The following is a 141,113-nucleotide window of genomic DNA, read 5'->3' as shown; positions in this document are numbered from 1 at the left end:
CCCTACCCACCCCATTCCACAGACAAGCCCCACTCCGGGAAAAAAAAAAACCCAGGGTCAACAAAACAAGGCTTGTCAATTTCCCCCAGGGGACGTGGTCTGTAAATGCATCACTAACTTCCAAAGCCACAGTATGCACAAACATGGTTTGAATGATTGGGCCCCCTGGTCGCTAAGCCGGAGGATTTGTGCTGACTCCAACCAAGTACAATTCCGTATGCTTCAGCCCTCACGAGGCTCCAAGAAGTCCGCCTACCACTCTCCTTCCCCGGGTAGCTGCCCACGCAGGAAGGGGGCACAGGCAACAACGCGCGCGCGCGTGTGCGATGGGAGAACCCCCTCACAGGTGAACTCTCTCAAACCTCTCTCCCAGGACCCCAGCCAGTCCAAGGTTGGTCCAGAAATGATCTAGAAAATGCAGCCAGCTCTAGACGAAGCTGGTTAACTCCCAATCAACCAAGTGTAGGCAGCTCTTTCAGGAACATCACCCTTGCTTTGGAGCTAAATATAGACTTAGCAAATTGTGTTCTCTTTATGTCCCTGGTGGGAACCAGTGGAAGGCATGGGCGACCAAGGACCCCAAGCATGGAAAACTCTGCCTTGCTGGCTGTACTGACAGTGTTATCGGAAGGCCAGACATGGGTTCCCAGGGGTGGCACATCCTCCCTCCCACCACAAGCTGCCCAGAGTCATGCACAGGCTCTTCTGTGGCTGGGTGGGGCTGGACAGGGTGAGGGGACTCATTCTGGCACAAGACAAGAGACAGGCAGCTTCCTCCTCCAAGGCTGCCCAGATCCGCTCTTGAACACAGCCGGGCGAACGCTGACCCCCATGGAGAGAGAAAATAGACACAACACTGCAATTTTCAAGTCCGAGGGACTGTGCACTTTGGCAAACGCGACTCAGGGCTTCCGCTCTGAGGAAGCGGCCTGGACCCCGTCAGTAGCCCACGCCAGGCCGCAGATCAGAGCCAAGAGCCAAACAGCTCGCGGCGGCTCATTAACCACGCCAAGAAAGAACCCTCCACTTTAAGACTAGTGCCATCCTCCGGGGCTCAGCCAAAGCTCAGGACCAACCACTATCTCTCCAAGCAGAAAGTCTTAGTAAATAGTTGGGGTCACTTGAGGGCATCGGGGAAGAAGACAATATTTACTTTTTCCCCATGCACAGTCATCCTTATTTAAAAAAAAAAAAAAAAAAAAAAAAAAAAGTCTGCATCCAAGCTTGCTCCTAAGTGCGACCTCACCCAGGCAGTCAGAGAGGCAAAGTTGAGGTTGCGTTTTTTTTCCTTCTGCATTCTGGGTATTTGTGCGGTTGGTTGGTTTAAAAAACGGGAAAGGATGCTCTCAGTCTTGAGCTACCTGCTCTCAAAACGTGTGTTTTAAAGGTCTGGAGAACACAGCCCTCGCACGCACATGAACATGGCTCGTGACTGTCGCTTCTTCCCAGTCTTTGGGATTGTCTCCACTTGCCTGGGGTGGGGGAGGGGGAGTACTGTCATTTTAGGATAAGCTTCCTCTACAACCAACACGTAACAACACAGAGGTGGCCGAGCTGAGTCAACTCCAGCCCAGGCTGCAAACAGCAAATACCTGACTATTCTGACTTCCCCATTCGCGGGCTTTAGGCGACAGCTGCGCGCATCCGTTACCAAGGCAAGGGCTTTGAACACCGACACATTAGGCATCACCAGATGCCAGCGCGACCCGGGGCTACTGGACTACACTCCCGGGTCCTGCCAGTCCACAGGTCAGGGCTCTAGAGCGACCTGAGCTTCCAGGGGGCGAACAGTGGGGTCACCAGGTTGCCTTCGGGAGACACTTGGGGGAGTGGGTGGCTTTGGGAGGCTGGAGACAGGAGGGTAACCGGGCGCGGGAGGGATTACGGCCAAGCCAGACAACGCCGGCCAAGACGACCTCCAGGCCCCGCAGGTGTCCAGGCAACAGGACAGAGGTCCACGGATGCTGGGCCACGACATCCCCCCCCACAGACCCCCGAGCCCGGGTGCCCCGCCGAATGAAGATGGGAATCCGGGGAGCCCCGCCTGTGGCTCCCGGAGCCCCCAAAGGATGCGAAGGGCAGCTGGGACTGGAGAGGAGGCAAAGGGGACGCGCGCGCGGGGCTTGGGCCGCCCCGGGGCTTCCCAGCCCCGCCAAGAGCAGGAGGCGGCGGCCGCCCGGGACTTGGGACCCAGGCAGCAACTTTGTGCGCGGGGTCGGGGAGGGGACGCGGCCGCGTTACCTGCGCAGCGGAGCGCGCTCAGCGCCAGCAGCAGCCCGAGCGACGCGGCCGGGGCCCGCATGGTCCTCCCGGGAGCCAGCGCGGGGCTCCGCTCGCTCCTGCGCCGCCGCCTCCCGCACCTCTCGGCTCCGCTCTCGGCCGCCGGCTGCAGTCGGCGCCCAGGCTCAGCGCGCGCCCGCCCTGCACTTGGCCCGAGTTGCGCGGCCCCCGCCGGCGCCGCGGCTCCTGCGCCCCAGCGCGCGTCCCATCCCGCCGTCGCCTCGGCCAGCGCCAGCTGCTGGCCGCCCCTCTAGCCAGCGCGAGAGTGAGCGAGCCGGGAAGGGAGGAGGAAAGGGAGGAGGGAGGAGGAGGAGGAGGGGAGCAGCCAGGAGGGAGCAGGACGGAGGAGAAGGGAAAAGAAGGGAGGAGGACAGGAAAGAAGGAGGAGGAGGGAGAAGGGGAAGGGAGGAGGAGGAATGGGGTTAGAAGAAGAGGGAGCGGATAGAGTTGAGGGGAGGAGGAGGAGGGGGAGGAGGAGGAAAGAAGGGAGGAAGAAGAGGGATGGGTTATAAAAGAAGGGAGAAGGAACACGCGCGGGGGTGGAAAAGGATAAAGAAAAGGGAGGTGGGGAGGTGCCCTTCCCCTCCCCCCGGGGGTGGGCCAAGACACCAAGCGGCCACCCAGCGGTTAAGCGACAGGACGTGCCACTCACTCCCAGGGGAGGGCGCAGGGCCGCGGAGGCCTGTGGAGACCAGAATAGGGACGGAGAGGGCGTGTAAGTGCGGACTGGGTTCCCAGGGTGTGTTGGAGGCGCAGCGTTGGGCGTCCCCGAGGTCGAGAGGCAAGGCAACTACAGGAAGGCTCACAAAGGAGGAGTCTGCGAGAGACTTATTGGGAGGCTGAGGGCAGACAGGGCACGTGATGGATGAGGTGCTGTCAGGGGGCCCTCAAGAGTGTCTGCCAGCACCGGGCAAACCCTCGTGCCTCGCTCGTAGGGTGCTGGGGTGTCTACAGTGTGCTAAGCCCGGACCACCAATTCCCCACTAGAGCAGGTCATCGGATTTGTCCACGAGGTGGGCTAGGCTTCAGCCAGCGTGGAAAAGCAGTAGCAGGTAACAGGGTCCCAGAAACTACTGTCCCTCTAGAAGAACAACCCCTAGCCTAGTCCAGCTGACAGGTTTGAAGCAGGGAAAGCATGAGGGGCTTCTCTAATCGCCCTGAGAGGCCCTGAAAGTTCCCTCCGCCAGACGGCAAGGCCAGTAGCTGTGGGGTCTGCCTATCTGGGTCCTGCTCTGCCCAACCTGGTCACACCTGCCGCAAGTTTCTGGTGTCCCAAGCTTTGCTTGGAAAAATGGGTCAAATCGGTCAGCTGAGGTGACGAAGACTTCAGCCCAGCGTCCTTAGCTGAGAACACAGCTCTGCCTGTGCCGCCTAGGGCAGACAGAACCCAGAAACCTCAGTTTCCCACCCTGAAACATGAAGTCCTGGAAGCCCCTGACCAGACGGACCAAGGACAGCACCCTCGTGCTGGGCACAGCCATTAGCACCGGGTGTCTGATTTCCCTCCAAGGGCGGCCATCAGCCTTGGCAGCTGGTGAGGGGGCTGGCCGACCTGCTTCATTAGTAGGGGCTCATTAGCCCAGGCAGCTCCAGGATCTCCCACGATAAAACAAGAGCAAAAAGCAGGTGCCTGGTCTTAGGCCAGGTTAGTTATCAGGAAGGAATTTGGCTCTGCCTGCAGCCTGGCCTTCCTCAGGATCCCATGTCCTGGCCGAGGAGCTCCTGGAAAAAGCATCAATGAGTGGACAGTGGGGTCTCGGCTCCTCCTTGGTTTGGAGGGTCTGTCTGTCCCCTCTTAGTGACTGTGCCTATAAGGGTGCTGCCAGCCTCAGGACCTGCTCCAGACACCTCTTCTGTCCCCCCCCCCCCCCTTTACTCATGAGTATCCCTGGGCTGAGCACCTACTGTTTGCAAGGCCTGGGCTGAATGGTGATGACTCAGAAAGGAAACACAGCAGGCCTGTCACTCCTGAGAAACGGGGTGCACAACAACCCCATGATGCAGGTACCCCAGCCGCAACCATAGCCAGAGGGAGACCAGGGTGGACTTGACCAAGATCATTGAGAGCTAGACTCTGTGACCAAAAGAGAAATCATGTTATAAGAAGGGGTCAGGGGTCATTCTGTGGCTTTTTTGGTGGAAGGGATAGGACATGGAAGACAGGCATATATCCACCCAGCAAGGCCACACTCCAAGATCCATAAAATCCCAGGTGTGATGGAAGGCAGCAGTTACCTTACCCTCCCCCCCACACACTTCCACTCAGAGGCACCCCATCACACCCCAGAGAGCCGCTGTTTATCCAGGGTAGAGGTGGACTTGAATGCTCTCCCCAACTGACCCTTGTAGGTGATGGTTTAATCCTGCAAAGAGGAAAGAGAGGTCTGTTTAGTGAGGTAGTGGAGAGAGAGCTACTGTGTGACTCTGGACAAACCCCTAACCCTTTCTGAACTCCCTTAAGGGATAGGAGCCCTGATTTGCCTGTGCCTTCTCTGGGTAAGGGGGTAAGGATTTCTGCATGTTTTCCAAGCCTGGGTTTCAGATGGTATTTGTAGAAATTCTAAGCAGAGAGGGAAGACTAAAAGGCCCAGAAAGGCTACGGAGTGGAGCTGATAGTGTAACCAGGAGCCCCCATAGCTCCCTCAGCAAAATCGTCTTTTCACTCCTATGGAACCTCAAACCCCTGAGTCTCGCCTCCAGCCTGATGGCCTGGAAATACCAGGCAGGATCCCCAAGGTTCTGTGCACACCTGGAGAATCTGAGGCCAGAAATGACCTTTCCCCTGGTCCTGTAGCCTGGCCCTGAGGTGTAGAGCTCTGGTCACCTCTACCTAGCAGGTGGCTGTCCTCTTCCGATCCTCCCAGGCCTCGCCTCTAAAGCTCCGCCCAGCTGCCACTGGGCTGCAGTGAAAGAGCAACATTGCCATCTTGTGGCCGAAGATGGCACTTTATCTCGAAGTGGTACAGGCTCTCGCCCGGGGAACCAAGAAAGCTAAGGTGGCAGGGGGGGGCGAAGGGGCTCCCAAAATAGAAGACCATCTTACTTAAATAATAGGAATCAAGAATGCGTTAAAGGTCGGATATTTCAAGACCTCTGTTACAAGATGGAGAGAAGGGACTCTCTTTTCTGAGGTGTTCAAAACCTCAGATTCCTGATCCTCTCGCCTCCTCCACCTCCGGAGTTCTGGGATGACAGCCTTGCACCTACAGGTGTATGCGGTGCTCTGGATCAAGCCCAGGGTTTTGTGCACATTAGACCAGCACTCTACCTACTGAGCCACATCCCCAGCCTCCTTCCTGGTTTTCCTCTACAGAGCTCTTGTTACCACTCTGTCTCTCTGCTTGGAAATGCCACCTTCTTCCGTACATCCCCAATAACTGGGGACCTGGCTAGACCATGTACCAGGAGGCATGACACAGGGAACTCCCAGCGACTATCTAAGGAAGGGAGGGAAGGAGGGACGGAGGGGCGGAAGGAGGGAGGGAGGGAGGGAGGGAGGGAGGGAAGGAAATCAGGGTTGGACAGCAGCTTAAGGAGATAGCAGAAGCCCCCACAAGCCTGTGAATTAAGCACAGAGGGAGGCAAAGCAAGGTAGCTCAACAGAAAAAGGTGCCGGCCCCGTGTGCCTGACTTCAATCCCAGGAATCCACATTGAAAGAAAAGAACTGACTGCCACACACATGCCGTGGTACATATCAACCATCTCCACCCCCAATTCACAGTCATTCACAATAATAACTTTTTTTAAAAAAATCGAAACAGTGTCTCACTGTCGCACTATGTCGACCAGTCTGACCTCAAACTCACAGGGATCCATCTGCCTCTGCCTCCCATATGCTGGAGTTAAAGGTGTGGGCCACCACATAGGGAAATATATTATATATAAGAGAGCGAGAAGGGATTGGAGTTCGTGTAAAGGCCACATAAGAGAGTAATGTGCCCGTACACACAAAGACCTGGCTAGTGCGGGTGAGGTGCTTAAGCGGGAAATGCCTTGCAGCCCTTCCACTGCTCAGCAGTAGGGCAGGAGTTGGTCAGGGGTCTGGAGAGATGGCTCGGAAGTTGAGAACAGTGCTGTCCTTCCAAAGGACCCAGGTTGGATTCCCATCTGTAACCCAGTTCTAGGGGGCTCTAATGCCCTCTACTGGTCTCTATGGGTACAACACATGTGGTGCACAGACGCGCAGACAAAAGGCTCAAATACATAAAATACTGACTCTAAAATAATAATTTAAAAGAGTCAGCAGTGAAGGCACACCCTGATTGGGACTTTGGAACAATTTTAAGATGGAGCAGAAAAAGACTGAGGCTGGTAGTCATGAGCAAGGCCAGAACGTGCACACACACTCAAAGTGGCAAAATCCACAGAGCCCACCCGGACCACGGGGATGGGTTCACTTCAGCAGCCTCTCGGATAGCTGCAGCACTCAGCAGCTCTTGCCTCAGCCACCCAAATCTAAACTAAAGAAATGGCAGGAAGAGCAAAGGTCTTGACTGAATGAGAGGCCAAGGTCCTTTTTTTTTTTTTTTTTGGTTTTTCGAGACAGGGTTTCTCTGTCTTTGGAGCCTGTCCTGGAACTAGCTCTTGTAGACCAGGCTGTTCTCGAACTCACAGAGATCCGCCTGCCTCTGCCTCCCGAGTGCTGGGATTAAAGGCGTGCGCCACCGCCGCCCGGCATGAGAGGCCAAGGTCCTTCTTGATACCTTGTTGCGCCAGGGTGTGACCGGAAGGAGTCTGGTAACCACAAATGACGGTGCCTACCACCAGCTACAGGTGGCAGAAAGAAAGACAGATCCTGACATCGTGAGCTACCGTGTCATGCACGGCTGTTTGGGTAGGCATCCATGCTTTGCAGCCAAAAGCAACCGGATGATAGACACTGGTTCAGGGCAGTCCTGAACAGACGGTGAGTTGTGAGTACCTTAGCATCCAGCAGAACAACTCAGGGCTTACGACAAAAGATAGAAGAAAACACACACATATGCGTCCACACACACAAAGTACTTCTTCTGTTAGGCTGACTTTTTGAGGGTTTTTTTTATAAGTGGCTTTCCAAATCACGTGTTCCCAACAGAGACTCAAGACACAGACACTGAGAAAGCAAAACCCTGGGCCCACATTGGAGAGTCTTGGTGTGCACTCATCCCTTTTCCCTGCACTCTGTATCCACACACACACACCCCAGTGAGGGCATCACAAGATAGCATTTGCTGTGGGATAATCCTTCTGTATACTGTGAAGATGTGTTGCTCTCGTTGAAAAAAAAAAAAAAAAAAAAGCTGATTGGCCGATGGCTGGGCAGGATTTTTAGGGCAGAAAAAATGCTGGGAGGGAGAAGGGCAGAGTCTCAGGAGTCAGAGGAGATGCCATGAGACAGACACAGGGCAAGCAGGATGGGAAGTACGTCCATGAGGTAGATGAACCCCAGGGCAGCACATGGATTAATAGAAATGGGTTAATTTAAGTTATGAGAGCTAGTTGAAAACAAGCCTGAGCTATTGGTCAAGGACTTATGATTAATACTTAACTCTCTTGTGTGGTTATTTGGGGAGCGACTGACAAGACAGGAGAGTCCACCTATAAATATCACATCCCCTTTTCTTCTCGCGGAGTTCTCTATTCTATTCAGAGCATCTCACGTACCATGTAAGACAATTTAAAAGATACATGGGGCCCTACCCTTAGAGCAGTTCTTGTTCAGTTTAACCAGTTTCCCTGAGACAAAAGAGGAGTCACCTGTAGCATTCACTGGGGGCAAAGGCAATAGTTTGGGGCTTGAGTGTGGCTCAATAGAGTGTGTTCCATCCCCAGCATTGCAGAGGGAGAGAGGGAGGGGAAAGAAGAAAGGAAACAGGGCAGAGAGATGGCTCAGTGGGTAGGAGCGTTGCTGTGCAGCCATGAAGCATTGAATCTGAATCTCCGGCACCAGTGTAATAAGTCAGATGTGGCCACAGATGTCTGTAACCTTCAAATTGTGGGACAGAGACAGCTAGATAGCGTAGCCCAAAACAGAGAGCTTCCTATTTATGGGAGACCCTGCCTCAAGGCAGTAAGGAAAGTGACTGAGGACAGTTATGATGTCCTGCTTCATCCTCTATGTGTGCAAATGCAGGCGGGGACACACACAAATACACACTCACATATGTGCACACACACAGGAAAGGAGGAAGGAAGACAGAGGGAGGAAATGAAAGTCTTGTCTTGGCTGTTTTACCTATGCATGGTCATTCCTCAGGGGGTATCTGTGGGTGGTTAGTCCTCAGGGTATATCTATGGGTGACGAGGCCTCAGGGTGCAGTTTCAAATCTACACTGTGGGGCAAAGCATCTAAACAACTCAGGGGTTCCTCAATACGAACCCATAAAGATGTGCACATTCAAATTCCTGCCCATTAGTGATGGTGGCCAGCAGCTTCTTCACTACTTCACAACTCCAGACCCAGCTTCTCTGCTTCCTTGAAGTTCTGGTTGTGAGTCTTAGCCTTTAACAGGGACTTACATCCCCAGCTCCTTCACTAAAGATTCCCACAGTGGATATTAGCTTATTATCCACTCCAAATCTGTTAAGTATCAAGATGTTTACAATGAAATTTGCACATTTTGGGAGATTACTAACACCTGCAATGTCATCATTTATTTTTCATTTTTTTAATATTTATTTATGTGTATGAGTGTATGACTGTATGTACTACATGTGTGCGGTACCCACAAAAGGCCAGAAGGGAGCATCTCTCTGCTACCACTATGGCTGTTGCTGCTATTATCTTGGTATCAGAGGTCTACCCACAACCCAGAATGCACTAAGCACATGCTCTACGCATCTTGCCAGCCCACAGTGTTTGAATTCAGATCCTTTGGAGAAACCCGGCATCCTTCTGTTTGCACATGGGGACGGGAGCCTCAGGACACAATGGGCTTCTCCCATCTGCATGCCCTTTCTCTTGACCACATCTGCCTATAGCATTTTAAGTCATTTTTATCCATCATAAATTCTATTTATTCTCTCTTCTTTATTCAGGAGCACTTCCTGTGGGGAATGAAGAGGGTATTTAGTGTCACAGCAGGATTCATGCTAATTAGCTTCTAGGATGTGAGAAGCCCACATCCCTGTGGTGATTCAGGAAGCAATCCTTTAGTCCTGAACAGGGTGGGGGGACCTTGGGATTATCTGTGGAAGGAAGGAAAGTGCTGGACACCTGTGGTCCCACGTGATCTTTGAGAGAACCCAGCTGTAAGCAAATGGCTCATCTCGTCACTACATTTAGCCCGCAAGGCTCAGCAATGTCGTATTCATAATGGCAAGCCCCTAAGTAAGTAAGGACTCGGGGCTTGCAGTCTGTGGCATCAGGTCCAGCTGGTGCCATGACTCAGAATCTCCAAGGTTCACGTGAAGGTTCTTCTCAGCAGTAGAAGAGCAGAAACTATTGGCAAGAAGTAAGGTCGCGGGCTGGGGAGATGGCTCAGTGGTTAAGAGCATTGCCTGCTCTTCCAAAGGTCCTGAGTTCAATTCCTGGCAACCACATGGTGGCTCACAACCATCTGTAATGAGGTCTGGTGCCCTCTTCTGGCCTGCAGACATACACACAGACAGACTATTGTATGCAAAATAAATAAATAAATAAATAAATAAATAATAAAAAAAAAAAGAAGTAAGGTCACGGTGAGGATGAAAATGACCCAAAAGCCTCCTTGAGGATGCCTGGGCCAAGAGTAGAGCCTCTGAACACAAATAAATCACTCTTGTTGTTTGAGACAGGGTTTCTGTGTGTAGCCCTGACTGTCCTGGCAGACTGTCCTCTACAGACCAGGCTAACCTCGAACTCATAGAGATCCGCCTGCCTCTGCCTACCAAGCACTGGGATTAAAGGCGTGTGCCACCACTGCCCAGCTGATAAATTACTGTTGATGCTGATGATGAACCCTATTGCAAGTGCCCATTTAGGTTGTACTTTGCCTTAAAATAGGTTAAGATGTTGGAGTGTGGGGTGGTTATACTCCCTAGCTGACAGCTGTTAAACCTTCCCTCCTGCTCAGGTTTTTATTTTTTTAAAAGATGTGTATGTGTGTACATATACATACACACATGCACACACACACACACACACACACATATATATACACGCATGTGCACACATGAGTGCAATAGTCATAGAAGTCAGAAGGGGCATCTGCTCCCCTGGAGCTGGAGCTACAAGCAGTTGTGATCTATCCAACACGGGTGCTGGAAACCAAACAGGTCCTCTGTAAGCGTAGTAACACTTAACTGCTGAGCCCTCTCCAGTCCCTCCTTGCCCACTTTTAGGATTTACTGTGAGTAGAACTGGTTGAGCTAGTCACACAAAGAGGAGGGAGTGGGCATGTCTGTGTAGTGACCACAGTGGCAGAGGTGCTGGCAGCCACACCAACAGCAGTGGCAGGAGGGGAGCTGACGAGTTCCAGGCAGTATCTGGGGCAGATGCAAGGAGGAACAGAGGTGAAGGCAGAAACAAAGCCGGCCGGAGGAAGTAAAGACAAAACACGTTAAGGGTGGAGAGTATAGGCCAAAGACGGAAGGCATGAGGAGACCAGTTAGATCCAGACTGCTGCCAATATTTAACGGTCAAGGGTCTCAACATGTTAGAGTAGGAGAGCTGAGGCACTGTCACTGTCCTGGCACCTGAGAACCACCCAGAAGCTGTAGCAAAAACAAGTAAACTGCCTTCTGCTACTGCTGCTGCTGCTGCTGCAGCTGATGGAAACTGGAAATTATAGCAATGGCCAAGTACCAGACCCACTGGTGGTAAGAGCACGGAGCAATGAGCCTCCAATATGAGCACTGGTAGCTGTGAGTCTGGCTTAAGCCTAGATCGATGAGTCCCCAGATCACTTATTGAGGTGCAAGCCTCTGGTCTCTAGCCCAGGTCCTGGATCTTGGGCACTCTAGGGCACTGAAGAATGTCTCCTTGCCTACCCTCAATTCCTTCTGAGGTAAAGCAGAGTGGCCTGCCAGCTGACTGGTGACAACATGCCTATTATTGGATGGCCACTGTGCCCAGGGATGGACTATAATTGGCCTGCTCTGGACCTGGGAAGACCCAACTCCGTCAAGACTATAACCAAGCCTAACACCTTCACCCTAGACCCCCAGCTGCCCCAAGTTCTCATGGGTAAGAGTCGGAGAGAGGCAGGAACGCTGCATGGGTGACAGCAGCCACAGCCCAGGGTGTCAGGCACTTAAGAGTGCCATTGTGGAATTTTCTAGTAAGCTCTTCCAAAAACATGGGCATGGACGCTCACATCTGGCAGAGGGTCCCCAAATAGCTGATAGCTAAAAAACAAAACAAAACAAAACAAAAACGCCAACTCGGTCTTGCTCTTTACAGTACACAGTACGTACTGAGGCAACAAGCCACTTACCTCTGCCCCATTAGACGGAGTGTTTTACCCCACTTAGTAAAGGAGAAAACTGAGGCTTTATTTGCCCTACAGCAACCCAAAGGTATACAGGTGGAGTTTGAACAGAGATCTGGAAAACCTCAGGTTCAGCCAGGTGGTAGTGAAACACACCTTTAATCCCAGCACTCAGGAGGCAGAGGCAGGTGGGCCTCTGTGAGTTTGAGGTTAGCCTGGTCTACAGAGCAAGTTCCAGGATAGTTAGGGCTACACAGAGAAACGTAAAAGAAGGAGAAGGCAGACTCCTCAAGCTCTCCCTCAGGGCCTGACCACACTTGGCCCTCTGTCAACCCCTGACCACCCTGGCCACCTCTCAATCCCTGACCATCCCAAGCTCTCTCTCAGTCCCTGACAACCCCCAGGACCCCTCTAATAGTTCAGTGGTCTTCCTCCATCTCAAGAAAATTTTGGTTTAATTTCTTTGGGTTGGGTTTTCTTTCTTTCTTTCTCTTTAAATGTTTTGAAAATTATTTATTTTATTGCATTGGTGTTTAACCTGCACATACGTCTGTGTGAAGATGTCAGATCCCCTGGAGCTGGAGTTGCAGACAGTTGTGAGCTGCCATGTGGGTGCTGGGAATTGAACCCAGGTCCCCTGGAAGAACAGCCAGATGCTCTTAACCACTGAGCCATCTCTCCAACCCAGTTTTTCTAAGGCGAGCTGAAACTCCTGGTCCTCCTACGTCAGCCTCCCATGTGCTGGCGTGAGAGGTGTGATCCCACGCCCATCTTGGACACACACAGAGTTTCATACATGAGAACTTTATCTATCATTTCTACCCACCCTTCCCCCTCTCCAACTCTACCTGTGTCCCAGCTGCTCTTCATGCCCGTTGGGAAAGAGCTCTGCCCAGGAGACCTGTGGGCTCTGAGGACTGACAGTGGCTGTGACCACTCTCAGGGTCCTTTATCAGTGGGGAGGTCACTCAGTCGAGGAGTGACAGCTTCACTCGATGGAGGCCACTGTTGGGGAGAGTCCCTGGTTAGCTCCTGCAGTATGTTTGAGAGCTGTATGACATCTGTCAGTGAGTACAGTATCACCCAGCTCCTTGAGATATGCTGGGTGATATCCAGGCACAGTGACGCCTGACTCACCCAAAGGTAAATTCTCACCATTGCCACCTGCCCCACCACCTTAGGGCTCTGCATGTCCACTGTTTTGATGCCCGGCCACAAGGTGAGAAGGCATTGGTGCTTCCCTCAAAAAGAAGCATAATGGAGTTTTGTAGCACATGGCCACTTTCCTATCCAGGCCTGCATCTGCGTCAGCTTACACAAAGCAAGGTCATTCCCACTGGGCGGTGCTCAAGGCATGGCCTTGAACCTACAGGTATAGGGACAAAGAGGGACAAGGGGCCTGCCTCATAATAGAACAAGATCTCTGAGTGACATTGTAATGGTGTCTGAACATGTCAGCAACAGCCAGCAAAGCTGCCCAACAAACATCCCGGCTTGGCGGCTTCAAGAACACCTTATTTGTGTTCTTACACCTGCCATCTAGTAAAGGGTCAGCTGCCCTAGGCTGATATCAGCCAGGCATTCCTGGAAGCTGTGAGGACTCCGGGATCTAAGCATCTACCGTCCAGCATAGCATAACAAACCTCAGGGGGGCAGGTCTGGGCACAACAGACATTCCCACAGACTACATGCCTCCTGTCCACGACCGTCTAATTGGCCAAAGAGTGTCAAGTAGCCAAGCACTGTGAGAAGCAGAGTGGGTCAGACTCTTGCCCTCAGAAAGAGGAGCCGCAATGGCGGCCACAGACAGCACCTCTTGCAAGCGACTACCGTAGCTGTGTTCAGCCAGGAACGCTTTTATTACTTTTCAGTTTTTAAGCTACATTTGTTGTGTATGTGTGTGTGAGTGTGCATGCTCATCACGGCACAAGAGTACAGGGCAACTTGCTAAAGTCTGCTCCCTCTTTCTACACGTAGGTCCCAGGGACCGAACCCAGGTCGTTGGCCTTGTCAGCAAGTACTTTCACCTGCTGGGTCCTCTTACCAGAATCTACGATCTTTATTCTGAATGGCCAGGTGGAATTAAATCTCATTTAGTATAGAACAAAGGAGAAGCGATATTTGAAGAAAACATCCATTTTTGTCACCAAGGCCAGTGATACAGGCTGCCCCCACCACATCCCTCCCTACTCCCAGGATGTAACACCATTGAAATGTTTCTATAGCCAGGTATAAAAGAAACCCACTGAGGGTGAGCCTGGCAGAAAAAGGGTTTACTCTCGGTATGAGTAGGCTCAGCAAAAGCCAGGACTCAAACCTTGCAAGACATAGAGGGTGGCTCTCCCTCCACGCTTTCCTGCGACCTCTAAAGTTCCAGCCTTATGCCGGGAGCGACTCCATTGAGAGACTTCCTCAAAGGGGTGTTTGATCCATCCCAGCTCTACAAACGAGGACGATGAGACTCGGAGACATCGAGCAAGTGGACTGAGATCACATAGCTTGTTGCACAGTGTCCTTTGCTCTCTTCCACTCTGGCCCTTGCCTTCTCCCCCTCTCGTGATTGGCAGGACAAACCTCACACATCAGCATGTGGGCCGTTCCCGTGCCAGGGCCAGGGCAGTGGCTGGGATGCAGTCAAGGAGAGAGTCTCCAGGTCCCCAGGGCCTCTTGGACCACAGCAGGAGACTCATCTCCCTGCAGCAAGCAGCCAAGCCTGAGTCCCCAAGCTCTCAACAGGACTCACAGGAGGGAAAGAGGCTGTAAACACCAAATATAACCACTTGAGGAGCCGGCGCAGACAGCGCTGCCGACAGTGAGTTACATAACAGCCACTGAGGCTCCGAAGAAGCCATGAGGCTCAGGGCCTCTTCCCGTCTTCCCGAAGCACTCAGCCACTCTCCGCTCACTCCTTGGTCACTTGTTCTGCCCCAGGGACCCGCCAGGCATCACAGTGAAGTCCTTAGGCATGTGAGGCTGGCACCCTGGGCAGGAGACAGGTGGCCACACATAGATGAGGAAGTCGTATGAATAAAATTAGGTTAGAGAAGTCAAAAGTGGGGGGGGGGGCATTTGTAGAGTGGGAGGGGGGCAGCTTAAGCAAGGGTGGGGACTGAAAAGGACATCGGAAAGGAGCCTCACAGGCTGGGGGCAGCCCTGCCAGGGACAGAGGCAGAATGTGCAAAGACCTTGTGGTAGGACTGTGCGGGCACCAAGGAGACCCATTGGAGATGCACAGCCAAACTCTGTAGATCCTGGGTATGAGGAACTGCTTCCCAGAGGCCCCTCATCCTCAGGGCTGGGACAGGATGGAAACCAGGAGAGTGGCTCCAGTGACCCCTCAGAAGAGCAAGACCCTGGGCTATCAGCGGGTGCCCCAGCTCACATCTGGAATCCCAATGCTTGGGAGGTTGAAGCCTGAGGAAATTTGTGGGTAGGAAAGACTGAGACCCTTGCTCCCAAATCAAAACAAAAATAACAACTCCAGATACTTTCTGGAGCCTCAGTGGGAAGGACTCAGGGTGGGGGACAGTGCCTGTTAACGGCTTGGAGGGCAGAGGGGACAATGGGACCAAGACCTCCAAGTCAAGACGCAACCCAGTGGATGGTCAGTGAGAAACGGCATCTACACCCCAGTCTTGGTCCCAGAAGTCCCCACACCCTTTGCACCAATTGTCCCCTCTGCCTAGAGCACCCTTCCTTCGCGGAACACGTGGCTGGCACCTCCCCAGCCTTCAGGTTTCCCTGACCGACCACCCCGCTGTTTCCCTACCATCCATCGGTGTTTGCTTCTCCTCCTGCATCCTCTGGTCTGTGCTCAGCCTCACATATAAATGGCTTGTAAGCTACACATCACAGGAACTGCCCTGCTGGCTATTTCCTGGTCCTAGAGGGGTCCTGGCACGGACAGATACTCAACAAAACAGAAAGATTGGAAAATTCCTCTGATAGGTTGCTGGATATTTTTGATTTCTTCCACAGGGAAGTGGGGAGGAGAGGAAAATGGAATAATTCATAGAAAAATTAAAATCTGAAGACAAAGTGGGGCATACATTTGCATAAAGACTAGCTTCCAATTTTTAATGTCGCCCACCTCCACAGTGAAGGTGGCAGCCACCCAGGCAGGGCCGGAAGTGGCTCAGCCAGCCATGTGCATGTTACAGGGGTGTCAGACCCCTCCCAAGACCCCTCAACCATCCCGAAGCAGTCCTGATGTTTGCCATGTCATTTATGCATGGCTAAGTTCAAACTTGAACATCTTTCCTGCTCCCTCCTCCTCATGCATCCAGGGTAGGAAAACTAAATTGTTCATTATCCTAGACTACCCTGCAGATCCACTTCTGGACCAGAGATTATCTGGGGACCCCCCAAGGGGGCAGCCACCTGACCATGCCTCACCTCATCTTGCTTTAAGCAGACCCCCCATGACTAGAACCACAGTGGTCTTGTAATCCTGGGAAGGCCAAGAGACTCAAGACAGATATCCGCTGGGCCCTCAGTGGGTAGAGTACTTGCCTACCAAGCACGGATCCCAAATTCTGTCCCTGGTGTCACATAAAACTAAACATAGAGGCAGGAGGATCAGGAGTCTGCCATCGCCTCAGCTACGTAGAAGCCAGCCTACATAGCCTACCTACATGAGACCCATCTCAAACACACACAGCTAACCACGGCCTGATTCCTTCAAAGCTTTAGTGTCCAGGCAGCCAAAATCATGAGTCTCTACTGATTAATGGAGGGGATCCGAAAGGACATTATCCTAACAAGGATCTGATTTCTGGCTGCACTAGTCGGTCCTACCCCTAGCCCCAGCAGGATGAGAGCCAAACCCGGAACTCTTGTGTGGTTCCACCTCAGAGACAACCGGGTCTGAAGACAGAACATTGACTGTCACTTTGACAGAGTGGCTGACAGAGCCACCATGAACAGTAGCCATCCGTCACAGACCTCTGCCTTCCATGTAGGGAGCTGAGACACCAGGACGGAAGAGGACGGGTGGGTGGGAAAAGATGGGAATGGTTGCCTAACCAGAAATCCCTGCTCAGAACTCCAATGCCCATGGTAGTCCACAGACTGCTGTCATGAAATCAGTCAAGCAAAGGTGCTGACCCCCAAATTCAATTTGCAAGATTAACCACACAGGAAAGCAGGCCTAATAGAACTGTCATACCCTGAGTGCCTGCTGAATCAGAATAAAAGCAATGAATTATGAGATACAGACTTTGCAACAACCTGGATTCCCACAAAGGTGAGGGAGGCACAGCTGGGTAATTTGGTTCAGTGGTTAAGGGCATTGGCTGCTCTTGCAGAGGACCCAAGTTCAGTTCCCAGCACTCACATGGTGGCTCCCAACTATCCAGTACCAAGGGATCTGATGCCCTCTTCTGGCCTCCGTGGGTACTGCAAGCATGTGGTGCACAAACATAAGTCTCTTTTTAAAATGGGCTGGCATATAATTCAGAGGCATAGCACTGGCCTAGCACATGAAGCCCCAAGTTCCATCCCCATACCATCAAAATAAATAAAGCAGAATAGGGGAACAAAAAAAAAAGAGACCCAGACATATCTGTGGCAGAAATCACACAGGAAGACTGGAAGCCCCCACCTCAACAGTGCCCCATCCTCCTCTGGGAACCTGTCAGGACATATGTAGCACATGCGGTTGGGGAATCGGATGCTCAGTAGCAGATGGTAAAGGGGAGAGAACTAGAGGCCACAGGGATGGCCAGGGTCACAGGGGTGCAACAAATGGGGGCTCAGGCCCACCAAGGCAGAGAGGCACCAGCCAAGAAAGGAAACACCCCTAATAACAGGAAGGGGGCTCTTCCAGGAACCCCCTCAAGGAACCCTGTGCACTTTGATGGGACTACCTCAGGCTCTGACCTCTGAGCCGGAGCCACTGGTGGCTTTAAGCCATGGGAAACTGCAAAAGGCCCTCTCAGTGCTCAGGTCCCCAAGCTCCCCAGCAGCACAGCCAGTGGGTCTAGGCAGCTTGACCTCCCAGAAAAGCCATAGTTCTGCTGACGGGCACATGAAGCCAGGCCTCTGTCACTCACCTCTTCCAGCGAAAACACGTGGGAAGGCTTGGTGGGAACAAGCCAGGGATACCACCCGCCAACAGGTAAGACAGCCACACCAGGGATGACAGGGTACAGTACACAGAGGGGCTGGGTGCTCATGCACCCTGGAGACCAGTACTGCTACCCGTTCTCTGTGGTAGGAAGGTTACATGGGCTGAGTTGGGGTGTGTGGTTACCTGGCATAATCCAGGGAAACTCGGGTGATAGAACTGGACTGAGATCGACACCCAGTCAGCCCGCAGGGAGGCATGAGCTACTGACCTAACATAGACCAGGTCCATTGCTAAACACCAGGAGCACAGGAAGCACCATCATACAACAGTGCCAAGTCATATGACTCCACGGTGCAGCAGTGAGCTGACACCGGTACAGCCGGGCTACACATGGGTGTCAGTCACCTCAGAGAAGCACAAGTATACTGCACATGTACAGGTGTGCATGGCACAAGTTTATTCCATAAAATTCTTCATAGCACTTTTCCCTTATAGACTTAAAATCCAGGATATTTCCAAAGGTTTTACATTGTGCTCAGTTTTAAAAAAATACAAAATGATCAGCAGGATTTGTGACATAACTCCACACGCGAGATGAGAAGCACCGCCGAGTCCTGATGACCAAAGCCTGAGACTCCGTTTACAAGTGCAGAGGACAGTCACAACAGAAGAGCTACTAAGAGGGAGCCGGAGGCCATTTCCCTCTGAGGTCAGGCTGCTCCATCCCCGAAGGACTCCAGGACCCTAGGACACATGTAAGTGGTAGCACAGATGCCACCCAGGGTGCCTCCAGACACCTCAATTACTTTAAAAGATCTGACCTGTTCCAACACTGTGTTAAGACCCAGAGAGGGCTAGAACCCTGGCCAGCAGAGGGGACTTGGCTGGCTGGAGTGTCACTCACAGTTCCCTAGAATGGTGTTCTGGCCATGGCAGACAGTACATGAGCCATCAGCCCAGGGGTCCCAACAGCCATCTGTGAGATGACAGGCATGCTGGGCCAGATGCCCTGGCTTCAGTCAGCTCTGGAGAGAACAGAATGGCTGAGGGAGCCAGGCCAGTGAAAGACAGGGAGTCTAAATAGGATTTCACCTTCATAGAGCAAGACGGGACAGTGGACTCATGAAGCTGAAGGCCACATCGCTCCTCCGGTGTGCTGTTACCAAACACCACCAGCCCCGCACCTGCAAGGCTGTGTGCCGACCTACAGCAGCAGGGCTGAGACGAGCCTCAATGTACCCTCCTGGTCTCTGAAGGCCAGGCACATCCTGGAGCATGGGAGACCTGGTCCCCACCAATGACTTCGAAACAGGAATGCTATTTCCGAGCCCGCGGAATGTGCAGTGCCCAGGGCCATCTGGAGCAGCTGCTGTCTCTAAAGTGACCCTAAGTTCCATCACATGCACGCTGGACGGTGTGTGAGCCATTGACTCAGAAGTCCTGCAGCTCAGGGATGTTCCGGTAAAAGTCCAGGGTCTCAGGGTTGGAGAAGGCACCCCGGTGCTCCACAGCCCTTCCAGCCATCACCTGCTTCACAGCTACCTCCACCTTCTTGCCGTTGAGTGTGTACTGCGGGAAAAGGCGGAAGACAAACAGGAGTGCTTAAACCAGAGGTGACACAGTGCAGCTTGCCTCGGTTTCTACCGACATTCTCTTCCAGAAAGACTCATAAAAGCAGACACACAGTGGCTTCGAACACATGCCACAGCACCTGCAGATACCTTGAGGGGACCTGTGGGAAAGGCAGCGCTGACACAATCCGTGGAACATGCCACGTGATCTCATGCCTGTACCAAAACCACATGAACATGTGGGTGTCTCCAAGGCTGTGCAATGCACCAGACCCATATCCAGGAGCCCTAAGGTGGGTACACCAGGTGCCACATGGCCCTTGCCCAGAGTGACACTACACCTGTCTCAGATGCCACCCCCCTAACTGATCTCTGTTCCTGTGCTTTCTTCAGATGTGAAACAGTTACAAAGTCAGAACTGTCCCTGCCCAGAAGGGTGTCAGTAGGACCAGGCTACTCACTCACTTGCTCACGCACTCGCCTGCTCGCTCACACACTCCTCATTCACACGCACGCACGCACGCACTCATACACTCACACTTACACGCATCCACTCACTCACACACACTTGCTTACTCACAGATTTACTCACTCACTCTCTCACTCGCTCACACACTCATCCACTCACTCTCACGCAGCGTGCACCCCGGGCTCTTCCTCCCCACCCTAGGTGGCTATGAGGACACAGTCAAAACTCTTTCCCAGGTAGAGCGCAGACCACCCAGGTTGTTCCTGGTCAAGTCAGTGACTTGACTACTCCCAGCATGCTCCAGGAGTCTCACCCAGCTCAGCCCAGCTGAGACCATCTCCAAGTTCAGTTCTGCATATGGTTGCTTTGTCTGCACAGGGGCCCCCAAGTCAGAAGCCCAGGGTCCCCCCATCATCTAATGAGCAGCAGCCTACAGGCATGGAATGGCAGCCTCACAGCAATTATGGATAACTGAAGCTCGCACACGCTTGCACACATGTGCACGTTGCACATGCACACCCCTATTCCCGACTCAAAATGTGACTGACCCAGAATAGGGGTCTTCAGGCCCCACAAACCCCATCTCACACCTGCAGCTCCCTGTAGAGCTTACACTCCTACAGCTGCCTGCAGGGCACACTTAGGCCATACTCAGGGGCGGGGCTGCTCTGAGGCCTGCTGGGGTTAGTCCTGCCATCCCCCACTGAGCAATGTTGAGCTACAGACAGCCAGTTGCTCCCCCCAATATGGCAGCCCACAGAAGCTGCTGAAAATACAGTCAGGAGGGAAGACTATGGTTGCTAGGCAACATGGTACCCATATAGAAGTTTAAGAGTAAGCTGCAGTCACTCCAGCTCTCATAGGCCCAGGGCAGAGACAACGTACTGGAATGCCTCGAGTCTCCAGGATGAGGCTGGGCACGTGGCGAGCAGACAGACCAAGGCGGATGGCATCACGAATGCGCTTCACGAGGTCAGGCTGGAAGGTGTGCCCAGACACCATCTTCAGAAACAGGACCACCCGCTCCTCGCCATCCCTGTTGTACTGGGGGACACACAGGCTGTCCTCCACCTCGTCAAAGGCTTCCACTGTAAAAGCAGAAAGAAAACAGCCTCACACAGGAAGCTCTCTACAGACCACTATGCCATGTCACCTGTCAGAAGGGGAGGGCACCAGGGCCACCTGGACAATACTACAGCTGACCTGGACTGAGGGATGACCACGTGAGGGTATATGTCATACATACTAAGATGTCACTGACAGGGAGAAAAGTGAATCCAGGTCATCACCTGGTTATACTGACCTGGCACTCCCTGGGGCTCAGATCTCATCGGCATGACAAAGGAGGCCACCTCCCTAAGAAGGGTTGCTTTGGGGCCTGGGATAGGACTAAGTGCCTAGGCAGAAGCTTTGAGAGTCCCTCAGAGATGTGCATCTGTGTCCTATACAGTGCTGTGTGTACTTCAGCATTCACACACCCTCTCTGTGCCTGTTTTCTTTCCCTTAATCAGAGGTAAGATTAACCAATGTTCTGAGCTTGAAGGAAGGCCAAGACCAAGGAACCTGAACCCTTTCTGAGGTTTTAGGAGGTGCCACAGTATGGCCAGAAGAGAAAATGTATACATGGCAACCCACCCTCACCCCACTACATGGATGTCCACCCTCACCAGCTCTTTGGGAACCAGGGTCCTGGTGCTGGTGGGACCACCCTGGACCTGAGTGAGAATAGCAGAAGACATGCACGAACCAATGTTGTAGATCTCCGAGCTGCCGAAGCGCACTCCGTTGGGGTTGAGGGTGCCATCACTGCAGGGCAAGAAGCACATGGCTGAAGCATGTGGCAATGTCCCAGCCCTCTGGGCAAGCACCACGCCCAACAGCATGGCTCTTCCCCTAGCATCCAGCTGCCACCTGCTGCCCTGTCTCCCCTCACTTCACAGGCCATGTCCCCCATGCGTCAGAGGGAATGGCAGGGGGAAGGGACACCTCACCTCCGGCCCAGCATGACGATGCCTCCTGTCTTAGGGTTGATCCTGCAGTAGTCGCCATGTGCCCAGACACCTGCAAGAAAGGCGGAACACATTAGTCACACTAAGGGATGGACTAGGATACATCCAGACACCAGAGGCAGGGACAGAAGGGAGGGGATGCTGGCCACAGAGTTCACAAGTCCAGGAACAAGCAGTTTGTAGCTGAGCACAGAGCCCAGGGACGGTGAGACAGTGAACTGCATGTGTCAGATATGATGGCACACACCTATAGTCTCAGTACATGTGACTGCACACAAGTAGTTTACACAAAGCCAGCAACCCCTGTGGTGTTAGCAGCACCCGTCCACCAAGACCTCAGGGCTACCTTTTCCAAGCAAGGCAGAAAGAATCAGGGCCATGGAGAGGAGGGCCCTCTACAGAGGAGCATGACAAGGTCAACTGCAGGCATCAGGACATAAGGCAGGGGTGGCACGGGTGGCACATGCCACCTGCTGCACAGCATCACCCTCCATGAGCTCCAGACCTCCCTCCAACTGCCGCTTCCATTGGAACCAGCAGACAAGCCCTGAACCAGGGGGCGGGCAGCCCTCAGCCCTCTGCCCAGTGACTCATGGCTTTGAATGAAGACGTGGGTGAGGGTCACCTGAACCCAGGTACAGATCTTGAGCTGACACTGATGAGATACTAAGAGCCACTGGGAGCTGGAAGCCAAGCCCTAGCCAGGCAAGGAGTGGCGCCAGGCTGCTCCACCTACCCGGGAATTTGGAGAAGTAAGCCTTCCTGTACTTGCTGCCGTTCTCGTCGTTCCAGAAGTGCGTGGGCTGGCAGGGGATGGGCTTGGTGCACACCAGCTCGCCGCTCTCTCCCCAGACGGCCTTCCCTGGCACACAGGGAGAAGACTGAGCCTGGAATAATACTCATGACCACACCCTGACAATGCTCCCTTCCTTATGCTCCTACTTGGGACACAACTTTGCTGTGTGCAGGCCAAAGTGACCTACCCTGCATGCCTCCCCAACAAAATCCACACACAGCCCGACCCCAGATCCCCACTGCTCCTGTGGCACTCCACCTCAACACCTACTTCTCTGAAGTTGGGGTCAGGAAGTTCTTGAGTGCAAACCCCACACGCGGGAAAGAATAGTGTTCCCCTCTCAGGCAGACAAAGAATCATCAGAAGCAAGGGACACATCTATGTACGTGTCTCTTCCTGACATCCCAGAAGAATCAGCGAGCTATTCACCTTCCTCGTTCCAGGCTTCCACGGCCATGCCAAGGTTGCGGGCTTGAATCTCACCCTTGTACACCGGGATGGATGAGTTCTGGCCCATGAAACAGGAGATGATGTCAGTGCCGCCTGCAAGCAACATCAGAGGACAAGTGACCCTCAGGGAATGGTGTCCCTTGGGGACGGGTAACCTTCAGGGTTCCCTGTCAGCAAGATGCAGACCTACCTAGACAAGCACTGCCCATCCCACAGACACATGCCTGACAGCAAGGGCTCACTTGCAAAGAGAGGAAGCAGTGACAGAAACTGGACCCAGTTCTGTATCTGCCCATGTCTGGTGACGTTCTCTCTGACTGGGTCTCCCTACCCAAGGACTCAGAGCAAATGCTCTCAGCTGGTCACATGGAAGCCTAAGACTTAAGACAGATAAATAGGAGCCTCACCTGATGACACTTACACACCACACACCTTCCCACATGCACACATGCACACCTCACACAGACATACACACCATACACTGGCACACAACAAAGTCAGCTGGAGCACAGTGGGGTTGTGGATCCCAGTCAGGAGTCCAGAGGAGATGCACAGAGTCCATGTAGACACCCTGATCCTCACACTATGGATCTAGATGCCCCCAAAACTATGCTTTAAGTATAACCACCTCCTCCTCCAGGTACATGCAGGTGTGGAAGGCCAACCACATGAGTGAGCACACGTCTGGGGCGTCCCTGAATGGAAGCCTAGAGAGGCCACTTCATGAAGTTGTGAAGGTGAAGCCTGAATTGCCTTGGAGACCCAAAGATGTTGGGAGATGCCAGAGCCATGGGACACCTGATGAGGAGAGCCGCTAACAGGGAGTGGAACTAGCCCAACAGGGAGAAGAGTATTGCAGTCAACAAAGCTGAAAGGGGTTGGAGATCTGAAAAATGCTTTGACATCAGACATGGAGATACAGTTTTGGAATGGTAATGTACATTCTGTGCCATTACATGTTGGAAGTATGTGATCTGCTTTTTAACTTTGATTTTACAGGGAACTACAGTTAAGAGATTGCATGAGCTGGGCAATGGTGGCGCACGCCTTTAATCCCAGCACTCAGGAGGCAGAGGCAGGAGGATCTCTGTGAGTTCGAGGCCAGCCTGGTCTACAAGAGGTAGTTCCAGGACAGGCACCAAAGCTACAGAGAAACCCTGTCTCAAAAAAACCAAAGGGGGGAAAAAAAAAGAAAGAAAAGAGATTGCATGAATCTCAGAAACAAATTTGAACTTCAGACTTTTAAATAAATTTGAGACTGTTACAGACTTATGGGAACTTTTGAAACTGGACTGAATGCATTTTTGCATTACGATATGGCTGCCAGCCTTTGGGGGCCAGGGAGTAGAATGTGGTGCTTTGAAGGAAAACGGCCCCCAAAGGAAGTGGCACTATTAGGAGATGTGGCCTTATTGGAATAGGTGTGATCTTGTTGGAGGAAGTGTGTCACTGTGGAGACAGGCTCTGAAGCCTCATACATGCTCAAGCCACACCCAGTGAGTCAGTCTACTTTCTGTTGCCTGCATATCAGCATGCTGCAGCTCCTTCTCCAGCACCATGTTTGCCTGCATGCCACCATGCTCCCCACCATGATGATAAAGGACTGAACCTCTGAAAATGTCAGCCACCCCAATTTAATGTTTTCTTTATAAGAGTTGCCACTGCCATGGCGTCTCTTCACAGCAACAGAAACCCTAACTAAGAGTCAGCCCCAAGGATGCCAAAAGAAGAATCTAGAACTTGAGTTATTTGTGGTTAAAGTCACCCAACCAGGAACCAAACTCTGGTCCTCTTCAAGAACAGCAAGTACTCTCTAACCCTACAACCTGCTGTCACTCGACATACCACTGTGACGATGCTCCTAACTACGGCACCCATCCATGGCTTCCAAGGGCCACCCCACACTTCCCTTCCCCCTTTCCCTCTGCAGCCACTGCTTCTGGCCCTACCTGAGATGGAGCCAAGGAGCACACTGCTTTTGACGCATCTGTACACATACTCGTAGCTCTGGGCTTTCAGTGGTGAGCCAGTGGACAGGATCGTGTGGAGTGTATGGAGGTTGTGAGTTTCCACTTGGGGTAAAAATGACCAGATATTAAAGCAAGCCCACTGCCTTTAGCCAGGCTCACATGCAGGACACAGTCAGAACGGATGTCAGTTCCTGGGCTGGGGACACAGTTGAGAGGCCACTCACCTGGCTTCATGTCTTTCTCCTCCAACACTGACAGCCACTTGGCTCCGGTTCCCAGGATGGTGATGCTATGACACAGAGGAGAGAAAGCACCTCAGGCCTCCTGTAGGTCCCCAAAGCTTCCAAACAGCAACAGACTCCAGCCACAGCCTCCCACCTCCTGCCCTCCTGTTTAGGCTCGAGGCCTGCTCTGTCCCATTATATCACCCTAGCCAAGCAGTTTTATGTAAAATGTTAATGGCCAAGATTTAAAAACACTAGTGGTGGGCCAGCTCAGTGGGTAAAGGTGCTTGTCACCAAGTCTGACAACTTGAGTTTAATCCCCAAGACCCACAGGGCAGAACAAAACCAACTCCCAACAAGCTGCCCTCTGCTACCCACCTCACACTACAGCATGCGCACAGTCACAAACACAATACATAAGTGTTGAAAATGATTAAAAAAACAAAAAACAAAACCCACTAGCAGCGCCTCCTGCTTCCACCATGGTGGTTTCAGCTGGTGGCTGACCATGGCAGAGCAGTTCTGCTGGCACCAGAAGCTGAGCCTCCATCACTGGCAATGGGTTCATCCACCAAGTGCTGGTGGCACACGGTATTTAAAGATCTCCAAAGACAACATTTTCACAATCCCCAGCCACCAGGAGGTGCCCAATTCTGTGTCCTGCCCAAATGTGGCCTCTGCACCTTAGGGCTCTCACTAGCATCCACCACGGGGAGAGATGTGAGCAAGGCCACGGGCAGCCACACCCCTGCAGTATAGCTCTGATGCCTCAGGGAAGACTACAGCAGACAGCTGGCCACTCACCTGCCCCGAGGGACCACTAAGAACTGGCCATGCTGTCCCGGGAGAACTGGTAAGTAAAGCAGGTGGGAATGCAGTTTATTGGCCTCACATCCCACATGTGTCTCCCTGCATGCGTCAGCCTTCTTCTCGAGCCCAGGAACACCCTATAAACAGCCGCCTACACCCTCAGCCCTGCTTGACTGGAGATTCCCTGGAATCACACAGGCTTAGAAATAAGATCAACATCTTGTGCACAATGCTGCACTGACCCTAAAGCCTGTGCTCCACAGTGCACAGAAGAATACAGTCACCACTCAAGGACAAGGTGACATCAACTGATTGACAGCAGCACTTCAGCACACAGTTAATTGAAATATCACCCGAACTCTTCAATACATGTAATTTCTACCGAAAGATAATTGAAGTAAGAATTTAGAAATAAAAAATAGTAAGGAATGGAAGAATGGAGGAAGGGAGAGAAAAGAAAGGCAGACATCTGAAGGCTCTAACTCAGAGGACGAACGCTTGTCTCACGCATGAGGTCCTGGCTTCCATCCCACTGGTGCAAAAAACAAAAGCAAACCCCACTCCTTTGGCCTCTCTCAAAGTTCCCTCCCAGTCTGAGGTCCAGTCCTCCCTCCACAAGCAACAGGCCGAGGGTGGGACCTGTCTTGTCCTCTGTCCCCTCTGCTTCCGGCATCCTCCACACCCTCTCACAGAAAGACAGAGAACTCTGGATCAGCTTGGGTCAACTGAGCAGGACCCAGGGTACCTTACCCTATCCTGTCCACAAGGTCCCACAACACATTGGGTGTCGGGACCAGTGGGGAGCCATCGTACAGGACCAAGGATGCTCCTGTGGCCAGGGCTGACACCATCCAGTTCCACATCATCCAACCGACCTGTCACAAACAGGGAGACCAGGTAAGTCAGGCAGAGGTGCAGGCCGAGAATCCTAGCACTGAGGGCAGTTGGGGAGAGGCTGAAGGACTACAAGTTTGGGGCCAGCCTTAACTACATTGTGAACCCCAGTCTAAAACAAAAAAATGTTCTAAAAGAAAATGACACGCAGGCCCACTGACTACTACTACGACTTGGAGAAAATCTGGGCAGATCTGGAACAAAACACAAAAGTAGGGAAGAATTCCAGCAGGGATCTCCAAATTGGAGCACAAAGGGGGCACCCAAGCTCCCATACATGGACCAGAGGGAAGTCTGAGCAGACTTGCTGGGAACCTGAGTGTCACCCCACCCTAGGGTCAGTATTGGGAGGTGGGACCTATAGCTGATGAGGAAGTTCCCAGAAAGCAGGGAGTAATGATACATGCCTGTAATCCCAGGATTTGGGAGGCTGCAGCAAGGAGGTCAGGGGTTCAAGGCCAGCTTGGTATAGAGAGTTAAGCCCCTTCTAGCCTGAATAACTCAGCTAGATGCTATCTCAAAATGAAAAAAATTTAAGGACTAGGGATGTGGTTCGGTGGCAAAGCACTTGCCTAGCATGCTTGAGGACCTGGGTTCAATCCCAGGCACTGAAAAAAAAACATGAGATGAACCACCCAAGACTCTGCTAGATGCTCTGGAACCTCTCCAGACTGGACAGGAACACCCCAACTCCCAACTCGAACTCTGGTTAGTGCCAGCATTCCATGCTGCTCTAGGCCCAGGAGGGGCAGCAGAAGGCGACAGGACACACCGTGGTGTAGTAGAGCAGAATGTCGCTGCTCATCATGTTGCCGTGCAGCATGTGCTCCTTCAGGTGCTGGATGAGGGTGCCCTGTGGGAGACAGGGAGAGCAAGGCATGGGTGAGACACATCGTCCATCCCCCTTCCCTAGGAAAGTCGGCTGGAGTGCTCTGGCTCTTAGGACCAGCTTCCGTGTTACTCTGCCATCTGACACCCAAGTACACCCCATCCACCTATGAGCTCGCCGTCCCACCCCATCAGAGACACCAGAGACATACTAACTTCAGGAAGAAGAGAAATGACCTTCACTGAGATGGGAGAGAGAAAACTCAAGGGCCAATAGCAGATGTGTCCCTGTCCTGGGGCCCTCCTGAAAGAAGACATCTAAACACAGAACTCAGAGACACCAAGGCAGGGGGGGACCACATGGGACACCTCCCATCAACACACCTTCCACTTTTGGTTTCAGTATTTAATAGGCAACACAATCGCAGGCTTCAAATCCACAACGCACAGCCTGGGAAACACTCCCCCCAGCGCTGCACCTAGCTCCTCCTGCTCCCCCGAGACAGTTCAGCACCCCCCAAACCCTGCACACGTGCATTCCCAGCAGCTCTGGCTGGAGGCTGGAGGGGGGGCTTCCTTCTCAGAGCTGAGTCCAGCTAGCACTGTTGAGTGCCCACTGCCCATCCCTTCACCTTTGGCCTTGGTCTTCCTTTCTCTATACTGAGTCCTCTATGAGATCCTGAGGCAGATTGAGGATGCCACCCTTTGATGCCCCTGGAATAACCAGCTCACTGCCTGGGCCTGGCCCACGGGTATGAGCACCAGGCTTACAGGGAGGCTCACAGGCTATGGAAGAGTCAGGGGGCTGCACAAGACCCACATGTAACACACCAACTCCTGTCACACACACGCACTCAGGAGAGGTCAGATACAAAGCTGCTATAGTCTGGGTGAGAAATGCCCCCATAGGCTCAGAGCTGTGAACACCTGGTCCCCAGCAGGCAGTGCTCTTTGGGAGGCTATGGAGCCTTCAGGAGCAGAAGCTTTGCCGGAAAAAGTATGTCTTTCAGGTTTTAAAGTCTGGCCCCACTTCAACTTCTCTACTTCCTGACTACCAAGTGGCCTTGTGTTCCTGCCACCATGCCTTCCACACCCTTTCGGGACCTGTAAGCCAGGGTAAGCTCTTTTCTCCTCTAAACTGCTTATTGTTGGGGCCTTTTATCACAGCCACAGACAAATAACAAACAGGCCAGTGTTACAGGCCTCTAATCCCAGCACCTGAGAGGCAGGAACAGGTGGATCTCTGAGTTCAAGGCTGGTCTGGTCTACAGAGTGAGTTCCAGGATAGCCAGGGCTATATAGAAAAACCCTGTCTTGAAAAATAAAAAAAAAAAAAAAGAAAGGAGAGAGAGAGAGAGAGAGAGAGAGAGAGAGAGAGAGAGAGAGAGAGAGAGAGAGAAATAACGAACACAGGGTTCAGCAGGAAGCACCTCCCAGAGGCTCCCCCTCCAATCATGATGGACCTGGAAGGAGGAGCAGAGTCTTCCCAAGGGTCACACCGCCATGCACCTGCCTGTCACCCTCAGGTTCTAAGCTCAAAGCAGAGCATTGCCTTTCTCCTCCAGGTCCATCCCCACACTTGTCCTTTACACACCCAGGCAGACTGCCTTCCCTGGGGGAGGAGACACAGCAGCATGGTTCCCCGGGTCGCAAATGAGAGCTCGTTCTTTTATCTTCAGTGCTGGTGCACAGGCTCCCAGGGATGCAGGAACCCAAGTGACAAGCCAGTGATGACTTCTGACCCCATACACCAGGCCTATACTCTCTTCTCCCCAAGTCTGTGTTCATATATTTTCAAGGCAACAAACTCTCTACCATGAATAGTAATATATGCTTGTCATTCCAGAGTTCAGGAGGCTGAGGCAGGAGAACTGCCATGTTCAAAGCCGATCTGGGCCACACAGTCAAATAACAATACAAATAAAAGGTGAGGGAGACTCTCAAATCAGGCTAAATGCTTAGTCAGGTCCCTGGAGATACAAGGGCAGGGTGAGGACAGAGAAAACATGACCCCTCCTATCTGTCCTGAAATGCACCAGGCAGGAGGAACGGCCCTGGCCCATGGCCCAGACCCTCCCTTGTCTGAAGTATTCAGTCATAGAAAAGAAAACAGACTAAGGCCCAGGTGTCTCATGAGTGGCCACTTGAGGATGTGTGAAGACCACTGACCAGGCGAGGAGTGAGGCTGTGGGAGAGGCCGACCTCCTGACATTCAGTCTTCATGTCCTGCCCTCAGAAAGTAGGTGTCCCTCTTGTGAGCCTCCAGAATGACAGCACAGGAAGCACTCGGTGAGTTACTTTTAGCATAACCTAGTGGCTTTTGTCCACAGGCACACCACATCCCTTGCAAGCCTGACGTGCTGGCACAGTCTGTCCTCTTTCCTGCTTGCCTTTTGCAGACGCTGCAAGCCCACCCTCTGGGCTCACAACCCTCTGTGGGCCCACAACCTGCAGTGTCAAGGCGGCTGGCTCACTGGACACATCCTGCCCAAGCTGCAGTATGCTCTACACCCCTGCAGCCTGTCACAGCCACAACAGCCAAGAATGCAGAGCCCCACTGCCCTGGGCCAGCTCCAGGTCTCCTGGAAGCATCCCACTCAGAGAAAAGCAGCACCCTGGGAACTCTGCAGAATGGAAGGTCTGACGACTGTCACCTACCCCGGCAGAGTGCACCATGCACTTGGGTGCCCCTGTCGTGCCCGAGGAGAACATGATGAACAGAGGGTGGCTAAAGGGCAGCTGTTCGAACTCCAGCTGTGGCGCCTGCGCACCTGTCCCGCTTGCCAGGAAGTCATCCAGGAACATGCTGTAGGCAGGAACAGGAGAAACCAGCAGTGAACATTCCAGAATGCCAGAAGAGGCCTACAGATTCAGCCCCCAGCTAGATAAGGCCCAAGATCCCTCCTCATCTACCCTAAGAGCCTGCAGCATTGGCGTGCCCGTATCCACTGATGCTGCCTGGGTATGGAAGCCTGTGCCTGAGGAAGGGAGGGTTGGTCTCCCAAATTCAAGATGGCTAAAGGGGAAGTCACTTAAGATTAAGCGCTGGAGTTTCTTAGTTTCTTGTATCAAGGGTTGGCTCTTTAGAAACAACTCCTCCCCAAGCCTCTCAGCCCCCCCCCCCCATCCCCTCAACACGCCTGGGAAGATTAGCTCACAGAGCCTATCCACTGGCCACAGACCCCAGGATCAGTGTGGACTTCCTTATCCATACTCCACCTCCTGATGCACAGCCCAGGACAGGCGTGCCTGTCCCACAGCTGAACCTGAAGGCTTCCCCACCCTGGGGCAGGGGCAGAAGGGCAGCATCAGGAAAGCAGAGCAACTGGCCCGAAGCCACCACATGCAAATATGTATCACCCTTGTTTATTACATCCTAGGCCTACAGCAGCCAGGAGTAAATATAGGACCCAGAATAAATACAACTAACCCAAGCTGTTAACTAAGTTCTGCCCTGCCTCAGCCCACAGCCACCAGAAGTCACCAGATGTGGGTGGCCCAGAACCAAAGAACAAATGGGAACAGCAGGTCTCCATTTTCTGACAAACCGAACTCTCCCTTCCAAGCCAGGAGGTGGGATATCATTAACCTCTGCAATTTGCTGAGGTTAATGACACTGAAACCCGCCCCACCTGGCAGGAGAAGACATGCTCTGCACTACATAGAGCAGAACTAACCGTGGATGTGGCTCCCCTGACACCCTCACTTTACACAAGTTACTGATAAACAGGGATGACCCCCCAGCTTTCCTCCTCACCTCTGCATCAAGGCCTCGTCAGACACAGCAGGGCTAAATCTAGGGTTACATGAAGAAGACCAGATCTCCTCCACCTGGCTGTCAGTTACTAGGTCAGCAAGCTGCCTGGGTCCAGAGGAAATACCTGGGCGGGCTCACAAGGACCTCATCACATACAGCTGTGGCTGTGGGTGGCCTTCAAGAGACAGAACCCACTGGGCCTCATGGAGACACACTGTTACCTATAGCTAACTATGCACTTGTCCCAGCATTGACCTATTTAATTCACAGAGGGCTGGACCATCAGCACTTAAAGGATAGCAAGAGCACAGACAAGTGAATTACTGTCATGGCGCCACCCAGCTGGGATCAGCAGGAATCACTAAAGGCCAGGGCTCGCCAAAGTGCACTTTGCCCTCAGCATTCTTCCCAGGGAGCAGGGGCCAGTGAAGGACAGACCTCAAGGCCAGTCAGGAGAGCAAAAAATAAACACGAATCTTTTCTATCAAATACTATAAAACCCGTGTTTAGTGTAAGGAATTCAAATCTTAGTATCTCCCCCACCCTGTAAGACTTTCATGCAACTATTTTAATCCCACCCACCCACTAAAACCTTTGTTTACCCAGAGACTCCTACTGCATTCCAGGAACTTAATGATCTGGTACAGGGACCCCTTTTCTCCTTGAACAATGACATTTTCCCCCTTCCTTCTTCATTTCCTATACACTAATTCTTTCCAGACTAGCAAATCCAATGAGACTGTGAGGTCAGAGCCCAGCCAATGGGGAAAGGGCAGTCACCACATGAGTTATCAATGCACATCCTCTGGATCAAAAGTAAAGTTTGCCCCACCCGGACACTTCAGGGAAAGTGTTCCTTAGTACTCTGACTTATTTCTACCAGAGGCAACCATCCCAGATCTCACAGAGAAGCCGCTAGACAACTAGCAACTCCTGAGTACTTCTGTTCCCTCCTGATGGCTGTGCTGTGCCTGTGGGCCCAGCAGCCAGCATTTCCCCACCCACAGGTGTGTCTCATCCCCTGAATCAGACGGCACCTGTGGAGGTCAGGACACAGGCTTCATGTCCTGTGGGGCCCCAGACAGCACCCTGCAAAAATCAGGGGTCCCAATGTCACTCACTGGCTGTCTTAGTCCTCTTCTCACAGAGGACATGGGGTGGGGGTGGAGGGCTGCCACGTCCCCACAGTCCCTCCTCATAGCCTCAGACTGTAACCTGGGAGGTGGGGGGCACCTGCCAGTAGCACGAACTAAGGCTTAACCGACTGACAAACTATGAAGGCCAGAAAAGCAGAGGAGGGATCAGCAGCAGCCAGGAACAAACAGCATTGTTTCCCAGCATCCTGGGAGGCACAGGTTCAAGAACCCCACAGGGACTAAAACCTGCAGGTCCTTGGCCCATCTGCAAAAGGGGATAGAGCCGAAGGGCATGCTCCCTGCCCTAAGCCCTAAGCCACCACAGAGGACACACAATAAGAACAGTGGCCCTGAGAGATCTGCACATCTCTAGGAAGGCAGGCCTGGTGCCCTCCCCGGCCACAGCAAGAAAGGAAGGAAGCTGAAGGTGCCTGTATATCACTGCTATCTGGTCTGGAGAGACTCATCATGGGGGCCTCCCACACTCCATACCACGGCAAGGTTTCAGCCAATGACTTCCCCAACTCAGATATATGGATGGACCTAGTCTGGAGAGTGGTGGCTCCTCACCTGTTGGGGATCTTGGAAATGTCTATCTTCTCCCTTGGGAGGACATAGGGGATCAGCACCACTCTCTGCAGGTCAGGCAGTCCTGAAGGAGGGGTGGACAAGGTCAGACCCAGCTGTTGTCTGTGCATGTACCCAGGGCAGGACCCCCAAGTACCTTTTACAACTCGCTGCAGCTTCTCCAGGTGGCCGTGCTCCTTGCCATTGTAGACAACAGCCTCCACAGAGAAGATAAGCTTTGGCTGAATTTGAGAAAACCGGTCCAGGACACCCTGAAAATGAGAGGAGGGATCATTGGAAACTATAAATGCAGGAGAAGAAAAATGTCAGTGTCAGGACTGAGCAATGCCACTTGTCCTCAGCACCTGCAGCCAATACAGGCAGCCCATGCAAACTCTAGCCACATCTAGGAAGTGATAGCCACATCTAGGAAGTGATAGCCACACCGAGGAAGGCCTCGACATTAAATAGCCCTAAACATGACCTAAAACAGAAAAGGTTCTGCCGGCCCCAGCAGAGGCCCTCACTGCCCAGGCCACCTCTCACCACAGCCCTCCACAAACACAGCCGTCTGCCTTCCAGAAGGGTGTGCGTTCTGTGAAACCTCGGTGTAAGAGGAACCTGCATCCACCTGCAAGTGCTCACATTCTCCTGTAAGCACACACACTGCTCGGGAAGCCCTGGCTGGAGGAGCAGGCTTACCAATAAAACTGTGCACCACGCACAGGGAATTCACAGCCAACCAAGGGTAGCCCCTTCCTACCGCCCATACAAATTAATGTAGACAGGCACAGCCATGTGATGGAGGAGGGTCAGGACCCCTTTGCTGTACGCCCCCAAAGGAGAACAGATCAAAGCACTGAAGCAGACTTCCTCAGCCCCTACCACACCGTGGACGGCCAGGAGGCTACCACCACTGCTAGCAAGGCCAGTGAGGCAGAGAAGGCTCTACCTGGCTGCAGGTCTGGCCACCTACAGAGGGACCATTAGGTTAATTAGAGCCCTAAGTGTGACTGATTAGTTGCTCCAGTGCTCAGTGTTTCCGGAGCTCCCTTTGTGATGCTCAGCAGGAATCGAAAGGGCGGGGTGGGGGGCAAATTAAAGGTGCCCCCCCAGGCTACAGCAGCATCCCCCTCAGCCCAGCAATCTGCCCCTGCCAAGCAGCGCACCTGGAGTTATGATACACCCTAACGCCTGGGTATCTCGTGTTCCGGGACTGAGTTCACCACAAAGCCATCATTTTCCCAAGCCCACACTGACTGATAGCCAGAGCACAGGCACAGTGGGTTCACTCCACCTCCCATGTGCAGGGCACTTGCCAGGGAACCCACAAGAGTCCCCATTCTCTCCAAAATACGAACATGATCAGAAAGTCATGGGGAAACAACTTCTGGTGTCGTTGCTTCTGGTTCTATTTCTAAAAGAGTGTTCACAATGCAGACAGCTCAGAGAAGAATGGGACAGGGCACTGCTGCTCACACCAGCACTTACAGGCTGAGGTGGAGGATCACGAGTTCGCGAGTTCAAGGTCAGGTTGAGCCAGCCAGAGGGTGAAGATGCTAGCCTGACAGCTACCCAAGAAAAAGTGAAAGATAGACTGTGGACCCCACAAAGTTGTCTTCTGACCTCCACATGTATGTTGTGTCATGCATACCACACAGACACAGGATACACACACATAATTATTTTAAAAAATAAGAATAAAACTTAAGAGCAGGGCTGGTGACACACACCTTCGATCCCGCACTCAGGAGGCAGAGGCAGATGGATCTTGAAGTTCAAGGCCATCTTGGTCTACAAATCGGGTTCCATGACAGCCAGGGCAAGTTACACAGAGAAACTCCTTCTGGGGGAAAAAGAAAAAAAAGAATAAAATTTAAAACTAAAAGGAAAGAATTATACTAGTGGACTAGTATAATATAAAAAATCATTGTTGGATGGTGGCGCACGCCTTTAATCCCAGCACTTGAGAAGCAAGGGCAGGCAAATCTCTGTGAGTTCAAGGCCAGCCTAGTCTACAGAGTGAGTTCCAGGACTGGCTCCATAGCTACTGGGAAACCCTGTCTCAAAAAACAAACAAACAAATAAACAAACAAATAAATTAACTTTTATAAAAGTACTATATAAAAAACAGTAAACCTATTTTTTGTCCCAACAAAATAAAATTCTTGCCAAATCTGATTGAGAAGACAGTCACTAGCCCTGAAAGTCACTCACACAGCCCCTTACAGTGCAGCAGGCCATGTCCAAAGTGTGGCTATGACCTCAGAGAGTCTCTGACTGAGGGCCATCACCCCCTGCCCACCAGTAAACGCAAGTGTGAGGGCCGTGAGGTCTTGCCTTCAGAAGGGAGGTCTCTGTGGGGGCTGTCAGCCCTGGAAGTTCACTGAACCCCATTGTGGTGCTCTGCTCAGAACAGAGGGGAAAGGGAGACACCCCCTACCCCCCGGGGGTGACGAAGATCCAACCTCCCTGCTCCACTTTTCCTTTCCCCCATGAAAGTCCCCTTTGCACTCACGACTCTCCCAGGACAGGGCACCAGGGATGACAGCCCTCTCTATCCTCCATCTTTGAATAAACCTGATTCTTCTCCAACCCTTGCCTCCCAGACACTGGCTTTTGAGTGGTGAGTGCCCAGGACCTGGTGCGGCGACAACAGTGCCCAACACCTGTCTCCCTCCCTCATTCACCCCATAAACAAAGGGCTCCCCAAAACTCCAGGACACTGAACACCTACAGCACAGACACAGGGGCCTGTCCTGGTCTTTGCTATAGGAACGTTCAACCACAAGAACATGGACTCTGCCTGCTGTGTAGCTGAGACACAAACACAGATGGAGAGTCCTTGGTTAGGTGGTAAAAAAAAAAAAAAATGGTTGTCAGTAAACACTCATAACAATGTTCGAAGCCCTCGACCTACATGCATGTTCTAAGCTTGTCAAAGTCATGCCCTCCTTTGACTCTCGTGGCATCAGGACTTGGGAACGTTACTGAGAGGAACTGACTTAAAACCTTGGAGCAGAGCAGCCAAGAAGCCAGTGGCACCGCTGGGACTAGAGCTTGACCCCTAGGTACCAGGGCTCCCAACTGACAGGCTGCTCTGTTGGAGCAACACACAGAATAGATGGCAGGACAGAAGTGGGTGCTGAGGGCCCTGGGCAGATCACATCAGCACCTAGAAGGGAACACCAGGCATGGGACCAAGGACAACGTTCACAGAAGGAAGGGCAAGTCTAGAAAGCCCAAGGCCAGAGAGGCTGGGAAGGAGCTAGCCTGGGAGGGTGTTAGCAGGTGGCAGGGTCTTCATCTCAGAAGACCATCTCCATTTTCAACTGGCCAAAAGGAAGACTCAGCAGCCAGAGGCCTAGGGCTCAGACATTGCAGGGACACCCCCAGCCACGGTGATAAGGCCTAAGGTTCAGACAACGCAAAGATACTCCCAGTCACAGTGATAGTAGTCAGATAGCAAAGAAGACAGGCGTTTCCAAGTCAGAGCCTGTAGGTCACAGCCGAAGCTCCCCCCGGCCGGGCAGGTGAGGTAGAGGGCTCAGAGCATGTGAAGGAGCAGTGGGCCTGCTGAGGTCCCAAGAGCTGGGCCAGCTGTCTGTGCTACAATGAACACCCCGCCAGCGCTTGGCAACCAACCAGGTGTTGAAAGCAGTGGCTAATGTTGAGTCACACAGATGGCCACCAGAGTGAGGACAGTGGCTGCCCTATTTCCACTCACATAACCCTCAAGCCACTGAAGCACACTGCAGAATGAGGGCAACAGGCTGCAGGCTGAGCCCTAAGCACGTGGCCTCTTAGAGGGTGGCATCCCTGATGTCTCTAAAATAACAGAAAACAGAAAAAAACCAAGTGGCTGGCAAGTGCGGCACTGAGCAGGTCACGTCCTGTGGCGCAATGGCCCACAACCCACACATGTGCTACACAGAGCACAGAAGAGTAGCAGCAGTCGGGAGACTAAGACAGGCCATGGTGCATGTCAGAGAAATGGACCTGCTCCCCACTCCAGAAACCCTTCCCAGCTGCTTTTCACCCTAAACAAGGGTGGTCAGTGTCGAGTAGGCACAGTCTGAGCAGCAGATTCAATGACTTTGGATCTGCCCAAGGCCACAGTTCATAGGGAACAGATGTGGAGATGAGAAAACACTGGACAGCCAGGAGATGTAAGGCCCTAGACCAGGAGCCAGTAGGCAAGGGGTAGCCTTTCATGAAGCCTTTCATGAAGATGCCATTTATCTGTCCCCTGCCAGGCAGCTCTAGGCTTGCTTCCTGTGTAAGGCAGGAAAGAGGACCAGTGAAAGGAGACCCTCCCTAGAGTCTGAAGCTGAGTGGCTAAACACAGCAGCAGCCTCTGGTCCAGGAGGAGACTGCAGCCAAGGCCCTGCAGGATGGAGGAGACAGTGGAGCCCTGCTGCCCCCTAGTGTTAAGAAACAAACAAACAAGAATTACCCGGCCTGCAGCTGTGACTCCAGATTGCAAGACAAAGAGCCAGGGAACCCACTCACTGGAAACCAGTCCTTTGGAGTCACAGGCCTCTCTCTGGTGGTAACATCTACCCAGGAGAGGGTACTCCAGTCCACTAAAGGGTGCACCCCACCACCACCACCATCGGAAGGCCAATTCTGGAGCTCTGCCTCAGGTCTGCGGCCCCCACACAGGATACTCCAGTTCTGACGACAAAATGCTCTCTCCCTCCTAGTGAGCAAGAGCAGTATTTACTGACCCGACAGTTAAAAGGGTCCCAACCACAGAGGCCTCCTGTGTCCTCTCAGTGCCCATAGGTGCATTGTGGGTCCACATCCAAGGTTCTACACCTCAGGTGGCCAGCCTCATACCCAAAGACCTGAGGGACCCAAGCAAAACAGCACCTAGGGCCACCTTGTTAGAACCTCCTATGAGGACTCCATGGGCCCCAAATAGCTCATTCAGCCCCACAGTAGACCCTGGGGCTGGTAGCCACCTGCAGAGTTTCAATCTAGGCCAACCCTTGCTGATCCCAGACAGTCCAGGGGTTGGTTCTATGTGGGAAAGAACACACGGGGCATCACCTCTGCTCACTGTGCCACGGACCAAAGCGAGGGGCCCTGAACAATCACGCCTCCTCCATGAGAAAATGAAATGATACCTCAAATGCCTCTGCCAAGAGAACAGGACTTTTTTAGCAGATGTGAGTTACATGTTCACCCCTGAAGAATGAGCCAGGAATATACCCCAAACTCAGCCCATGCTCTACCAGTCCAGCACCCAGACCAACCCTCAACTGTTGGCCACACCAACTGACCCACCCTGGGTCAGAGGCACTGGCATCAGGAGAGTGCACATCCTCCTGGCACTTGGTAGTCCATGAGTCCAGGGCCCTACTGACCTGACGACTGTGGCCAGAGAAGGCTTTCCCAGTCACTATAGCACACTCCAGGTGCCAGGGCCACCCTGGACACACCCAGTACACCATGGCTCCACAGAAAGCCCAAGAAGGTTAGGACAGACATTCAGGAAACCTCAGAGTCCCAAAGTCCCAGGCAGAGAAGGCCAGATGACATCATGACACCAAACCAGCAAATACTGTTGCACACACCACCTGCTAACCGAGAAGTGAGAACCAGCAGGCAGGAAGGAAACCAGAACCAGTTTGTTTGTAAACTTCAAAACAAAGTCCAAGTCAGGTGAGGTGGCTTATGCCTGTAATCCTAGAATTTGAAAGGCTAAAGCAGGAGGATTGCCTTAAGCTCAGGGGCAGTCTGAAGTACAGAGTGTGGCTTTGTCTAAAGAAAGAAAAATTAAATGACTCAAAACCAGATCCCTGTTCACGCTGGGTGTGTGTGAGGCTGTGTGCTCCATCAATCAATCCCCAGCACCCATGACGAGATCCTTCCTTGTAGCCTTCCCCTCCCTCTTATGGCTGCCCAGGAAGACACTCAGAGCTCAGCTCAAACAGCCACAAGCTCCAAGGGGTTGGGGAGTCCCCCCCCCCACCAGGGACACTCTTTGGCCCCTCCAACAGGACCCCAACTCACATTCACACCAAAGTCTGGCGACGTGGAACTCCAGATGGCACCAATACTGGCAGCGGCCAGCATGGCCTCCACAGCGTGCGCGCTGTTGGGCAGATAACCTGTGGGAGGGAGGGGGAAAGCTCTGGGTTGAGGGAGTCAAAGCAACAGTCTTCTGGAAGTTTCTCTGAGAAGCCTGAAATATCTGAGAAACAGAGACGCCAGCAAGCGCACTCACCATGCCTCACTGGTCCATTCTCCACACTTGAACCAGGGTGATCCCTACCCTTCCCAGCTCTTCTCCCTCACGCTGTTTGCTTAGTTCAGTCCCTCAAGTGTTCTAGGCGTCTTCCTCCCCGGGGCGTTTGCACTTTGTACTTAAGCACACCCACACAGGCACCAGTCCACATTCGTGCACACCTGTCCTTCAGCTCTTACATCACATGGCGCTTCTTCACGGAGGCCTTCCCTGAGCCAGGCACTTAAGAAACAGCTGTGAGTGCTGTACCAGCCTGACCATGTGTGTAGCACCTGTTTAATGCAGGGCTCTCAGGTGACAGCAAAGACCTCCCCCTGTCTTCATATCTGCTTCACCAACGCCTTTCAGCGCACTCTGCACACCCTAAGAAACATGCTGTCTGGCAGATGGGTGGGTGGAATGAGAGAGGACACGTGAGCGCATGCACAGAGAGAGCTGTGTGTAACCCTTTGGGGCAGAAGGAGGGCAGGCCCCATCACCTAAGAAACTGGTACCATGCAGGGAGTCAGGGAACATCTACAGCCAGAGGGACCACCATCAACAAAACCAGATAGTGCTCTGGGGAGAAAGGACTTCACCCCAGGCCTTGGGAGATGGGCCATAGCCAATGCCCACCTGGGGCTGTTACGACCCTCTCCAGAGAGACACAACAGTTTGTACTTTGCCTCTCTAAGCTCGTGTGTTCCCTGCTGATGAGCCATAGGCACTCCAAGGGCAGGGGTCAAGCAGAGTCCCCTCGAAGAGTCAACTGGTGCCTGGCAGTTGGCAAGGCCACTGCAGAAGTGTTCACTTGCCTGTGAGCAGAACTGAAAAGCCCTGTCGTTGTTACCCAAGGGAGGCTGGACTCACTGCCCAGGGGAGTGCACAAACGGGGACTCCCTGCTGACATGACCAGCAGCCCGCCCTCTTCCCAAGTCATCAGGCCTACCTTGGGAGCCACATTGCAAGCAGGAGAAAACAGATATGATCAGTTTAACGCCCCTCCTCAGCCCTGCAGGCAGCTGTGCTGTTTGTCACTCTTCACATGGGACAATTCACATGGCTGAATGAGAGCCACAGAAGGGCAGACCAAGAGCCAGCCTGACTCAAGAGCCTTGGCTGCTTAAGCCAGTCTCCCCAGGGAGAGCCCAGCCCCGGGATGGGTCTCAAAGGTTCCCTGGCACTGTTACCTTCTCTCAGAAACACCTGTTACAGACAGATTTGAAAAAAATGCAAATGAGGGCTGGCTCACAGCTCAGTGATGGAGGACCCTTGCCAAGCCTCCTGAGTTCCAATCCAGCACCATAAAACAAGCTGGTGGGAAGAAAAACAATAATAAGAAGAGGCAGCTGGGCAGTTGTGGTGCACATGTTTAATCCCAGCACCCAGGAGGCAGAGACAGACAGATCTCTGAGTTTGAGGCCAGCCTGGTATACAGAGCTAGTTCCAGGACAGCCAGGGTTACACAGAGAAACCCTGTCTCAAAAAAAAAAAAAAAAAAAAAAAAAAAAAGAGCTGAAACAGGGCCAAAAAGGACACAAGAAAAGTGATGCCTCAGCTCCACAGGCTGCAATGGCTGCATGCAGCGACACATGCACAAGGAACACAGTTCCAGGCCAGCCTGGGCCACATAACAGGAACCTGCCTCCAAAGACAAACCTCAACTGATGGATGAACTGCTGGCCCGGTCCTCACACGCATTCCCCTAACAGCTATTTATTGGATGCCAGCTGTGTGCTTGGCCTTCCACAGCATGTGTCAGGCCAAGAATGGAAACGGAGCCTATCTTCAGGGACAGACACAGAGCCTGTCCCCAGAGAATGCAGGCCAGACAAACAACATAAAGATGACATCAGAGGCATTAGCCCACAAAGAAGAGTCAAGCTGACATTGGAGATTGGTGGGGAATCTGCTGAAGCATTCATTGCCGGGGTGGCCTCTAGGGAGTTGGTGCTTGTGCACCTCGGTGTGCCAGGTGCAGTGGGGAAACACAGAACTCAGGCAACAGAGTGGGGTGAGCTGGCACAAGCCTTTCCTGCCAACCAGCACAGGCTGTGCTCACTCCATGCCCCGCCCACCACTCCATGCCCTTCCCACCGTCTAAGAAGGAGCTGCAGAGGGCCAGCCCCAGATCTGCTCCCTGCACTGTGGCTGCAGACCCACCCTCTGCAAACACAAGCTGGCATCTGCTGTCAGCCAGTCTCCTCAAGAGAGGCATAACCCTGCCAGAAAATGGCACGTAACCACTCAGATCATCGCCTTGGCCTGTGGCCTTGTCCAACTGTGGGTCAGGGACTGCGCCCCAAGCTGCCTGGAAGAGTGGCTCTCCCTGGGCACACCCTACCCGCCATTAACTAACTGGGTGAAGGACAGCTCCCCACAGGCCGTCCTCCTGCTGGGAAACCAAGGATCTTAGCGGGAAGTGTAAAGCCACCGGAGGGAACAATGGAGTACAGTGACAGTTCGGGAGGGACTTCCAGGCCTGGAGGCCTGCAGATTTCAGTGTGCCTCCTGAACAGCAGTCCCAATAAGCTCCTGGGCCCCAAGTCCAGAGACTCCCTCTGTCCATGCCTTCTGCATTAGGGTTCTGTACATCTTTTGGGGGAAGAAAAGCACTGAGAGGGAATAAGGCTCTGAGCAGCTCTGAGTGGGGCAGGTAGAGGTGAAAAGCCATGACAGGTAAGTGCCGGGCATCTGTCACAGTGCCCCCCTTCCTACAGACACCTTGCTCTCATCAGCGGCAGGGCCAGGGCACAGGCTATGTCTGCTGCCTGGCCCCTTTCCTCCTCCACACTGCCCCGCGGCAACGCTAACGCTTATGTGCATCTGTCAATCTACCAGCTGCACAGACCACACCTGGATGGACATCCTTGCCGCTTTCTGCTCTGGAAACACAATGAAGAGAATTCCTGGTCCCCACAGAACAGTAGGGTGGGGGATTCTTACCTTATCTTTCTTGCTGTTTTATGTTATTATTGACTTTGTTTTGAGGTGTGATCGCCCTATGGAACCTGAGCTGGTCTGGAACTTGCAATCCTCCTGCCTCCCAGATTCTGGAATGATGGGTGCACCACCACACCCAGGACATTCTGCAATTCACACTCTGAATCAGCTCTGACCCGTGTATAAGGCTGGGTGTGCTCTACACATGGCTAAACTTTTTCAAGGCTCCTCACTTTCTGGGCCATTTTGTTGTTTGCTTGGTTTGATTTGGCTTGAGTTTGGTACTAGGGATTGAACCACCACAGCACTAAAAGGCATTTACCAAAGGGAGAGGGGAGGGGAGAGAAGGAGAAAAGAGGGAAAGGAGAAGGGGAGGGAAAAAGGAGATGAGGAAGAGAAGAAAGAAAAGAGAGGGAGGAGAAAACCTCTTACCAACCACACGGTCCCCCTTCTTCACGCCCATCTTCCTCATGGCAGCCGCAAACAGAGCCACCTGCTGCCGCAGCTCTCCAAAGGTCACCTTCACAATCTCCTCTCTGCCTTCCCCTGAAAAGAGAACAGGACAGCTCAAGCATGCACAGGCCATGCAGGAAGGGACCTGAGTCAGCCAGAACAAGAGAAAAGGACCTATACATGGGACAATGCAGAACAAGGCCAGGGTGGCGCCACTCGAGAGAGCCAGACTCCAACTACAGGAGGGATTCCCAAGAGGAGATGCTGATGAAAATAACCAGACTGGCAGAAGGTGGGAGGGCCCAGAGTGCAATATGGAGGCCGGCAGGGAAACCAATATAAAGCTAGCATGTGCACAGCTGTCACCTGTGACACTTCCTGGCACTGCCACCACATGTCCATCATCACAGAACCATCCTGAAGTCACACACCCCTCACAGTCTTCTGCCCCCAGGAACTGCCGATCTGCTACCCATCTAGACAGTCTGAATAGTGAAACGATTGGCCTATGCCCCATCTGTAATCTTAACTACAAATGGTTCTGTGCTGCCTGTTCCAAGAAATGGCAACCATGTCAAAAGGTTGTTATGACTACCTGTTACTATGACTACCTTGTTATGACCACCTTGTCTTTGTTTCAGGAGGTCTTTATATATGACTAACTTACTATACTTAAGTGCTGCTCCTGTAACCCCACCTATTTTGCCAGCCATATCACCTATTTCGAAACTCACTACCCCTGAGCTATAAAAACCTTGTCTTCCTCATGACCAATGTGACCTCTGGAACCCCACCTTAGGAGAAGGCAGTCTGTACATGAATAAAAAGCTTGCTTTAGTTAATTTGGCCAGGATTTGGGTAGCTGGTCTTTCTCCTCCCATCTTTGGGATTACCAGTTTCTATGGCCAGACAGACACAGCAGCTGCCCTTGAGACTGCCCTTGGGCTTCCCCTCAGTGTGGCACATGTATGACTATCTCCCCTGTTTTCAGCATCTGTCACCTCCCTTTCATTGCTGAGTGGCAGTCCACCTTCAGTCAGGCTGCGATGGCTATTTTTTTACTGACTAGCTAATGCAAAAATTAAACAGTATGAATTAAAAAAAATTAAATGAGCTAGGTGTGGCGGCTCACTTTGAAGCAGAGGCAGGTGAACCTGAGTTTAAAGTCAGCCTGGTCTACACAGTGAGTTCCAGGGCCAGCCAGGGCTACAAAGTAAGATCTTGCTAACCTGCCTACCACCAAAAGAACAAAAGAACATTAAATGATCACTGTTGCCTGCAGAGGCCTCACTGTGAGGGCTCTCCAAGGCTCACAAGAGTCTTCAGTGAAGAAATTATATTAAAACATCCATGTTGACTTCTACCTATCAACTACTGAGAACTGAAAATGGCAGTGGAGCGGGTGCTTCACACAGCCCCTCCAGTTTCACAGGCCTAGCCCAAGTGACCCGTGGGTCACTGTGGAAACCACGAGTAACAGCTGGGTTGCCAACTCAAGCCCATGTTCCAAGTCAGTCAGGGCCACTAAGTGAATAACACTGTCTCTAAGTCAGTGGTTCTTGACCTTCCTAATGTTGCAACCCTTTAATGCAGTTCCTCATATTGTGGTGACCTCCAACCATAACATTATTTCATTGCTATCTCTTAACTGTAACTTTGCTATTGATATGAACTGTAATGTAAACATCTCGTATGTGGCCCCATGAAAGGGTCCTATGAACTGTAATGTAAACATCTCGTATGTGACCCTGTGAAAGGGTCCTATGAACTGTAATGTAAACATCTCGTATGTGACCCCCAGGCTCAGCCTCTGCTCTAAGAAGGAAAACTGCACTGCAGACAAGTTCAGTGGTAAAGCGCATGCCTATCCCAGCACGGAAGCAAGATCTCGCAGCTGCCCAGGGGCCCACTGTGGGGAGCCAGCTGCCTGCTGTGAGGACTCTTGTGCTTTGTAGAGGCCCTCACACTGAGGGGGGAGGCCTCAGCAGGCAGCAGTTGACCAGCCCCTATCAGCCAGCTAAAGCCAAAAGGACTGAGGACGGAGGTGGCAAACCTAAGATGGGCTGTCAGGTGTTCTGTCACCCTGCACAGCCACTGCACTGCACTGTGAAGGAAATGGAGTCCTGGAAGGAGAAACAACGGCTTTGGGAAGAGGAGGCAGGAGGAGTTTTGTGGTTTGGAATTGCAAAGAGAGTGAGCCTCCTCATTCCCTGAGGCACAAAACTGGTGTCTTGGTGAGTGCGGTATCTACAACCTGGGCCATTTTTATCCCTGGTGGCAATACTCAGAGAGCACTGGGGCTGTGCTGACAAAAGCCTCAATGAGCTGATGAGCTGATGAGCTGATGAGCTGAGGGGCTGCTGGCCACTCAGAGAAGCAAGAAGGCTGACATGCCGCAGGAAGCCTGAGTGCTGTGGTGGATGCCTAGGTGAGCAGGGTGCAGCCAGGTGACACCTGTGGGGCACGGGGCCAGAGATGAGTTGGAAAAACAGCAGAAAATGAAACACAGTGATCTTCAAGTTCCCATGCTGCTCACCACCAGCCTCGGGAAGGCCAACTCTGGGCCAGGGAGGAGAGTAAGCTCAGTGGGAGGTGTCAGACCCTGAGCTTACTTCTCAGCACGAATTTACAAGCTGACAGGTAGCCCTGGCTTAGGGGCACCTGCCGCTCTGACAAGAAGGAAAGCGGGCTCAGCAAAACACCTTTAAGGAAGGGAAGGAACAGGGAGAGTGAAATAGAAGAGGGCTCCTCCACCCACGGTAGGCAGAATTTACAGAAATGCCAGCCCAGCTGAGCTGTTTTCTAGGAGAGAGGGGACTGGGGCACAGGAATGGTGGATCACCCTTGGCTCAGCACACACCAGGATGTCCTCACCACAAGCCTTGAGAAGTAGTTCAGTTTCCCCTAACCATCAGGAAGGCCACTGTTTTGGATTTAAGGTTTTAGAGGTTAAGTCTGTTCCCATATTGCAGTGGGAGAAAGCAAGAGCTCATGAAGCATGTGAGCACTAAGTAAAGCACGTGTGTACATGGTCCAGAGAGGAAGGCAAGGCGGTGTGGGACCAAGAACTATCTGTGTGTACACGGTCCAGAGAGGAAGCAAGGCGGTGTGGGACCAGAAGCCATGTGTTTATACGGTCCAGAGAGGAAGGCAAGGCGGTGTCGGACCAGGAACCATGTGTTTATATGGTCCAGAGAGGAGGGTAAAGAGGTGTCAAACCAGGAGCCTGGGGCTGGAGCAGAGCAGCCTTCACAAGCCTCTGATGCACACAGACTTAGACGTCCAGGCAATGGGGCCTTATGGGTGTTCAGGAAGGAAACACTGGTGGGTGCAACAAGACAGACCTTAAAAAGCTAATGTTAGCCAGGCAGTGGAGGCAGAGGCAAGCAGATCTCTGTGAGTTCAAGGTGCCAGGACAACCGAATGCAAGAGGCCATGCGCCATGATTACGAGGACAGAGGCAGGGAACAGGTGAGTTAACAGAAAGAAGGCATCCCCTCGCCTTGCCCCGAGCTGCTCTGACCAAAGCAAGGCCCCCTCAGCCCACCAGTTCTTTTCTTAGGCTATTTTGTTCTTCCTAACACTAAGGGCCTTCCCCTAGACCATCAACTTCCTGAGAGGAGGAACTTGCCCATACGCCTCAAAGCAGCAGTTCCGGCACCTGCCTGGGTCTGAGGAGTGGATCCATGAGGAGACCGTGGAGGCTGGCAGGTATCTGAGCCAACGCCTCAGTCTGAACTGCACCATGGGCTAGGAACCCAGGGGAGGAAGAAGAAGCAAAAGGGGTTGTTCATTGCCCAAACCTGACAGACATACAGAATAAAGAAAGGTAAAAATCCCAGTGGCAAAATGTAGTTAAAGAGAAACAGGATAATTTAAGTTAGAAAAGCTGGCTAGAAACAAGCCAAGCTAAGGCCAGGTGTTCACAAGTAAGAATAAGTCTCTGAATAATCAGGAGCTGGGTGGTGGGCCCCCAAAGAATTAAAAAAAAAAAAAAAAAAAAAAAAACAGTAACATGGCTTGGTTTTGAACTAAAAACCTCACTCAAGCTCACTTAGTCCTACACCAAGCCCAGTTATCAGTAACACTCCCTCCCCTGTACACTTCTAAGTAAACAAAACAAACAAAAACCTTGATAAAGACTAATGAAGCTGACCAGTCAGAGTGGGACAGACATTAGGCATGTGACAGCTAAGAGCACAGCACATGGGGTCCTTTGCTTTAGGGCCAAGCCCCTAAGAGACCCCAATGGCTCTCACTGGTAGTAGATATTGGCACTGTCTAAAAAAACCAAATGCTAAGGCCCCAGGAAGCTCCACCCACTCAACTTCCACTAAGGCCCACTCTCGACAGAAGAGAAGAAAGTGTTATTGCTCAAAGGGGAGCAAGCAGCCCCCGGAAACAACTCAAAACTCTAGCATGAGGGCCCGAGTTGCTCTCTGGTCTCCAAACTCACACACATGTGCACCTGCACACTCCTGAAGGTGCACACACAAATACACACCACACACACAAAAACATGGGAAACAAGCAGCAGCTGAATCCTCCTCAGACCAACCCTCTCCATCTCCCACAGAGGGGTCTGTTACGTCAGGAAGGCGTAGACCAATATTCCAATACCCAGTCGGAACCCTCCCTGCAGTGCCTCCACACCCACAGGACCACACACATTCACTACCCAGGACACCGAGGGGACTCACGGGCCACGTAAAGGGCGACTTTGTCATTCTCCTTGTGACGTAGGAGGTTCTCTGCATAGTTGAGGCGGCTACCTCTGAACCACTCAGGGACATCTGCAATTCCTCTGGATGTGTCCACGACCTGCAGAGGGGCAGCAGAAGGGAGCCAAGGGCTCAACTCAGAGTCTATGACATCGCCCATATACCACCCTTGACCTGTGGAGACAGCCCAGCCCTGCACTCAGGGAAGCCACTCCCGGAAATTACAACAGAATTTACTGAACACCTATTTACGACCGTTTTAGCTAAACAGGAAGTAAAGGAAATGCCCAGGCCGGAAGTGGGGAGTTCAGGCCTGGTATTCCAGTACTCAGGGGGTAGAGGCAAAAGCATTAGGAGTTTGAGACCAGCCTGGTCTACAGAGAGTTCTACACAGAGAAAAAAAAAAAAAAAAAAAGAAGAAGGGGCAGCAATGTCCGGAACCAGGATGTGGCTCACTTGCAGAGCACCTGCTCATCATCACATAGTCCCCAGGTACATGCCCAACACAAAAGAAAATCAGTAGAGCCCAGACCCACAGACACACCAAAACCAGGAGGCAAGCCTGAGGCCTGCCCCACTCCCACCCACCCCACAACTCTCTGGGAACAGGACTCTGTCTTCCCCTTGGTCCTGAGACCCTGCTATCCTTCCCTGAGCGCCACACATCAGCCTCACAGAAGGCTTTGCCACAAGCACTTCAGATACCGACTCTTGGCCCACGGCATGGTTTTACGGAGCACCTGAGCACCAAGAGGAGATGAGAGCTCTCTGACACACTCCGCTCCATCTCATGCTGCTTCTCATGTGGGAGAGAGGTGTTGTCTGGGGCTATTTGAGACAGCGGCTTCCTATGTAGCCCAGGTTGGCTCCAAGCTTGCAATCCTACTGCTTCAGCCTGTGTGCTATTTTAATGTTTCTTATTTTTTTATTTTATAGTACATGTGGATGTTTTGCCTGCATGAATGTTTGTGCACCACATGTGTGCAGAGGAAGCCTGTGGAAACCAGAAGAGGACGTTGGGTCCCCTGCAACCAGAGTTACAGGCTGTTGTGAGCTGTTGTGTGGGTACTGGGAACTGAACCCAGATCCTTGGAAGAGCAGCCAATAATGCTCTAAACCTCTGAGCTGCCTCTCCACAGTCACACGGCCCCACCTCTCACATGTTTAATATGTGCATGTGTGAGGGGCGTTCACTGTGAGGAGGTGTAAGGAACTTGTAGGAGTCAGTTCTCTCTTCCCACCATGTGGGTCCCAAGGGATCAAGCTCAGATCATCAGGCCACTGAGCCGTGTTGCTGGCCCACACATGGGATTTTCAAAGCAGACATGAGAGGGGACACAAGTGTGGCCACATCCACTTACCTCATCATACATTCGTGAGTGGACTATCCCACTGAACTTCCAGAACTCAGCCCAGAAGTCTGAATATGACCGTACAGACCAGTGGTACAAGTCATCATAATTCCCTAAAAGAAAAAAAGAAAAAAAACAGCACCTTTCAGCCCAGTCTCAAAGGGGAGCCCCTTAGCAGTAAGCCCGGGGCCTGAGAACCTCACATGCCAAAGACTCCGTGACTCTAGCGCCACCCCGAATGACTGGGAGGAACTAAACCTCATCCGCAGTCCCCAAGAGGGCCCAGGCTGGCCTCAAACTCTTGCCCTCTGGGGACTACAGGGGCGCAGCCCCACACTCAGCTTGCTATCTTTGTGTACGTGTATGTGTGCCCATGTGGAGGCGCAGGTGCCATTCCGCAGTCACCATCCATTTATCTGTTTGGGTTTTTTAAAGATTTTTGTTTGTTTGGTTGGTTGGTTGGTTTTTCAAGACAGGGCTTCTCTGTGTAACTGCTTTGGCTGTCCTGGAACTCACTCTGTAGACCAGGCTGGCCTTGAACTCACAGAGACCTACCTGCTTCTGCCTCCTAAATGCTGGGATTAAATATTTGATTTTGTGTTTTTTTTTATGTGTATGAGTGTTTTGCCTGCCTGTATGTCCGTGCACCATATGTGTGCCTGGTGCCCATGGAGGCCAGAAGAGAAAGTCCAGTCCCCTGGAACGAGAATTACAGACAACTGTGAGACGCCATGTAGGTGCTGGGAACTGAACCCAGGTTTCTACAAGAATATCATATACTCTTAACCCTGGAGTGATCTTCCCAGCCCCAGCTTGTTTTTTGAGATGATCTCTTACTGGGACCTGGAGCTGGCCGAGTAGGTTAGGCTGGCTACAGTGAGCACCAGTTGCCCACAGCAAGGATTACAGGAACACCAGCATTTCTGATGTGGGTCTGTGGACCCAATTCCAGTCCTCAAGCTTACAGAGTATCCACCTGAGTCATCTCCTCAGTCCCCCTGCTTAACATAGCTACTTTTTATGGGGGGAGGGGGCTAGTACACACACAACATCACACAGAACTTTCGGGAGCCTATTCTCTCCTTCTGCTTTGTGGATTTGGGGGATCAAACTTAAGTCATCTCCCCTAGCAGTAGATGCCCTTCCTTACTGAGTTCTCTCTCCAGCATCTACTCCGAAAGTTTATTCTTAGCGTGTGTTTCTCTTATCTCTCTGTCTCTCTCTTTTTGAGATTGAGTCTCACTATATAGACCAGGCTGGCCTCTGCCTCAAAGAGATCTGAGTGCCTCTGCCTCCCGAGTGCCGAGATTAACCGTGTGCCACCACACCAGGCTGTCTCCAGATTTGTTTAACAGAACACGTGTTCACCCGAAACTGACCTGCGGGCCAGGCATGGGGGCAAGAATTCCAGCTGCCCAGGAGCTAAGACTGGGAGATAAGTTCAAGGCCAGCCTAGTTGAATTCAAGGTCTGCCTGGGCGGAAAGTGACTGAGACCCTATCTCAAAAATAAAGAGAGGATTCGGGCTAGGTGGTGGCGCACGCCTTTAATCACAGGAGTCGGAGGCAGAGGCAGGCGGAGCTCTGTGAGTTCAAGACCAGTCTGATCTACAAGAGCTAGTTCCAGGACAGGCTCCAAAGGCACACAGAGGAACCCTGTCTCAAAAAGCAAAGCAAACAAACAAACAAAAAAGATTAAAAAAATAAATAAAGAGCGGATTCTGTAAGTAGCTCAGTGGTATAGGACTTGCCTAGCATTCACAAGGCCCTAGGTTCGATCCTCAGGACCACAGAGGAGGAAAAAGTCAATGGCAAAGTCCCCTGAGTCATGGGGCTCACTGAGAGGGGTGAACATTGCTGGAGGAGAGACGCCTCACACAAATGAGTCCGGGTTAGCATTCCTGAAGTCTTCCAGTGTCACTCATGAAACTCTACAAGCAGATCAGTCCCCTAGGCTCGGGAGAACCCACATGCTCTCTCAACAAAGTGGGATATCACTGAAACCTGGAACTCACTCCCTCAGACTCCCATCTTGGGGTACAGATTCCTTTGGTAACCCAGGCCTGAGAAAGAAACCCAACCAAACTACCTGAAACAATACTCATCAACATGTTCATGTGAACTCGATGCTTCAGAGACCCTGTGAGTCTCTGCAAGACAGATGAGGGAATACAGCAGGGACTGGTGTGCTACAAGAGACCCAAAGCCACCTGAGCTCCCTCTGCAGATCCTACCCAGCTAAAAACTGGGTGTGGGAGCTGGAGAGGCAGCTCAGAGGTTAAGGCGCTTAGTGCACAAGAGCGGACAGCTGCGGGGAGGGGGGGGGGGGGTTAACGACAAGTGGGGCCAGGAGTAGGAGCAGGAACATGCAGCAAGGGAAGCAAAGTGTCTGGAGATGCAGAGACAAGGGGAGAAAGACACAGCAAAGACAGATGTGGGGCTTTGCAGTTCTAGACTCCAAGAAGGCACTGGGTCATGGCAACGATGTCTCAACCTCCTCTGGGCCCCAGGTAGGATGTATACATACACGCCAGAAACGCAGGGCGCAGGGGTCAGGGAATCGGTGGTGGTGCTGGTGGTGGTGGAGGAGGAGGAGCACACCTTAAATCCCAGCCCTCGGGGGGGCAGAAGCAGGTGGAGCTCTGTGAGTTCAAGGCCATTCTGGTCTACAGAGCGAGGCCAGGACAGGCTCCAAGGCTACAGAGAAACCCTGTCTCGGGAAAAAAAAAATGTTGAGCCAGAATGATTTTGCTGGTCAGGCTCTGACAGGTCACTCTGCCTCTCCAGGACATAATTTCCCACATGGGTCACCTCAAACTGTTGACAAAAGGCTTCAGATTCTCCCACACCAGTGAAAGAATTTACTCTGGCTCCAGGTCAGGCTAGGTGAGTCAGATTATCACCCATTCTGCCACTTCTGAGCAAATGGCCTGGGGCGAGCTGTCCTACCTCTGAGCAGGGGCACTCTTGTCTAATGAATGCTGGTGGTGACACAGCTGTTGTGGAAATCAATAGGACACAGTGCTACAGAGAACAAAACCTACAATCAACTGCATTCAACTGCCACTCTGAGTGACCTCAGACATTACTGACCCCCTCTGAGCCTTAGTTTCTCTCTCCGTAAGGGGAGGCTAGTGATGCCCATTCCAGGGTTACTGAGGACACCTGCATAGTAAAGGCACTCAAAGGCATCCACCATTGGTATCATCCCTCATCTGCATGAAGATCACACATGGCACCTCGGTGGTATATATTGAGTCCATACGTACATGACCAGCCACCACAAGACTTAGTATGTAGTAGTGTGTGGCACCTCAATCTAGGCAGGCAGAGGGCAGCACAAAGCTGGGGCAGCTCCCCTAGAGAGACAGCGTCATGCACCTGTGGGAAACAACACTAGCCAAACAGGCCCCACAGCTCCTCTCCCTCCCTCAGGCTTCCCCAACTGGGTCCTCAGGAATGGCAGGCTCTGGATGCAAAATGCTTCTCCAGTTGATAAGACTGCCTAGACACAAAAGCGGGTTCAGGTGGGGTTTGGTGGCTCAGGTCTACAATTCCAGCTACTCAGGATATTGAGGCAGGTTTTTCCAGGATCAAAAGAGCCAAGGTCGGTCTATAGAGTAAGTTCCAAGCCAGCCTGAACAATTGTCAAGACCCTGGCCAGGCACATCTGTAATCCCAGTGCTCAGGAGGCAGACAGGAGGAACATCTGTGAGTTCAAGGCCAGCCTGGTCTACGCAGTGATTTCCAGGATATCCAGGCCTATGAAGAGAGACCTTGTCTCAAAAAAAAAAATAATTAAAAAATAAAAAAATGAGAGGGTTGGAGTGCAGATCACTAGTAGAGCCTGTCTAGCATGTGGGAGACCCTGGGTTCGATCCCTAGGACCGCAAGAGAAAAGAAGTGTTCCCAGCAACATCATTGAGGGGTGTGGCCAGCACTACAAACCTAGGGAACTGATGGTCACAAGGGCATCTCAGCGCCTAGAGGACCTTGTGTGAGAACTTTTCCACTGTTGTCTCCTACATCATGGAGTAAGCCAGGAATCCACTCAGGGGCAGCAATCCGAGGCCCAGGTGAGCACAGGCACATTTGGGTCATATGTGTTTAACACTCAACCAAGACTCTGAACTAGGAACTAGCATTTAAAAATCTTAGTTTTAAATGAAACGCTTGGGTGGGATGGTGCATGACTGTAACCAGAACACTCAGAAGGTAAAAGCAGGATGGTGAGTTTAAGGTCAGCCAAGTGTGGTGGCGCATGCCTGCTTTTAATCCCAGCACTTAGAGGCAGAAGCAAGTGGATCTCTGAGAGTTTAAGGCCAGCCTAATCTATATAGTGAGTTCGAGGCTAACCAGGATTACATAGTGAGTGAGCCACTGTGTGTGTGGGGGGGGTACACTCTGACTCTACACAAGAATGCTCACCATGACTGAACCAGCAAGGCAGGAGCAGAACAATACAAAAAAGCAAATGGAGCAGGGAGAAAGGACACAACATTCGGAAGACAGCATTTGAGTTGGACCTGAAAGATCCCCAAAAGCCAAGGCCAGGCAGGGAAGGGGAAGAAGGAAGGAAAGTAGGAAAGGGCAAAGGGAGGGGCCATGCAACCACCACCCATGAAGTGGGAACAGTGCACAGACGACAGGCTCTGGGTTTCCATATCTAGCCCCTCGGCATTATTTTGTAGTAACTGTTTCGGAGACAGGGTCTCACTCTGTCATACAGGAAATCCTTGAACTCATAGCAATCCTTCTGCCTAAGCGCCTGAGTGTGAGCCACCCCAGCTAGTAATCCTCCCAACTTTTGTTTGTTTTTAAGGCAGGGTTTCTCTGTGTAGCCTTGGCTGTCCCGGAACTCTCTCTGTAGACCAGGCTGGTCTTGAACTCATGAGATCCGCCTGCCTCAGCCTCCCAAGCGCTCCCTCAGCCTCCCAAGCGCCACCACCGCCAAGCTGCCTCCCAATTTTTAAACACAAGATAGTCAACAAACCTCTCAAGATCAAGCCTGAACCCAACCAGCAGCCAGAGAGATTTGAAGGAGAGGACATTAAAGCTAAGGGGTTACTCAGAAAACCTCCAGCCAGTGACAGTGTACAGTGCTCAATGCTCAGCACTGGGCCTGCCATTTCTCCACCAGGATACAACTGGTAGTCTCGGCATGCTCCTTTTATAGATGAGGAAACCGAGGCCTGGGGCAATCGGACGACTGGTTCCCGGTCACACAGCAGCAGTGGTGCAGCCAGGTCCCTGCAGGGTGTCAGGTTACAGTTCCCTACTGTTCTCTTGCTATGGAAAAAGGTCTAGTCCACTTCAAAGGGACGCCCTGGGTGGACTGACGTTCTGAAGTGTCAGGCCCACTCATCACTGCTGGCCGGGAAGACAGATGATGTCCAGGCACAGAATGGAGGACAGGAAACGGATGCAATCCAGACATTGATCGAGTTGGGTTAAGGTTCTTCTCTAATCCTACACCTACACTGATCACAGTCTGCAAGCCCCGCAAGCAGCCAGGCAAATACCTGTCTCCAGGTGAGAGGGAAGGAGGGAAGGGGCGGAGCCAGGTTAGAGAAGAAAAGGAAGCCTGTGGAGGCTCCTCTTCCATCTCCAGGCTGAGCAAGCCTGCAATTCCATGTTCATTCAACAAGGGGATGCAGAGGGCCTGGGAACCCAATGACAGCAAAAAGATTACCCAGCAAAAGAAAGCAGGAAAGCCAAGTGCTGCTCAAACACTGGAGAGGAGACCCTGAGGACTGCGGCTCAGGGCGGGGGAAGAGAAGACTCAGGAAGGAACACCCCGAGAAAGATCCTGGGAGCAAGACAGACATTGACACCAACAGAAACAAAGAAGGTCCCTATGGTTGGGAGGTGGTGGGGGCGGGGGATATAAAAATGAAGAAGAAAGTCATTGTGAGTTAAAACCCCTCTGCAGACACCTGAGAGAGCAGGCCACAGGACTAGCCAAGCCTTGTGGATCCCTGGGAGGGCTGCCCCACCCACAACCAGACAGATCAGGGTGGTGGCTGGAAGGAGGGTCTGCCTGGGGGCTGAGAGTTTAAACATCTACCACAACCTTAAAGGAGGAAGGATGAACAAACTTCGACCTTTTCAGGGACCTGAAACTTCAAGTTGGTCCCTAGCAAAGGCAAATGGAGGGAGCCTGTCGCATGAACTAAAAAAGAACTGCACATCAGACCAAACAGAAGTCCTCACAAGCTGGAAGTCAAGACCCCAGGAGCCACTTCCCAAGCAGGTAAACCTAGCAAAAGATCCAAGGAACCAGAGGGGGGTTTGCCATTTCCAGAGGGTGAGCCTCACCCACAAGAAGGGGCTGCAGCCAGGAGGGAGGCCTCTGTATGAGGTGATGCTACCCACAACAGTGAAGGATACCCCATCAAAAGACCAGCACCTCCTAGAGGAGGACCAAGAACCCTCGACTCCCCCAACTCCAGGACAAGGGACCCTGGCCATCCATCCACCAGAGGTCCATGGCAACAACTAGGAGAGACCTCCCTAGAAGAGGACCCCAAGACAATGGGGGCTCCCACAACTCCAAGACAGAGACACTAGGCATTCATCAAGGGACCAAAGAGGAACCTCCCTAGAGGGGTACCCCAAGTCAGGGGGCTTCCCCAACCCCAATACAGGGACCCCGGCCATCCATCCATCCATCCATCACAGGCTTATCCCAACTGCTAGGATGGACCTTCCTAGAGCGGGCCTTTCTGGACTGAACCGCTTCAGGGAAGGCCCGGGACCGGGGTGTACTAGCCGCGTGCCCCGCACTCACCCAGCGCCAGGCCGCAGGCGGCACCCACGGCCGCCCGGAAGCGGTCCATCAGCGTGTCCTTCTTGCTGTCAGGCTCCCACATCACCTGGCACTCCATAATCTCCTCGCGCCCGAGCTTCGCCAGCTTGGACATGGTCGCGAAGTTGCGTGGCCGGGGTCAGCCGGACCGGGACTGCGGGGACGGCGTAGAGCGTAAGGCGCCGAGCCGCTCGGCACAGGGCGGACGAACGACGGCGCGAGACTGAGCCAGCGCCCGCGCGGCCTGCGGGACACCCGACCTGGCCACGCCCCCACGCAGGCTTCGCCCCGCCTCCAGAAAGCCACGCCTCTTGAAACCACGCCCTTCGCTGTAACCCTCCGCGGTGCCTGCAAATGGAGAAAAAGAAAAAAAAAAAAAAAGAGCGCTCGCCTGCGCAGACGCGGTGAGCATGGTCCACGCCCTCACCTGTTGCAGAACTTGCTGGGTGTTTCCCTCGCGTTCATTCATTCATTCATTTATTCAAGATTAAGTTGCTCCTTCTACAGTCACTTAGCTGCGAAGGTGTCTCAAGCAGAAAACGCTTGCTGACAGATGTGTGCGGAGGAGGGAAGACCTCTAAAAACGCGTGTTAATGCACGCATCCCACAAGGATGTTGTAATCGGTATGTGGGGTATGTAGTGTAACGAAAGATGGAGCAAGTGAGACTCCAGGTCCATCCTCAGGACCTAAAATAAAAGCGTTAAACAGAGGACATTCTGGGGCAAGCCTGAAACCCAGCACTCTGGAAACTGAGGCAGGAGGATGACGGTAAGTTCCTCTTCAGCCTGGACCCCAAAGTAAGACCCTGTAACCCCAACAATTGGAAGAAAGACGCAGGAGGGTCTAGTGTGGGTTTCAAGGTCATCCTTGCTACAGAGTGAGTTCGAGACCAGACTGGGCAGCCTTAATAAAGCCCTGTCTCAAAACGAAAAATAGAGGGCTAATGATGTGGCTCAGTGTGACTTTGCTTTAAGGTGACAGAAGGGGAACTTTGGAAAATCTTGCAGGTTTTCAAGTAAAGGGAGCCCCCCAAGGCAGGAACACTGTGTCCTGTGGAGTGTCAACGTCTAAAAAGGCCCAGGTCTGATCCCTTAGCCCTGGGGTAGAAGACAAGGGCATGAAGGGAATGGTGGCAGTTCATGTTGGTCCTGGGGAGCATCAGAGGTGTTGACTTTGACTCTGGGTGGGATGAGTTTCCAAAAGACAGAAGGCATGCTGGGAGGGTTCTACTGTGGTGGGAACCTTTTGGATGCTTATAGTCTTGGCAATCTATTTTGTGTTTTGCTACCTACAAGGTATCTAAAATACCCCAAAACAAATGACTTTCCTTTTTTTCTTTGTAATGTGTATGTTCTTGGAGGTAGGTGCTTATGAGTGGAGGCCAGAGGTCAATTATGGGTGTCATTCCTCAACAGGCACCCGGCTTGGTTTTTCTGTTTTCTTTTGTCTGTCTTTCTTTCTTTCTTCCTTTCTTACTTCCTTTCTTTCTTTTTTTTTTGTTTTTGAGACAGGGCCTGACTCTGTAGCTTTAGCTGGCCTGGAATTCACTATAGAGACCAGGCTGACCTTAAACTCACAGAGATCTGCCTGCCTCTGTCTTCCAAGTGCTAGGGATTTAAAGTGTAGGACACTTTGCCTGGCCCCACCTCATTTGTGGGGAGGGGTGTTTGTTTGTTTGTTTGTTGTGTATGAGTGCTTTGCCTGCATATGTCTGTGTACCATGTGCATGTCTTATGCCCATGGAGGCCAGAGGAGGAGGGTGTCAGATTTCCTGAGACTGGAGTTATAGATGGTTGTGAGCCACCATAAGGATCTTAGGAATCAAACCCAGGTCTTCTAGAAGAACAGCCAGTGTTCTTAACCACTGAGCCGGCTCCCCAGACTCTGGCTTTTTTTTTAAGACATGATCTCTCACCAGCCCAGGACTCGCCAAGTAGGCTAGAGTGGCCGACCAGTAAGCTCCAAGGATCCACCTGTCTCTACCTCCCCTTTCCAGTGCTGAGACATGTGCCACACCACACCTGGATTTTTTTTCACGCAGGTTCTGGGAAGCAAACTCAGGTTCTCTTGCATGTACAGCAGACATTAGCCTACTTAGCCACCTTCCCAGCCCCGGGGGTGATTTCTTATGGCTCTAGAACTGGGGTGTAAATAAAAGTCTAGATGCTTCCTCGGGTGTGGGTCTTCCTGCTTTCCCCCAGTTGAGGGGAGGGAGAGGGCAAGAGAGAACCTGGGACATGAAGAGAGGAAGAAAGCAAAGACAGAAGTAGACACCTACAGCCTCTTAGGAACTAGTGCTAGTCTATGGCCAAACACCCTGAATGCACCCGATCTGATCTTGTCTGATCTTGGAAGTTAAGCAGGGTTGGGCTTGGTTGGGAGTCCGCCTGGGAATACTGGTGCTGTATGTTTAGGGGAAGTAGATAGATAGATAGATAGATAGATAGATAGATAGATAGATAGATAGATAGATAAATTTTAAGTGAATGAATAAATAAATAAATAAATGAATAAATGAGCCAACACTAATCTGTTCTCACAGGTAGAGCCCTCAGGACCTAAACACTGGGCCTCATCTCCTTGGTAAGCACTGGGGATTAACAAGTATCCCAGGAGTGAGGGTAGATGCTGGTGCTTCTTAGACAGCTGGCTTCAGGCAGTGCTAAGGGCATGGAAAGAGGGCTGTTAAGGACACTCTACTATGAGTTGGTTCTGTATTGTTCTGGTTTGCTGTGAGAAACAAAAAGCAACTTGAGGAGGAGAGGGTTTATTTGGCTTCTACTTCTAGGTCACAGTCCATCACTGAGGGAAGACAGGGCAGGAACTCAAGCAGGAGCAGAGGTAAAAAGGGGGAAAAGAAAAAGAAAAAAGCCTATCACTGGACTACGCCCCATGGATTGCTCAGCCTGCTTTCTTAGACAACCCAGGACTGTCTTCCCGGGGATGGGCACTACCCACAGTGGGCTGGACCCTTTTACATCAATCAGTAATCAAGAAAAGTCTCCCACAGACATACCACAGGCCAACCTGTGATTTTTTTAGTTGAGGGTCCCTCTTCTAAGGGAAGAATAATTTGTGTCACTTTGACAATTAAAAACCAAATAGTATACAAGTTCTGAGACCTTTCTGTTTCATATTTATTATCCCAACTTGATCTCTTAGCAATCTCGTCAGCCTCACAGAGGCAGGCTCTCAGCATCACTGGAGCCCTACCAAGTCCCTGCCTCTACTGTCAGATCTTTTAAAAGACTTTATGTGTATGTATCCATATGTGTTTGCACATGCCACATGTGTGTGGATCAGAAGAGGAAATCGGATCCCCTGGACCTGGAGTTACAGACGGTTGGGAGCTGCCAGATGTCACTGCTGAGAACCAAACTCAAGTCCTCTGGAAGAACAGCAAGTGTTCTTAGCCACTGAGCCATCTCTCCAGCTCTAGCACATGACAAGCACACAGAGATTCCAACTGTAGCCTGGGTGCTTGCTGCATGCACACAAGTGGTTCCAGATGCATCCCCTCCCTGACAGACACATACAGATGTGCATACACACACCCCAGTCACATGCCCACGGCTGGGTCTGTGTTCCCACGCTATCTCCAATGGGGAGTCTCAGAGGTATGTTTTCACTCAGAAGTTGGCTCGAAGAGATCCTCATCCCTTCATCAGCAGAAGGCAGTTTCCATGAGAACAAAACCCTAGTCCGGCGAGGTCAACACAGCTGCAGTGGCTGGTCCACCAAAAGCCACGGTCTGAGGAACACTCTTTCAGAAAGTCCCCAGTGGCTGCTCACTGCAGGGTGGCATGCAGAAACCCAAGGAAGCCTGGGTTGTCCAGGAGCTTACCCCAGTCTTTGTGGGGTAAGAGAATGGTAGCCACCCAACAGGCTCTTCACTCTTTGTACCTCCTCCTTCTTGCCCACCCAGCCCGATGCAGCCCCTGTGAGAGAATCCTAGGAGAAGAAAATTAGAACCAGAATAGCCAGGCACTGTCCTACACACTCCACTTCTTTAACATGCCCCAGACACACATAGCCCAGGACTACCTGCCCAGGAGTGGCACCGCTTCCAGAGGAGCCTTTCGGGTCCTTCTTGCTCCAACCATATCCTTCCTAACACAGAGAGAAGGGACATCCTGAAAGACCTCAAATGGCTTGGAGATGTGGCTCTGTTGCTGGCGTGGTTGGAATGAAGTCCTGGGTTTGATGTCCAGCATCACATGAACCCAGTGTGACAATGCACATCTCTAATCCAAGCTTTAGGGAGGTGGAGACATAAGGATCAGAAGTTCAAGGCCAGCCTGGGCTGTCTCAATTAATTGAAAGCAAAAAGGTTTCAAATTAAAATGAGGCAAGAAGACTGGGGGGTCTACCTCAGGAGTAGACCGCCTGCGTAGCGTGTGCAAGGCCCTGGGTTCAATCCCTGATATAACACACAAAATAAGAGAGCTAGGAGGTTTCTTCTTGTCTCTCTCTTGAAACTCCCCTCGGTTTCTTCATTGCCAGTTCAAGGTCAGTCTGGGCTACCAAGAAATGCCTTATCAAAAACAAAAATAAAGATGGGTTAGCCAGGTGGCTTTAATCCCAGCACATTGGGAGGCAGAGACAGGTGGACTATTACATAGAGAAACCCTGTCTTGAAAAACAAAAAACAAAAAAACCAGAAAGGGTTGGAGATCACACTAGAGATGGGCTTTTCAAAATTGTCATGAAAGACTTTTTTATTGTTTTTTTGTTTGTTTTTTGATTTTTGAAAGATGGGATCTCTGTGTAGCCCTGACTATCCTGGAACTCGCTTTGTAGACCAGGCTGACCTCAAACTCCCAGAGATCCACCTGCCTCTACCTACCACATGCTGGGATTTAAAGGCATGTGCCACCACGCCCAACTAGTGGAAGACCATTCCTAACAGGGTGATATAACATGTGAAGTGAAGTGTCCAGCCCACTGATCTTCCCAAAGAAGCATAGGTGTACCGAGCACAAAGGGTCAGAGGCACACTCGCCTCCATCACAAACATTGCAAAGGGTCACATGGACCACTACGGTGACCAAGCTGGGGCAGGAGGATATGGGTCTTTCTCAACCGATCAATCGATCACCTAATCTCCCCCCCTCCCCGTGGTGTGTGTGTGTGTGTGTGTGTGTGTGTGAGAGAGAGAGAGAGAGAGAGAGAGAGAGAGAGCACGCATGTGTGCATGCCTGTGCCTGTGTGAGTCTCTGTGTGACCTGCCCCCTGTAAGCCAGTACACTGTGTGTGGATGCTAAAGTATTTTGTTATTGTTGTCGTCGTTTGTTTTTCGAGACCGAATTTCTCTGTAGCTTTGAAGCCTGTCCTGGAACTAGCTCTTGTAGACCAGGATGGCCTCGAACTCACAGAGATCCGCCTGCCTCTGCCTCCCGAGTGCTGGGATTAAATGATTGTGCCATCACCATCCAGCTGGATGTTAAAGTGTTAAAGAGCTGGGCACTGAGCAATCTGGGATGGCAGACCCAGCTGCTGTGCTTTGGGGCAAGCACAGAGCCCAGACTAGACAAGAACAAATCCTACTTTCCCTGAGGCATGGCACAGGAGGCTCTGATTCAGAGCCGAGATAGGCCCTCCAGACCAGGCCAAAAGGAAGGCAAGGCAAATTGTGGAATGGTTTCCTTTCCTGGTCTCCACGGTAGGTGGCTTCACCCTCCCACTACACCCCCAGAGACTGTGGAAACAGGGCAGGTGCCAACTCCTTCAAGCCAGAAGCACCTGAGGCAAGGGCACAAAGCTCACCCTCTCCACCTCCTCCTAGCACCAAGCAGGGACATGAGGACTCCAGGATTAGGTACAAGGCCAAAACTGACACAGTGCAAAATCCTGCAGCATGAGTGACACTGGACTGAGTGTCACTGGGCTGGTAGGCAGGCCAGATGGTTCTTGGGATGCCGAGCTCTGGGCCACCAGATAGAGAAATATCTGCACTGGATTTCCATTACAGAAGGACCCAGGGCAAGCCTCAAACTCACAGAGATATGCCCTCCTGAGGGCTGGGACAAAAGGCGTGCACCAGCACCACCTGGCTCAGAACTTTTTTCTTAAAAACACACTCTTGAGGAGCTGAAGAGATGGGTCAGCAGTTAAGAACATTTGCTTCTCTTCTAAAGGACCCAGGTTTGGTTCCCAGCACCCATATCAGATGGCTTACAACCACCTCTATCTCTGAGAGCACATGCACACATGTGGTATGGCACACATAAATTCTAAAAAAGGCAGATACATATAGAACTTTAAATGAATAAAACACATACTCTTGGAGGCTAGAGAGATGACTCAGTCATTAAGAACACTTGTGTGTCCTACAGAAGACCTGGGTTCAATTCCCAACACACAACTACACGATGGCTTACATCCACCTATTGGCATATGCATGATGTATATGCATGCATGCAGGCAAAGCACTCATATGCACAAAGATAAAATTTTTTTTTTTTTTTGGTTTTTCGAGACAGGGTTTCTCTGTGGCTTTGGAGCCTGTCCTGGAACTAGCTCTTGTAGACCAGGCTGGTCTCGATCTCACAGAGCAAAGATAAAATTTAAAAAATAAAAATAAAGTCCTTTTTAAAAGGGTGTGTTTATGCCAGCAAGATGGCTCAGGAGGTTAAAGGTGCTTCCCAGCAAGCCCAGTGACCTAAGTTCAATTCCTGGGACCCAGGTGGTAGGGGTGAATCAACTACCACAAGTTGTCTGATCACACTTGTGCCATAGCATGTGTGCACCCACACATATGTGTGGGAAATAAATAATCTAAAAGTCCACTAACAGAGGAATGGATGATAAACCAGAGGTGATGCCCCCACCCTCTAGCTAATATAAAATGACATCATGAGCTGGCCAGTAATCAGCAAATGTCTCAGAGGCTTTATTTTTAGCAAGATAAGAACTATAGAGTGGTATATACATGTTGTAGGAATGTACACTAACACTCAACACACTCAGGGCACAATTCGGCCTTTTTTCCCCTTTGCCCCTGATATATGTAGAACATGCCTGTAGTCCCAGCACTCAGGAAGCTGTGGCAGGAGGATCACTGGAGCCCAGAAGCTTGAAACAGAGCAAGGGCAAGAGACTGAAAGAGACATGGGTTGGAGTGGAATCCATAAGGTATATTGGAGGGGGTTGCCCTTTGCTTTATATCTCTTCCCACTGTGTGTGAGAGTGGGGGCACATGCCAAGGCGTGTGGGTGGAGCTCAGAGGATAGCTTTCAGGAGTCAGTTCTCTCCTTGTACATATGATCTAGTTTGTTGCACGCTGTGTCATCCCACCAGCCCTGTTCTCATTTGTTTAATGTTTAAAATATTTTTTTTTTATTTTTTTCTAGACAGGGTTTCCCTGTAGTTTCTAGAGCCTGTCCTGGAACTAGCTCTTGTAGACCAGGCTGGCCTCAAACTCAGAGATCCACCTGCCTCTGCCTCCCAAGTGCTGGGATTAAAGGCGTGCGCCACCACCGCCCGGCTCTGTTTAAAATATTTTTATTATTTATGTGTATGTGCGTATGTATTTATATGAGGAGGTCAGTGAGGCAACAGATCCCCTGGAGCTCAAGTTACTGGCAATTGTGAGCTGCCTGATGGGGATGCTGGGAGCCCAACTCAGGTTTTCTGCAAGAACAATATGTGCTCTTAACTACTGTGCCATCTCTCCCACCCCTATTTTATTTTATTTGTTTTTCATGACGGGATTTCTCTGTGTAACAGCCCTGGCTGTCCTGCAACTTGCTCTGTAGACCAGGCTGGCTTTGAACTCACAGAGATCCTCCTGCCTCTGCCTCCCCAGTGCTGAGTGCTGGGATTAAAAGTGTGGGCCACCACTGTCCAGTCCTTATTTTTAAGACGGGGTTCTCACGTAAACTTGCTGTATAACCGAGGAGAGGATGACATTGAACTCCCACAATCTCCACCTCCCCGTTCTGGAATGACAGGTGAGCAGCGCTCAGTGGGGCTTACGATGATAGTGCTGTTTTCTTATCCTCTGTCTGTTCCTCTTCAGCAACTTCGGCAACACAGAGGTGCTGAACTTCACTTCTTCAAGTCCCCATCCAGAGCCCTTCCTTCTGGTAGCATCCACAGCTAGGTGACAGACCATTAAAACTACTCCTAGGCAGCACAGATTGTTCCCAGTGCTAACACCAAGGCGTCAGTCAGTCTCCCTGCCTCTGCTGACCCTCAAGACACTGAGCCAGCTGGCCAGCCAGGTCACTGGGAAATTGCTCCAGACTGCTTACTTGCTAAGGGTGAGAAAGGTGATCACATGGGGTGAGCACACACCCTCTGGCTTCACTTGGCTTTTTCCTCATCTTACGTAAGTTCTCTCTGCTACAGCTTCCAGAGAAAAGGTCCTTACCAAGAAAGTCTCTAGTGTCTTCGGCTGGCATCTGTATCAAAAGAAGGGGAACAGGAGCCAAGGTGCACAGCATAGATACATTCGCTAACACTGCATCTGGATTAAAGGCATGCGCCACCACCCATGGCCCTTCCACTCCGTATTTTGAAACGGAATCTTTCACTGAGCCTAGAGCTCACCAGTTGGCTGGCTAGAGTTCCCAGAAATCCTCCTGTCTCCACCTTCCCAGTGCTGGGATTGTAGACATCCACTACCATCCCCGGCATTTTACATGGATTTTGGGAATGGGAACTCAGGTCCTCATGCTTGACACTCAGTGCTTACCCACTGAGCCATACCCCCAGCCTTCTAAAAACGTGTGTGCGCGGAGCTTCAGCAGTCCCTGGTAACTGATTCATCTCCCCAACACATGTTTATTTTGGGGGAGTGGGGGTATATGTGGCGTGTGCCACAGCGGAGATCAGAGGACAATTGGGAGCAGTCGGTGCTGTCCTTCCGTCATGTGGGGTCTGGGAATTGAACTCTGGTCTCCAGGTTTATCAACAAGCACCTTTTGCCTGCTGAGCCATCTCTGGGACCCTCATTTCGTTCTGTGTTGAGACAAGTTCAGCCAGTGGTTGTGGCTGTGCTTGCTGGTAGGATATGCTAAAAGGGCAAAGGCAGAAGAATGAAGAGGAATGTTCTTCTTGAATTGCTCAAGCTGGCCCAGAACTTGGTGTGTAGCCCAAGCTAGCCTTGAACTTGCATGCCTCCTGTCTCAGTCTCCCAAGTAGGTAGGACTACAGGCTTATGGCATCCTTTAGGGGTGTTTTTGATTTTGAGATGCAGTCTCATGGAGCCCAGGATCTTGACTGGCAATGTAACCCAGGATAACCTTAAACTTCTGATGCTCCTATACCCAATTTCCTGGTATTCTGTTTTTCTTTCTTTCTTTCTTTTTTTTTTTTTTTTTTTTTTTTTTTTTTTTTTTGGTTTTTCTAGACGGGGTTTCTCTGCAGCTTTTTTTTTTTTTCTTTTTTTTTTAGAGCCTGGCCTGGACCTAGCTCTTGTAGACCAGGCTGGCCTCGAACTCACAGAGATCTGCCTGCCTCTGCCTCCCGAGTGCTGGGATTAAAGGCGTGCGCCACCACCGCCCGGCCCTGTTTTTCTTTCTTTCTTTCCTCTTCTCCTCCTCTGTCTCTCTCTCCCTCTCTCCCTCCCTCCCTCCCTCCCTCCCTCCCTCTCTCTCTCTCTATCTCTCTCTCTCTCTTTGAAGGGGGGAGCGGACTGTAACCCGCGCGGGATTCAGGTGCGTTGCTACTGAACTGTCCCGCAGCCCTATTGGCCTCGGGGAAGGAAACCTTGGTCGGGGCGCATTTTAGGCCCTACACTAGCAACGAGGAACTTCTTTCTAGCCACAGTAGCCACGCCCTTCCCGCATCCCGGCGGAGGGATCCTGTGCACAGACACGCGCCACATGCGACTCGTACGTTGATTGGCTGGTGCCGGACTGGCCCCACATCAGCCCAGACCGCGGCGTCGCGAAGGACCGGCCTGACTGTCAGCCAATCACACAGCGCTCTGGTGCGTGGGCTGTGCCTCTCATCCAATCCATAAGGGGATTCCGAAAAGGGCGTGCCCAATGAGAACTGGGCAGAGAGGCGGAGCTCCCAGGGATCCGGGAGGTTGGGGGCAGAGCTATCACCTTGACAACCTGACAGCCTAGAGAGTCCGGAAACTTGAGAAACCTGGACCTTAGCCCGGGGTTGACGCCCGAGATTCTGGGAAAATGCTTTTCTTTTTAAAATATATTCTTTTCAATTGAGAATATTTCTCCAAATTTGTTCATGTAAGAAAATTTTCCATACAACATATTTAACATTTATATATTTTGATCATATTTCCCCGTCCCCCCAATGCTTTTAACAGGGTTTCATGCAGTCCAAGATGGTCTGGAAACCGATATGTTGCAGAAGCTGGTCTTTAACTCCTAGTCCTCCTTGCATGTCTCACCTCCTGCATGCTAGACGATCACTATACCCACTGACCTGCATCCCTAGAGCAAAAAGGTTTTAGATACCCATGTGCTCAGATATGCATGCTGAGCTCCGAGGAGCAAGCCCATGCACGAGGGACCTGGGGATCCTCGGGAAACCACCCAGTCCCATGCTTTGCATAAAGGTCCAGGGAACTGTGCACACGGGCCTGCAGCACAGTGACTGGGAGACAGCTTCAGATGGGACAGGGTGAGGTGACATTGGGGCTCTGTAGAATACAAATGGCCGCTTTTACATACTGTCCCCTCTGCGTGGCACTTTGGCAAACAAAGGCAGGGGCCCTTAAATGGACCCCAATGAAAGCAGGTGTCCTGGCTTTCTCCCTTCCCATCCTAGCTGGTCCAAATAGGTGTATTGGTTTGACAAAAAAATACATCTGAAGGGCTTGCAATCTAGTTTATTTGTTGCTGAGACAGCGTAGATCAACTGGGGTCAATTTCCTCCATATAGTGAGTCCAAAGTTAACTTTGGTTACCTAGTGAGACCTTATCAAAAAAATAAAACTAACAAAAAACGTCTCAAATACCACTTTGTCCGAGAGTGAAAAGGGGTGGAATTCTGTCCTGCCTGCAGGAAGGTGGTGGGGATGAGAGCTGTTGGGAGCCAGTTCAGGAAGAACCAGCACTTTTTGCTCAGGTTGTATCTTAACCTCCAGGAGCCTAGGCTTTTTCCTTTATGGACAAAGACAATCCCTTCTTACCAGAGTCTTGTACAAGCTCAACAAGGGGGAGCTGAGGGAGACGCGGGAGCCTCTGCTGTCACTCGGAGCAACACAGAATGACCACTGTTGTTGCCATCCTCATTTCCTGGAAACCCGTTCCTCTAAAATGTCTCCCTTCACCTAGCCACACTTTCCCCCAGGTAAGAACACCAGAAGCCCTCCAACCGCACCAGGCAATGCTTCCCGGCACCATGGCCCATGTGCAGCCAGGACTGACTGGCCTTAAAGATAGTTTGACTCTTGTTATCATGGACTATCGTAGGATGAAGACATTTCTAGATTCTGAAACAAGTATAGGAGCTCCTGTGGGAATGAACGACTGTCCCCAGTTTCTGGGAGTTAGACTACCGAGAGTCACTTCAGGCAGCAGGTTAACAGCACTACTGACTTACTACTCTGGAGTAGCTAAAGAGATACTTTTTTGGTTTGGTGTGCCCAAGGCTCAGGGGCTGGGTCAGCTCACGGTAGACAAATCATTTGGAAGCTCACAAGGTAAAGGCTGTGACTGTGGGCTTCAACCGTGGTCACTTTCATTATCCTCTTCTGGTAGCAGAAGGCAGCATTGTGATGTGTGTGTGTTCACCCTTAGTTGGCAAGCAATAGCAGGAGATGGTGCCTCCAGGGGCTTCAGCTCTGAAGGGCCTCAAGTGTCAGATGCTTAGTTCTTGACAGCAACAAGTGTCACAGTGCAGGAAGACTGAGACAGATAAGAGAAGCTCATCTCTCCCTGGGCCTTAGGCAGGTGTTAAGCAATTAAAGAATTGTTGAAAATCACTATTACTGTGGTGGTGGTGGTGCATGTCTTTAATCACAGTACCCAAAAGGCTGAGGCTAGCAGACCTCTGAGTTTGAGGCCAGCCAAAGCTACACAGTAAGATAAAAAATAAAATACAAAATAAAACCCGACTGGCAGTGGTTGCGCACGCCTTTAAATCCCAGCACTCGGGAGGCAGAGGCAGACAAATCTCTGTGAGTTTGAGGCCAGCCTGGTCTACAGAGCGAATTCCAGGGCATCCAAGGCGACACAGAGAAATCCTGCCTCAAAATAAATAAATTTTAAAAAACTCACTATTATCAATGGTAAGTTGTTTGAATATGTAAGCACTCCTGATGTTCACTTTTATTTATTCTTTAACAATTCCATGCACATGTATATAATGTATTTTTACTATATTCACCTCCCATGCATGTATGGGTAGGTAGGTGGGTATGAGTGTGTCATGTGAAGGTCAGAAGACAAACTTAGGGAGTAAGTTCTCTTCTCCCACAATGTGGGTCCTAGGCATCAAACTCAGGTCACCAACTTGATGGTAGGCACCTTAACCTATTCAGACATCTCACTGATCCCAGATTTTTGCTTGTCTTTTGAGACAGGGTTTCACATAACGGAAGGATATAGGTAGGTAAGAAGCTAGAAAATAAGAGACTTGTAGACTCTGGTCACTGAGAGCGGCCAAACCTGTGACCCCAGGGTCTAAACTTATAATGCTGGCAACTTGTAATGAAAGGCAGATGTAAGAGCTAAGGCACTCCAGCTTCCCAGACCCACGGGAGAGCTGGAATGGCGGCTGCTGAGTAGAACTGGAGAATCTCCGCTTCCTAGAACCACGCTAGCTTTGGAGCACGTGTTGGGTTAAGGGTCCCGAAACTGAGCCCTGCACCACTAGAGGGCAGCACCTACCTGCTGTCACCACTAGCTGAAGCCAAGGACACGGGAGACTAGCAAGCTGGCTTCCTCCAACACTCCCACAATCCCACCCCAGGATTTCGGAGAACCACAGGCTTAGCTCCCCAAATCCTACCAGCCACATGGGCCCCAGTGTTCCACTGTGTTGTCTCCATATCTTCACAATGCAGCCCTATCTTTTCTCCTGTGATGTCTAACCTGACCCCTCTCCCTCTCCTTCCCTCCCTCCCTTCCTCCCTCCCTCCCTCCCCCCACTCTCTCTCTGCGACCCTTCAGTAGCACTTTAAAAAATACTATTTATTTATTATGTACACAGAGTTCTGCCTGCAGGCTGGGAGAGAGCAACAGAGCTCATTGCACATGGTTGTGACCCACCATGTGGTTGCTGGGAATTGAACTCAGCCAGTGCCCTTAACTGCTGAACCATCTCTCCCGTCCTCAGTAGCACTTCTGTTGCTATTGCTGCTGTGTGCACTGATCTTGCAGAGGAATCACATTTGGTTCCCAGTACCCATCTGAGATAGCTCACAAATACCTGTAACTCCAGCTCCAAGGGATCCGAAAGGAGAATTAAAAATCATTTTAAGGGCTGGAGAGATGGCTCAAAGGTTAAGAGCACTGACTGCTCTTCCAGAAGTCCTGAGTTCAATTCCCAGCACCCACATAGTGGCTCACAACTATCTGTAATGAGATATGATACCCTCTTCTGGTGTGCAGGCTTACATGCAGTTAGAACACTGTATACATAAATAAATTTTTTTTCTGTGGCTTTGGAGTCTGTCCTGGAACTAGCTCTGTAGACCAGGATGGTCTCAAACTCACAGAGATCCACCTGCCTCTGCCTCCCGAGTGCTGGGATTAAAGGCGTGCGCCACCATCGCCCGGCCTACATAAATAAATTTTAAGATAGCTGGGAGTAGTGGTGCAAGCCTTTAATCCCCGCACTCAGGAGACGGAGACAGGTGGATTGCTGTGAGTTCAAAGTCAGCCTGGTCTATGCAGTAACTTCCAGGACGGTCAGAGCTACATAGTGAGATTCAATTTCAAAAATAAAAAATAAATATAAATAAAAATGATGGGGCTGGAGAGGTGGCCCCGTGGTTAGAGCACTGGCTGCTCTTGGAGAGCATCCCTGTTTGTTTCCCGGCACTTATATGGCATCTCACATTCATCTGTTAACTCCAGCTCCAGTGGATCTGTGTCCTTTTCTGGGCTCTGAGGAGACCACGTGCACACAGTGCCAAAACACATGCAGGCACAACACTCATACACAGAGATAAAGAAGTCTTTCTTAAGGAGAGATGGCTCAGTGGTTGAGCACTTGTTGTTCTTGTAGATGACCTGGGTTCACTTCCCAGCACTCATATGGTGGCCCACAAAAATCTGTAACTAATTCCAGGGGCTCTGCCATCCTCTCCTGACCTCTGAGAGCACCAGAAACACATAAGGTATCCATAAATTCATGAAGTCAAAGCAGTCTTACACATAAAATAAAATCTGAAAAAATAAAAATCTCTAATTAGGGGAGTTACCACAGATGCCTCACGAAAGTGAAGAAATCCATCCAAGAGTCCAAACAACAAAATTACAGTAAACATTTATTAAGCTGTAATGTTCACAATGTTTTAATTCAGTTCTTATGTCGCTCTACAAAGACCTCTAACATCAAAGCCAGTGATTAATAAATACGAGGAATGTATCCACCAATTCGCAAAAAAAAAAAAAAAAAAAAAGCCTGATGCTTTTTTCTCTAAGATATTCGTAGAATCAGCTTCCCAACTAAGGTATGTGCACATGCCTGTGTGCACCCCCCCACACACACACACAATGTTCACAGAATGGCTTTCTATTGTGCTGAACTAAATACTCTATAAAATTTCTAAGCTGAGGCACGAAACAGAAACCCAACCATGAAGATATCATTGGTAGAAAAAAGAACATGATTTGCAGCTAAGAACAGGGAAATAATTACCTCACGGGGGATTTAACTACACACTAGTCACTGCCACAAGAAATGAATTCAACTGGAGGAGACTCGGAGATTGATCACAGGTGCAGACAGGAAACTGACGCAACAGGAGAAGCTTGAGATCTGCAGAGACGTCAGGGCAGACAGTCAGTCAGTCATGCCATCAGCTGCCACAGCCGTCCGGCGGCAGCGCAAACAGTGTGCTTCTAGTGCCGCCAGGACAGAAAAACAGGTTCTCTGTGTCTGTCCTAGCTATGGAGGGATCACCAAAGGGCAAAACACAGAAGGATGCGACAGGCTGAAGCTTGCTGATGCCAGTCAGGACACATCACCAGCAGCTGTCCAGTGTTAAAACCCACAAAATAGAGATATAATTCTACAATTCACAGGTGAGGAGCCCAAAGTCCAAGTACTTAAATGGCGATCAACAAAAACATTGCAGAATGGTCATAGGTTGTTTCGGAGAGCAGCTTGCATGCTTAGGGCAGAGCTCATGTGCCCAGGACCTGAAAGTAAAGAAAGCTGGGAGGGGCGCACTGGAAAGTCCCATGTAGCTACAAGTGCACACCAATGCTGGCTTTCTGGTGGAATTAGGTGATTCAAAACCCACCGGGATGCTGGGCATGGTGATGCACACCTTTAATCCCAGCACTTGGGAGGCAGAAGTAGGCGGATCTCTCGTGAGTTTGAGTCTAGCCTGGGCTAGAGTAAGACCCTGTCTCAGAACAAAACAAAGTACTACGGGCACTGAAAGGAAGCACTTCAGGCTGCCCACCAACCACAAGATGTAGGTAGAGCCCACAACTTTAGATTCTGTGCTGACTCTTGAGCAAAGTGTGTGTGTTTGTCGAGACAGGATCTTGCCATATAACCCAGGATGGGTTTGAACTCACCACCTTCCTGACTATCTCCAGGGTTCTGGGACTGTAACCACCTCTGGCTTCCTGATCATACTATTTCCAAGTCATTGGCCCAGCATGGGTGTGCCAAGGCCATATATAACAATGCTCCCTTGGAGGGTCTCACAAGGTACCTAGGAAGGACATGCTCTCCTGGCTGCTTACCTGACAGTCACAAAGGCCATCCAAAGCCCCCATCTCTACTCATGGCCCTTGTGACTGCCGAGCGTCATTTCCAAGCTGCCTCTCAGGAATGTCCCTGGGTCACTTTTAGAATGGAAGACGCCATCATGAGTCACAGGCTAGCAGTGAAGACATTCTTTTCCACACTTGATTGCCAGCAGAAAGAAGGCCAAGGCTCAGTAAAGAACCCAAAGGACAAGAGATGGAGCCGCAATGGAAAGCATGTTTGGAAAATGTGTCTACTCGCTGCACTGTTAGCAGACAGCCTCCTGACTAGTACAGGGAAGAACTGCTACATAAACACTGACCACAGGCCTGGGAGGGATGGACGCCTGAGCTGATTTGGTAGAGTGCTTATGTAGCATGTAGGAGGCACCGGGTTCAATCCCCAGCACTGCATAAACATGGTGGCACTTGTCTCTAATCCTAGTACTCGGAAGGGGGAAGCAGGATCAGGAGGGCAGCCAGGGCTACAAGAGAACCATCTTAGAAAACCAAAACTAGCTGGGTGGTAGCAGCAATGGTGGTGGTGTGTGCCTTTAATCCCAGCAACACTCGGAAACTCACTCTGTGAGTTCAAGGCCAGCCTATCTACAGAGCAAGTTCCAGGAGAACCAGGGCTACACAGAGAAACCGTCTCTGAAAAACAAAACAAAACAAAAACCAAGAGACTATGAGACTACTCGGTGGTTAGAACACTGACTGTTCTTCCAGAGGACCTGGGTTTGATTTCCAGCACCCACAATGGCGGCTGACAATGGTGATCCAATTCCAGGGGATCTGACACCTCTTCTCGCCTCAGGTATGTATGCAGTAGATACACAGACATACATGTAGACAAAACACCTACACACATAAAATAAAAAGTTCAAAATAAAACACCAGCATCAAAAATCACCAACCCCGAAGGGCAGTGGTGGCACACGCCTTTAATCCTAGTACTCTGGAGGCAGAGGCAGAATTTCTGTGAGTTCGAGGCCAGCCTGGTCCGCAAAGAGAGCTCCAGGACAGCCAGAACCACACAGAGAAACCCTGTCTTGGGGAAAAAAATGAAAATAAATCACCAACCTAACCCTCACTAAAAATAAAACAAAAAAAAAAAAAAATCACCAACCCGAATGCAATCACCTAAATCCTCAATCCTACCCTTGCTTGGTAAAGCTGGTATTTAAAGTGAGAAAGAAACATCAGGGAATAAACGCTGACTTTCAGACAGTTCAAGCCCTGACCCCATCTTCCTTTCATTTAAAAAAATTATACATGCATTCATTTGGGGGGAGGGATGAAGCCATGGCCTGTGTGCAAAGGTCAGAGGAAATCGTGTGGGAGCTACCTGTCTTCTTCACCGTGTGGGTCCCGGGAATCAAACTCAGGCTTGGTGGCACATACCTTCCCCCACTGAGTCACATTGCCAGCCGGACTCTTTATAACAGACCCACGATAGCTGCCATCAAATGTCTCATTACGGTGTTATTCAGTGAGGGGGAGCTATACACAGTCCCGAAGATAAGGCATGAAATGAGGTACAAAAATACATCTTTCCACATAGAAAAGAGATGGAGGAAGGGAGGCCAAAAAGCTGCATACTTGCATGTAATGGAAACAGAAAAAGAAAAATCTTTAACTATGTGGGGGTTAAGAATACATCCAAACAGGGCTGGAGAGATGACCCATTGGTTAAGAGCACTGACTGCTCTTCCAGAGGTCCCAAGTTCAATTCCCAGCACCCACATGGCAGCAGACAACTGTCTGTAACTCCAGTTCCAGGGAACCTGACATGCGTGACAAAACACATAAAATAAAACAAAAATGAAAAATTTTTAAAAAAGATGCACACATTTTAAAAAAAAGGAAGAAAGAATACATACAAACAATGCCAGGCATGGTGTCACACACCTTGAACCCCAGTACTCGGGAGGCAGAAGCCAGGGGATCTCTGTGAGTTCAGGGACAGCCAGGGCTATGTAGAGAGACCATGCCTAAAAAAAAGAAAAACACATCCAAACAAGGTAAACTATATGCATTTACCATCTGAAGTTCTACTACTAGAACGTCAACTAACATTCTACTCTGCCGAGGACATTCTTCCATTTCGAATGAAGGCATTCTGGGGCTGGACTCTAGGGTGCTCTCAGTCCCACCCTAATCGCTGCATACAATGGGTGTGGAGTCACACACCTGTCATCCCTGCACTCAGGAGGTGAAGGCAGGGGGAGCAGAAGTTTAAGGCCAGTCTCAGCTACTTAAGCAAGTTCAAGGCCAGCCTAGGGTATGGGAGACCCTATCTGAAAGAAATAATTAAATAAATTAAAATGAAGGCATCTTATGTGTTTATGTGTATCAAACTATAAAACTGGCTTTAGAGTCTACATTTGGTTAGGCTAGAAAATATATTGCAGATTTTTTAAATGTTTATTTATTTATTATGTATACAATATTCTGTCTGTGTGTATGCCTGCAGGCCAGAAGACAGCACCAGACCCCATTACGGATGGTTGTGAGCCACCATGTGGTTGCTGGGAATTGAACTCAGGACCTTTGGAAGAGCAGGCAGTGCTCTTAACCTCTGAGCCATCTCTCCAGCCCCTATTGCATATTTTTTTAAAAACTTTTTTTTTATTATTGTCTCAAGAAGAGGTCTCAATGTATAACGGACTGACCCGGAACTTATTCTATAGACCAGACTGGCTTCAAACTCAAGAGATCTGCCTGTCTCTGGCTCTTGTGTGCCACTAAACCTGGCTTCTGGTCTGTGTAATCCTGGCTGACCTGGAATATAATAAACTGAGCTAGCCTCAAAATAGCAGCAATCCTCCTGCCTCTGCCTCCTGAATACTGGGATTACACTCTCAGCTACAAAGGACTGTCTAGGACCTGAAATAGGACATCTCTGTGGCCATCAACAAGAGGAGCCAAGGCAAGAACAGGGATGCTCAGCTTTATAGAGGCTGATAGCCAATATTTGCAAAGCTATATTTGGGATAATAGGGCCAGATATTTGGAAGGAAAGATGAGTTAGCCACTAATGTGCCCCTCCCCCAGTTACTTCCACCCTGAGCTGCAAGTAGATTTGTCTACAGTCTCTGAACAATACATACGTGGGTGTTTCACATCAGAAGCCATGTGTGTCCAGTGTCCACGGAGAGACTTCCCCAGTATGGGTTCCACAAGTGAATGAAATTCAAGAAAGTGTGAGCCCCATACGGTCATCTAGAGAACAGACATATCCTCAGAAGGACCCGAATCTGTATTCCAGACACTTGCAGCCCAAAACAGAACTTCTCAGACACATGACACCAGAGGTGGTGTCAGCTGGGTCCCTCCACCAAGGTCTGCCATGAGAGCCGATGGGTACCTCCACCAACCGTGGCTCCAGGGTACACTGAGACACCAAAGAGTCAATGGCAGTCCCAGCCACATCCTGCAAAAGCCAGCTTTCTTTCCACAGAGTCCTGGCAGGGGACTCTGCCCACCCTTCTCCCCAAGGTTAAACTAAAACAACAACTCCCTGGACCCCAGACAAAAAGCACCTAACACACATAGTCATAAAAATTTTAGGACAAACAATTCAGATCTTAAGGTTGCTTATGCCTAAGAATGTTCTAGAAGCAATGAAATGAAAGATGTTACTGACTATAAACAACTTCTTGTATGGTTTTGAGTCAATTAAAAGCAAAATAAATAAGCAAATCCTATCAGGGTCCAGTTGGTTATATGGGCCTAGCCGGCAAACAGGGAATGTGTGATTCAGTTAGATTCTGGAAATAATCTTCGAGGCCCACCCAGAAAGTTTTTGGCATCAAACTCCAAAGACATTTTGTAGCCCCATCTGTGTATTTTCCTTCTAGAAAGGCTGGGTGTTAGACTACATTAAAGTCCAGAGAGGAGGAAAAGATCCCAGGACGTCTATGGGTACCTCCATTCAGAAATACAATGGACAGGGTGGGGGTGGGCTCAGCATCCCCAGCACCATAAAAACAGAAACGCATGAAGAAACACAATGGAATGACCAAGTGCACAGGGTCCCTAGGATCCAAAGGCGATTGGGTTCCACTCTGAGGCCCAAGTGTCCAAAATAACAAGAGACAGCACTCATTAACCAAGTCACCTCCAACCCCAGAAGACATAAGATAAAAGTCACATTTGGGAATATGAAGATAACACATACAGTGCCCACCCAGCAGCCAGTTTAAACTTCCTTAAAATCTTCAAGTGCTTTCTTCAAAGTTCTGATAAACTTGACTGGATCTGCCTTTATTTAAAAACCTTACAAAAGATTTAAATGTTGGGGGGAAAAATCAACTTTATATTCTATGCAGATAAATTTCTCTGACTACACAGTTAATAGGGGTATATCCATTGTTCAAAAAATACACTTTTCCCACCAGCAACACTCTAAGTTCTATTCTACATAAGTTCTTTCTCCTCCAGTGGGTCTTAAGGTTGACACACAATGGGAAATACCAGGTGTGGCATTCTTGCTCAGTTTATTGGGAGGGTTGGGGTTTGGCTGCCGGCTGTTGTTGTTTTTTTTCTTCTTCTTCTTCTGTTGTCTTTTGAGATCACTATGGCTGGTGCCCTTAGATGTCCGGGCAACTGACCTTCACTTGTCCTTGGAGCGGTCAAGGTTCTCCAGCACCCTGTTGAGGCGGATGTTGAGCACTCTCACCTGGTTCTCCAGGTGCTCCAGCTTCTCCTCTACACTGGGGCTGCCAACGCCACTGGGACTGCCTCTCCAGTAGCCCATAGGCCCCGTCATAAAGTAGATGGCCACAACGAGGCAGAGCGGCAGCACGGCGTGCTCGGGCTCACCCTCGTACTTATGCAGAATATACACACAGGACATGGAGAACAGGATGACACGCACGAGCCAGAAGAAGCGACCAAACACCAGGTGCAGGAGGCTAAAGGTGAAACCCAAGGTCAGAGACAAGAACCAGTAGGCCAGGAGGACCACACCAACCAGCACCAGGGCCCGGGTGGGACTGTTGGACACGGAGGCTGGGCTGAAGTACTGTGACAGGTTGGACACTACGAAACAGAACAGAAGACAGGGCCAGTTATTCCCACGTGGTCAGGAACTTCTTTGAAAGCAGGTGGGACAGCTGAGCTCAGGGACTGGACCCAATGACTCCTGTCACAACCTAATACAATGAAAGCCAATTAAAGCAAGCACTTGAGCCTCCAAAGTAGCAGAGGAAGCACTGGTGGCCCTCTGGACTGTTTGTCATGTCATGAGTTTAAAACACCTTCTGTGAGGCTGGAGAGATGACGGATCCGCGGTGAAAAGTGGTAAAAAGCACTCTTGCAGAGGACCCAATTCAATTACCAGCAACCGCTGGGTGGTTCACAACCACCGGGAGCTCCAGCTCCAGGAGACTTGCAAGTCCTCAGGTACTGCACGTATGTGGTGCACAGATATACATGTACAAAACACCCACACACAAAAATAAGTGACCAGTAAGTCTCAAAAAAATATTTTTATAAAAATGCTGCTGGGGGGGCCAGAGAGATGGCTCAGTGGTTAAGAGCAATGCCTGCTCTTCCAAAGGTCCTGAGTTCAATTCCTGGCAACCACATGGTGGCTCACAACCATCTGTAAAGAGGTCTGGTGCCCTCTTCTGGCCTGCAGACATGCACACAGACAGAATATTGTATACATAATAAATAAATATTTAAAAAAAAATGCTGCTGGGGTTTGAACTCAAGTCCTTGTATTTGCAACGAGCTATCCTGCTGGGGTTTGAACTCAAGTCCTTGTGTTTGCAATGAACTATCTCCTCAGGCTGGTCACAGTGGTTCGCATCTGTCATCCCAGTACTTGGGAAGCTGAGGCAGGAAGATCAAAAGAAGCTCAAGGTCATTCTTGGCTTCACCCATAGTGAATTTGAGGATAGGGTAGAGTACAAGTAAACCCTGTCTCAAAAGCAAAGCAAAACAACAACCACAAAACCAAAAATAACAGTAAAACAGAAACGGTAAAATTGATTTCAGCAACTTTGAGATGGGGCGGGATCTCAGGTAGACCAGGCTGGCCTTGAACTCAGAGATCTGCTTGCCTCTGAGTACTGGGAATAAAGGTATGAGCCAGCATGGCAGGGTAAATTTCATTTGGCTTTTTGAGACAGGGTTCCCCATATAGCACTGGCTGGCCTGGAACTCACTCTGTAGACCAGGCTGGCCTCAAACTCAGAGATCTGCCTGACTCTGCCTCCTGAGTGCTGGGATCAGAGGCATACGCCACCACACCTGGCCTTCACCAATTACTTTTCCCTGAACATGACCAGTAGAAAACTTCTATATGCCTTAAAGCTTTTTTCTATCAAACTGATCCGAGTGGAGGAGTCTTCATTGTAACTAAGCCCCTGAAAACTGATGGGGAAGGAAGTGCGTGGGACCAAGAACAGCCACCTTAACTATAGTTCTGGGAGAAGCAGCTCTCACACCCCTGCTTCAAGCTTGAGGTACAATTCTGAAAGACGTTAGGGTACCCTGCAGCTTATCTAAGTCAAGAGGGAAACCACACCCTAGAAACACGGTATTTCACCTCCCCCTCCAGCTCCTCTCAGCTGATCGCAGCAGGCCTAGGTTCCTCAGTGATGCCTGCTGTCCTGTAGCTGTCTGGCTCTGCGGTTTCCCAGCCTGAGCTGCATGCAATTCCTTGCAATCAAGTTTATCTCTACAGGCTCGCCGCCCAGGGATGGCAACCTGGAACTGCACAATCCCAGTAGGTGATGGCTGGGGCAGCCTCACAGGATTGCACACAGTTGCAGTGTTTGCTGATGTGTTGACTCAGCTCCAGTCCCAGGGAGGGTTGTAACTGCCCTGGGGGCAGCGTGCTGCACAGTGTCCTCTGAGAGCCACACCCCTGCCTCCCATTCTCCATCTGAATAGCAAGGTGGCATGGCCTGGCATGAAGCCCTTCGAAGGTTGAAATCAGTGATTCAAGGCTGGAAGTGAGAACTAACAAAAGCAGTGATGTGTGGGCCCCACCTGTACAGCATGCCTCCACTTTGAACCCTGGTCCCAGATCTGTAAAGAAGGGATGCCCAGGACTAGGAGAAGTCTGAGAGGGTCTTGTTACAAGGCTGGATTCGTTTTTCTGGGTCTGCCACAACTGACCCCCATATACCAGGTGGCTGACAATGCTTAGATGGTGAAATTCATCCTCTCTCCCAGTTCTGGGGGCCAAAAGGCCAAGTCCAGGACCACACGCCCAAAGTGAGGTCTCCCCTGACTCTCCACTCACACTTTTCTCCCTACTGACTTTGTCTTGGCCATGCTGAAACACAGCTCTGAGCGCACCTAGACGAGAGCTCTTAGAAGCATCCTATGGCCTCTCTCGGCTTTCAGGGGAGCTCCAGGTGGTCGGCCATGCCCATAACATCATCATCACTGCAGGCTCTGCCTCCACCATCTTCACAGCCTTCGAAGCTTGGTGGACCACACGTTCAGCTATTAAAGGTAAAATGCTCCTTCCTACCTGTGGTGCTCCATCCCCTTAACACCCTCATGTACCCTCAGTCGGGTGCAGGGAGATTCACTACACAGTGAGACTGCATCCCAAAACAAACACACCACACCGCATGTGGCCATCCCCGTACCTACCATCAAGTCCCAGGACTTCCAAGAGCTCCATCCAAACTTTCCATAGTGTCTCCACGAACATGTCCACGCCCTGCACGAACCGCTCAGTCAGCCTGGACAGTAACTGCAGGGATGAGAGGACAGTAAGAACCTGACCAACAACATACTGTCTTCTCAAACCAGTCAAGCACTGAACCGTGAGCTTGGGAGAGGACATCTCAACAGAAAAATCAGGAGCTGCCTCATGGGCAGTCTAGAGTCGATAGCTGGCCCACCGCCATGCAGAATGGGAAGACGCCCCCACCCTCTACACACATGAACAACACTTGGGGTGAAGGTGAGTGGCTCTCAGTCAGGGTATCTACTTCCTCTGCCTAGCAGAGTTTGCCTTCAGGATGCTTCCCAGGGCAGCTGGCTCTCTAAGGGACCAACTCTGAAATCTGAGACCACGCAGCAAGGGTTCATGCTCTGTCTGTGACCTCGAGAAATTTCATTAGGTCTCTAGGTGATTCAGAAAACCCAGTAGACCGGGAAATCAGAAATTGTGCTACTTACTGCCTCATTTCCTTATTTTCTTTTGAATAAGTGATTGTGCTGGCTAGTTTCATGTCAATTTAGCACACGCTAGTGTCATCAGAGAGAAGTCTCAATGGAGAAAAAGCCTCCAAAGAAATAGGGTGGTAGGCAGGCCTGTAAGGCATTTTCTTAACTGGTGATTGATGGAGGGGGTCCCAGCCCATTGTTGATGGTGCCATCCCTGGGCTGATGATCCTGGGTGCTCTAAGAAAGCAGGCTGAGCATGTCACAGGGAGCAAGCCGGGTAAGCAGGACCCTCTACATTTTCTGCGTTCTATCTCCAGGTTCCTGCCCTGCTTGAGTTCCTCTCCTGACAGGTCATGGTGTCTCATCACCACAGTATTAACACTAACCAGGACAGTGATATCAGATACACCTAGCACAAAACTCGAAGCCAGGCTGGAGATGTAAGTCAGTGGATAATGTTTTCCTAGCACGCATGATGTCGCCACATAAACAGGGGGGCTCAAAACTGTAACTGCAGATCCATGGAGATCTGATGCCTTTCTCCATTCTCTGTGCTTATGTGAGTACGTACACACGTGTGCACATGCGCACGCACACACACACACTTTAATAAACTTAATCCTAGAAAAGGAAAACATGAAAAGCCAAGCATAGCGGTGTTTGCCTGTTATCCCAGTACTCAAGCGACAGAGGCAGGCAGATCTCTGTGAATTCAAAGCCAGCCTGGCCTACATATAATGAGTTCCAGGACAGAGTGAGACCTGTTTCAAAAAAAAAATCAAACAAACAAGCAAACAAACAAATAAACCAGAAGAAGTAGAAAAGGAAGAGGAGGAGGAGGAGGAGGAGGAAGAGGAAGGAAAGAGGAAGGAGGGGAGCACAGGCAGGCAGCAGCACAGTTTGATGGCACCAGTTGTCCAGGAGTATGCAGGAGTTATTTTAGGGTAAGTGACATTCTGGCTCATGCTGTACCTTCCAGGCCTTGGATTTCCCAGCTGGAAAATGGGTTCAGGAAAGGATTTAACATAGGAAGTTGAAGAAGCTCAGTATGGCTGCCTGGCCCACAGCAAGTGGCAGGACCCCAGGGGCTGCTGTAGTTGTCCAGTCAGACCAGTGACAGGGTGGCAAGAAGGGGCTCCCGGGAGGACAAATCCAGACCAGAGGTTCTTTCTCAGGCTGTGAACCGGCCAGGAGGAAGAGGACACACCAGGGCAGGTTCCAGCCCTTGCCCTTTCAGCTGGAGAACATGCCGGTTCCTCTGGTAAAGCTAGACATGGAAGGAGACCCACAGACTTTATGGAAATGAGAGGATTCAGCTGTGTTCTCTTAAATTTAATTGTGAAGCCCCTAGTCCCCGGTGAGAGAAACTCTGTAGACAGGGTCTTTAAAGAGGTAATTTGACTACAATGAGACCACTACAGTAGGCCAAGTCTAACAGGGCAGAGGTTGTTATAAGATAGTGTGTCAGTGAGACGGGCTCGTGACCCCAGCTACTCAGGAGTTGAGACTGTGTGTGTGTGTGTGTGTGTGTGTGTGTGTGTGTGTGTGCGTGCGTGCTGGAGGGCTGTCTATGCAAGCACCAGGAGGCTGAGACTGTGTGTGTGTGTGTGTGTGTGTATATATGTGTATGAGTGTACGTGTGGGTATGTGTGTGTGTTGGGGGGGTTGTCTATGCAAGCACAGGAGGCTGAGATGTGTGTGTTGGGGGGAGTGTCTATGCAAGCACCAGGAGCTGAGACTGTGTGTGTGTGTGTGTGTGTGTGTCTGTGTGTTGGGGGGGTTGTCTATGCAAGCACCAGGAGGCTGAGTCTGTGTGCATGTGTGTGTTGGGGGGACTGTCTATACAAGCACCAGGAGTCTGAGGCTGTGTGTGTGTGTGTGTGTGTGTGTGTGTGTGTGGGGGGGGTTGTCTATGCAAGCACCAGGAGGCTGAGACTGTGTCTGTGTGTGTGTGTGTAGTACGTGTGTGTGTTGGGGGGGTTGTCTATGCAAGCACCAGGGCTGGCAGAATAATGATCCCGAATGAGGCAAGAAGGAAATCTCGTTCAACAGGACTCAGTAGTTCAGACCTGACCCCAGTTTATTTCGACACATTTAAGCACAGTGTGAGGGCCAGCCATGATAATCTTAAGTCTGAGCAGGTCACCCAAAGGATGACCTTCCTCCAACCATTATCGCCTGAGACTGTGGCTATCGATGAATTTCAATGGAGGCTGGAGTCTCAACTGTTTACAATTGATTCACCCCCAACTTTACAACTATAAAACCCTATTCTAATTGAGCTGGGGGCTCTCCGGTTATTCCAATACGTTGGACGTGTGGAAAGACTGAGTTTGAAAACTTGATTAAAATAAAGGCTCTTGGTTTCCTTGTCAGCTTGCGGGATTGCGGATTTGGGCATAACACTCATCACAATTCAGAAAATCGTTTTCTGGTGTAACACAATCCCATGTGTGCAAAGGGAGGCATAATTACATCAAAAACACTCCTCAAAGTTCATGTCACTTCTTCCATGAAGATGAGCTCCAGATTCAGGCGACATGTGTCATCTTATGGGCTTAGTGGAGGATCTGGCATGGACTCTATCACACAGACGGCACAGAAGTCATCTGGGCTATCAGCCACCTCCAGTCCTGTTTGTGAGCGCCTGGGGGAGCCCCTGGCCATACAGGCAGTGCAGAGGTCATCTAGACTATTAGCCCCCTCGGGTCCTGGTTGTGGCAGCCTGTGGCCCCAGAGATAACACAGGGGTTACCTAGGCTATAGTCACCTCCATTTCCAGCCCTCTGAATGGAAAACAGGTTTTACATCTTTTCCCTTGAAAAAGACAACCCTGTATGTTTAACATTCCTGTGCTATCTGTGAGCACAAGGACCTCTGTGCTCTCAAACAGGCAGGGAGATTGCCTTGGGTTAAAGAATGAGTCCAAGGCTAATCAGGACTTCTTAATGAGACAACCCCCATCTTAAAAAAGTTGGGGGTGTAGGTCAGTGTTAGAATCTTTGTCTAGTAAAAAAAAACAACAACAAAGAGAGAGAACAAGAGCTAACATCAGACAGAGGACAGCCATCAGAACAGAGGGTGAAGAAGGCCTGCAGGTCCATTCTGGGGTACAGGGGAAGCCAGCCTACCACAACCTAGACCTCAGATCTCCAGCCCCAAAGCAGTTAGAACTGCATTCTCATGTTTCAACCACCCACTGGGGTACTGGGTTCCCGGTGAGTGACAGCAGAGTTCGGAGCCTGGAGGCAAAACCAGTGGATAGCAGGTCAGAGAGCTGTCTTACATTAGGAGTTCAGGGAACTCCGGGACAGGGGTGGGGCAGAGGTGTGTGTGTGTGGGGTGAGGGTGATACCAATATGGCATGGTAGAGCAGCACACCAATATGGCATGGTAGAGCAGCACACCAATATGGCGTGGTAGAGCAACACAGGTAGAGCCAACTTCCAGGAAATGCTGTCACTAAGCAAAGCAGGTGAAGGAAAATAAATAATAAAACAAAAATTGCTCATTATCATGGGGAAGAGCATGCAGGGCGGGGCAGAGGATAACTTTGTGGAATGGGGTCTCCCCTTCCACATTTCTGTGGGTTCTGGGGATTGAACTCAGGTTGCCAGGCAGGCACAGCAAGCACCTTTATGTTCGGGGAGGGCTACACACCAAGCCTCTCCCGTGGAGTAGCTTCATTCCATACTCCACGGGAGAAAGCCCGCCATCTGTGCTCCACTCCCAAGGGCATTAAAATGCCCCACTTTGTGGGTTCCCCTCATGCTCTCAACTTCCCCTGGGGCCACAGGAATGCTGTGCTCAGAATAAACCTGGATTTATGAATTCAGCAGTGGCGGATTCCCATTAACCAGGAATCAAACAACATTTTACTTACTGAGGACAACTTTACCCTCTCAAGGACAACTTTCAAACACTGATCTTCCCGCGCCTACCCATTCAGTGCTGGAGTTATCCACCATGCCTAACTTTATTTTATTGAGAGTACGTCTCACATATCCCATTTTTTTTCTGGTGTTTTGGAGACAGGATCTCAAATACACACACACACACACACACACACACACATACCCCAAAAAAATATGACTAGCGCCTGCATACTGTGAAACACTATTAGAGTTAAACACCTGTTTCCTGGGCGGGATGTTTGTGGACTGTGCAGAAGATACCACAATATTGCTGTCTTGCTTCAAATGTGAAAAAAAAATGCAGAAAGTTATGTGTGCACTGCGCTCATAGAACAAACAGAAAATACGTGCAATGGGTGAGGGCAGGTTGAGGGTCTTTGTGCTTTGTTCTTCCAACTTTACAGTATTTTGGAGTTTTTTTTCTATTTAGTATTTGAGTTTTATTTAAAGAAGAGGAGGAGAAGGAGGAAAAAAGAGTCAGGGAAATGATCTAAGTAAAGGCACTTGCCATTATGCCTAAGTTTGACCCCTAAAACTGTGGCATGCACATACCCCCCCCCCAGGTAAATAAATAAATAAATTATAAAAAGAAAAAAATTGTTTTGTTTCGTTTTAGTGACAGGGTTTCTCTGTGTAGCCCTAGCTGACCTGGAACTAGTCAATTATTTTACTCAAAATACTTCTTCCCTGCAAGCAGCAACAGAGGAAAAATTCTGCAAAACAGAACAGAGCAACTGCTGAACTGAAGACCAGCAAAGAGTTAAAGCAAAGGTCCCAGAGAAGAGAGGGCCAAGCTTCAGAAAAAAAAAATTGAAAAACCAAGTAACAGGAAAAAAAGTTGAACCCCCTTTCCCTTTCTTTTCTTTTTTTTTTTAAAGTTCTTCAAGACAGGGTTTTTCTGTGTAGCCCTGGTTGTCCTGGAACTAGCTCTGTAGACCAGGCTAGCCTAGAATTCACAGAGATTCCCCCTGCCTCTGCCTCTAGAGTGCTGGAATTAAAGGTGTGCACCTCAGCCACCCAATTCTTTTGATTTTTCAATGCACAGTGTCATGCAGCCCAGGACGGCTTCAACTCACAGTACAGCTGAAGCTAACCTTGAACTATTGCTACCCCTGCCTCCGCCTCCCCAGTGCCAGGACTACAGGTGTGTGTTACAGAACCAACCTGAACAGACCCATTTCTAACATCCACAGAGGACGCTGTCTATGTGCACACTCCAGTGAACTCCACCACACACAGCCTTTGCTCCCTGCAACCCTTCAAAAGCAGCAAAGCAAGCTGCCAAGGCCAAGCAGTGTCTGATCACATTTACGTGAAAATCCAAACAGGAGAATCTGTAGAGACGGAGAGACTAGCAGATGCCTGACTATGGTGGAGGCCAACAGCTGATGGCTCAGTCAGTGAGTTTCCTTTGAGCGTGATGGAACAGTCCACAGCTAGATAGAGGTGATGGGTGTGCAAGCCTGTGAACACGCTTGTCCTCACCAAACTGAAAATGGTGAAATGTAGACTGACCTGTATTTCATTGCCGGAACTAAGGAAAAAGGGGCTAGAGCTATAGCTCAGTTGGCAGCATGCTTACAGGCATGGAGCCCTGGGTTCAACGTCATGAGCTGCATGTGGTGGCTCATGCCTGAAAATCTAGCACTTAAGAGCTGGAAGCAAGAAGGGTCAGGAGTTCAAAGCCAACCTAGATTACAGGAGACCTTGCTTAAAAAAAAATATTTAGGTGGTCATGGCCCACACCTTGAATCCCAGTACTGGGAAGGCAGGAGCAGGCAGATCTCTGTGAGTTCGAGGCCAATCCAGTCTACAGAGCGAGATCTAGGACAGGCTCCAAAAGCTACAGTGAAACCCTGTCTCGAAAAACCAAAACCAAAACCAAAACCAAAAAAAAAGCCAGGTGTGGCCTTACACTGGCATATTCCTAAACTACAAAGTGGTTAAGAGTGAAGACAGGAGGATTGCAGTTGTTAGTCTAGCTCCAGGCTCGGGGAGAGAGACCCTGTTTCAGGAGATAAGACAGTGTGACGGACAAGAACAATTAAAAGTTCTCCTCTGAGCTAGGCGGCGGTGGCGCACACCTTTAAACCGAGCACTTGGGAGGAAGAGGCAGGCGGAGCTCAGAGTTTGAGGCCAGCCTGGTTTACAGAGTGAGTCCCAGGACAATCAGGGCTGCTACACAGAAAAACCCTTATAAAAACAAACAAAAGCGCTCCCTCCTCTGGCCTCTGTGTGAAAATGTACTTGTGTGTCCACATACATGCACATTAAGAAGCGGGAAGGGCTGGGCATGTTAGCCCACACCTGTAACTCCAGCACTCTGTAAGCTGAAGCAGGAAGATGGAATCCATGGCCAGACTGACTACATAACAAGTCTCTACCTCAAAAATGAAAAGGCCAGGTGGTTATGATGTACACCTTCACCTTTAATCCCAGCACTCGGGAGGCAGAGGCAGGCTGATCTCTGTGAGTTTGAGGCCAGCTTGATCCACAAAGTGAGTTCCAGTTCAGTCAGAGCCGTAACAGAGAAACCCTGTCTTGAAAAACAAAAACAAAATTTTTTTCTCTACTTATTTAAAGTGTATGTGTTCTGTGTGCATGCACACAACATCTGTGAAGGCTAGAAGAGGGTGTCAGAACGCCTGGAACTGAGATTACCAACTACTGAATGGAACCTAGGTCTCTGAAAGAGCAGTCAGTGTTGTCAGACCCTTAAGTCACCTCCCTAGACCCTGCCTTGACATTCTCTTCTTTTCTTGTTTCAGTTTTTTGAGACAGGGTTTCTCAGTAGCTTTGAAGCTGGTCCTAGAGCTCGCTCTGTAGATCCGGCTGGCCTCGAACTCAGAGATCTGCCTGCCTCTGCCTCCCGAGTGCTGGGGATTAAAGGCGTGCATCACTACCACCCGGCATAGCCTTTCTAAAGCTACAATGCTTTAATACAGCTCCTCATGTGTGGTGACCCCCAACCATAAAATTATTTCATCGCTACTTCATAACTTCAATGAAAATAATGTAAACATCTGACATGCAGGATATCTGATATACAACCCCAAGGGATCTTGACCCACAGGTTGAGAATCATTGATTTTGGGATAGTGATGTACTCATTGGGGAAGATAAATTTGGAAGAACTCTTTGGCGTGTGTGTGGGCGTGTGCATATACTCCACCTGTGAACGTCAGAGGACAACTTTCAGCAGTCAGTTTCTTCTGCCCACCATTTGGATGCTGGGGGAGGGGAGGAGCTCAAGACATCAATCAGGCTTTCTGGAGAGCACATTTGCGCTTTCGCCTGCTGAGCCATAGTCTGGGCCCTCAGTTAATTTTAACTACAGGAAGTCTGCTGTGTAGTTTAACAGGCTTGGCTTTACTAATTAGCACCAAACCTGCCTTGTAGGTAGGAGGCTTTTAAAAAGTTTATTTCCCAGGCACGATGACCCACGTCTTTAAACCCAGCACCCCAAAGACATAGACAGGCAGAGCTCTGTGAATTTGATTCCAGCCTGGGCTAGTGTGTTTCCAAGTCAGCCCAGGGCTACATAGAGAGACCCGGTCAAGAGAGAGAAGGAGAGAGGAGAGAGAGGAGGGGGGGTACTCCACATTCTTACCATAAATTGTGTGAAATAAGTCTTATTCATGGTGGTATGGGTTTGAATTGCCACTGGGCCTCCATAGCTCTGGCCTGGGGGTAAGGTCTTGACCACCTCTCTGTCTCATTTGCGCAGAAGAGAGAATCCAGAGAGCTGGATGTGACTGGGTTGTATGGACTGAATACTTACTTGCTTGTCAGTGGCGGAAGATATTTACCTATGAAAGGTAAAGGTCTAATGGCAGAGTAATAACATCTTCTTTCATTTGAAAGTTATTAAGAGTAGCCTGAGTGCTTAGCATGCACAAGGTTATGAGTTCAGTCCCAGCACCCAAAAATACTGATAATAACTATTAAGCAGCTGGTACATGAATATTTGTAGTAACCAATTCCAAAACAGCCATAAGGAAGCTGGAAAGATGGCTCAGCAGTTAAAAGTCTATACTGGTGCCAGGCAGTGGTGGTGGCAGCACATCCCTTTAATCCCAGCACTCTGGAGGCAGAAGCAGGCGGAGCTCTGTGTGTTTGAGGCCAGTCTGGTCTACAGAGTGAGTTCCAGGACAGCCAGGACTGTTTCCAAAAAAAAAAAAAAAAAAAAAAAACCCAGAAAACCCAAACACGCCTCCTCCTAAGTTTGGTTCCAAGCATCCATGTCATACAGCTCACAACTGCCTGTAACTCCAGCTCCAGGGCGTCCAATGCACTCTGCTGACTTCTGTGGGCACCATGCACTCATGTATGTATAAACACACACAGCCGTATGAATCACACATAATTTTAAAAAAAAATATGAGCTGGAGAGATGGCTCAGAGGTTAAAAGCACTGCCTGCTCTTCCAGAGGTCCTGAGTTTAATTCCCAGCAACCACATGGTGGCTCACCACCATCTGTAATGGGGCCTGGTGCCCTCTTCTGGCCTGCAGGCAGACATGCAGACAGAATATAGTATATATAATAAATATTTTTAAAAAAATACAACCAGGCTTGGTTGCACACACCTTTAATCTCTGCTCGGGAAGCAGAGGCAGGTGGATCTCTTTTGATTTGATGGTCAGTTTCAGTTTGGTCTACATAGAGAGTTCCAGAACAGAAAAGATCCTGTCTCAAAAAAAAAAAAAATTCAATTTGAGTTCCTAATGTTCTTTTCCCTCATGCTAAGGACCATTAAACTTTCTAAACTTTCAGGCTTTAAACCTCTAAATACCCCCAGCAGGGGTAAGCAATGTTCAATTCAATTACCCCCACAGCCAAGATCGAACTTTCAAAAGAGAGCCATGACTCTGGGCCAGGAAGGAGCCAGCTGCATCAACACATCATAACAAAGGAACTAATGTTCCCATCCCCACTTAACAGACTGACAAACTGAGGTTTAAAGAAGGGAAGCTAGGGACAGGCAAGATGGCTAAGCCAGTAAAGGTGCTTGCCACCAGGCCTATGACCCCCGATGGAATCTCACGACTCAGAGGTGGAAGCAGAGAACTCTAAAGATGTCTTCTGACTCTCACATGTACTTGTGCACGCACATGCAATCAACAAATAAGCATAGTTAAAAAGCATTTAAAAGTGAAGTCACTGAAACTGGGGAGATGGCTCATTTGACAAAGAGCTTCCTGTGCAGGCATGAGGACCAGGGTTCAGAAGGCAAAGATTGGCAGAGCTCTATGAATTTGGATCCAGCCTGGTCTATATAATGGAGGACTTGGGTTCAAGCCCAAGAGCGCTTGTAATCCTGGTGCTTGGGAGGTGGAAGCAGGACGATTCTAGTGGCCCACTGGCCAGCGAGCCTGGCCTAATCTTCAAACTTCGGTGCAATTAGAACTTGTCTCAAAACACAAAGGTGGATGGCTCCTGGGGCCGACCTCTGGACTCCACACTCACACACCAAGTGAAGCCACTGGTCTAACTTCATCAGGCTGGGAAAGAGGGAGCGCCCCAACTTGGACCCAAAGTTCTCTGGACTCCACAACCCCAGGGCCAGAGACCAGGAAGGAAGGGGTGAGGAAGACAAGAGAACGCGTGCACCTCGACTTCTCTTTTCTTAGCATGGTGCACACACATAGGTGCCAAGGCGGAGAGTGGAGAGCTCCTTGGTGGAGGGGATCATCCCAGTCCCGGAGACCCCAAGTTCTCAAGCTATACCGAAGGCTCGAATCGAGAAGTGCTCCCCCACCGCCCCAAACACAACACACACAGTAGACGCTCAAGCTGCCAAAGCAATAGCTCAGACCCCATCACCCCCTGGAAAGGAGAACTCCGCCCAGAAATCTCTGAAGCAAGGGGTGGGAGGCTGGAGGCCCTCGACGCCAGGCCTCGCGGGGACGCGGCTGTCCCCAGTGCCTGGCTCACAGTGGGAGACCATTGGGACGCGGCGGGTCAGCGCGCGGGCGTCACGCGCTCCTGGGGGCTGCGCTTGGCCCTGGCTGCAGCAGGCCGTGACCGTCCCCAGCCCGGGTGCCCCCCCTCCAACGGTCTCCCGGCCCCGCAAGGTGACCGCGGGCGCACCGCCCACCTTCTGAGCCGCGCGCACGTTGTCCTCTCCAAACAGGCTGCTCACGCTCTGCGAGAAGGTGCTGGCCGCGCGCCGGTGGCTGTTCTTATCCGCAGCCCCGCGGCCCCGAGCCCCCTGCGCGCCAGGGGCCACCAGCGCCAGCAGCATCAGCGCCAGGAGCAGAAATAGCAGCAGCAGTCGCAGGCCGACCCGGACCCGGGGCTCCTGGGACGCGCGCGCACCCATGCTCGGCTTCGGAAAGAGGGTCTTGGGGCTGGGGGTGGGGGGGGGAAAGGCGGAGCGCACCGCCACCGAGGGCTCCGGGCCGCACCGCGTGGGCGCGCCTTCGCCCCGCCCCGCCCTACAGCCCCGCCCCGCGCACGAAGCCCCGCCTCCCGCCCGCAGAGCGCCCAGCACCACCGGGGCGCCTCCTCCATACCCCTGGAGTATCAGTACAGCGCAGCTTGTGAAGGCTCCTTGCTGGGCTGGGCTGGGCCAGGCCTTAGCAAGCGATTGGGAAACCGAAGGGCAGGTGTGTGTCACCTCCCCGCACCCCAAAAGCAGGCCGTGTGGAGCACGCGTTCATTTGTTCTCAGGCCCCTTCCTGCACGGATGGCATTTCTGAGCTATCAAAGTGGTTGAAGAGGGGAAGTTGGTGATGGGATAGGAGAGGCGAACTAATGCACGAAGAGGGAACCGGATAAGTGGTTTGGTATTGTTCAGCCATTTATAAAGGATTTAATGGGATCACCGGGGGTATTCCTTCGATCTCAAGTCAAAAGAGGTTGGGTGGGGGAGGGTGTCTAGAGTTGGTCCCGCCAGTAAGTGCTGGTGTCAGGAATTACCCGCGCCACCTAGATGGACTTAAGGTGCGAAGAGTCCAAATTTACCGGAGGAATTTACATTTTATAGATAGATAGATAGATAGATAGATAGATAGATAGATAGATAGATAGATAGATAGATAGATAGATAGATAGATAGAGATATGTGGCGGGCAAAAGGACCAGAGGAGTATGGGTTTGAAAGATTAAGAGCCAAATAACAAATAATCATATTACAGGCATGGTATGTGCTTGTAAATCCAACCCTAGAGAGGCCAAGGGAGGAAGAACAGTCAGGTCAGGCCAGCCTAAGTTATATCCTGAGTTCCAGGTAAGCCAGCCCTAGATAGTAAGTAGGAACCTGCCTCAAAAACAATAAAATGGGGTACATGGGAGGACTCGGCAGGCAAGGAAAGAGTAGAAATTATATATTTTAATTTAAAAATAATAAAACATAAGAGTGGCAGTGGTGCATGCCTTTGATTTAACCCCAGCACTCGGGAGGCAGAGGCAAGCGTATTTCTGTGAGTTCGAAGCCAGCCTGGTCTACAAACAGAGTTCCAGGACAACCAGAGCTACACAGTAAAAGCCTGTCTCGAAAACATAATAATAATTATTATGATTATGATTTTTTTTTTTTGGTTTTTCGGGGTTTCTCTGTGGCTTTGGAGCCTGTCCTGGAACTAGCTCTTGTAGACCAGGCTGGTCTCGAACTCACAGAGATCCGCCTGCCTCTGCCTCCCGAGTGCTGGGATTAAAGGCGTGCGCCACCACCGCCCGGCTATGATTATGATTATTATAATGAAAAAAATGACTCAGGTCTGTCATTCTGGCTATGGAAAGCTGAGGCAGGAAGAGAACAAATTCAAGGCCTGCCTAGACTACAGAATGAGAGGGCCAGCCTGGGCAACCTTAGTGAGACCTTGTACAAAACATTCATAAAAATAAATCTCTCTTTTAAAAAGACTGGGAATGTAGCCTAGCTGCAGGATGTTTACTTGTCTACTGCATGGAAGGCCCTAAGTCCAATCTCCAGAACCATAAAAATTAAATAAATAAAATCCGGGAAACACCACCCCAGCCTATGTAGCTGATTGCTCCCACAGAGGGATTGGTGGTATTTGGCAGGCAGGGAAGGGCTTCCTCTGAGGGTCCTAGATAACTAGGAATTCCCTGAAATCTCCTGAGGGACTTTGCCACAGCCCAGCCCCTATGCTGACAAATCCTCTGAAGATGAGACACCCTTTGCCCGATGCTCTTCTCCTCACCCTTGCATAGCTAACCCTCCACCCTGTTCGGCCTGGCCCTTCTTCAGTCTTATCTTGAGGGTGTCTTGTACGTGCATATGCACAGAATCAGGTCATCCTTTTTTTCTGCTGCAACCTCTATATCCTCAATGTATTTCATATCTACAATGGATCCTTCAGAGAATAAATTTTTCCGCTTTCCTTCATACCCTAAATCAAACAAACCAGGTATAGTCAGACATTTGAGACAATGGAAAATAAACCTGGATCCAGTCCAAAAAGAGAACACTGGGGCCAGGGCACAGCACAGTGGGAAGCATGCACCGAGCCCATGCAAAGGTCCGGGGCCCATCCCCAGCACCACAAAAAGGGGAAATGAAAGCTGAGATGGCTTGGCAGGTGAGAATGTTTACTGTACAAGTCTGAGGACCTGAGTTCAAATCCCCAGCACCCACACAAAAGAAAACTTGAAAGTTACTTTTGAACTCTATTCTTCTATATTGTAAAAGTTTCAAATATTATTGGGGGCTTGATTTACTTCTTTATGGATTGCCTTTCATATATTTTTACTGATATTTTCAATTTTCATGGGATGTTAAACTTTTTGTTTGTTTTTGAAACAGAGTCTCAAATTCGTGCTGGCCTAAAACTCGGAGACTCACCAGCCTCAGCCTCGGTATCAGGAGTCTTAGGATTAAAGTCGTGTACCACCACATTGTGCTAAAACCTTCAAAGGGCTTAATAGCAATATAAATTTTTTTTTAGGCTTTTCAAGACAGGATTTCTCTGTGTTACAGTGCTGGCTGAATTGGAACTCACTTTGTGGACCAGGTTGACCTCGAACTCGCCAAGATCTGGCTGCCTCCGCTTCTGAAGTGCTGGGATTAAAGGGGTGCGCCACCACCACCACCCAGCAAGCAGCACTGGGAAACAGGCAGGCAAATCTCTGTAACATGTCAGTGTGAGGTACCTAGTGCGACCTTGTCCCCCAAACAAACAAAGTATTTTAGAGGGAAATATAACCCCCAAAGAAACAGGGTTTCACTATATAACCCTGGCTGACCTGGAAATAACTGTAGACTATCCTGGTCTCAGACTCACAGTGACCATCCTGCCTCCGCATCCCCTTGAAGTGCTGAAGTTCAAACCATGCACCACCACCACTGTGCCCAGCAGGATTGTTTCCTTTTAACTGTGTGTATACCAGTGTGTGGGTATGTGCTCTCAGAGGCCAGAGGTGCTAGATTCCCTGAAGCAAGAATTTCAGGCAGCTGCAATCCACCCACTGAGGGTTCTCGAAACTGAACTCTGATCCTCTGCAAGAGCACTGTGGGTTCTTATCTTTTGAGCCATCTCTTCAGACCCTTCTAGTGCTCACTCTTATGAAATACACCCAAGCTGCTGTGTGTGCCTCTTCTTATTGTCTAGGACATTTTTTGTATCTTCTGAACCTCTGTTATTTATATGCTATCTTATAAAATTTATTTATTTCTGTGTGCGTGTGTGCGCGTGCATGTGTGCTGCCGTGTGCATATGAAGGACAGTTCTAGCAAGTCAGTTCTCTCCACCCACCATGTGGGTTCTGGGGATTGAACTCAGGTCATCAAGCTTTGTGGGATGTCCCTTTATCTGCTAAGGCAGTGAATGTTTGTAATCCCAGCACTTGGAAGACAGAGGCAGGCAGATCCCTGTGAGTTCTAGGCCAGCCTGGTTTACCTGGTGAGTTCCAGGATAGCCAGAGTTACACAGAGAAACCCTGTCTTAAAAAATATTAAAATTATGTGTGTATGCAACCCATGATTGAATTCAGATAGTCAGGGTTAGGAGTCAACTGTCTCTACCTGCTGAGTCATCTTAGACTATGCTGAGACTATGCCTCAAACTCACAGAGACTGTCCACCTGCCTCCACACTCCCACTTTGAAATGCCGGAGTTAAAAGCATGCACCGCCATGCCCAGCAAGATTCCTTTTTGTAGTTATGTGTGCATCGGTGTGTGGGTATGTGCACTCAGTGGTAGGTGTCCTCAGACTCTGTAATTTTATTTCCAAAGACAGGATTTTGCAACCTACACTCAGCCTCTTCCCCCCCCCCTTTTTCCTTTTTCTTCTTTTTAGAGCTGAAGGGTTTAAACTTTCCCACTTCTACAACTGAATTTAGGTTTCATTTCTCTGAGAGGGGCAAACAGGTGTCTCTCCCAACAAAGGTACCCTTTATTGATAAATTACATTCAGAGATGAAGGAGAGAATGTGAACAAGGCCTAAGTCGACCCCACAATGTCTCAGCAACAATTCCTGTAACCCCCTTGAAACTTACCCAAGTATGTCCAAAGATAAAACCTCAGTCAATTGAAAGTCTACTAATGTAACTGCTGCTTGCTTAACCAGTTATGTTTGAGATGACTTAACCATCCCTGAAATTCTCCTAACTATGCTTGAAAGGAGCCTGCGTGCTCCTTCCTCTCAGGGTTGTTGCCATTTTGTACAGGTGAACGATGACCCTGCATATACTGGCTGTTTCTGCAGAATAAAGGCTCTTTGCTTTTACATACTATGTGAGTCTGGGGTTTTCTCAGTCCCCTGCAGAGCTAGGGTCTCAGGTAAGCCAGACTGTCCTTTAGCTTACTCCGTAGACAAGGCCAGCTTTGAACCTAGCCTCACCTTTCTGCTTCCGCCTTCCAAGAGTGGGGATTTCAGTGTGCCACCACTTGCCATTCAAATTAATTCTCAAACAGAACAAGTGTGGTACAATAGAACTATTCTATTTGCGGGGTAATTACAGGGTTGAGAAATGCTTCCGAGTATGCCTTAGACAAAGTGACAGAGTGAGTTTTAAACCATTTAATAAAATGCCTTCTTTTTACATCTACTGTTCCTGCCATGGGATTATTTTATACATTTTCCTGTGGAATTAACACACCTCACCTGTGAGGAATATCAGAAAACACAGATGAGCAAAGCAAGAAGAGAGGAGACGTTATATTTTACAAGTTTAGTCAAATTAATACTAAAAATTTATTTTATTCATTTAGGCGTGAACACTTTGCCTGCATGCCATACATGGGCACCACATATGTATCTAGTACCCTTTCAGAAGAGGTCGCTGGAGTCAGAAATGACTGTAGGCCACTATGTGGGTGCTGGGTACTGAAACTAGGTCCTCTGAAGAGCAACAAGTGCTCTTAACCACTGAGCCAGCTCTCTACAACCTCTCTCCCCCATTTTAGAGACAAGCTCCCACTATGTAGCTATGGCTGATTTTGAATTTACTATGTAGATAAATAGATCAGGATGGTCTTGATCTCACAGAGATCTGCTTGCCTCAGCCTTCTGGCCGGGATTAAAGGCACGGGCTGGTGGTTTCTTTTTACATGTTTGTGTATGCACATTCGTACAGTTCTCACGGAGGCCAGAAGATGGCGTCAGATCACCTGGAACTGGAGTTACAGGTGGTTATGAACTGCCTTTTGGTTGCGGGGAATTGAACCCGAGACCTAGCCACCTCTCTTAATCGCTAAGCCATCTCTTCAGCCCCAAGTTAATAGTATGCAATTCAAAAGTCCTCAGGTTGCAGCTAGCAGGACAGTTTAATCAGAACGAACCTCCGGCTCCTGAAACACTTGCAGGACAGTTTAATCAGAACGAACCTCCGGCTCCTGAAACACTTGTAGGCCCGGCCCCCTTATTAAATAGGCCCCGCCCGTCGGTAGACTGCGCCCCGCCTCTTCCGCTACGACCTCCCTTTCCGGTAGATCCGGCCTACAGCTCCGCCTCTCAGAGCCCGAAGTTCTGCTCTTGCGCATGCGCAGGCCGGAAGTCTCGAGTCTTGGTTCTGACTTCCAGTGAGTTTCGCTGAGGGAGTCGCGCGCGTGGCGGAGGCGCCATGGGGAAGCTGCGCCGCCGCTACAACGTGAAGGGGCGGCTGCAGGCGGAGCCGCGGCCTGCCAAGGGCCCCGAAGTGCCCCCTGTGCGGCTGGAGCTCGAGGGTGAGGAGTCGGACCCAGAGGGTCGCTGAAGTGGGAGCCGGGTTCCACGTGACCCGAGCAGGGGGCGTGACAGCCCTGTCTGTACTGCGATGTGGGGACCCTGCCGGGAGTTTGGTGCTCACATATGGTCTTTGCATCCATTCCCAGGCCTTCTATAATCGTCTCCTTGCTAGAGACTCGTAAAATGTGTGTTTCAGCCCAGACCTGTAAGCTGTGCACCAGGCTGCTTGCAATGCTTGGGTGCTGGGGCACTTTGAGCAGCGGGGACACTGTTCTGGGCTCCGGGAGTAGTGACAGTAGAATAGGAGGTGGAAATTCCTGTCACTCCAGGTATGCCTGGTTACCTGAAGCAGACGGGCAGAGGGAAACGGTAAAAAATGCATAGACTATGGCAGGCATGCAGGGAGGTACTAGAGAAAGAGGGAGAGAGAGAGAGAGAGAGAGCCAAAGTTAGGAGTGGGTGGAGTGCTGGGGAAGGTCTCCCATGTGATGTCAGGACCGTGAGGTCTGGGTAGAAATGAGAGAGGAAACCCAGGGACTAGGGGACATCGGGGTGTGTGGGTTGTGAAGACTTTAAAAAGAAGGAAGGTTGAAGCACAAAGGTCCTTAATGTTTGAGATCAGCCTGGGTTACAGTGAGACCCTGTCTTATTATATATAGCAGCATATTAGCTATGACATTACAGAAAAGCATTACAGGTTGAAGGATGATGGGGTAGGAGGGTTGAGTTGATAACTGGACCAGAAAGATGGTGTTTGGATTCTAGTGTATTCTGAAGGAGAGCTGGCTAGATTCACTTATGGACTAGTCTTGTGCACGAGTACAAAGGTGACAAGAATGAGTTGTCCCAGAATTGGCGTTGGTGAGGCTGTTGGAAAAGGCAGGTATGGACTGTCCCAGGGAGCCACGTGAGTTCAGTTCTGGATGTGGGTGCTCGGGGCCTGCGAGTGCTAGGATAGAAGGAAACCTAGCAGCTATCGATTCAGCTGCTCAAGGCAGCAAGTTCAGGGGCCATAAACAATTTTGTGATAGATGCTATCTATTTAAGTCTGATTTGGCTCACCGAGAAAGGTCCAGCCCTGAAGGAGAGGGGAATGGAGGAGATCTGGGAGGAGGGTGCTGAGCTGGAGCTTGTGAGAAGGACTTCCCCCTCCATCTCAGATACTGCCTGGGGTCCAGAAGGGAGGGCAAGAGCATTTGTTGGAGCACTAGAGGACATGGCCACCAGGGTCTGGCTGGTCTGGGAGGAGAGTAAGCTGGAGAACAATCCAGTAGATTTGAGTGTATCTTCCAGGCTCCTGAGACTAAGCACGTTCCCAGATGGAACCCCACCATCTGTTGGAGACCGCCTCCCCAACGTGTTCTTTGACCCCTTGGTTGGATCAGGAAGGTGGTGAGTTTGTAAGAAAGGACATCAAAGAAGAATCTAGAAGTATGAGGTGTTTGGGGCAAGACACTTCACTTACCTGGGCCTTTGTTTCCAAATCTCTGAAATGGGGCCTAACTGTTCCTCTGTGGAATCATGCACCCCATGGCTCTTAATTTAAAAGTACATGTGGTACAGCCTAGCTCTGAGCACACTGCAGGGTTTCATGTATCCCAGGATGGCTTGTGTAGTCAGGAGTGATGGAACATCTGGTCCTCTCACCTTCCCCTCTCACTTGTACAGACTGTGCCACCATGCTTGGTTTTATGCGGTTCTGGGGTTGGAACCCAGAGCTCTGAGCATGCTACCTAGGTTCCCTCTGCCAGAGCCACATCCCTCAGCCCCTGTGTCTTAGCCTGGTGATGATGATGATAGGCCCTTGCTCAGCACTCAGAGGTTCGTAGGTGATGTAGACCACCTGCAGGAGGCAGTGACCTAACCTGATATTGTCATGAGTAAGCATCGAGGACCCTCCAGCACTTCCTGCACTGTGGTGAGACGGGCTGTCTTTTCAGACAAGGATGTGTTAAAAGGAGTGGATGCGAGCAATGCACTCGTGTTGCCGGGGAAGAAGAAGAAGAAGAAGGCCAAGGCGCCACCCCCATCAAAGAAAGAGAGGAAGCCCCTGACGAAGAAGGAGAGGAAGGTGCTACAGAAAGTCTTAGAACAGAAGCAGAAGAAGAGCCAGGTACGCCTCGCCGTGGCCAGTCTGCCCCAGCTCTGCAGATCATGGGGCTCGGGCATCTCCATCCCTCCGTATACTTCCCGCAGCAAGGTTGTCTTGTAGAACTCTCTGAGAGGAGGGGAGTGTTTGTGTCTGTACGGTGACACGGTAGCCACTAGCTACGTGTGACATCCGAGGCACTGATCATGCTGGCCTGATTTAAAACTCGTGACACATACATGAGGAGGTGTGTGTAAAACGGGAACGCACATTGTCAAAGTCAACGAAACCAGAACTGCCGCGGCTCACAGGGTGAAAGAAGTTATGTGGCCCTGTGGGAGCTTAGGTAGTGGCCAAATGAGCAGTCATGTCTGTCCCCAGGTCAGGAAGGGGTGCTGTGCTTTATTCAGTCTGGTTGTTGGGCATAGGGACAGCCAGTGGTCACACCACGGTACTGCAGAGTCCCATGACTCTGGATTTTGTAAGGGCAAAGGCAGAGCTAACTTGTCTGTCCAGAAGACCTCATAGCTGTGGGGTGACATCCTGCCCTTCAGTAGCTACCTGATAACTAATGCTCTGATGCCTCTCCCAGCGTGCCGAACTGCTCCAGAAACTGAGTGAAGTCCAAGTTTCGGAAGCCGAGATGAGTCTCTTCTACACTACAGCCAAGCTGGGCACTGGGGACCGCATGTATCATACCAAAGAGTGAGTCACAGAGCCTGAGTGGGCTCACAGCTCATGATGTCCTACATGGGTGGGAATGTGTGGAGGGTTATCCATACTGAATGCTCCTCTGACAAAGGCTGTGCACCTGCCTGGCATCTTATATGTCACAAGTAGGTCACATTTTCTCACCAGTCATGACCTTGATCCCACACCTCAAAGGCCGCACTTGTCGTGGGGCTCCCTCTTGAGGTCCTTTGTGGTCACTGTTCAATTCTGAGGCTTCACATTGAAAGCCTACTTCACCTGGGCTTGACCATTACAACTTTGGCATTCCTACAGGACAGCACACCCCAGACCAGCATGCGTGTGAGTGCACGCACGAGCACAGGCACGTACACACACACTGCCTCTCCCCCCGCCCCCAGCTTCTCTGTTTAGGGCACTGCTATTGGTTGAGTGTGCTGCCTCATCCTCACTGGACCTGAGGTAGAACAAGGAGCAAAATACTCCCTTCCTTTTGAAAAGTGCAGGTGTTCATTAACCAAATACTAATATACCCTGCAACAGAAAACTGAGTCAAAGGTAAGGCGGAGACGAGGGAGCATCTAGGAAAGGCACTGGCATTTGGGACTGAGCCCAGTGACCCTGGTAGGTGACTTTGAGTAGACACTTGAGTGTGACAATCTGCAGGAAGTGTGCTCAGAGGAGGAACAGCCCCTGTGTAGGGCCTGGGGTCAAAGGGGTGTGCCCTTTGGCCCATGGTGAGGTGCCCCTGTGGCCATGTCAGATGTCCTAAGGTCCCGCCTGAAGTCTCTGTTTTCCCAGGAGGAAGCCTGACCAGCCAGCAGCTCAGGGTCAGGAGAAAGTCAATAGCCTTGGTGGGGCCCACCGGAAGCGCCACAGATCATCATCAACAGAGGAAGAATCTGAGTCTTCAGGGGATTCAGAGCCTGAAGAGGACACAGCTGACCAACCTGGGGGCAGCACAGGGGCAAACATAGTACATCTGCCACCAGCTCCTTCTGGGGCCAAGAGCCCTGTACCCACCCCCCAACCCCCTCCGTCTGGGACCTCTGCATTTTCAAAATCACCAGCCTCTGCCCCACCTCCGCCCCTGTCCAAGCCTGCCGTCTTCATTCCTGTGAACCGCACCCCTGAAATGCAGGTATGTTCTTCTCCTTTTGGTTAGAAACAGATAATGGGATAGCTTGGTGGAGAGGACTCAGTATCTACTTCTAAGAATGGGGACGTGGTCATACCCACCTTATGGGGCTCAAATGGGGCATGGGTGGTATAGCATTGTTTCTGGGGCGCAGGCTGTTGCTTCTCCCTAGCCATTCAACCCAGTGGCTATGCCTTTTATTTTATTTAATTTTTTATTGGGGGCTTCGAATTAGGGATTCTCTGTGTAACAACCCTGACCGACCTGGAACTCACTCTGTAGACCAGGCTGGCCTCCGACTCGCAGAGATACGCCTGTCTCTGCTTCCCGAGTGCTGGGATTAAAGGTGTGTGCCACCACTGCCCAGCTATTTTATTTCATTTTATTTATTTATTTTGATTTTTGAGACAGGATTTTCCTATAGTTTTTGGTGCCTCTCCTGGAACTAGCTCTTGTTGACCAGGCTGGCCTCGAACTCACAGAGATCCACCTGCCTCTGCCTCCCAAGTGCTGGGCTTAAAGACGCGTGCCACCACCACTGCCCAGCTATTTATTTAATTTTTTTGTTTTGTTTTTGTTTTTCAAGACAGGGTTTTTCTGTGTAGCTTTGGAGCCTGTCTTAGCACTTGCTCTGTAGACCAGGCTGGCCTCGAACCCACAGAGATCTGCCTGCTTCTGCCTCCTGGGTGCTGGGATTAAAGCACCACCACTGCCTGGCAACTATTTTTTAAAAGACAATTTTTAAATTTTATGTGTATGGGTGTTTTTCGTGCCTGTATGTATGTACTCCACATGTGTCCCGGCAGAGGTCAGATGAGGGCATTGGTTCCCCTGGGACTGGACTTAAAGATGACGGTTATAAGCTGCCATGTGCCAGCTAGAAATCTAACCCAGGTCCTCTGCAAGAGCAGCCAGTGCCCTTAACCACAAAACCATCTCTTTAGCCCCTCCCTGTCCATTTTAGACACTATGTACCATGCATGACCTGCGGGTGAGTGGGGTACCCTCTCCGCCTGCTGTTCTGCAGCCCTTCTCTCTAACTTCTCCCACAGAAAGAGCGGCTCAAACTCCCTATCCTCGCTGAAGAGCAAACTGTCATGGAGGCAGTGGCTGAGCATCCCATTGTTATTGTATGTGGCGAGACTGGCAGTGGAAAAACTACACAGGTGCCCCAGTTTCTCTACGAAGCGGGCTACAGCAGGTAGGGCTTGGTCGGGGATTTCCCTCTACTCTCTGGGGACAGTGGACACTTAGGTTCCAAGAACTGCTAAGGGCCTGAGCTCCAGTAGACAGAATCCTGACTGCTGTCTGACTTCAGGTGAATTACCAGCCACTCTGGGCCTGTTGTCAGCTGTGAGATGGGGATAATGACACTAAACTCAGTGGTCACATGGGTTTGGCAACTACAGGGCCACAGTGTCAGGCTCATGGAATAATGTGTTCCGTAGTGTTACTGTGGCCCCTGTGAGCCTTTTATGACCGTGTGTGTCAGGTCACTGTTCTCAGTAATTCATGCTCACCGCTGTGCCTTGTCCCCTTGGCATGTGGCATTCAGCAAAGGGATTAGCATGAGTCAGAGGGCCAGACTCATTTAAATGAGTATGGTCCAGGTGGGCCACCTAAGCTGAAGGAAATCCTCTCGTATGTGTGTTCAGTCTGTGCACATGGAAATTTGCTAGGTTCTGTGCACTCAATGTAATTTTCTTTTCTTTTTTTTAGAATTTATTTATTATGTATACAATGTTCTGCCTGCATTTATGTCTGCCTGCCAGAAGAGGGCACCAGATCTCATAGATGGTTGTGAGCCACCATGTGGTTGCTGGGAATTGAACTCAGGACCTCTGAAAGAGCAGCCAGTGCTCTTAATCTCTGAGCCATTTCTCCAGCCCCTCAATGTAATTTTCTGTACCCCACCATCCACCTCAACTTACTATGATGTTAAATTCAATTGACAGAAAAGTTGCCAAGGTGATGCAGAGTCCTAGTGTTCCCTTCAGCATTGCAGGGTGTATTTGTCATTCCTGTTACCTGGCTTCCTCTGGCTTACCAGCTCACACATGGGCCCCATTTGTTCAGGAGTGCCATGCACATCAGCCCTTCCCCCACACCAGATGAAACTTCTTCATCCTAACAGTATCCCTTAGAAATGTGTCCCAGCTGTATGCCAAGTTCTGTTGGGTCCCCATCTGGGAAACGTGGGCTGCCCCCACTGTCCTGTGGCTGTGCTGTCCTTACACTGGGCAAGTGATGTTTGTACCCTGTGCTTTGGGTTTCATCTTCAGGCACTGACCCCGGAGTGTAGGTGACTCCGGGACAGACAGGCATGGCTAATGTGTCTTCTTCCCCAGTGAGGACAGCATCATCGGTGTCACAGAGCCCCGCCGAGTGGCCGCCATAGCCATGTCCCAGCGTGTGGCCAAGGAGATGAATCTGTCACAGCGGTGAGGCCCTGATTCCTGGGCTGTAGAGGGATAGAGGGCCTTTGCAGTCTTGCTCAAAGGAGGGTACGCTGGGAGTCTGTTTTGGGGGTATGGGGTTCAAGACAGGGTTTCTCTGTGGCCTTGGAGCCTGTCCTGGAACTAGCTCTTGTAGACCAGGCTGGCCTCGAACCCACAGCAATTCGCCTGCCTCTGCCTCCCAAGTGCTGGGATTAAAGGCGTGCACCACCACTGCCCAGCGTGGTGGGAGTCATTTTTGCCTCATTCCCAGGGATGGTTCAGCAGAGCCCTCTTAACCCGCTGGGGCAATGGCTGTAGAGCAGGGAATGACCCAGCACTTATTAAGGGGCAAAATATCTTTGCTGATAACAAATGGTAGCCAGCTAATGAGCCAGTGGTATAAGTCCATGAAAACCCAGAATTCTGTTTGTACAACCCTCTGCCAGGGACTTAGATTTCTTTACACTGTGGTGCTGGGAATGGGACTTAGGGCTTTGCATGTACTAGGACACCACTCTGCCGCCAAGCTCCTACTCCCCAAATTCTAAGTTTTTAGCTTTTATTATAAAATGTTTACATGTTCATAAATAAGATAATGAACCCCAGATACCTTAAGGCTGGTGTCAGTAGCTGCCACCTGTGCCGAGCACTGTAGCATCTCCACCGTCTTGTCTGAGTGGCTTTGGGAATAAAGAACTGCTTGTCTTCCAGTGAGCTCTGCCACTCTCTGTCCTAGATCTGCAGTGTGTCTGGTGACATTCATCTGGTTATCACTCAATCTTGCCCCCATCTTTGGCCCCAGAGACCAGAGTTGGGACAAGCATGTCTGGGAAGGGTCCTCCCCTGTCTCTCTTTCTCAATCTTGCCCCCATCTTTGGCCCCAGAGACCAGAGTTGGGACAAGCATGTCTGGGAAGGGTCCTCCCCTGTCTCTCTTTAAGGGACCATGTAGCCAAAGCCCCAGCTGCCTGTAGCTCTGGAGACATCATCCTCCCTGAGATAAGTCTCTCCCCACAGTGTTGTCTCCTACCAGATCCGCTACGAAGGGAACGTGACCGAAGAAACCAGGATCAAATTCATGACAGATGGTGTGCTGCTCAAAGAGATCCAGAAGGTCAGTTGTCTGGTCTCATACAGGACACAGGTGGAGTGGAGTGTCACACTGGCATCGTCCCTCTATGCCTGCCCTGTGGGACGCTGAGTGATTCCGTTCTCTGAGCTTCAGCTGCTTGATCAGTATGCTGGTGCCTCCGAGAATCACTTTCAAGTAGACGTTATCAGTAACGGAGTGAGTGAGCAATGTGACTTTACGTATTCATCTTTTCTAGAAGGACTCGGGACGTAGGCTCAGTTGGCAGAGTGCTTGCCTAGCATGCATGAAGCCTTGGGTTCCAACCCCAGCCCTACATAAAGAAAAATAACTAGCTATCTGAGCCCTTAGACCAGTGGTTCTCCACCTTCCTAATGCTGCAACTTTTTAATACAGTTTTTCATATTATTTCATAACTATAATTTTGTTACTGTTATAGATTGTAATGTAAATGTCTATGTTTTCTGACAATCTTAGGCGACTCCTATGAAAGGGTCATTTAACCTAAAGGGTTCATGACCCACAGGTTGAGAACCACTGACTTACAGGCAGGAAGATAAGAAGTTCAAAGTCATTCTTGGTCACGTAGTTCATAGATAACCTGGGGTAGCTAACCTGTCACAAGAAAATAAGGTTAATAAAAGGCAAGATCTTTTTTTTTATTATTACTATTTTATTTATTTATTTTTGAGACAGGGTTTCTCTGTGTAGCCCTGACTATCCTAGAAATCTGTAGACCAGGCTGACCTTGAACTCAGAGATCCACCTGCCTTTGCCTTTGCTGTGATTAAAGGCGTGTACCACCACACCCTACAAGAGCAAATTTTTTTTCAAAAAGGAGAATTTGCAGTGTGCAGTAGCAACTGGCTTCTGGTCATGTACAATGGCTGCAGGCAATCAGGATGCCCAGCTGCTTCTCCCAGGGGCCTCTAGGAGCTTCTAAGGGGGTGGGAGCAGTCTGGGATTTGTTCACACGGTTCAGTGCCTGTGATTGTGGGGATTTGGTGACACTCTGGTATAACTCCTAACCCCCTCAGGACTTCCTGCTGCTGAAATACAAAGTGGTGATCATCGACGAAGCCCATGAGCGGAGCGTCTACACAGACATTCTTCTCGGCCTCCTGTCACGCATTGTGGCTCTCCGGACCAAGGTGTGTAGGAAATACACAAGCATGGCATACTAATGCTGCCTTGTCAGGGGCTTGGGCTGAGCGGGATCTCAGAAGACACAGCCTTCCCTGGGCATGAAGTGTTGCTGGTGCCAGCTGTGTCTTTTTGCACTGCCCGTACTAACTCACAGGCCTTGATCCAATGTCATGCATGGTGAGTGGCTGCTCCACATCCAAGAGGCTCAGGCAGAAAGCTAAAGCTGGGAAGGCCTTGCTGGACCCAGCTAAAGGGTTCCCCTAGAGCTTCCGGCTCTGTTGGGTTTGTAGGGCTGCTGAGTTCATTCTTCTGCTCCCCAGGCCTACTCCTCCCTCCCCAAGCTTGCTCCTCTTTCCAACTCTGTGCTCAGACAGTGGATGTGAGGAACCAGCTTTGGGGACATGCTATCTGAAGGGAACTTGATGAACAGCCTGTTTCTGTCCTTCAGTAGAGCAGCTCAGTGAAGAGGTGGGTGTTCTGGGAGTGCCGTGTACCCAGCCACATTAAAGACAGGAGTAATAGACAGTGACCAGAAAAGGATGAAACACCATTCCTGCCTTCCTGGAGCCACCGGTTGGCCAGGGTGACAGGCAGTAGGCAAATTCAGGATCTGTGAGCTGGAGTTTGATAAAGAGGCAGGCAGCGAGTACCAGGGAGGCCTAAGGACCAGTGATGATCTCCCCAAAATGTGATCTGAGAGCAAAAGTGACCATAAGCAGGATGGACCATGGGTAAGGGGAGTTCTCAGCTCAGAAATGTCCAGCTGTCTCTATTCAGTCAGTACTGGAGTATTTTATGTCCCTCTAAAAAGAAACACTGGGTACCATGGCTGAACCCCGCCCCATCCCGGTGCTGACCCTCCTTCATTTGCCTCTTTCATGAAGGTGGAATCCTGCCATGGCCCCTTTAGCTCGCCTCATGTTCAGGTCTCTGGCCTGTGTCACCTGTAGAACCCCAGTGGACAGGCTCCCTGTGACTGTGTCTCGTTTCTCCTGGGGGCACCCTGAGGAATGCAGTTGCTAATTATATGTAAACACAGGGCTGAGAGATACAAAATTCCATGTGGAGTCACCAGGCTGTCTTTCACAGAGGCATCTGCCCCTCAAGCTGCTCATCATGTCTGCCACGCTCCGGGTAGAGGACTTCACCCAGAACAAGCGGCTCTTTACCACACCTCCCCCAGTCATCAAGGTAAGAATTGGGTTAGCCCTGAAGCTTCAGCCTGACCTTGACGTGTGAGATCTGAGATCTGGTGTTCTTAGGAGTTAGTGCAGAGATGGTCGTAGGAAGGAGGCCCTGGGCTGCAGCACCCCCATACCTTTGTGGACTGTCACAGGTTGAGTCCAGGCAGTTCCCTGTGACAGTCCATTTCAACAAGCGGACCCCACTGGATGACTACAGCGGCGAGTGCTTTCGGAAGGTCTGCAAGATCCACCGGATGTTGCCTGCAGGTGAGGCCTGATGATGGGACTGGCACAGCCCTCCCTCACTGGAGACTCGGGTTTGCCTTTCAGCCCTCTTATCCTACAGTCAGACCACAGTGGCGTGGTGTCTGTTCCTGAGCCTTAGCTCCTGCACCCCCTCCCCCACGTCTAAGGTAGAAGTGGGAGTGTGAAAGCATCCTCTCAAAAAGGGCAAGTATAGATGGCCTCTGTCCCTTAGAGTCTGCTGTGTTGCCATCTGTCAGGTGCCCTTCACCACTCTGCTGGTCTAGGGTAATTGATTTTTTCCTACCTGGTACCTATTTCCCTGGTTCCTGGTTCAGCCCTTCAGAAGACACTCCTGCAAGGGTAAGTTTGCCAAGTGACTGGCTGCATTCTCTCTGCAGGCGGCATCCTGGTGTTTCTCACAGGGCAGGCCGAGGTACATGCATTGTGCCGCCGGCTTAGGAAGGCCTTCCCTACCCGTTGCTCCCAGCCGCCACAAGGTAACTGACCCACAGTTCCCTGTCAAAGCCCTCCACCCCTACCCCTGGGCTTAGCAACCGGTGCTCTAGTTGGGATATCAGCCTCCACCTAAGTGTCCTTAGGGAGAGCTGCACCTTTGTGCCCCCACAGTAATACGCTCATCGTTGCAGCAGTTTGCTGTGGGTGACGAGAGTACCAGCTCCTGCACTGGCTACAGGAGCCTCTTCCCACCTTCTTCTCTTTCCAGAAAAGGAAGAGGAAAAGGACTCAGCAGAAGAGATGCGGAGGTTTAAGAAGTCCCGGACGAGGGCCAAGAAGGCCCAGGCCATGGTACATGGAAGCCTGTGGAGCCCTGTGCCGTCCTCTGCTGTCCAGATGCCAGCTTCATGTAGCTCTTTGGGCTTAAGTGTAACTAGAGTGAAACGGAAGTGAACGTCTGTTCCATCTAAGATGGCTGCGAGCCATGTGAGGCTCCTGGGGGACACACTGGTCCAGCCCCATTCCACAGCAGAGTGCCCTGGTGGATAGTACAGCTACGGAGGCCGCAAGTGGGGGTGCATTGTGATTTACAACACATTGTGATTTACAACTTAGGTCTCCCTGGGAGGATCCTGGAGCATAAATAGAGCCGTGGCTGCTTGCTGAAGTAGGGAGATCTGCTCCCTGAAGCTGGGGGGGCAGGCCAAGGAAGGGGCCACCACAGGCACCCTGATAGCTGGATGCAGTGTTGGTGGTGTGGCTACTAAATTATAGCTCCTCTACCCTCCTTTACACTTAAGGGGGCCCAGGCAGTTTGTTAAACTCTGTGTATATAGCTCAGAGTAGCCTTGTGGGATGACCCCATGCTTATATCTAATTTATTTGTTCGTTCACTTATTCAACTAGAATGTCACTATGTAATCTTGGCAAACCTGGAACTTGCTATGTAGATCAGGATAGCCTAGAACTCACAGAAATCAGTTTGTCTCTGCCTCTAGAACACTGGAATTAAAGATGTGCATCACCACACCTGACTCATACCTAACCTTTGAAAGGAATATTTCTTTAGATTGATTTACTTTATGTGCATGAGTTTTTCCTGTGTGTATGTATGTACACCATGTCCATGCCTGATACATGGGGAGGTCAGAAGAGGGAGTCAGGTCCTCTGGAACTAGAATTAGAGATGGTTGTGGTTGCTGGAAATCAAACCCAGGTCCTTTGTAAGAACAAGTGCTATTAACCACTGGGCCATCTCTCCAGCCCCTCATACCTAATTTTTAATATAAGAAACTGAGGCAGAGGTTATTGTCCAGTGACCTCACCTCGTAGGTCCCTGTGAGGAGATGCCCTGTGTGAGCAAATTTGTCTTTCCCATGTGTGTGGCTTGGTTCACATCCAGGTTGCCTGACCTCATGGTGTTAACGTCTCCTCACCCAGGCATTGCCTCAGATCGACCTGGACAATTACTCTGTGCTGCCAGCCGGCGAAGGCGATGAGGACAGGGGGGCAGAGATGGACGACGAAGAGGAGGCCCTGGGCTCTGACTTGGATCTGGACCTGGGTGACAGTGAGGCAAATGAAGGTGTGGCCTGGCAGAGCTCTGCCCTCGGGTTCATTGCTTGGTTTCAGCATGGGCTGCTGAGCCCCTGTTGCATTAGGTCCTGTTGGCCCCTGGACCAGAAAAATCTAAGTCCTGTCCTCACATGTGAGCAAACACATCCTGGCTCCTGTTGGTATGTGAGCACAGAGAGTGGGCCTTTCTGATAGCTTTGTCCACTGCAGTCTCCTGAGGTCCTAATGCTTGTTAAGGTGGTGCTGGAGTCACCATCCCTAGGCTGGCCTTTCCTGGCCTCACACAGGCCTCATGCAACAGGGAAGGCATCTGGATTCTCAGGGCCTCTTGGGTCTGTTGATGAGACAGCTTGTTGTCCAGCGTGGACTAGGTGGTCCCAGATACTCAGAAACTTGGCTTGAACCCAGCATAGGTTGTATATCTTATGAGAGAAACTTCTATGGAAAGGGCTCTTTCCATACAGACATAGCCTACCACACTGCCCAGAAACATACCCGGGCCAACTTGCTCTCAAGATGCTGCTCTTAGGCAGGCATCACAGGGCTGTGCTGGGCAACAATAACAGTGTTCAGGGGATTTCTGGTACTGTATCTGAATACGAACCCTCAAACCTGGGGTTGGGGATAGGGAGATAGGGAGCTGCCAGGCAGCTAAAGTTAGACCTATACCTATGTCATCTGTCCAGCCTGGACTCCAGTGTCCCATGCTTGACCACAGGTGAGCAGCCAGATGCCTCCCTGCCTCTTCACGTGCTCCCGCTCTACTCTTTGCTGGCCCCAGAGAAGCAGGCACAGGTAATGGGGATAGCTCTTGAGAGCATTAGGATGTGGGGTGGTTCAAGCCCCGAGTGCTTCTCCATCTGTTTTCTGACTAGCCCTGGTAGTGGAGGGAACGATAGAAACTATTCCTGATGATTGTGCTTAGAGCTTGGTGGACAGTAACGGTTCTTTCCTTGCTGAGAGCAATCTGTCTACTGCTGTCTCGTAGATTTTCACCTGATTTTTATGTTGTCTTGCCTGTCCCCCCCTTTCCAGGTTTTCAAACCTCCTCCAGAGGGGACAAGACTGTGTGTAGTAGCCACTAATGTGGCTGAAACATCCCTGACCATCCCCGGCATCAAGTATGTGGTGGACTGTGGGAAGGTTAAAAAACGCTATTATGACCGTGTCACGGGCGTGTCCTCCTTCCGTGTCACCTGGGTCTCCCAGGCATCCGCTGACCAGCGGGCTGGTCGTGCAGGCCGGACAGAGCCAGGACACTGCTATAGGTAGGTCACTTATTCTTGCACTCAGGCGTTGAGAAGCAGAACTGCTGCTGTCCTCTGCAGCAAGTGGGCCTGTGTCCTTACTAGTTCTAAGCTCTTCCCACTTTGCTAGCTGCTGTGTTGGTGGTGGGTGGTCCATGCTAATTCAGAGGTAATCTCTTCTAAAGTACTTCCATGGTTGAGCTGTCACCACCATTGAGGCAGCGAGTGGCTCCTTTGAGTGGTCATTCTCTGTGGACACTCCCCACTAGGTGTTCCCTTTTGTCAGGCTCCACCACCCAGTATGATGAGTTTCTGGGATCCTCTTGACATGCCTCTGCTGGCTGAGTCACTTTCGCACTGCCTTGTCACATTGCTACCGTCCTTTCCTGCTGCACATTGACGTTGTTGCTCCTTTTTCCTGTTGTAAACACATGTCCCTGTGTTTGGATGTCTGTGTTTATCCTTGGCCGTGTGGAGCTCTAGGCTTAATGCTCAGCAGTGGAGGTGGCCACTAGCCAGGTGCCCAGGTTCTCCTCTTACACCTTTGCCCCCTTGTTTGCTTGTAGTCGCATGAGGCAGGGTGTGTGTTTCCCTCAGGCGAGTACCCTTAGCATCTTCATAGCTTCTCTGCTCAAACCTGCCCTCAGTTCTAAGTTAGGCTCTGTCTGTCTGCTGACGGCTCTGAGGGCTGAAGTCCAGGAGACAGGTCCTCGTCACTTATGTCGCTGCTCAATGTCTTCTCCACTGATGTCTCTTTGAGCAGCTCTATTACTGTTCCTCCAGTACCATTGTAGTTTTCAGAAGGGAAAACTTAGAAAATACAAGAGACTGTAGTTGGTGTAGCTGGAGGTGGGGCTCACTGCCACTGGTGAGACGAGGGCCTGGCCCTGTGAGTGGCGGGCATGGTTGACTTCCTTCTTTCTGATCCCTACTTCTCCCCACTTAGGCTGTATTCCTCAGCTGTTTTCGGGGACTTTGAGCAGTTTCCTCCCCCAGAGATCACTCGCAGACCAGTGGAGGACTTGATCCTGCAAATGAAGGCCCTCAACATTGAGAAGGTCAGTCTCAGCCAGTAACCTCCTCCATGCCTTCCCAGGCCATCCTCAGCCTCACCCAGTCTGGCATCCCAGAGCTGCACCTGCCAGGGACACCAAGTGAAGTGGCATCCTGAAGTCTGTTAGAAGGCGCCCTGATGACCCTCAGTCTCTTGTGAGGACAACTTTCCTGCCCCCTGGGGACAGCCAGGTCTCATGCTGTTCATGGGCACTCAGAGATGTCCTGCTGATCCCTGAATGCTGACTTCACTGGCATGGTCCTCAGATGGAGTTGGGGTTCCTGTCCCCACTCCAGAATTAGGTTGTTCCAGCGAAGAGGGTCTGCTTATGCTGCATGCCATTCCTAACCCTGCCCCCATGACAACCAGATACCCACTTAACAGATAAGGAAACCAAGGCAGGGAGGAGACGGTCTCTGTTCAAGAATACATGCAGTAAGTAACAGAACCAAGGTGGCTGGAAATGCATCTGGTCCTGGTCCTGTCCCGGAACCCGGAACCCAGAACCCAGAAGCAAGTTTGGAAAGTGAAGTTTCGGTCTAGGATGATGGCGCAGCAGGTACCTGCTGCTAAGCCTGAGGACTTAAATTTCAAGGAACCACATGGTGGGAGGAGAGAACCAACTCCTGCTTGTTCTCCTTTCTCCATACTTGCTCAAGAGCACATGTGTATCCACAAGACACATACAAACAAATTTAAAATTAGAAAAAAAATTTAAAAATAAAGAATATACCCTTGACTAGGGATGTAGCTTGGTTGGTTAAATGCTTTATACCCAGCACTACATAAACAATATGGGGTGCATACCTCAAACCCCAACATCCAGGATGTAGAAACAGGATGAATAGAAGTTCCACGTTCAGTTAGGCATCATAGTTCACATCTATAGCCCCAACACTTAGAAGGCTGAGGCAGGAGAATTGCTGTGATTGAGGCCAGCCTGAAACATGAGTTTCAGCACAAGAATAAAACCGTATTTTTCTCCCTTTGTTTTGAGACGAGGCCTGGTGATGCAGCCTTGGTTGGCCTGGAGCTCTTTTTGTAGACCAGGGTCGGACTCACATGGATCTGCCTGCTGCTACCCCCCAAGTGCTGGGATTAAAGGTGTGCACCACCATGCCTGGCAAAACTCTGTATCTTAAAAAGACTGCAGCCTCACTGTGTACAGTGGCACAGGCCTTTGCCCTCGTCTTGAGTTGAATTCTAGGGAAGAAATCTGTCCCTTTAAGGATTACGAATCCACAGTGATTTTTCTTTTTGTTTCTTACAAACAACCGGTTCAGAGTTAAGAAAACTCACATACTTTAGGTCATCATTGAGAACTTGACGTTCACCCCTGTGGCCACCTGTGGGCATGGTTGTATTTTTCAAGCATGATACCTTAATTGCCAGGCTGTTTTTCTAAGTGTTGCATGATGATTTGTATGTCGTTGCTTTTAAACTTCCAGATTTTAGTTGACAAGGATGGCCCCTGGAACACAATAGGTTTAATTTGGGATCATCCTAGCACTTGGACCTGGAGAGATCTTGACAACTTCCTGAGCACTCAGGACCCATGTCCCAGTTAGCATGACCCTGGGGACAGCTGGAGGGAAGTGGGACTAGTACCTGGGACAGCCTGTGTGAACTCATGGACTTGCTTCTCCGCATCACTCTGCCCCTCTCCTCTCCTCTCCTGCCTTCCTGCACCCAGGTTATCAACTTCCCATTCCCCACACCTCCCTCTGTGGAGGCCCTTGTTGCCGCCGAGGAGTTGCTGATTGCACTGGGGGCTCTGCAGGCGCCTCGGAAAGATGAAAGGTAGTGGGGGAGGGTGGACCCAAGTATGCACAGAGCCTCCAAGTGCGGGCTCCATGGCTCCTACCCACTGTGACTCCTGTCCCCAGAATGAAAAAGCTGCAGATGTCACAACTGAGCTGCCCCATCACCGCACTGGGACGGACCATGTCCACTTTCCCCGTGGCACCCCGCTACGCCAAGATGCTAGCACTGAGCCAGCAGCACGGTTGCCTGCCCTACACCATTGCCATTGTGGCTGCCATGACTGTGCGTGAGCTCTTTGAGGAGCTAGACAGGTAGGTTGGTGACAGCCTAATCCCTTGGAGCCCTGTGTGCCTTCTTTGATCAGTGGTGGCCTGGGGAACTTGAGCTGCTGTATGTGAAAGAAAGGGGCAGTAAGGATCTGGAGGCGCTGATGGTCAGAGGGCAGTGGGCTGAAGCCCAGTGGGCCATGTGTATGTTTACAGACCAGCTGCCAGTGAAGAGGAGCTTGCAGAGCTGAAGGGCCGTCGAGCCCGTGTGGCCCAGATGAAGAGGACCTGGGCTGGGCAGGGGGAATCTCTGAAGCTTGGTGACCTCATGGTGCTGCTGGGTTGGTGCCATCTCTAGGGCATGAAGGAGGGTGATTGGTAGCTTGGAGTGGGTTGGAGCCAACCAGTGAGAACGCCCAACTGTGCCCAACAGGTGCTGTGGGAGCCTGTGAGTACGCCGGCTGCTCACCACAATTTTGCCGTGCTAATGGACTGCGCTACAAGGCCATGCTAGAGATCCGGCGCCTCCGTGGCCAGCTGACCACTGCAGGTACAGCCCAGGCAACAGTGTGGGCAGACGTCTGGGCTCTCTGCACATGTTTGCTGTGATAGAGACTCTCAACACTTGCTCATTTGCTTGCCCATTAAATGGACTCATAACCCCAAGTCAACTCCAAGTGCCCTTAGACAGGTTCCTTTGCACATTCACCCAGAAGGCTGTCCCTCGGATCATCTGTCCGTCCCTTGGCCACACCCCTCTGGTCGTCTTCCCCTGTTCAGCCAGAACCTTTCTTCCCTCCACATGTCCCCAGAGTTCTGGCCTCTCACACTCAGCTACAGGTGGATCCTGTCAGTAGCACTAGGACTCAAGGAATGTCCCCACCTTATGATACAGAGTGGTCACCAGGTTCAGGTGGCATCTGGGCAGCCTAATCCCTCTCCAAGGCTAATTGGGAACTCAGTGCCATTCTAGCAGCTCCAGGCTTCACAGATCAATGGCTGTTCTGCAGCTCATACTTGCCCAGTAGCAGGGCGTTACTGGGGCTTGCTATCGTGTCCACTGCTACACTTAGGCAGTCTGTCCTCAGATGCAACAGCCTGCAATTGTGGACAGCCACCTGACACCAATGACAGGTGCTCATGTGTGACCAAAGGTCCCTGCGGGCCATCTTTCCGCAGAGGGGACAGATGAGACTGAGGTTCCTGTAACTATCCGACCACCTGGAATGGCTGTCATTGGCAGGGCTTTGCAAGCATGGGATTCTAAGCCTTGGCCTTGGAAGGGGCTCTGGGCTGAGCCACTGTTAACCTGATTCAGAATCAGACACTATGTGAGTGGGACCCAAGTGCTAGGTGATTCCTGAAAGCCTGGCAGACTTCCTCTGACTTAGACTTCACACACCTCTTCCTCACCTTCCTCCCAGTCAACACAGTGTGCCCTGAGGCTGGGCTCTTCCTGGACCCCAAAATGCAGCCACCTACTGAAAGCCAGGTGACCTATCTGCGGCAAATCATGGCAGCTGGCCTGGGTGACCACCTAGCCCGCCGGGTTCAGAGCGAGGATCTGCTAGACCCCAAATGGAGGAACGCCTACAAGGTGGGTCACAGGCCTGCCCTTGGTGACTGGACCCATGACTTCTGGGAAAGCCCTACCAAAGAGCAAGTTGGGGCTATTTATTTGCGGTTAAGATGTTACCCTCAGCTTCTTCAAGATTATTTTCTAGAACTGCGTTTTACACCCTAAAGTCAACCTCTGGCTTTACCATGTTCATTGTAGACAACACAGTCAACTGAAATGGCTTTCTCTGCCCTGGAGAAAGCTGAGCCTTCTACCCATTGCCCAGTAACTTTGGTTTTTCCTGTACTAACCAGTTCACCAGAAGGACCTATGTGGTACTTGGTGTGCTGGGGCTACCTCCGTTCTCCAGCATTGTATGGCTAAGGTCTGTCCACACCAGGACCTCAGCTTCTGTTTATTGAAACAGGTTGATCCTCTTGCCTCAACCTCCCAAGTGCTAGGGTTCCAGGCTGTGCCCCACATGGAGATTGTGTTTTACTTTGTACATTTGTCTGTGGTGCACATACAGAAGTCATAGAATTTCAGAAATCTTTTTTTCCTTCCTCATGTGGGTCCCAGGGAATGAACTCAACATTACCAAGCTTGGTGGCAGGTGCCTTTATTCACTGAGCCGTCTCACTGGGCCCTAGCTCTCTATTTATGTTAGGGTGTGGGGGCACACATGCACAGGCAGACATCCAGAAGGCCATCAGGTTTGCTTGGCAAGTGTTTTTATTCATTGAGTCATCTTCCCAGGCCCATGTTTCAGCTCTGTTGATGGCCAAGGAGCAATGCATCCTGAGTAGGACCTGGTCATTGGCTCTCTAACTTGATGGTTGGATCCTGAAAGTTGGACTTGAAGGGCCCAGAGAGCTCAGGCTTTTTTTTTTAATGAGCCTCCATCTACCTCTCTCTGCAGACTCCTCTCTTAGATGAACCTGTCTTCATCCATCCCAGCTCTGTACTCTTCAAAGAGCTGCCTGAGTTTGTGATCTACCAGGAAATCGTGGAGACCACCAAAATGTACATGAAAGGTACTGTGTAATGGCCAGGGGTCAAGTCACAGGGTGATACCCGTGGGCCCTGTAGAACACCCTGTATGTCTGGAAGAGCATGTGAGGCCTCCTAACTGTGCCCTCTACTGGCCTCAGGTGTCTCTACCGTGGAAATCCAGTGGATCCCATCCCTGCTGCCTTCCTATTGCCAGTTTGAAGCACCCCTGGAGGAGCCAGCCCCCACTTACTGTCCAGAGTCTGGACAGGTACTTTGCCACCGGGCCAGTGTGTTCTGTAAGTTGGGGTCACTTCCTTGGTGTCTGACCACATGCAGCCATGCCCTGCTTTTGGGTATATGCCTGAGGATGTTACCCTAGCCCTCCTGCTGCTCCGGCTTGGGAGGGTGGGTCTAACATGGGTCCTTCATCACATGTTCCCATCCTCCAGACCGCGTGGGCTGGCCACTCCCTGCTGTGCAGGTGGACTTTCCTGAAGGCATTGACCGCTACAAGTACTTTGCACGGTTTCTGCTGGAGGGACAGGTAGGTGCTTGGGCTACCTGTGGCCTGTTTCCTGTATGTCATGAACTGCAGGCTTACTCAGCCAGCCTATGCCCTCTCGCCAGGTCTTCCACAAGCTGCTTTCATTCAAGAGCTGCCTGCTGTCTAGCCCCAGCACCATGCTGAAGACTTGGGCCAGGTACAAGAGTATTTTCCTAGACTGTCAAGGCAGGCAGTAGCAGAGAGGCTCCTTGCTCCTTTGTCAGTCATGTATGCTGGGGATGACAACCACAGGAGTCTCTTTCATTCTGGAGCTCTCAGTGAGCCAACACATTTCACCCCCCTGAAAGATTCAGGGGCCATGTACCCCTACCCAGAACTCTCCCTACCGTCTCTCCTAGTGGCTACATCATCCCAATCTTGCCTCTTCCTCTTCTCTGTGTCCTCTTCTTATATGGGCCCAGTATTGGTGGTAGGGCCCAACTTAATCCAGTGTACCCTCATGATAAGGAGCATCTGTATACCCCAAGGGGCTGGTGGACCCTATGTGCTGCCACTGTGTACAGGAGGCTTTCTGTGCTGAGTGTCCACTCATCCCTTCTGGGTCTAGTCAGCTGCCCCCTCTCCACAGGCTGCAACCTAGGACAGAGAGCCTATTGAAAGCCCTTGTGGCTGAGAAGGCAGACTCCCGTGGTACCCTGCTGGCTGCATGGAAGAAAAGCCCCAGATGTGAGTGTGACCAGGCTGGGGTGGAGGGGGAAGGACCTAACCATACCATGGGCCATGGTGGTGTGTCCAGCCAAGCAAGTCCCTGTCATCACACTCTAACCCTGGCCACCTCTTCCCACAGTCCTGCTGACTGAATACTGTGAGTGGCTCCCAAAGGCTATGCACGCAGATGTTCAGAAGATCTGGCCTCCTATCACTGATGGTTGACCACACACCCAGCTGTGCATCAACCGACTCCTAGGCTGCTACCAGGTGACTCACCGTGGTCCTGGAAGCCCTTCTTTACCTTGACCCAATTCAGAATCAAGCTTGCTGCTGCACTGACCATGGATGCCTTCTTTGTGACTGTTCTGACAAGACAGACAGGTGACATTAGCACCTGTGGTTGTACGGGGCTACACTGGGACAGGAGAGTGGACCGTTCCCCAGGTGCACCTGTCCAACCTCATAGCATCTTAGGCAGCAGATGCTTTGCAGACTTGTGTGACTCAGGGACTGTTCTGAAAGGTTGGACGAATATCGCGCCCCAGAGCCCTGTTCTACACAGGTGGAGACTGGTTGCAAGGACCTGCTTTGACATCCATAGACAACAAGTTCTGGGTTTTTTCTTTCTTTTTTTTTTCCTTTTTTTTTTTTTTTTTTTTTTTTTTGATACTTCAAGACAAGGTTTCTCTGTGTAGCCTTGGATGTCTTGGAACTTCTGTAGGCCAGGCTGGCCTCGAACTCACAGAGATCCACCTGCCTCTGCTTTCTCAGTGCTGGCATTAAAGGCATGTGCCACCACCATCTGGCATGAAATGCACAATTTTCAAAAGCTGAAATGGAAGCGACCAGCAACAGACTTAAGAGATGGTGCAGATGGCACTGGCTGTTCTCCCCGAGGACCTGGATTGGATTTCCAGCACCCCATGGTGACTGACAACCATCTGTAACTCCAGGTCCAGGATTCAATTCCCTCTTCTGGCCTGTCCAGGCACTGTACATAATGTGCACAGATAAACACATTAATAATAAAGTAAAACTCAGCTTTATGAGCCACTTGAGAAATGCCCATCAAAACCACACGGGAGGTTGGAGAGATAGCAGTTAAAAGCACTCGCTGTTTCACAGAGGACCTGGGTTTGGGTCTCAGCTCCCACATGGCTGCTCACAACCATCTGTAACTCCAGTTCCAGGGGATCTGGTTGATTAGGTCTTCCGGCCCCTCAGACACACACATACATAAAATCAAAACAAATCTCAGCTACATAAGATTGAGCCCAGTCGAGATGGCGCTGTACACGAAAATAGCAAATAGTCAGATGTGGTAGTTGGGTGTTCTTTTAATCTGGGCAGCAGAGGGAGGTAGGGGGATCTCTTGAGTTCCAGCATAGCCTAGGCCAAAGGGAGCCCTTGCACAACAATCCTGGAAATTAAACCCAGTCCAGCCACAGTGAAAGTCAATATGGAGGCACCTCAGAACCCTAGAAGGATCTACTTTGGAACGTAGCAATGCCACTGCTGGGTATTTACCAGAGGACTGCAAGGCAGCACATCACAGACACTAAACTGTACAACTAGCTAGGTTCCTGTCACAGTAAAGAATGGGTAAGAAAAATGCGGTTTGTGTAAGAAGGTGATTTCTTTCAGCCACTCAGCTACTGGAGATTGTCCTACTAAGAAGAAAGTAAGCCAACCTCAGACAAATAGTATGTGTTCTCTTGTGGGTCCTAGACTTTATATAAAACCATACATCCTATGAGTGATAGGAAAGCAGAACTGAGGCAAAGGGGACTAACAGGACTGAGGCTGGTGGAAGAGGGGATGTTCCCCAAACAGACTATGGCTATGGAAATTCCCCTATGAAACCCAATGTAAATTTTAAAAGAGGTGGTGGGGGCAGACAGCTGGACTCGGTTTTGGTTTTGAGACTGGTTCTGACTGGCCTAGGACTATATAGGTCAGGCTGACCCCAGATTCCTAGAAAATGGCTGCCTCTGCCTCCCAAGTCCTGGGACTTGAACTTGGGTCATCTGTCAGTCTTGGTGGCAATTTCCTTTATCCAGTGAGTCATCTCGAAGGCCCTTGTTTCAGACTTTTTTGCTTTGAAGCAGGGTCTCGTGTAGCCCAAGCTGGCCTTGAGCACACTGTGTAGCCTGCCTTAAACTCATAATCTTCCTGCCTCCTCTTCCTAAGACCTAGGACACAGGTGCGAGCCTCCACACTTGGCTCAGACAATCTTGTACCAATCTTCCTGTATCTTCTGGGTGGTAAAGAAACAGTGTGCTCTGGCACTGCTGACCCAGTACCGTTTTCCCTTTAAGCTTGGAGACTAACTCCTGGCCTACTGATTACTTCACCGAATTCACCCCTTAAACCACCCTATTTATCCAGGAATGTTTCCAAGCTGTTGGAGAGGCAGCTAGGAGACCTGGTCCTCCCACCTCCACGATTGGCATCTATGAATAAACTATCTTTCTCCAAACCTGCTCTGGTGACCAGCATTCAGGTGGCTTTAGAGGTTTTAGAGGAGAGATGCTCACCCTCTCAATCAGAAAAGTAATAGTTCCCTATGCACTTAGAAGTTAAAGCATCAAGGACTGGTACCACCCCAGTGCCACATAAGCCAGGCAGGTGTGCTTCACACCTGTAACCTCATCCTCGGTGAGGATAAAGAATTTTAAGGATCAAGGCAATCAATCCGCCTAGGCTGGTGAGCATAGAGGATCAGTAACACCTCCATGTGTGCTAATGAGAAAGCATCTCATAGTCCAGGATAGCCTCAAACACCACTCAGGTGCTGGGATGACAGACATGCGCCACTAAGCCTTGTTTACGCAGTGCTAGCTATTGTACATTCTAGGTAAGCACGCTACAAACTGAGCTAAACTCCAGCCGTCAAATAATATGCTTAAATAGATGTTTTCCAGCCCAGTGGCGCACCTCCGAGTAGGCATGCATGCTGTCGAAGTAGAGAGTAGAAAGTCGGGGCCCACATAGGAAAGTGACAAGCTTCAGAGTGGCAGAACAAACCTAAGGGGAATGACTGAGCAAAGCATGTGGTTCCCCGGGTTAGGCAATGTTACATAGCTGCCTACAGAATCAGTCAGAACACCCTGCCGCCGCCACCCAACCCGCTGTACCTCCAGCGCCAGCCTGCAAAACTTTACGTGGCCGCCAGAAGGAGCCTTTAAAACACTGAAGATAGAGCTAAATCCTCCTGCCCGGGGTGGGGTGGGGGTGGGGGGTTTCAAACCGCAGTTCCCCCTGGTTCTGTCCCCATTCATTACAGTCCAGACACCGGCCAGCTTTCTGCCCCTTTCATCTTAAAGCTCCCGCTCCGCACTCAAGGAGTGTGTACCCGCCGGCTCCGGTTCACGCAGCTCTTGTGGATGTCCCCGCAGTTCTGTGTGTCGTCATAAAACATAAAACATTCCTAGTGTTAACCTAGAGCAGGAATTTGAGTTCCAGAAAGGCTGAGACTCCTTGTGTGGTCTTGTCAATTTACTGAGGTACTTGACATTTTTTTTGGACACATGATGGGTGCTCAATGGGTGCACATTATGCGACAATAGGCGCTCTGGAGCCGCCAGTTATATAACCTCCTTGGAAATGAAATGCTTTCCTCCTGCTCCCTTGACAAGTAACTTCGGGAGCTGGTTTACAAAAGCTGGCTCCGCCGCCAGCGTAAAACCGGTGTGCCCCGCAGGGTACTTCCTGGGGCGTGGGTTTTCCTCTCGGTGGGGAAGGAGGCCTGGGTCTCTTGTGTTGCTTTCTGACCTGATTTATTGAGGGTCTTTTTTTGTTTTGTTTAAATAAAAGTCAAAACTGGAGATGCCGGGGATTGAACCCGGGGCCTCATACATGCAAAGCATGCGCTCTACCACTGAGCTACATCCCCTGGTGGTGGACGTGCTTTTCCGAAATGATGATGGTGATCAAACACACGCCGCTGTAAAGTCCGATTTTGGCTCGTGACGATGGCGTCATGAGCTGTGGTCTCAGAAGGAAGGGAGGGTGAAAGAGAGAGGGAAAGAAACAGAGAGGAAAATTTAAGGAACAGAAGAGGAGGAATACAGAAGAAAAGGAAACGTAAGTGCAAGGTCTTACGTTTATCCGTCTATAGTTACTTGTCTGGAAAGGATCCAGTATGGTTCATCCTCGTTAGTATAGTGGTGAGTATCCCCGCCTGTCACGCGGGAGACCGGGGTTCGATTCCCCGACGGGGAGACCGCAAGCTAGGTTTTGCATTTCACAAATCCTGAGTTCCAGCACCCATGGGATTTTGGAAATCCTGTACTGCGGATCAGATCAACAGGGTCTCGGCTTATCTACCTCCGTCGGTACTTCCGTGAATTTTACAAGGACCCTGAGTTCACTTGGGTTCGTATATGTGAACATGGCTAGGATGGAGGTCCAGCCCTAGGCCTCTGGCTAATGCCAACTCCCAAAAGGGTGTCCCAGCCTGCCGACAGGGCTCCCTCTGCAGAGACCGCTTCCTCCTTCTCCTCCAATTTTTCTTTCCCACCTTACTCCATTTTTGTCGTGAATAGGTTTTGTCAGTTATTTTTATTTATTTATTTGTAAAAGCCAAGGTAAAGCATGTTCTGAGAAGCATAAAACAGGTGCCCACTTCTCACAAAAAAAAAAAAAAAAGGTTTTGTTTTTTAATTCTTGCTTGGCCTGTAACCCTGGCAGGCCTTCAACTCCAGGAACAATTAATTGTCCTGCCTCAGCCTCCCCAGTGCTTAGCTTACAGAACTTCATTTCCTCCGCTCCCATTTCTTTGTTTTGTTTTTTGAGACTTTATGTACCCAAACTGACTCTTTTCTTTTTTAAAGATTTGTTTATAATTTTATGTTTCGCCCGCATGTATAGATGTGCACTACATCCGTCCCTGCTGTTTGTAGATGTCAGCCAGAGGGGCCAGGTTCCCTGAGACTGGAGTCGATGGTTGTGAGCCTGTACTCAGTCTCAGTCCTGTCCACGAAAGCCCAGTGTGTAGATGGGTAGGTACTGTAGCCTGGCTGCGAGAGCTGCAGCTGCCAAAGCCATGTCGAAGCCCCCTAGGCGATGGGAGCCAAACAACAGAAAGGTAAGTCCTCTGGGACTGGAGGCTGCAAGCCCATAGTTCTCTCTCTGTCCGTGTGTGTGTGTGTGTGTGTGTGTGTGTGTGTGTGTGTATGTTTCCTCTGTGCGTGTGTGCGTCTGTGTCTTTCCTCTCCCAACTGCTTCTGCTTATAAGACCCACCCAAAAACTCCACACAGTTGTAGACATTCTTTAAGGTCACGTTCTGACGTATTACACGTTGTTGGCGGGTACACTTGGGGGGACCTAGGTATGCTAAATCGACTGACTTTGCTTGCTCGGAAAGACGACAGTGCCTGTGGTCAGCTTTCCACCCAACCATCATGCCAACTCTTGGCCATCATCTTCACCCCTTCCCACCCCCAATCCCAGATCAAGGCCGTCAACGAGGTCCCTCTCCTCCTCCTGGGTCCCTTTCTAGGCCCGCATCTGCAGGCGTGGCCCAGACACCACAGCTCTGGGTTGGACCACCACACCAGCCCTCGCCCTTCCTGGATGAGGCGGCCTCTGTGTACCCACCGGCCCATTTTTCAGTAGTCGGGGAAGACCTGTGATTCACTCCCCAGTGGGCTTCCTTCCAGCTCTGCCGAAAACCTAATCTTTCTTCTGGCCACTTCGGGGACCTCACTTTTCTCCCCTTGGTCCCCAATACAAGCCTTTCCCTTTCTGATCACCAAAGAAAAGGAAGCAGGTAGAGCCCATTCCTATGCCCACCTGTTTCCTTTCCCCATGCTTCGAGGCTGAGCAGGTGTGCACTGGCGTGCAGACCACGCTTGGAGGCCGGATCTGAGTCAGGTGTGGCCCTGCCCAGGGAGTGTTTATTCGCCTAGCCAGCGTCTGTTACCCCTGGGTGCCTGGCGGTGGCCTGCTTGTGACCAAGGGATGATATACTGGTAGTGTGAATTTCCAGGCTTCGGATCTTAGAAAAGCCAAGGAGGCAAAGCTTTCGAAACGACAAGGAGGAGAGAAAAAGAACACTAAAACAGCAGCTGCCGAAATAGCTCAGTTGGGAGAGCGTTAGACTGAAGATCTAAAGGTCCCTGGTTCGATCCCGGGTTTCGGCAGGCACTTATTTTTGCGCGTTATTCCTTTCCAATTTATTAAATGTTTCCTTATTTTTTTTTCTCAAAAGCCCCGAGCACCGTGCACTGAAGCCAAAGGTCCTGAAAAGTTCCCAGCTTCTCCCTTTTTGGGGCGAATCGAAGCGTTCCTAAAGCGCCTTATGTCGAAGCGTGTCTGCTGGTGTACGCTTGGCGTCTATTCATTAATGTCTGAGGTCTGAATACAGATGGCAAAATTTAAAAAATCAAGTAGAAAATGGACATTCCAAGGGTGAGTTTCAATCAAATCAGATTTAATTTTTGCTTTTAAAAGGTAGTAGCGCACGGAATTCAAAGAATCTTAAAGGAGGTTCTTGCCGACACAGCAAGCAGCTCTCCTCCTCGTTAGTATAGTGGTGAGTATCCCCGCCTGTCACGCGGGAGACCGGGGTTCGATTCCCCGACGGGGAGATTGCAACTTTTACTTTATCAATTCCATTGTGTTTTTCGTCCGTCTTCCACCCTATTTAAATTCTTCAACTCCCACGGTCAAACTTCATCCTGCCGTAAAAGAATAATAAGCTCTACCCTCACTACTGGGTCCCGTCCTCTTTCACGTGAGATCAGCTTGGGTAGCCGGTCGCAGCAAAGCTGCTGTCCCTCGGTGTCCCTGGTCCTCGCAATCACACGATGGGGCCCAGACCCGGCTCACTCTGCCACCTACACTGTGTCTCCTTACTCCAGCCTCTGCCCACACAGAACCTTCTGATATCTGTAAATTTGAGACGTTTCCTTGTCCCTTTTCCATTGTACATGTTCCCAAACTGTCACCACCCTTCGCTTCATTTAGTCTCTTGTGGGCCCCTTTAGGGAGGTTGGGTGGTCAGTAAAAAGGAGCCAAACACGAGAACTGAGAAATCATTCCACGCTGAGGGAATAGCGAGTGCAAATCCCTGTGGGGAGGAAGAGGAGCAACCTTGGCTTGTTCCTTGAGTCTTGTTCAAAGTCGGTCACCTTTTTATCTGCGGATTCTCTCCCAGGGCCTCGGACCCAGAGGAGGAAGGGTCAGAACGGTTGCCCATGGACTCCTCTCCTCCCTACGAGCAACGCAGTCTCCATTCCCCTGAGACCCAGGGGTAAAATGATGTATGTGGGACTTCACGCAGTGGGCAGGGGAATGACGGTGTAGAATGCACAGCCCCTTGCTACAGTCCACACCAGCGACTACGGACACATCTCCTTCTAGAACCTATACAGGCTCTATCCTTGTCGCCTGTCCTGGTGAGCAGCTTTGGGTCCGTCCGTGTCTCACTTGAGGCTCAGAGAGGTCCGGCAACGCCAGCTGCTATGCCAACCTTCTTGCAGACGACGCAGGCAGGTCATTTGAGGGTGCAGTATCCACGCCGGAAGTGATAGGCAATTCCCAGGTGTAGCGGCTCCCAAAGAACAGCCCCCCGCCCCCCGACACTGTTCACAGTCTGAGTCCTTGCTTCAAATTTGAGCCCTAATTGTGGGGTTTGCAACCCTCACAAATTTCATATCTAGAAGTATGGATATTTCCATATCATTTTCATATCCAGAAAATTCTTCCAGGAGAAGAGAAGGGCAGATGAAGGGATGGAATGAGAGACAGACAGACACAGAGAGAGAGAGAGAGAGAGAGAGAGAGAGAGAGAGAGAGAGAGAGAGAGAGAGAGAGAGCAAAACTGAATGTTTTAATAGTAATATGGAGGGAAAAGAGAGAGGAAGGGCTTCAAGCAGGGTTATAAACTCAGTCATCGAGGTCGGAAAGTATCTCAAGGATAAGGAAGCAGAGAATTCTGGTGAGGAACACTGAGGTTAAGTCCTTATTCACTGGGGTTTTATTTTTGTTTTATTTTTTTTCTACTTTGTTCTCTGAATCGGGCAAAATTTTAGCTTGTATCAACGCAATAACGAACACGTTTGTTTGGTGAAGATAAGACAATTAATTTTGCTAAGCCCTCAAAACCCACGAAAATTTAATTTAGAGGACAAAAAAAAAAATAGTTATTCGTAGCATATAGCAGGGATTTTCCGAGAGGGTGCAAGGGCACGTGGGGGATGTAGCTCAGTGGTAGAGCGCATGCTTTGCATGTATGAGGCCCCGGGTTCGATCCCCGGCATCTCCATTTTTTTTTCTCTTTTTCTTTTTTTATTTCTGGGTCTTTGTAACTAAATAGAGCCAGGAAAGACATTCTTATAAGGATTGCCACGACGGTAACCTCTTGGAACTGAGAATTTTACCTGTAAAAATTTAAATACGCGTCGCTGAAGGAATCAAAAAAGAGCAGGCAGCAGGGAAAAGTGAGGACCGTACGGGTGTGAAGATTGCAATGTCAGAAAGGACCATTAGGGGATTTTGCATGTATGACACTGAACCCCGGGGCCTTTGCATGCTTAGAGACGCACGGTACCTGCGTGTTTTACCATCCAATTAAAGGTGCACTTTAGTGCTGTCTATACGAAAACTGGAACGATACAGAGATTAGCGTGGCCCCTGCGCAAGGATGACACACAAATTCGTGAAGCGTTCCATTTAAAAAAAAAAAAAAAAAAAAAAGGCACTTTAATAAAAATAAAGCAAGCACGACTTTAATGCCAATACTCGGGAGGCAGGTGGATCTCTGAGTTCGACGCCAACAGTTCTTGGTCTACAGAGTGAGTTCCAGGACAATTAGGGCTACACATTCCTGTCATGCGACCAAACTGCTCTAAATGCAAAAAAAGGAGACAAAACAAAATAAAAAACATAAAGCATAAATGAAAACAACCAAACAAATAAAAACAGAAAATCAGACCTAGAGAAAACAAGGCTTTTGTTTTTACTTATTTCTTTATTTACTTTTTGAGACAAGACCTCATTAAGCCACTCTGACTGTCCTGGAACCTACTGTGTACACCAAGCTGGCCTTGAACTCATGGGGATCGCCTGCCTCTGCCTCCTTAATGCTGGGGTTTAAAGCTTAAACCACTGTGCCTGGTCCTTTATTTAATTTTTAAAGTATTACTGTGTGTTTTATTTTACCTGCATCGTTTTCTTTTTCTGCATGTTTCTGGGCACCGTGTGCTTGGAGTGTTCAAGGCCAGAAGAGGGTGCCAGGATCTAGAGTTACAGATGGTTGGGAGCAGTTGCCTGGTGCTGGGAACTGAACCTAGGTCCTCTGCAAGAACAGCCCCTCCTCGGAGCCCCAGACAGTATATATTTGTCGTTGTGCAGTGTGGGTGCACGCCTTTAATCCCAGCATTCAGGAGGCAGAGGCAGGAGGATTTTTAATCCCAGCACTCCAGAGGCAGAGGCAGAGGCAGGCTGGTCTACAAGAGCTAGTTCCAGGACAGTTAGGGCTGTTACACAGAGAAACTGTCTCAAAAAATAAATAAGCAAACAATGTCTATGTATCATATTCATCCCTCACATTGCCCCCCCCCCCAGTTCCTCCAGGATCATCCTATCCCCATGTCCTCCTCCCAAACTCATGCCCCCCCCAATATATGTGTACACTCACTGAGTCCAATTTGTGCTCCCCATATACCATGGGTGGAGCCACTCGCTGGAGTATGGTCAGCCCACCAGGGACCCTCCCTTCCTATCAGCCATCAACTTCCCATGGCTCCCGAGCACCCTTCTCCACCAAAGCTCAACTGTTGACGACTGTTGCTGTGGAACGGTTTTACACCGTAGCTCTGGCTGACTTGGACCTCACTATGTAGACTAGGCTAGTCGGGAACTCACAGAGATCCACCTGCCTCTGCCTCTCGAGTGCTTAGATAAAAGGCGTAAATCAAAACTACCAGCTTATTTTCTTTTTAAAAAAATAAAAGGGGGGTGGAGAGAGAGAGAAAGAGATCTCTTAGAGCATTTCTGTACCTACTGGGTGTTGCTTGGCTCTCCCCATGTGGGTATTAGGAACCAAACACGGTCCTCTGCAAGAACAGTAAATGCTCTTATTCGCTGAGCCATAAGAAAAAAACGTAATATTCTCCCAGGCTCCATCCCTGCTTAAACCCTTCTGCCCCGCTATTCCCCCTTCCTCCCTTTCGTTCGTTCTTTCTCTCTCTTTCTTTCTTTCCTTCCTTCCTTCCTTCCTTCCTTCCTTGAGACAGGGTCTCTATATGTAGCTCTGGCTGTCTTGGAGCTCACTGTTAGACCAGGCTGGCCTCAAAACTCCCAAGACATCCACCTGCCTCTGCCTCTCCAGTGCTGGGATTAAAGATGTGCGCTACCACATCCAGCTTCGCTTTCCATTTCCTTACTTCATGTCTTCTATGACCCTGCCACTGCTATTCATAAAGCCCTGTTTTTCCTTCTTCTAGACCCCCTAGTTTCTTATAATTCATATATAAAAATTAGAAACTAACATTCCCATATAAAAGAGAACATGTGATGTTTGTCTCTCTTAGCCCAAGTTACTTCACTTAATATGATATTTTTTTCAATTTCATCTATTGTCCTGCAAATTGAATAATTTTGTTTTTCTTTCTGGCTGTGTTTTGTTAATTGTCGACAATGTCACACATGTAAACAAGGGGTCTTGCTGTTAATCCCATCTCTCCCGTTTTCAACACCCTCATTCCCAATCTATTCCTTTTTCCCCTTTATGTCAAAGTTTTTCTCTATTATTTTTAAAGATTTATTTACTTTTATGTGTGGGTGTTTGCATTTACACCACATGTGTGCCTGGTGCCTGAGGAGGCCAGAAGAGGGTGTCATATCCCTTGGAACTAAAGCCAGTGCTCTTACCTGCTGAGTCATTTCTCCTGCCTATTATATTTAAAACAGGGTCTCACTAAGTACCCCTGCTCTGGACCTCACCATGTAGACCAGGCTAGCCTCAAACTCAGTGAACCACCTGCCTCTGCCTCCCGAGTGCTGGGATTAAAGGCGTGCGCCACCACCGCCCGGCGTTGATGGTGATTTTTAAAATGATCTCTGTCTGCTCTGACAGGAAGCTAATTACCTGCTTCTGTTTTATCCTTTATTTTTTACCAATACTCGGGATAAGGGAAAACACCAGGAGGAGGAGTCATTGCCAAAGGCTTTGCTAGGAGGGGGGTTTCTCCTGTAAAACTTTAAGACAATTCTGAAGCCATTTCTGAACCCTCTCAGTACTTCCCCTCCTCCCCTGGGAACCAAGGACATAACAGCTATACATGCACGTACTGAGATGTTGGCAGCTTCCATCTCCCTGAATAGGGGCAAGATAACCCTTTGGTATTGACTCAGTGACTGATGTTTTGACTTAGTCCCTGGGAAAGGGGCAAAGTGACCCTCACATGTTTTCCCTTACCTCATCTGATCTGGCAACCACTCTCCAGCCAATTATTGGTAATAGCCCTTTTAAATAAGCCAATCATAACAGTTAAAGAACAACCCCCAGACACCCCTTCCTTCTGTGGTTTTTTCCATTTAAAAATAGCCTGTACCAGACATTTGGGGTCTTCTAGCCTCCCGAATGCTGGAAGACCCTGTCATGACAGAATTAATAAAATTCTCATGCTTTTACATCAGCTGTGGTAGTGAGAGATGGTCTCTGGGGAGCGACTCCTCCCCAGAGACCAATTGGGAGCGACTCCTCCCAATTTCCGAGAGGTAATTGGACTCTAGGGTCCAACACTCCAAAGAGTTATGAATTGGTGAAATTTGCTCTTTCTTTCTTTTGTTTTTGTTTGTTTTTTCAAGACACGGTTTCTCTTTGTAGCCCTGGCTATCCTGGAACTAGCTCTGTGGACCATGCTGTCCTTGAACTCACAGAGATCTGCCTGCCTCTGCCTCCCAAGTGCTGGAATTAAAAGCATGAGTCACCAATGCCTAGCAAAAATATGGCAGAGCTCTGGGAATCCTTCAGAAGAGGAGAAGGAAGAATTGTAGGACATGGTGGTGTCAAGGGCACCATGGGCAAACCCACAGAACTAACTAACAGGAGCTCATAGGGGCTCACAGAGACTGAACCGACAAGCCGGAATCGTGCGTAAGACTGACCTAGGCCCTCCGCATATATGTTACAGTTGTGTGGCGTGGTCTTCTTCATGTAAGACTCCTAACACTGAGAGCAGGGGATGTCTCTGACTCTGTGACCTGCTTTTGGGACCCATTCCTTCTACCAGATAACCTCATCCAGTCTTAACAGGTGCCTAGTCTCACTGTAACTTGATATACCATGGATGGCTGAATGACTAATATCCATGGGATGCCCAAGTACATCCATGGAGGAGGAGTGGGAATGGATGTGGGGGGAGGAGACTGGGCAGAGGTGAGGGAGGGAAACTTTGGATGGGATATAAAAACAAAAAAATTTAAAAAAATGAAAATTTTGTTTTTCAACTGCTGCATTTTATTTTAAGCTGGAAGAAATGGTTCATTACCCGTATTTCCAGAACATGGATGGCCGAGCTATATGATGAGTTCCAAGCCACTGTGGGCTAAGAGACCTTGTCTCAAAACAACAACAACAAAAATAATTTTAAACGGTGAATGTGGAGAACATATAATGGCACATTTGCATGGAAATGGCTTCATGAAACCTGGCAGATTGCACGCTAACCAAAAAATACTAATTAAAAAGTTCTTTTACAGTAAGAAAACCTCTGTTAGAGCCCATTACAAGTCCATGGATGGAGCAGGGCGGTGGTGGCGCCCACCTTTAATCCCAGCACTTGGGAGGCAGAGGCAGGCAGATCTCTGTGAGTTCGAGACCAGCCTGGTCTACAAGAGCTAGCTCCAGGACAGGCTCTAAAGCTGCAGAGAAACCCTGTCTCGAAAAAAAACCAAAAAAGAAAAAAAAAAAAAAAAACAAGTCCATGGATGGGAACGTCAGAGAAAGACAGGAAGAAGAATGCGGAGTCCGTTAGAAGTCCATGGATGGGGAAGATTAGGGGAGGGTTGAGCTAAATGTTTAAAAGAGATGGTTTTATGTCGGGTGATGGTGGTGGCACACGCCTTTAATTCCAGCACTCAGAGAGGCAGAGGCAGGTGGATCTCTGTGAGTTAAAGGTCAGCCTGGTCTACAGAGTGAGTTCCAGGACAGCCAGGACTACACAGAGAAACCCAGAAAGATGGGTTGTTGTGGCTCAGTTCTGAATCCCAGCGTTTGGAAGGCTGAGGCAGGAAGATCACGTGGAGTTTATAATCAGCCTGAACTATATAATATGAAACTCTCGCTCAAGAGAGCAGAGGGACCTGGAGAGATGGCTCAGCACTTACAAACACTAGCAGACAACCAGAGTTTGGTTCCCAGCACTCATGATCATCTCTTGTTAAAGATTTTGTGACCTCTGGGAAAAAACCATAGACTCAATCCAGTTATAATTAAAAGGTTCATTAATTAGCTGCTAGCAGGATGAACAAACTGAACCAGATTTGAGATTGCCATGTAGGAGGGGCATTGGGAAGGCCTTTTTCCCCCCCAGACAGGGTTATTCTTTTTTTAATGTAATTATATGTATATAATTACATTATATATATAATATAATATATATGTAAATTATATATATATATATAATTGATTTTTATTGAGCTCTACATTTTTTTCTGCTCCCCTCCCTGCCTCTCCCTTCCCCTTCAACCCTCTCCCAAGGTCCCCATGTTCCCAATTTACTCAGGAGATCTTGTCTTTTTCTACTACCCATGTAGATTAGATCTATGTAAAACAGGGTTTTTCTGTGTAGCTTTGGAACCTGTCCTGGAACTTGCTCCGTAGACCAAGCTGAGTTTGAACTCACAAATGCCTGCCTGCCTCTGCCTCCTAAATGCTGGGATTAAAGGCTTGTGCCACCATTGCTCGGCTTATGAGGAAGAATTTTTAAAGGGGAAAATCACATGAAAATGTTCAATATCTATGTAAGCAAGTAAAAACTGTTCTGATTTGCCAAGTTAAGTAATTAAGGCAACTCAAAACAATATTTGGGAGCCCAGCAGTGGTAGTGCACACCTTTAACCCCAGGGGAGGCAGGCAGATCTCTATGAGTTCAAGGCCAGCCTGGTCTACAGAGTTAGTTCCAGGACAGGCACCAAAGCTTCACAGAGAAACTCTGTCTCAAAAAACAAAACAAACAAACAATATTTGGGTACCTGTGTAATAAAAAAAGCAGTTAGTCATATCATAACTAGGTAGTCAGGAATGTACATTTTTGGGTGGGGTCACTGAGTCAGGGTTACTGGGAACTTATCTTACAGGGACTGGAGTCAGCAACAAATGGCTGATGGGTACCAATGAATGGGTGGGTACTAGATGGATGCCTAGCATAAAATGGAGCTTCTTTAGCCATAACACTATAACTCCAGTGCCAGTAGATTCCACGCCTTCTCTGGCCTCCTCAGTTACTACATGCAGGTGGTGCCCAGACCATATGTGTAGGAAAACACCTATACACATAGAGTAGAAACAAGTAAATCTCTAGACAAACAGGGTTGGAGCATCGGGATAACTGAGTAAAGCGGTAACTGCCCATTCAGCCCCACCGGTGTAAGGGTGGGAGGAGAGAGCGGGCTCCACAAGGTGGATATTACCTCCTCCTCGTGCATGTCATCACACACACAGAGCCCACAGCTCCACCCCCAGTAATGAATGAATAATAGGTTTTTAAAAAGGGAGGAAGTGTGGGTATGGAAACTCTGTCTCTAATCTCAGCACTCAGCTGGCAGACACAGGAAGATCTCTTTGCATTTAAGGCCAGTTTGGTCTACAAAGCCAGTTTCAGGCAGCCAGGGCTATACAGTCAGACCTTGTCTTTAAAAAGGGAAGAAAGGGCTGGAGAGAAGCCTCAATGATTAGGAGTACTGCCTGCTCTTCCAGAGGGCCAGAGTTCAATTCCCAGCACCCACATGGCAGCTCACAACTGTCTGTAACTCCAGCTCCAGGGGATCTGTTACCTTCACACCAATGCACATAAAATAAAGTAAATCATAAAAAAACTATTCTTTGAAAAAGATAAGGGGGGGCGGGCAGTGGTGGCATATGCCTTTAATCCCAGCACTCAGGAGGCAGAGGCAGGCAGATCTCTGTGAGTTCGAGGCCAGCCTGGTCTACAGAGCTAGCTCCAGGACAGCCAAGACTACTGAAAAGGCAAAAATAAGTAACTAAATAAAGGTATTTTTAATACAGGCTTATGTATGATGTGGGGATCCCAAGAGTGTGGAAAAGGGCTCCCTTCTGTTTTTTGTAATGGTGGAATAGAAATGGGGTAGGGTTTAAAGTTACTGTCTTCACAGGGTTGTTAGGAAACCTCAATGAGAGGGCTGACTGGCTCCTGAGGGCTCCTGTCAGGATTGCCATCTCTAAGAGCTAAGCCGCAAGCCCACAGCGATACAGGAGACAGGCACCTTTACTGTAAACAATGTGAGATCCTCCGATGATGTATCTGGAAAGGAATGAGGCTATGCCACGGTCATGAATGTTCACGACTAGTACCTGTCTGTGAAGGCAATATAAACTCTAAGGAAGCAGCCTTTACAGAAAACATTAGCTGTACTAGATTTCATTTCTTTTCTTTTATTGGCCAAGATCAGACCTCAGCTTGTAAAGCAAAGGGAGAGAGAGAAACACTTCCGGTTTATGAACAAAGGTAGAAAGGCTAGACTCTGTGGGCCTCACTCAGCTCACACAGGGCCCAGTCACTAGGGTCTACTCTGAAGATCAGGCCTCAGCGCTGAGCTCTGAGAATTATTTGCTTTGGGTTTTATTTGTTTGTTTGGTTTGGATTTTTAAGACTGGGTTTCTTTGTATAACCCTAGTTGTCCTGGAAGTTGTATCAAACTCAGAGGTCTGCCTGCCTCTGCCTCCTGAATACTGGAATTAAAGGCTCTCGCCATCACAGCTGGGCTTGGTTTTGTTTTCGAAGACAGGGTCTCGCAGGAAAATGGATGGAACTAGAAAACATTATTTTGAGTGAGGTAACCCAGACACAGAAATACAATTATCACATGTACTCACTCATAGGTGGTTTTTAAACAATCCTACAAACCACAGTCCCAGAGAACTTAGACAACAATGCAGACACTAAGAGAGACTTACATAGATATAATCTACATGGGAAGTAGAAAGTAGAAAAAGACAAGATCTCCTGAGTAAACTGGGATCATAGGGACCTTGTGGGAGGGTTGAAAGGGGGAGGAAGAGGCAGGGAGGGGAGCAGAGAAAAATGTACAGCTCAATAAATATCAATAAAAAATGTATAAAAACAACAACAACGAAAAAAACCAATGACATATTTAAGATCTGTCGGGGGTGGCCAACATCAGAGGCAGGCAGATCTGTCTGTGTGAGTTCGAATCCAGCAAGGTCTATATAGTTCTTAGCATAGCCAGGGCCACATAGTGAGCCTTGGTCTCAAAAAACCAAATCAAAACCAACTAATTCTCTAAATTTTCCAAAATTAGAAACATGTAGAGAGCATGGAGTTGACACGGTGGGTCATGGCTGGCTCCCTTGTGAGTGGAGACCAAGTCCAGCCTCTCTGCGCTTGTTCATAAACAGGAAGCAGAACACAGCACCCTGTTTTTCTCTGTCTCTTTGCTTTACAAGCTGAGGCCTGCCCTTGGTAACCTTGTCTGGTTATACAACCTATGACAAAACAGACTTCTGGCTCCACACTTCCTTTTGGGGAGAAAAACACCAGCTGACCCTTGTGCTTCATCCCATCCCCCTAGAACTGAGCCCAGTCACACACCAGGTGTGACCTTCAGACCAGGCAAACCCAGCGGAGGACACGTAGTCTGCTGTCACCCGGCCCGGCCCCACCCCCATCAGGAAGTTTGGGGCCTAGCCCTACTCAGCTCACCACGCGTCGGTGTCCTCAGCCAATCCCTCCCTGTTGCTGGGGCCCTTTCTCGGTCCCCATTGGTGCAAGCCTTGAAGCAACCATCCCTGGTAGCCTGCAAAGAACGGATCTGTGCGCGGAACGAACTGCGACAGGAATCTAGTGAGTCAGGAGACTTCCAGCACGTTCGAGCACTTCCCCATTCTAGGTCAGGAGGTTTGGGATTTAGGGCTGTGACTTGATGCCTAAGTCGTGAGGCCAAGTAGGACATGAAGACGTTGGAGTCCCTTTCAGATAAATAGACCAGCGACTGTGATAATCTCCCCGAGTTCTCTGTACCGGACATCTGGGGACGCAGGATTCCGTGTGGTGGCAGTGACTGTCACTGTGATTGGTCTCTGAGTGTCTCTGGTCTCTGTGACTAGGACTAGTACTACCCACCCTTCCCTCAGGATTGTGAGAGCTTGGCTGCTTGGCTCGCTCCTGGCTGGGAAGCTGCTGTGCTGGGGAGCAGGGGAGCAGCCGCCAGCTCTGAGGGGAGGCCATTTCCTCCCATCCTGCTTGCCCTGTGCCCTTGAGAAGCAGGTCGCCTCTGTTTGTTGTAAGAACACAGTGCTGGTGGGTTATTAAAAACAAAGTGACAATTTGAATGGGAAATTAAGATGGGGAGTCTGGTAGAGGTGCCCAGGAAGGAGCTGCAGGAAGGAAATGGGGGAGGAATGATAAAAATATATTGTATGCATGTATGAACTTGTCAAGGATTATTTTAAAATATATATTTAAAAAACGGGAGACTGGAGCTGGGCGTGGCCGCCTTTAATTTCAGCATTTGGGAGGCAGGCGAATCTCTGTGAGTTGAGGCCAGCCTGGTCTGCAGAGCGAGTTCCAAGACAGCCAGGACTGCACAGAGAAACCTTGTAGCAAACAAAACAAAACAAAACAGAAAAAAATGGGAGGCTGGGTTTGCTAGTAAAGGTGCTTACAAGTCTGCTGATATCATGACTTTACTCTCTGGGACCCACAGGTAGAGGGAAATAACCAACTTGACTGTTTTGAGTTGTTCTCTGACCTACACACACACACAAAACACAGACACACCACACACATACCACATACATACACTACACACACAGACACCACACAGATATACACACAACACACACATATACAACACACACCAACACACACCACACATACAACACACACAACACACACATATACTATACACACCAACAAACACACACACAAATAATGTGATTTTAAAAATCCATAAGTCGCCAGGCGGTGGTGGCGCACGCCTTTAATCCCAGCACTCGGGAGGCAGAGGCAGGCGGATCTCTGAGTTCGAGGCCAGCCTGGTCTACAAGAGCTAGTTCCAGGACAGGCTCTAGAAACTACAGGGAAACCCTGTCTCAAAAAAAAAACAAAAAAAAAAAAACAAACCATATGTCACCGGGCAGTGGCAGCTCACCCCTTTGACCCAACTTAACTCCTTTAAGTTGTCCTCTGACAGAGGTAGGTGGATCTCTGTGGGTTCCAGGCCAGCCTGGTCTACAAAGCCAGTTCCAGGACAGTCAGAGATACACAGAGAAACTCTGTCTCAAACAAAACAAAGCAATAATAAAATGATAAAAAAAAAATCTGCATGTTTCCGGGCACACTCCTTTAATCCCAGCACTCAGGAGGCAGAGGCAGGAAGATCTCTATGAGTTCAAGACCAGTCTGGACTGCAGAGCGAGTTCCAGGACTGGCTCCATAGCTACTGAGAAACCCTGTCTTGAAAAACAAAACAAAACAAAAATATGTGTCCACTTCCAGAGAACTTGTCCTGACAAAAATTAACATATATAATTATAACGGGTTTCACTATATTTTCATACCTGTAATGTAATGTAAACATTTTTATGCTTGTTGGAAATAAATTAATAATAATCTATTTCTTACACATTTACCCCCATTATTCTCTTCATTCCCCCAGACCCTCTGAACATTCTTTCTTAGCTAACCCTTGGCCAGGTCTAGCCCTCAAGCCTCCTCCTTTCCCTCCCCCACCCCTGAAACCAAGGCTGTTTGGCTCTGAACCTTCTAGACTGGAAAGTGCTGACACCACCAAGCTGATGACTCAGCCAACAAACAGGAATCACAAGGCTGAAGCAAAGCACAGCCAAATATAGTCTGGTGGCTCTGAAGGCCAGCGTCACTTTAGATCCAGCCTTGAGGTGTTGTCCCCTGCCAAACTTCTGTCTGAAATCTAGAAAGAATTGACCTGCACAGAAATCTGTCTCAGAAACCACCAGGAATGACATTTTAATTTCTCAGTGGCATATGACTTCATTCATGGAAATCACAGAAATTAAAAACTGTTTTGAATGATACCTCTCATCTTGACTTTTTATGAATTCCTAAGCCGGGAAACCAGACATGCCTGAAATCTGTGAAATCTAACCTGGTGGTTAGAGGCAGGAGGATCCCTGCAAGTTAGAGCCCCACCAGGTCTACAGCATGAGCACAGGGCAGCCAGGGCTATGTATGGAGACCCTGTCTCCAAAAAAAGTAAAAAATTGCTGGGATTAAAGACATGCCCAGCAAAAGAAAGGTTTAGTTTATTTTTAATAACACACACACTGTGTGTGTGTGTGTGTGTGTGTGTGTGTATGACATATGCCACATGCGTGTCAGTTCCCCTAGGGACATTCGACTCCCTGAAGCAGTACTCACAAGCCATTATGAACTGACTGACTTGGGTACTGGGAATTGAACTCAGGTCCTCTGAAAGTTATACCTGTTCTTATTGCTGAGCCATCTCTCTGGAGACCCCAGGGATTCTTTTGTTTGTTTGTTTTTGTTTTGCTTTTGTGGTTTTTCAAGACAGGGTTTCTCTGTGTAATAGTCCTGGTTGACCTGGAGCTCACTTTGTGGACTGGCAGGCCTCAAATCCACTTGAGATCTGCCTGCCTCTGCCTCCCAAGTGCTGGGATTAAAGGTATGTGCCGCTGCCACCCAGCTTGTTTTGTTTTTTTTGAGACAGAGTTTCTCTGTAAAGCCCTGGCTGTCCCGGAACTCATTCTGTTTGTAGACTAGGCAGGCCTGGAACTCAGGAGATCCTCCTGCTTCTGTCTCCCAAAAGCTGGGATTGAAGGCATGCTCCATCACATTCCGTAAACATGTACAAATCTTAAGGACTTTACATCTTATTTAATGAATTAAGGGACTGGAGGATGGATGTAGCCTAATGGAAAATGACTTAAGATTTCAATTAAAAATCTGGAGCATGCAGGCCTGTGGTGGCGCACACCTTTAATCCCAGCACTCAGAGGCAGAGGCAGGTGGATCTCTGTGAGTTCGAGGCCAGCCTGGTCTACAGAGCCAGTTCCAGGACAGGCCCCAGAGATACACAGAGAAACCCTGTCTCTGAAAACAAAACAAAAACCGGGGCCTTGGGTTTGGTGGCACACACCTTGATCCCAGCATTCCGGAGGAAGAGGCAGAAGAATCTCTGTAAATTTTAGGTCAACATGGTCTCAAAATAGCTAAATAAAATAGCTTGTTCCATTAAATATAAAAAAATAAACCATAAAAAAATAGCTTGTTCCAGGAAAGTCAGAGCTACACAGTGAGATCCTGTCTCAACAACAAAAATAAAATAAAAAGTCTAGGACCTCAATAGATTCAATCTCTTAGGTGGGCTAAATATGAACAACACTTTGAAAATTTGATGTTTCCTTAGTGACAATCACACAGAACCTTCCCGAATCCAAGGACACCGAAAGCATAAACAGACTCAGGAACATTCTGGAAAGATCTAGTTCTGTTGGTCTAATGCCAATAGTTTTCAAGAGCTGTGTGGATTTTTTGCCTTTAAGGAATTGAGATTCATTTTCCAAAATCGGGGAGACGTTTCCCATTTTATAATTTCTCCCCCACCCCCCTCTCCCCGTCAGTCCTGAGGAGCCATCAAACATTTATTAAAAACGCTTTTTCTTGTTCTCCTTGTTTTGAGATTTGCACAGTCATCCACCCTGTCACTGTGCCAAAGAGGTGAGGGCTGGGCTCAGGGACCAGCCGAGCTGAGGAGACTAGGCCTCCAAAGGGACCCCAGTGTGACAGGAGGCAAAACCCTGGGTCCCTAGAACACATTGAGGCCACACAGACCCCCAGACTGGGTCAGCTGGTGGGGCGCTTGGGCTCGAAGCTGCACTGCGCATGCGCCGAGCTCCGCTCCTGCCGAACTGATCCGATCCTGGTTCTCGCGCCAACCACGTCGTGATTTGACGCATCACACACGCTGATCCCTCCGCGGTGCCGCAAGAGGTCGCAGCCCTTCCCCGCCACCCAAAGCCCCCGCTTTCTGGGCTCCATACACGAACACGCCATGAAGTGACCTGGCTGGTTCTAGTCAGCCGCTTCCGCTGCAAAGACAAGAACAGCCTTGGAAAGTAGTCCCTAACCGCATTTCCGCGGAGGGATCGCGGAAGGGCGGGGCTTCCAATGATTACATAAAGCGACGCCGGGTGGGCCGCGGTTAGTTCCGTCGAGACCTCGAGTTCCGTCGTTTCATCTCTGAGAGGATCGCTGTCTCCTGCGCTGGTGAGAAGAAGGCCGCCGCGCCGGCGGGGCTGAGAGGCGGGGAGGGGGGAAGGGACGGCCTGCGGCCTGGACGTTCCGTTTGCGTGGCCCGCGAGGAGGGCGGCTGTCCCGAGGCGGAGGACCCCGCGGCAAGATGGCGTCCAGGTGGAAGGCTGCTGGGAAAGACGCGGGGCCCTGAGGCCCTGGACGAGGTTGGAGAAAGCAGACCCGCGAGCCCGCTGCCGCCGGTTAAGCCGGGAACTTGCGGCCACCCTTTTACTTACTTACTTATTTATTTTACTATTTTTTTGGCGGGTTGCGGGCCGCAATGATGTGAGAGCCCTGGGAGATTGATTGTCGGAAGAGGTCGGTCGGTTTTGCTTCCGTTGCTAAAGGCGGAAGTGCAACTGAGACGTGGGGAGAGGGGGGGTGTCGGCTCAGCCTGGCCTAGGGCACCCGTGACGTCGCGGTCAGTATGGGCTCATAATGGGTGGTGAGGCCATTTGCCCTGATTATAGCTTTCCCTCCCTTGCAAGACAGGGTTTGGGCCTCGGGTAGCCTCTTCAGAGTGAACAGGAACCGGAAATCCAGAGCGAAGGAAAAGTGAGCCTCGGATTGAGTTTCGTTTCTTTTCCGGTGTTGTTTTAGGAGACTCGCTGCGTAGCCAGGGTCGGGGCGGCCTTAAACTGTCAGATCCCGGCCTCTGCCACCCACGCGATGGATGCAAGGCCTGTGTCGCCATCCCAGACCCCATTACAGTCTCTGGTTCCTGCAGTTTCATTCCTGCTGTTTACTTGGGAACTATTTGGATTACTGACTTGTGGGTCTTTCTGGTTTTCTTACTGTTGTCTATGGCATGTTTACTGACCCACATTTTCTCTTTTGGGGAGTACCAGGGTTGAGACAATAGGGTCTCACTATCTCTGGCCTCCCAACTAATTCGAGATCTGCCTTCCCCAAGTCTCCTCATTGATAAAAATGAAGGTGTATGCTAGCTCGGGTGTTTATATTTTATTTTTATTTTTTAAAGACCGTCTGTATCTTAAAGGCTGCATAGGTCAGACTGGTTCTGCTTCGTGCCTGTTTCGGGTGGAGATGCCCAGTGACCCCAGGTGTGAGTGTGGAACAGGCTTTCCTTCAAGTTATGCAAATTGTCAGAAAATGACTTTCAGCTTATGGTATTGCAGGTTACACCCACCAAATTAGTAATCTAGACAGAGTTCACTATACCTAGGTGTCTGTCTTTTTGGTTTAATTTTTCACCAGACAGAATACTCTGTAGTCTGGATAATCTGGAAGACCAGGCTGACTTTGAACTCAAAAGCCCTCGGACTGCCTTTGCCTGCCAAATACTTAGATAAATACGGTTTTACAACAGGATCTGTGTAACTAGAATTTGCTATGTGAACTAAGCAGGAAAGCATTTTACAAATACACAGCTGTTAATGCCATCTAATAACATTTGTATCATTCCTGCCCTGTTTATTTTCTTGACAGACAATGCAGATCTTCGTGAAAACCTTAACTGGTAAAACCATCACCCTGGAGGTCGAGCCCAGTGACACCATCGAGAACGTCAAGGCAAAGATCCAGGACAAGGAGGGCATCCCCCCTGACCAGCAGAGGCTGATCTTTGCAGGCAAACAGCTGGAAGATGGCCGCACCCTGTCCGACTACAACATCCAGAAAGAGTCCACCCTGCACCTGGTCCTGCGCCTCAGGGGTGGGATGCAGATCTTTGTGAAGACCCTGACAGGCAAGACCATCACCCTGGAGGTCGAGCCCAGTGACACCATCGAGAACGTCAAGGCAAAGATCCAGGACAAGGAGGGCATCCCCCCTGACCAGCAGAGGCTGATCTTTGCAGGCAAACAGCTGGAAGATGGCCGCACCCTGTCCGACTACAACATCCAGAAAGAGTCCACCCTGCACCTGGTCCTGCGCCTCAGGGGTGGGATGCAGATCTTTGTGAAGACCCTGACAGGCAAGACCATCACCCTGGAGGTCGAGCCCAGTGACACCATCGAGAACGTCAAGGCAAAGATCCAGGACAAGGAGGGCATCCCCCCTGACCAGCAGAGGCTGATCTTTGCAGGCAAACAGCTAGAAGATGGCCGCACCCTGTCCGACTACAACATCCAGAAAGAGTCCACCCTGCACCTGGTCCTGCGCCTCAGGGGTGGGATGCAGATCTTTGTGAAGACCCTGACGGGCAAGACCATCACCCTGGAGGTCGAGCCCAGTGACACCATCGAGAACGTCAAGGCAAAGATCCAGGACAAGGAGGGCATCCCCCCTGACCAGCAGAGGCTGATCTTTGCAGGCAAACAGCTGGAAGATGGCCGCACCCTGTCCGACTACAACATCCAGAAAGAGTCCACCCTGCACCTGGTCCTGCGCCTCAGGGGTGGGATGCAGATCTTTGTGAAGACCCTGACAGGCAAGACCATCACCCTGGAGGTCGAGCCCAGTGACACCATCGAGAATGTCAAGGCAAAGATCCAGGACAAGGAGGGCATCCCCCCTGACCAGCAGAGGCTGATCTTTGCAGGCAAACAGCTGGAAGATGGCCGCACCCTGTCCGACTACAACATCCAGAAAGAGTCCACCCTGCACCTGGTCCTGCGCCTCAGGGGTGGGATGCAGATCTTTGTGAAGACCCTGACAGGCAAGACCATCACCCTGGAGGTCGAGCCCAGTGACACCATCGAGAACGTCAAGGCAAAGATCCAGGACAAGGAGGGCATCCCCCCTGACCAGCAGAGGCTGATCTTTGCAGGCAAACAGCTGGAAGATGGCCGCACCCTGTCCGACTACAACATCCAGAAAGAGTCCACCCTGCACCTGGTCCTGCGCCTCAGGGGTGGGATGCAGATCTTTGTGAAGACCCTGACAGGCAAGACCATCACCCTGGAGGTCGAGCCCAGTGACACCATCGAGAACGTCAAGGCAAAGATCCAGGACAAGGAGGGCATCCCCCCTGACCAGCAGAGGCTGATCTTTGCAGGCAAACAGCTAGAAGATGGCCGCACCCTGTCCGACTACAACATCCAGAAAGAGTCCACCCTGCACCTGGTCCTGCGCCTCAGGGGTGGGATGCAGATCTTTGTGAAGACCCTGACAGGCAAGACCATCACCCTGGAGGTCGAGCCCAGTAATACCACTAAGAAAGTCAAACAGGAAGATGGACGCACCTTTCTCAGTACACTGTCTAGAAAGAACACTCCTTGTGCTTGTTCTTGGGCTTGAGGGGAGATGTCTTAGTATCCCCCATCTTTTAAGCTGTTAACCAGTCATTGCACATTGAATAAAGTTCTTGCATTCCCAAAGGTCTGATCTTGTTTTTGCTTTCGTTTGTTGTAACTTGATGTTGAAATGTGCAGGTTACCAAGTTTGTTAAAATTACAAGCTTGGGAGATGAAGTGGCTCAGTTAAGCCTGCTGGCTGCTTTTCCAGAGAACCAAGGTTTAATGTCCAGCATTGACAGTGCAGCTCATCTGTAACTCCAGTTCTAGGGCATCCAATAGCTTCTTTGGGGCTCTTGCAGCAGTCAGGCAAAACTGTATGGGTATACAGTTTTTGTCTTTTTAACTTTAAAAACATGGTGGCATATGCCATTAATACCAGCAGAGGCAGACAGATCTCGAGTTCAAGGCCAGCTTGGGCTATACAGAGAAACACTGTCTCAAAAAACTACATGAATGGTTACCATGGGTAACAT

General features: G+C 50.3%; 4 protein-coding genes, 5 non-coding genes and 1 pseudogene across 9 annotated transcripts; 7 read left to right on the top strand and 3 right to left on the bottom strand.

The window, feature by feature from the left end:
* Positions 1-18,174: 18,174 nt before the first annotated feature.
* Positions 18,175-55,968, bottom strand: Aacs (acetoacetyl-CoA synthetase). The gene is made up of 18 exons (XM_038346307.2): positions 55,714-55,968; positions 48,935-49,038; positions 47,553-47,673; positions 42,832-42,945; positions 39,243-39,340; positions 33,379-33,493; positions 33,225-33,306; positions 30,420-30,567; positions 27,706-27,786; positions 26,790-26,914; positions 25,230-25,294; positions 24,985-25,107; positions 23,015-23,128; positions 22,526-22,651; positions 21,772-21,841; positions 21,528-21,586; positions 20,666-20,868; positions 18,175-19,309 (listed from the first exon to the last, which is right to left on the bottom strand). Exons 1-18 carry the CDS (start codon positions 55,844-55,846, stop codon positions 19,172-19,174), a joined length of 2,019 nt encoding a protein of 672 aa, XP_038202235.1. The 5' UTR covers positions 55,847-55,968; the 3' UTR covers positions 18,175-19,171.
* Positions 55,969-75,417: 19,449 nt separating this feature from the next.
* LOC119824991 (BRI3 binding protein) lies at positions 75,418-90,063 on the bottom strand. Its single transcript, XM_038345586.1, has 3 exons — positions 89,746-90,063; positions 79,211-79,313; positions 75,418-76,633 (listed from the first exon to the last, which is right to left on the bottom strand). Exons 1-3 carry the CDS (start codon positions 89,968-89,970, stop codon positions 76,206-76,208), a joined length of 756 nt encoding a protein of 251 aa, XP_038201514.1. The 5' UTR covers positions 89,971-90,063; the 3' UTR covers positions 75,418-76,205.
* A 5,547-nt stretch (positions 90,064-95,610) lies between these two features.
* On the top strand, positions 95,611-116,555 carry Dhx37 (DEAH-box helicase 37). The gene is made up of 27 exons (XM_038346462.1): positions 95,611-95,780; positions 97,722-97,894; positions 98,463-98,575; positions 99,362-99,701; positions 100,751-100,899; positions 102,047-102,139; positions 103,153-103,249; positions 104,263-104,376; positions 105,461-105,562; positions 105,708-105,822; positions 106,200-106,298; positions 106,526-106,608; positions 107,698-107,842; positions 108,551-108,627; positions 108,868-109,100; positions 110,026-110,137; positions 111,827-111,933; positions 112,020-112,208; positions 112,380-112,504; positions 112,597-112,713; positions 113,588-113,760; positions 114,641-114,755; positions 114,873-115,010; positions 115,164-115,258; positions 115,342-115,415; positions 115,848-115,945; positions 116,067-116,555. Exons 1-27 carry the CDS (start codon positions 95,678-95,680, stop codon positions 116,150-116,152), a joined length of 3,465 nt encoding a protein of 1,154 aa, XP_038202390.1. The 5' UTR covers positions 95,611-95,677; the 3' UTR covers positions 116,153-116,555.
* Positions 116,556-119,753: 3,198 nt separating this feature from the next.
* Trnaa-ugc lies at positions 119,754-119,825 on the bottom strand. Its single transcript has one exon. It is a non-coding gene; the product is annotated as a tRNA-Ala (tRNA).
* A 257-nt stretch (positions 119,826-120,082) lies between these two features.
* Trnad-guc lies at positions 120,083-120,154 on the top strand. The gene has a single exon. It is a non-coding gene; the product is annotated as a tRNA-Asp (tRNA).
* Positions 120,155-122,004: 1,850 nt separating this feature from the next.
* Trnaf-gaa lies at positions 122,005-122,077 on the top strand. The gene has a single exon. It is a non-coding gene; the product is annotated as a tRNA-Phe (tRNA).
* A 375-nt stretch (positions 122,078-122,452) lies between these two features.
* On the top strand, positions 122,453-122,524 carry Trnad-guc. The gene has a single exon. It is a non-coding gene; the product is annotated as a tRNA-Asp (tRNA).
* Positions 122,525-124,131: 1,607 nt separating this feature from the next.
* Trnaa-ugc lies at positions 124,132-124,203 on the top strand. Its single transcript has one exon. It is a non-coding gene; the product is annotated as a tRNA-Ala (tRNA).
* A 313-nt stretch (positions 124,204-124,516) lies between these two features.
* Positions 124,517-124,616, top strand: LOC119825880 (annotated as a pseudogene).
* A 12,653-nt stretch (positions 124,617-137,269) lies between these two features.
* Ubc (ubiquitin C) lies at positions 137,270-140,721 on the top strand. The gene is made up of 2 exons (XM_038346502.2): positions 137,270-137,413; positions 138,890-140,721. The coding sequence occupies exon 2, from the start codon at positions 138,893-138,895 to the stop codon at positions 140,639-140,641; it is 1,749 nt and encodes a 582-aa protein (XP_038202430.1). The 5' UTR covers positions 137,270-137,413; positions 138,890-138,892; the 3' UTR covers positions 140,642-140,721.
* The last annotated feature ends 392 nt before the right edge of the window (positions 140,722-141,113 follow it).

This window comes from Arvicola amphibius, chromosome 10, assembly GCF_903992535.2.
Source record: "Arvicola amphibius chromosome 10, mArvAmp1.2, whole genome shotgun sequence".
Classification (NCBI taxonomy): Eukaryota; Metazoa; Chordata; class Mammalia; order Rodentia; family Cricetidae; genus Arvicola; species Arvicola amphibius.
Note: the sequence above shows the minus strand (reverse complement) of the source record. Positions and strands in the feature narration are given on the sequence as shown.

Coding starts and splice junctions, on each gene's coding strand:
- Aacs (XM_038346307.2), bottom strand. CDS start 55,846: ATGTCCAAGCTGGCGAAGCTCGGGCGCGAGGAGATTATGGAGTGCCAG. Junction 33,307..33,378: donor GCTGCAGCGAGTTGTAAAAG/GTACTTGGGGGT, acceptor CCCCTCCTTCAG/GACTGCCTGACCTGCAGAGA. Junction 30,568..33,224: donor ATTTCCAAGATCCCCAACAG/GTGAGGAGCCAC, acceptor TCCTGCCTACAG/CATGTTCCTGGATGACTTCC.
- LOC119824991 (XM_038345586.1), bottom strand. CDS start 89,970: ATGGGTGCGCGCGCGTCCCAGGAGCCCCGGGTCCGGGTCGGCCTGCGA. Junction 79,314..89,745: donor ACGTGCGCGCGGCTCAGAAG/GTGGGCGGTGCG, acceptor TCATCCCTGCAG/TTACTGTCCAGGCTGACTGA. Junction 76,634..79,210: donor GGAAGTCCTGGGACTTGATG/GTAGGTACGGGG, acceptor TCTGTTTCGTAG/TGTCCAACCTGTCACAGTAC.
- Dhx37 (XM_038346462.1), top strand. CDS start 95,678: ATGGGGAAGCTGCGCCGCCGCTACAACGTGAAGGGGCGGCTGCAGGCG. Junction 105,563..105,707: donor CACCTCCCCCAGTCATCAAG/GTAAGAATTGGG, acceptor GGACTGTCACAG/GTTGAGTCCAGGCAGTTCCC. Junction 105,823..106,199: donor CCACCGGATGTTGCCTGCAG/GTGAGGCCTGAT, acceptor TTCTCTCTGCAG/GCGGCATCCTGGTGTTTCTC.
- Ubc (XM_038346502.2), top strand. CDS start 138,893: ATGCAGATCTTCGTGAAAACCTTAACTGGTAAAACCATCACCCTGGAG.